This window comes from Mustela lutreola, chromosome 1, assembly GCF_030435805.1.
Source record: "Mustela lutreola isolate mMusLut2 chromosome 1, mMusLut2.pri, whole genome shotgun sequence".
NCBI lineage: Eukaryota > Metazoa > Chordata > Mammalia > Carnivora > Mustelidae > Mustela > Mustela lutreola.
In genome coordinates this window covers 209,129,853-209,274,031 of record NC_081290.1, presented here as the reverse complement: position 1 = coordinate 209,274,031, position 144,179 = coordinate 209,129,853, and the positions used below count along the sequence as shown (strand labels likewise).

The following is a 144,179-nucleotide window of genomic DNA, read 5'->3' as shown; positions in this document are numbered from 1 at the left end:
CGCAGTCCATAGTCTCTCATGGTTCACCTCCCCTTCCAATTTCCCCCAACTCCCTTCTCCTCTCTAACACCCCTTGTCCTCCATGCTATTTGTTACGCTCCACCAATAAGTGAAACCATATGATAATTGACTCTCTCTACTTGACTTATTTCACTCAGCATAATCTCTTCCAGTCCCATCCATGTTGCTACAAAAGTTGGGTATTCATCCTTTCTGATGGAGGCATAATACTCCATAGTGTATATGGACCACATCTTCCTTATCCATTCGTCCGTTGAAGGGCATCTTGGTTCTTTCCAGAGTTTGGCGACTGTGGCCATTGCTGCTATAAACATTGGGGTACAGATGGCCCTTCTTTTCACTACATCTGTATCTTTGGGATAAATACCCAGTAGTGCAATGGCAGGGTCATAGGGAAGTTCTATTTTTAATTTCTCCTTTACAGGAGGAACAGAAAAACCCCTTGGTCCCATGATTTTGCACCAAAAAAGCTAGAGGTGTGCTCCCACTGGGGAGAAGCTAGAAACTCTATTCTGTCTAAGAGCTGTCACAGATTCAAAGCAGAAGTTCGTCATCATGGAGATTGAGAGAGGGAGAAGTATAAAACCCCACTTTAGAGGCCCGGGTACAGACACTGCCTAAAACTGAGGCAGAGCAGGGGGACTGAGAATCTCACATGCCCCTCCCCACAAAGAGCCTAATGCTAAGTAACAAGCACTAGGATTCTACTGCTAGAGCAAGAGCTAGCAAGAGACCCCTCTTCTCCCTCACATAGTACAGGCATTCAGAGACTGTTAGAAGCTAAGAGTGGAGCAGAGATGGTGAGAAAATCTCTAAGCCTCACACTAAGCACAAGGCAACAGTAATCTATCACTGGAAGAATCTGAAGTCTATAGTACACTGAGGTTAAAAATAGCAACAACAAAATGCAAGCCCAACTCTGTGACTGACTGAATTGACTTAACCTCTCTTGCTAATGTCCTAACAGAAAAAGTCATGCCCATTTCCATGAGTAAATACCATTTACCTCAGTCCCCATTGTTGTTCTATCACAATGCCCTGTTTCAATGAAAAATTTTACCACACATCATGTAGCAAGAAGGAAACCCACTGTTAAAAGATAAAGAAGTCAGGAAGAGTTTGGAAAGATAGCCGGGTGAGAGAACCCTGAGCTCACCCTGTCCCACATTTACAGTAAGTATCATCCACATCCAAGTAAATAAACCAGATAACTACCCAAAGGCTGGCAGAACAAACTCCACAACAAAATATAGAACAAAAGCAACATCTGAAAGGTTAGGAAGGTCAGAAAGGTAGAGGGAATCTGCCTGTGGGAGCACAATAAAATTTGAGTGTGGAGATCAGGAAGAGCATTGTTAGAAAAAGGGATTATGATTTATCAATGTAGAAAATAAAAGATGGAGACCAACAGTCTGCTATATACATAAGGTGCTTGCTATAGTCAGTTCTTACCAACTTTTTGTGTTAGGTGTTATTACTCTTATTTTATGTTGAGGAAACTGAGGCTAGAGGCTCGCCTAGAAAGCAAATACAGATCTGCCTATCCACAAAGCCTTTAATAATCCACTTTACTATGGTAATTCCTTTGGATAAAATAATAAGTTTAGGGGTTCCTGTATGGCTTAGCTGGTTAAGCGTCTGCCTTTGTTTTAGGTAATGATCTGAGGGTCCTGATCTCTCTGCTCAGTGGGGAGTCTGCTTCTCCCTCTTCCTCTGTTCTCTCTCCCTCTGTGTTCTCTCTCTCTTGCTCTATCTCAAATTAAAAACCTTAACAACAACAACAACAACAAAAATAGTTTATAATTAGGCTGCAACTATACCATTAATGGTTAGAGAGAATTTAGTTGTATGAAGATAAAAATTGATGTGGCTTTTTTGTTGTTGTTGTTGCTTGTTTTGTTTGTTCTAGTACTAGTTCATTTGCCATGTCCAAAGGAGAAGCCAGAACTAAGAGTCACTCTTGAATGCACTTTTTGTGGGGAGGAGACTCTTAGGAGTAGGGTATGGGAAAAGACTCATGAAGGGGAAAGAGAGAGACAGAATATCAAAAGCAAGGGCTAGGGAGACAGACTGCAGCCAGATACGTAGACATGCAAGCTGGAGAAGCAAGGCAGACAGCAGTTCTTAAACATCAATATCAGGAAAAAAATGTTTTAAGCTGCTTAATTTTCACTGCTGTGAAGTAGTCAACAAATATCATTGAATGATATGTTCCTAATGGTGAACAGCACATAACATTCCCCTCAAACATATTTTCTTGCAAGGAGGAAAAAATAAATGAGTATTTAAATAATACTGTGGTAAGTCGCTTGTAGGAAATGTACAGTATTATGGTATATAATACGGGTTCTTTTCCAGTGTGAGGGATTGATGGAGCAACTCCAGGGTAAGTAAGTGCAATGGACAATTGGGGTGAAGCCAAGAAACAAGAGATATAGCAACAGCTCTGGTATTTGCTAGTTTTGTGACATAGGTAATCTGTTTAATTTTTTTCACTCTTCTGTTTTCATATCTGAAAAGTTTTATGAATTATAGTGTAAGTAAAATTTTAAGACCAAACCAAGAAAAAAATGACTTACAAAATAAGAATGTTAAGCAAGAAAAGTTCATTTTTTCCTTGCATGGAGGTAGAAATGCATTCAAATCAACAAACTGAAGTTAAGATTTTACTGAAAACAATGCTCCTGTCAAAATCCGACATTTGCATCATAGACACTTCCTAAGCTGACACTGGTTTACCAGTCACCCAAAGCAATCATGTCTAATAAGTCTTCCTTAATACTAAAGTAGTGTTTGGAATGCTGAACTTATTAGGGAATAGCAGAAACAGCAAGACAGAAACACAAAAACATAGAAGCAATATTAGTTGTCATCTGTGTTGTCAGAACTGCGAACCATAAAATGCTTTAAGATATGGAGCCAGGAACTATGGATTTTGCTTTTAGTGATTTTTTAACAGCATGAAATGCTTTGTTCTCAATCAAAAGAAATATAAAATAATAATGGTACAAATTCTTAAAAAGAAGAATGAAACCCTGCACATCATAAAAGTTTTGCCTGTGAAAAGCCCCTGGAGGATCATGCAAGTCAAATGCTGCCAAATTCTATTTCTAGGACAAATTTTCTTCAGCCTCAGGGAATAGCTGTCAAATATTTACTTGACTAACATTTGGACAAAGCCACAGAGTCGACTGATAACTTTTAATGAATAAAATTAGATTAATAAATGCTTGCTGACTTGAGAAAAAAAAAACTTGTTTCATTGCATTTTAATTTCATATTGTGAAAGGAAAAATAAAGAAAGAAAAGTACATAAGTTAATAACAATCCATATTTTTAGGACTCCTCTATATGGCAATCATTCATATCAGGATAACAATAGACTTGGATGGGTAATCTCTCCATGTATCTTTGTGAAGAAATGAGGTACAGTAATAAATTATTTAAAGGGATGTAATTCTAATTATTTTATTTATAAACAAATAAGTTTTTTGTCTTTAAACAATTTCTTATGAGAAATTATTTATTCATGTTTTGTTGAGAGTGTGTATATAGCCATAAACACTAGAATCAGTGTTCCTACAATTGTGGTAGAAAACTCAGCAATATGAACTCATGGGCCTAACTTTAAGCTACAACTTTTATCTCACTATTCAAAATCCATAACATTCCCCAAACTGACTTCAGTATGACTGAACACGAGATGCATATTAACTGTGTTTAACTCTTGATTTTGGAATTCTTAATTTTTACTAACATCATATTTAATTTATTCAACAAAGAAAAAAAGACAACACATATTTTAGAATGAACTTGAGAATATTTCATTGCAGTTCCATTTTAGTTAAAAATAAAAATATGTTTTCAAATATTTATTCTCTCATTTAAAAAGGTATACTTTATATGTATGAAGTTATGTTGCATTCTATAATGAAGATTAAAAAAGACATATGTGTTCTATCAAATAATTACAGACAGTTATAATACAGTATGATGAGTGGGATAATTAGATGTATATATGGAGACGCTCTGCCTCTCTGAGTCATGGACATTTTCCGAGGGCTCAGTATTAAAATGTGAATTAATGTAATAATCAGGGAGTTATCACAGGGAACAGCATGTGCAAAGACTCAGTGGCTCGGGATAACATAGCATATTTGGGGAATACTAAATCATTCTGTATACCATGCAGAAGATAAACTTGTAAACAATGATGGGCAGAAAATATTAATTGCACATCACTGGAAATTAATTACTCCTGAAATAGATTAGCCTGCTGTGAGATTCTAGCTCACTCTAAGCATAACCAAAAATGCAGTCTTTTTTTCTCTAGATATTTAAATGGGATATGAAAAAATGGTTAAAACAAAAAAGTAGTATTCTATTCATAGATGGGTCATAAAAATGATTTTAAAAAAAGAAGAAAAAATGAGATAAAGCTGAACAATTGTGAATATGGTATGATATCTCACTGGAAATGGAGTAAAAGCAATTTAACATTTATATATTGAATATCCAAGAACAAATGACAATAACAATGGCAATCATCATGTTATTCCATGTCCTTTACATTGGCACAACCACAAAGAACTTCCCACAGACTCACAGCAAGAAATCTCCAGCCTCTGAAATCTACTGGTAGTAATTTTCAAATACTTATTTACATCAGATTCAAAAGGAACCTTAGAAAATGCAGACTTTTAAAATCCACTCCAGACTATATGGATCTGTGATGAAGGAACAGGAACTCTGAAATGTATAAAATAAAAGAGAAATCTTTAGATAGCTCTAATGTGATGCCAGATTTGAATACTTCAGGATTGTAACTATTGTGTTACTCAGGTATATTATTTGTGTAGTTCAAATATATTATTATTGTTATGCATATGAATCTGTTGAATCCATTTCATTTTGTTCTAATGGTTTCTGTATCCATAACATTGCATAATATTATGCCTAACACCTATGAATATATGTTGAATAAATACATTTATTTACTCAATCTATTCAAGAATATATATGTGTGTTTATAAATATATATGTCAGTTTATAAATATATATGTCAGTTATAAACATATATGTCATATATATAAATATATATGTCAGTGTAAATATATATGTCAATGACAGATTTTTTCCCTTCGGAATTATTATACTTCTCTCAACAATATACATGGGAACAATATTTTATTGACTGTCCTGATATGTTCTTCTGATTATTTGGTGAACAGTTTTCCATAGCCCAGGCTTCAAAATGTCCACTGAGGTTACTCAAGTATAATAAATCATCCTCCTAGCAACTAATCACTGCCTACTAGCATATATGATCTACAGTAAGGTTTTAAGACAGGTTAATTCCATGCTGTTGTTTATATCCAGATCTACACGAAGCAAGCATAACCATATTGCACCAAAATGTTAGGTGGAACCATTTTTTAATCTTTAATAATGTTTATTTATTGAGATAAAAATGATAAAATTAGACAGACTAGGTCTTTGTATTACAGAAACTAAGATTTTTTTTATCATTACTATAATCAGAAATAACCTATCAAGAAGCAATAGATTTTTCTGAATAATACTTTTAATTAAATAAAATGTATTCAAAATTTTATTAAATGCAATGAATTGAATTTAGAAGCTCTTAAGTACAAAATATTATCTTACATTTAGATTTATATATTCATTAAATTCAACACAACGATGACATGAAATTGACCTTAAGATTTCCATTTTATAAGTTATAAAATGGAGTATCTGGCCCATAGTCATGCAGTTATAGCACAGTCAGGATTGGACCTAAATTTGTCCCTTCCACTACATCAACTTCATTCCTTATGTAATATATAAATAGGTGAAATCTTTAAGAGAATCTTAAAATATTTTAAGATTAGATTGTATATAATTGTTATATGATTACAGTAATTTATCTGTAAGCTTACCTGCAAATATGAAACAGGCTTTAAAAAATAAAGTACAAATAATCATACCCAACCCTAGATTTCCAAATCACTTTCTCGTGCAATTTAGTCCAGAAAGCTGAATTTGTACATTTTCCCATAACTGTCTTTTACTTACCAAGCTCAAGGAATTAGAGACTATGAGAAATTCTGGGAAACTCTGGGTTTCTCAAATACAATGATTAATTTCTCACTAAAATTTTGTGGAGTTTTGTAAAATAATTATCTGCTTAATAATAAATAATAATAATAAATAAATATAAAGTATAATATATTCTTAATAATTTGTTTTCTATCATCAATGCTGAAAAGGTTTTGACTCATTCATATATATATATATATATATATATATATATATATATGATTTATTTTCATTCGTCAGCATAGGTCGACACAGATTAAACGTTTATGTCATAGGCAAACCCTGTATACATAGGTGTGTGTATTATAGATACATATGTGTATCTATATGTGTTATTTGGTATTATATTATAAAGCTGATGCCAGATAGATGTCAATATGTTTGTTTGCCAAAATATATTCTTTGGCTTGGTTTCCTTGATATAATTTTTTATTCAAAAGAAAATTCTACCTGTTCTGTGAATTTCTAAACATGATACAAAATGAATTAAAGATTTTCTTAATTTTAGTAGTTAATATTATAATTATAATTTCCACATAATATTCATATAGTACCTTTATTAATTTCAAACTGATTTCATAGGCTATGTTTAAAAAATACTTGCTAGAATTTTCTTTTTTAATTAAAAAGTTGACTACCATTTTCTATAGGCATGCTAACATGATGATTATATACCATCCTTATTAATTAAATTCACATGACTCAGAACTTCGATTTATATGAAATGTTTCAATAAGTCTGATTTCTGAGTATACATAGAATAATGCATTAAAATGAGCTAATAGAGTTTAGTTTTCCTGTTTGTTTATATATTCAAGAATTTTTATCCATCAAAATCAAATTAATTAAAATATTAAAAGCCAAATTAGTTATCAACATAAATAAAATTTATAATTTCTTTTTTTTAATTAAAAAAAAAGATTTATTTATTTATTTGTTTGTTTATTTGACAGACAGAGATCTAAGGAGGGAGAGAGGCAGGCAGAGAGAGAGGAGGAAGCAGGCTCCCCACTGAGCAGAGAACCTGATGCGTGTCTCGATCCCAGGACCCTGAGATCATGACCTGAGCTGAAGGCAGAGGCATTAACCCACTGAGCCACCCAGGCACCCCCTTTTTTTTTTAAAGATTTATTTTAAAGAATTCCCTCTATATGCAATTTTCACATTCATGAAAGAATATAATTTCCTCTATATGCAATTTTTGCATTCATAAAGACATCTAATAATTTAGATGCTTTAATTTTTCCTTTAATGCAGTTTACTATGCCCTTCAAAAAATTGTAATATCAAAACTCATCAAAGTTTAGCAGTTTAGAGTCTCTACCAAAGAGATTCAGAAACATTTGGGCAGTTTTATGTCAACATTTGTAGTATGGTATACTTGTCTTCATAGACCAGAGCAATGAATTGGAATGGACCTCTATATGTTACGCTTTACTTTATTAATGGGGATCACATGAAGGAAACTGTCAGCCATTATGACATTCATTTTCATGTCTTAGAAACTCAAATCCCAAACTAGACACATTGGTAGTTTTCTTATTAAACTGACTCTAGTCTCACTGTGCACTCATATCTCTAGATTATATTTAGTTCATTACAAAGAATTTCAGTTTAAAAATTTTATATGAGATACCTATTAAAGCCTTGAATTTCTGAGAAATAAGAATTGTTAAATAACATTCTGCATTTTAACTTCCAGATATAAAATAAATAAGTCATAAGGATGAAAAGTACAGTGAAAGGGATATAGTCAATAATATTGTAATAATGTATGGTTACAGATGGTAATTGTATTTATTATAGTAGGTATAACATAAGGTATACAATTGTCAAATCACTATGCTATATACTTGAAACTAATATAGTGTATGTCAACGATATGTCAATATAAAATGTAGTTTGTAACAGTAGATTATCCATCTAAGTTTTAACTACATAAATAAATTCATATTGTTGAACAAGTAATTGTTAAGTAATCAAATAACCTATGATAACCTGGAAAATAATCTCTCTGACTATGCAAACCTAATCAAGCCTATATAATTAACTTCAAACAAAACACCTTTCTGAATCCACAGATAACATTTCAGCTTATACAAATTTCTCCTTAAACTCTTAGGAATTCAGATATTATCTAAATTCTTAATCAAGAAATTACAATACACTAATGTGCAGTAATGACTTCATAGTTTATTATTAATCTTATGTCTAGATAGAGCTTGACTTGATATTTGTTGTATACATAATCGGGTGAATAAATGGATGACTGCATGAATCAATGAATATATGAAAGAATGAAAGAATCAAAGTATTTAGGGGCACCTGGGTAGCTTAGTCGGTTAAGCATCCCACTCTTGATTTTGCTCAGAACATGATCTCAAGGTTGTGATATAGAGTCCTGCATAAGGCTCTCTGCTCTGTGGAGAGTCTGTTCCTCTTCCTTTCTCCCCCTCTCCCTCTGTTCTTCCCCCCACTCATGCTTTCTTTCTCTGTGAAATAAATAAATAAAGTCAAAATTCTTAATTATTTTGTTTTCTTTCTTAAAAGAAATAAGGTATAACTCTGCTTATTACTCTAATGAAGGTATTTTTCACTACTCTCTATGATTACAGGTCTTACAGTTCAAGAAATAGGGTCAGATTTGGAGCAACACATTCTCAGAATATTATGAATACTTAGGAAATGTACCATATATGATTTGACTTTGTTTTAGCTGGAAAAAGAAAAAGAGTAAAAAGCACTCACCTTTAGTGATAATGACTTACTTTAAAAGAGGAATAAGAAAAGGCAAACCTATAAAACTCTTAGAAAATAAAATAGGAGCACCTAGGGTTTGATGATGCCTTCTTATATATAACATCAAAGCATAATCCATGAAAGAAAGAAATGGCTTTATTAAATTAAATAAGGACTTCATTAAATTAAAATTGCTGCTCTATGAAAGACATGGTCAAGAGAATAAAAAGAAAAGCACAAACAGGAAAAATGTTTGCAAAGACAAATATGATAAAGAACTGTTTTGCAAAATATGCAAAGAATTCTCAAAACTCAATAAAAAATATCTGATTTTAAAATGGATCCAAAACTTTAATAGACTTCTCACTAAAGAAGATGTGTTCATTGCAAATGAGCATTTCAAAAGATGTTCCACATCACATGTCATCAGGAAAATGGAAATTAAAACAGCAGAATACCATTACACACCTTTTCAAATAGCCAAAATCGAGAACACTGACATCATATGCTGAAAAGAATTTGAAGGAATACTACCTCATTTATTGCCAGTGGGAATGCAAAATGATACAGGCACTTTGGAAGACATCTTGGCAGTTTCTTAACATGGAAGAAAAATCATGTTCTTTGGTATTTACCCAAAGAAGTCAAAAGTTCATGTCCATGCAAAATCCTATATATAGATATTTATATCAGCTTTGTTCATAATTGCAAAGTGTGGAAACTTCCAAGATATTCTTCAGTAGGTGAATGGATGAATAAACTGTGGTATGAATAAACTGTGTTCCATTGATGTGTCTATTTTTTGTACCATACTATTTTGATTATGACAGCTTTATAGTATGTCCTAAAATCTGGAACTGTGATACCTACTCCTTTGTTCCTTGTGAAAACCTGATTTACTAGTTTCAAGGGAAAGTATGTAGACAGAAAGTAGAAATGAGTATAGTCAGGCTTTTAAGCAGAGAAATGAAATAATAGAGTGTCAGGTTAAAAAGAGAAAAAATTAGGTTTTATTCGGTTGTTTTAGGGGAAGTAATATCATATTTCTTAGTAAGGAGACAGAAAGCTGATGACTAAAAAGCAAGAAGAGAGATAATCTGTGGAAAAATATTTTGCATAGGCATTAGAAATTGAACCTAGAAAAAATAAGATCATGTTTAGGTCATTTACAGTGACAGAAAAGATAACAAAAATACATATGTAATATAGACAAAAAATTCCGGTAGCTAGATTGATGGAGTAGAGGAAGATTGTGGAATTTCTGACTGTTCTTTTTTTTTTTTTCAGTGAAATGGGACATCTTCTGAGATGAGGAAAGATAAAAGGCGCTGGCATTTTGTGTAGAAGAGATGAGGTGTGAGATGATCATCTAGGAAAATATTTGAGTGGTTGTACTAGGGATACTAAAGGATGTCTTGCCAATATTTTTGAAGTAATGTTCATAATGTTTTAGTTAGACTAGTCATCATGGAAGACAAGTAGCCAAGACATTTGGAATGCTGATTGTTGGAAGACTTATCTTTAAAGGTATCAAAATGACCAAAAATATATACAGAATGAACATTGGTGAAAGTGTCAAAGGATAATAAATAAGCAAACTATATCCGGTTTGCACTCCCACATCAGTGCTTTACTCTTTTCCATTCAGCAATGTGTTCTAAAAGGATTACTATTCAGCATAGCCTCTTCAAAGGACTTCTTTTTCTTCTGTAGTTTCTATTAATTCAGTTAATGGGAGAATGAGGGCAGGAGAAAAGTGAGACAAGGAATTTTATTTCTCTTCCTCATTTCCTGATGAACTCCTACAATTTGGTTTCCCTCTTTACCCAAAGCCCAAAGCTCTAGTTTCTCACAGACTCTCGGGTTCTATAAATGTTTTATTAGCTTTTGCCTTCAGGCTTGAATTTGTCCTGAGCCCAGGGATGAGGCTAGCAGGCTTAGAGCAATAAGTCCTCAGGAGAACTTGTGGGCATGGCACACTACTAGCAGGTTAGGTAGCAAGAGTCTGTGCAGCCTCCACTTCCCACAGATGGGCCTGTGTTTATGCTGGGGGAAAGGGAGGGAAATGATACTTGCCAGCTCCCCCATTTTCAGAGAAGTTCCCTAACTTGCTCCAAAAATCAGTATGAACAGATCTGTTTTCCATTTGCCCCCCAAAATTATGCAAACTTTTGTTTTTATGTTGCCTCTCTGCATAGGCTGCTCTCTCCTTACAGGTGGCAACCAGGTTATCACTTGTCCTTGGGGCTCAGAGGAAATTCTGTTAAAGCCCCATATGCTCTGCCCAGCCATCCAGTGCACTGCTGTCATTATAAACCCTGTCCAACTTCTAAGCAGCAATGAGCCATGGCCTGGAACCTGCCACAACTGTGCATCTGCCTCCAGCCATTGGTGCATTGCTGCCACCACTTGCCACACCCAATTGGGCACCCCCACTCAACATGGTGTGCCAAGCCCAGCCATGCCTATTTATCACCTGCATCTCTCCAAGCCTCATACCCCAGCCACCCTGGCACGCAGTCCTAGCCACTGCTGCTCTTTGAAGATAGGACTAGTGGAACAGTGCAAATTTTGCTAAAACTGCCATCCTGCTCCCAAGTTCCCTGGCAGGCATGACCCCTCACAACTGTCCTGCCATGGCCCCCGTAATACCAAAAAGAACAAGCATAGTTTACAATAGAGCCAGTACAGATGACTACTGAAAGGAAAAGTGACTCATATATTAAAAGGGCATAAGCAACAACCATAGGGTATTCTCTTGAGGTGCCAGGTTCTGAGGAACAGGGGAAACATGGCACTCCAGGATGTCTTTTTCATAAAGTCACTACTTTCAAGAGCAGAAGACATGACTGCTCTAAACACACATTAACAGAGAAGCAGACAAAATGAACATAGAGAAATTATCTCAAATGAAGGATACGATAAAACTATGACCAGAGATCTAAATGAAACAGATATAAATAACATTCCTGATAGAAAATTCAAAACAGTGATTATAAGAATACTCACTGGACTTGAAAAGAAAAAAGAAGTAGAAAGCATGAGTGAGATCCTTAAAACAGAGATAAGGGATAACGTAGAGATAAATGGCTCAATAAACAAAATGAGAAACACACTTGCTGGAAGAAACCAAGGAAGAAATCAATGACTTAGAAGACTGAGAAATGGAAAGCAATCAAGCTGAAGGTAAGACAGGGAAAAAAAAATTATACAAAACAGGAATAGACTTAGGGAAGTCGGTGACTCCATCAAACATAATAATATCTGTATTATAGGAGTCCCACAAGAAGAGAGAGAAAGGAGGTTAGAAAATTTATTTGAAGAAATAATAGCTGAAACCTTCCTAATCTGGGGAAGGAAAGAGATATCCAGATGCAGGAGGTACAGAGAACTCCTATCAAAATCAACAAAAACAGACCCACATCAAGACATAGCATAATTAAATTGGCAAAATATAGTGATAAAGAAAAAAAAAAGCATTAAGACATAAGAAGACACCAACATAAGACTAAATTTCCTCCCATAAGACTGGGAGGAAATTTTCCAACAGAACTTTCCAAACCAAAAGGGAGTGGCATGATATAGTAAATGTGCTGAATGGGAAAAATTTTCAGCTAAGAATATTCTATCCAACAAGACTGTCATTTACAACAGAAGGAAAGATAAAGAGATTCCCAAAGAAAAACTAAATGAGTTCATGACCACTAACTCAGCCTAGCAAAAAATATTAAAGGGTGCTTTCTGAGTGGAAAGGAGAGACTAAAAGTGACACTGTAAAGGTAAGAAACACAAAAGCAGTAAAAATGAATATTTCTGTAAAAAACCGGTCAAGAAACTTACAAAATCAAAAGCATAAACTATTACATATACCTAAAATGTAGAGAGGAGAGGAGAAAAGAATGGATTCAAACTTAAAGGACAATGAACTTAATACATACTGATGTATGCAGAACAAGTTATATGCAAACCTAAGAGTAACCATGTATCAAAAACCACTAATAAAAATACAAAGAAGAAAAATAAACAAAGTATATGGCAAAAAACAAAAACAAAAACAAAAACAAAACCCAGCAATTCATGAAAGAGAAAGAGAAAAAGGATCAGAGAAAATCTTCAAAAACAACCCCAAAACAAATAATAAAATGAAAATAAACACCTATCTATCAATAAGTACTTTGAATGTCAATGGATAAAATGCTCCAATCAAAAGACAAAAGACTTAGTGTGACAGAATGGATAAAAGCAAGACCCATCTATATGTTGCCTACAAGAGACTTATTTAGCTATACTAAAGACACCTGCAGTTTAAAAGTGAGGAAGTGGAAGAACATCTACCATGTAAATGAATGCCTAAAGAAAAGACAGAGTAGCAATACATATACCAGACAAATAGACTTTAAAACAAAAATTGTAACAAGAGACAAAAAGATACTGTATAATAATCATGGGGACAATTCAATAGGAAGACATAACAATTGTAAATATTTATGAGCCCAACATAGGCAAACCCATAAGACGGTTAATAACAAACATAAAGGAACTAACTGACAGTAATAAAATAACAGTAGAGGGCTTTAACACTCCATTTACATTGGTGGGCATATTATCCAAACCGAGTTTCAACAAGGAAACAATAGCTTTCAATGGTAAACTGGGTGAGATAGATTTAACAGATATATTCAGAACGCTGAATCCTAAAATAGCAGAATATACATTTTTTTCAAAAGCACATTGAACATTCTGTAGAATAGATTTACCTATTAGCCCACAAAACAAACCTCCACAAATTCAATAAGATGTAAGTTGCACCATGCATCTTTTCTGAACACAACACTATGAACCTAGAATTCAACCACAATAAAAAATCTGGAAAGACAATAAATACATGGAGGTGAAACAACATGTTACTAAACAATAAATGGGTCAATAAAAAATTTTAAAAAATGCATGGAAACAAATTAAAATGAAAACAAAATGGTCTAAAACCTTTGGGTGCAGCAAAAGTGATTCCAAGAGGGAATTTTATAACAGCACAAGCTTACTTCAGGAAGCAAGAAAAATATCAAATAAACAACCTAACCTTACACCTAAAGGAATTAGAAAAGAAACAACATACAAAATCTAAAGCCAGAAGAAGGAAAAAAAAATATATAAGCTTAGAGAAGAAATAAATGATATGACATAGAAGAAAGAAGAGAGGAAGAAGAAGATGGAGGAGGAGGAGGAGGAGGAGGAGAACAGGGAGGAGGGTGAAGAGAGGGGAAGAAGGAAAAACAGATCAATGAAAGCAGAAACTGGGTCTTTGGGGAAAAAAAAAGAAAGAAAAAAGAAAAGAAAAGAAAAATATCAATAAAATTGGTATCTCAAGCCACACTTATGAAGAAGGAAAAAAAAAAAAAAAGAAAAGAAAAAAGTAACCAAATAAATAAAATCACAAATGAGAGAGGAGAAATGACAAACAATACCATGGGCATATAATTATAAAAGAATATTAGGAAAATTACATTCCAACATATTGGAAAATCTAGAAGAAATTCATAAATTCCTAGAAACATATAACCTATGTTACAGGAACAGGAAGAAATAGAAAATTTGAATGGATTGATAACCAGCAATGAAATAGAATCTGTAATCAGGCTTTACAGGTCAGTTCTACCAAACATTTAAAGAACAGTTAATACCTATTCTTCTCAAACTATCCCAGAAAATCAAAAAGGAAGGAAAATTTGTGAATTTATTCTGTAAGGCCAGTGTTATACTGACACCAAAACTGGATAAAGCCACCACTAAAAAAACAAAACAAAACAAAACAAAAAAACAGAAAAACAAAAACAAAAACAGAACTACAGGTCAAATGAACATAATGCATATCCTTGATGAGCACAGATACAAAAATCCTCAGCCAAATACTAGCAGGCTGAATTCAACAATATATTTAAAAAATCATTCACCACAATCAAATACGATTTATTCACAGGTTCAAAGGGTCATTCAATATTTGGAAGCCAACTGGTGTGATGGATCATATTAATAAGATAAAGGATAAGAACCATATTGATGAGGGATAGACACAGAAAAATGTTCACCTTCAGCCCAGAAGGCTAACATATAACCTGCTTTACTTCAGTAAGGATATAATAAATGCTGGTTGCTACATTCTTCTTTTTTTAAAAGATTTTTATTTATTTATTTGACAGACAGAGATCACAAGTAGGCAGAGATGCAGGCAGAGAGACAGAGGAAGGGAAGCAGGCTTCCCGCTGAGCAGAGAGCCCAATGTGGGGCTCAATTCCAGGACCCTGGGATCATGACCTGAGCTGAAGGCAGAGGCTTTAACCCACTGAGCCATCGAGGTGTCCCTGGTTGCTACATTCTTAATGGTACTCATGACTTCTTGAAAATCTCCCAAATAGTTAATATTGAGCTGAATGATAAGCACCAGAGAAATCTTGCAAAAATAACTTTATGAGTAAAAATTCAAAGAGGACATTTGTAATTTAATATTCTCTTCACATCCCTTCCCCTTGAGCACTGAGTATATAATCAGCAGTTTCATAGAGCAAAAGTGTAGCTCTTTCTGACCACAGGTCCTAACCCTGTGTTATATAATTAAAGCTTTTTTTTTTTTTTGCACCATAAACATCTAAGAATTCTTTCTTGGCCATCCACTCACAGACCCACATCATTTAGGTGCCAATGTAGAGCCTGTCCTCTCATCTGGACTTCAAGCACTTGATGCAAATTTGGTGCAAACTTCTTTTGATTTCATTCCAGGGGCTTTTCAAGGAGTAGGGTGTTTGGGGAACACTTTCATGTGGATTGCTTAGGATGCATTTCTCTAGCCTGTGGTTACTCTATAGGGAGGAAACTAGTACCCTGGAAAGAATGGTAGTGAGACTCAGAAACCTGATACCCTCTATCAATCCCTATTTTTATAGAAAGTTGTCTTTCTTGAGCAGGGGACAACCACCTAAGCCAATAGGATAGCTGCCAATCTTAAGACTGCCATGTTAAGATTTCCTCCCCATTGATCTAATGTGAACCCCTCTAGATCTCTGGTTTAGCCACTTCTGGTTATGAGATATCTGCCTAGAGCTGACTGAAACCAACATCCATTTGAATTAAAACTCCACTGGGCACTGTTTCCTAAGGAAGCTGGCTATGAAGACTATATATGTTGGATTGTCGCTTAGACCATAATGGATTTCTATCTTTACTATTTTCATCAGTGTCCCCTACTGACTACTTAATTTATAACATTGGATAATTTTCCCTTATAAAATATTTTTAGTGTTTTCCATGGGTTAAAAATGGCAAGTTCTTTATTGCACAGCATGTTTTTTTGGTGTATTCACTGGCACCCATTTGTAGTCTAGAATGCAATGGGAAAGGGGAGGGACTCTGGCATTCCTACTCTAAGGCTGTGTTCTTAGCAATTTTTATTTGAGGGATACCTCCAGTCAGTTTGACCCTAGGAAACTATGACATATTCTTTGTGGGATGCCACCTTGATAATGGGAACCTCTCTACTTTTCTAGAAACATAGGTTCTCCTCAAGAACTTTCTCTTGAGAAAACTTTTAACCCACTGGAATCAATTTGAATTGCAAGATTTAAGAAAAAAAAAAAAAAGGACTGATCTTCTGTAACACAGCATGATCTCAGTATTCCTTAGGAGACAAGGAAAAATGCCCCATTAATGGGACATTAAGCTTCAATATGATCTATCAGTTAGATCTGTTCTGTAAGAAACAGGGCAAATGGAATGAGGTACCCTATATCCAGACCTTCATGGTTTTAAATCTGGAACCCAACCTAAGGGTCTCTTGAAGAATATTTGGCCACCAGCCAAACTAATAAATGCCCTCCTGTCATATTGGATGATGATTATCAACACAGGCCTCCTCCTAGTAAACCCAGGTTGCCAGAGGAAACACAGCCCATCCCTAACAAAGAAGATACTGACTCTCTCACTGTTCCTCCTCCTAATAGATCCAAGTTACTCTTGTATGTGAGGTTTCCTCTTTCATTCATTTCTTGGGTTAAAGGCTATGATAATTAAAACCAATCATCTGTGTTGTCTATCTTGGAATAAGGACTTTAAGGAATATTACCAGCAGCTGCTGGACTCCTTTTGTTTTGGAGAAGTTTCCTGTCTTCTCTGACCCAACCTGGACTGCCTATTTTCACTTTTTGTTAGTGGGGAAAACAAACAAACAAACAAACAAACAAATAAAAGCATGCCTCTGCTCATCTCTCTGAGATGATCAGCTTTAGGACCGGGTGTCCTCTTTCTCTGCCCTCTGGGCTTTTACTGCCTTCAGCCCTGCTGGCAGTAAATCACCTCTTCTGCTTCCCCCTCCCTCTTCCATTTTCTTCACCACCATGGGCAAGGCTTGCATAACCAGCTCCTATATTGTCCTCTGTGCCTCCAGTGCCATCAGCTCCTGGTACTTCTTCCCTAGGTAACAAGAGCAAGGAGCATCCTCCCTGGACTAAGACAACCCACTTCATATTTCACCACTGGTTGCCCATGTAAAAATTGACAATGGGGAACAAATTGATTAACTTTTGAATGGACATAGGTGCAACTATTCCATATTAAAGCTACTTTAAGCTAGTTTAATTAAGGGAGACATATCTTTGGCATTTTTATCATTAAATTTAATACTTCCATTCTACTCATGTTTACTAGAAGTCAGATAAGTTTATGTTATGTCTGTTGCAATGTTTTAGCAAAAAAAGATGACTTAAAATGATGGTTAGTTTTGCCTGTTTAATAAAGTTCTCATGGGTAATTGTAGAGATAGCTTGTGATACCTTTGGTAACCTGAAATGTTTAAGTTTTTCTAAGTTAGATGACAAATTGGATTAAATCCCTTAATATCTAACCCTTTTCTAAGTAAGATAAAATACTGAAGTTTGGGGCACCAGGATGGCTCAGTGGGTTAAAGCCTCTGCCTTCGGCTCAGTTCATGGTCCCAGGGTCCTGGGATTGAGCCCCGCATCAGGCTCCCTGCTCGGTGGGGATCCTGCTTCCTCCTCTCTCTCTGCCTGCCTCTGTGCCTACTTGAGATCTCTGTCTGTCAAATAAATAAATAAAATATTTTTTAAAAATACTAAAGTTTTGGTTTTGAATATAGGTTTATGCTTTTGGCTTTTTATTACAGAGAAGATGAGATACTTGGTTCCTTTTTTTTTTTTTTTAAAGATTTTATTTATTTATTTGACAGACAGAGATCACAAGTAGGCAGAGAGTCAGGCAGAGAGAGAGAGAGGAGTTAGCAGCCTCCCCGCAGATCAGAGAGCCCCATGCGGGGCTCAATCCCAGGACCCTGGGATCATGACCCTAGCCGAAGGCAGAGACTTTAACCCACTGAGCCACCCAGGCGCCCTGGATACTTGGTTCTGATGGTAAATATGCTTTATGTATTATTGGAATATTATAATGGAAAAATATGGTTTTTTAGAAATTATGAAATATATTCTTAAATTTGCTGATCTGAAGAATTCTGATATAACAGACAGTTCACAAATTGGTTGCTACTTAATTCTCACCAGAGACTGAGGTTTCTAAGAGTTAAAATTCCACCAAATGTAATTAAGACTGATGGAAATAAGAGAAACAATTCTATATACAAGAAAAGATGTGCTTTTAATAATAAATATATAAGGAATGGGAATACATTTTATTGAGGGAAATGGAAGCAATTTTATCCTAAAGTGAGACTCATTGTTTGAGAGAAAATGTTTAGGAAAAAAATCTGTATGTAATAGAAAGTTGTGGAAGGCAGGAGTAAGGTTTGAATGAATAGATTTTAAAAGTACAATGGCATAAAATGGAATTTTTTTTCTCTCTTTCTTAAGAAGACAAAGTTTTCTTAGATTGTTGGTCTGCTCTTGATAAGAAAATATAAACACATTTTTCCTTTTTTTAAATCTGCCCAATACCAAAGTTTTTGTGTTTTGTCTTTAGCAAAACTTCGATTACATAAGAGAACTGCAACTTTTCATATTAAAGGAACTAAGTTTCCTAAAAAATTGTATAACCTTCTGTAGACTATCTTATTGCCAGCTTGTGTAAATAGATAATTAACTATTAAAGTTATAATGATATGTAATCCTGTTAGGTTATGTTCTTTAAATGGTAAATGAAGTTTTTTTTTTTTAACTAATTAGGTTTATTAATTTGGTATGTTAAGATACTTGGAAAATACTGTTAAACCAATAATTATAAGCCATAAGTTGTATTATATGGGTAAATACTATAAGAATTTAAGAATATATATGAAATTCCTGAAGTTTTAATGTGTCCTATTATAAGGTTATTATTTGAATTATTGAAATGCTATGTGTCAAAGAAATAAGTGGATTTCTCATCAATTTCATTATAATAAACTTTCATATCAGATCTTTAACCATGTCCATTTTTTAGTTTGTTTTGTTTGGTTTTGGTTTTGGTTTTGGTCACATATAGTTACTGTTCTGATGCTCTCTCAAAATGTGTTTCATCTTCAAGGAGATTTGTAAAAAGGAATTTTCACAAATAAACGTTTTTGATATGTTTAAAATCATAAAACCGAACTGGATTAGAATTTCTAGAACTAATAGGAAAGCTGCATTCAAATAGAGCAAAAATTAATATCACAGGACTGAACGATTTGAGGAAGATGATAAAATATTCCTTTGCAAACAAATTGAAACAATTAACTTTTCTCCCTACCTGAACTCCAAAATTCAGCAATTCTCAATGAGTATGGCAGTTACAGCTATTTGCATATATTCAATAAGAATTTGTTCTCCTTGGAAACATTGGTTATATTACCAGGGTTTTAACTGGAATGTCATATTTGAGAGAAAATTAGAGATAGATTTAGATAAAACCAAACAGCTTTAAGGAATTAAGGTTGACTTTATGGAGACAAGTGATGCCCCTTAGAAATATTGGCCTGCTAACCCTGTTTAGAGAGTTCCCAACAATCTTACCAGATGAGTAAAGAATATCACTTCCTGGAAAGTATAGCAATTTCAGGATACTTTGGGGGCCTCAGGAAAAGGAATTCACCCAAATCAACAGGTAGTGAAGGCAAATCTGATAACAAGTACTTGGCTTGGCTCTGGCCTCAAAAGGCTATTAAAATGTCAACCTAAATATTCCTCATAAGAATTCCAGCAAAGCAGTTTTTAAATGATCTATATGATTAATCATTATTCTCACTGAGATTATGTAAATAATTAAGCTAAGTTTGTTAAGACTAATAAGTTAGTCTTGATTTGGCTATCTATGTAATTAAGGGTGAATTTAAAGAGAAATATATTTCAAGAATGCATCCTTATGAACGTTAGATTCCAGTTTTGATTGCCTTTAAATGTTTGCTTAAGCTAGGCAATGTGAGGTAAACTTTGGAGAGTTTGCCATAACAGCTCATGTATAGACCATCTTCCTTCTTGTTACTCTGTGGGTAAATAAAAGGGACTCTATGGGTATATGATTATTTAAATAGCTGGACAATGGGATGCACTCCCCAGCAATTATATACCTCAGCTGTCACCTCGATCAATTCTATGTGGCTGATATAACAAAATTGCTCAAAAAAACCAAGGCATAACTCCCTCCATGTGGTTAACTATGGACTTATGGAAATAATAGAGGGTCCCATCTTCCTTATCACTGGATTGGATAATGCACTTGGGGATGCCCTTATCTCCCAGAACAAGTCATCTACTTTCCAGTGATTCTTCATAATTAAGATATTAAGACTAGACATCAGGCAAAGGTTTCAAAGGTTTTATCTCTTAGCCATGTTTGTCTTGGGAGTCATGTCTATTGTTGTAAAAAGTTAAAGCTTTAGCCAAACATATAGAAGCCACCGTTAGCCAAACCCAATATGAAGTCACCCATAAATTTGAAAAGTGATCCTTTAAAACCTAATGGCCCTTGATATCTTGACTGCAAGTCAAAGAAAAACTTACTATGCTAACATTGAAAGCAATTATCATGTCTATATCCCTGATGACTCTCCTAATGTATCCAAAGTTTTATCAGACATACCCAACATGCCTTAGTGGTAGCACTTTTCTTTTCTTTCTTTTTTTTTTTTTTTAATGGGCACAACATTATGCTGAGCTATAAAACCTATCTTTGTGCTTGATTTGTGGCTTACTACCCATATTGAGCTCATTAGCCCTTGGTTTTCTAAATTAAAAGGTACAGATTGACATTATTTAAATCAATAAATAGCTGATATCATACATCACCACAATTCTAGAACATATAGGGGTATTTCTATTACTTAAAAAAAAAAAAAAGTTTCTTGCTGGCCCATGGTAAATGTTTCATGAGACAGCCCATGCCTTAAAAGGCCTTTCTTTTATCTCTAAACTATCAAAATTTTAGTTGAATATGTCAACCCACATATAGGCTCATGACAAATTTCCTATGTAGTCCTTCTTATTAATACACCAAAGAAGGATAATGTCAAATATGGGATGCTTCCCCCAGAAGCCTGTGAACATTCCACTATTTTACAGGCAACCACTGACTGGGGATCAGGTTTAAAATGGGTAGCACTTAATGAAACACAATTGTTATATGGGTCAAATTTATGGCTACGGCTTACACGAGGCTGGATTGGAAGATGCACTATAGGTTATTCTTAGATACAACACTAAGACAATCACTAAGACAATCACTGTAACACTAAGACAATGACAAGTCCAACTAATCTTCCACATCTAAAACAATGATGGTCAATATCTGTGTTCCTTTGGTATAACTTTCTGACATCTATTTGTCTATTTGTCTTCCATCATGTGGCACATGGAAACCCTGGATAAATAGAAAATGAGGGCTTTAAATGATTCTCAAAATACCATTACATTATTAAAAACTAAAGTCACTCAAATGTATAAAGAAATTCTCTAAAATAGAATGATATTACGTGTCTTAGTATCACCACAAGGAGGAATATATGCCATTATTAAAGTGGACTGTTTTGTCTACATTCTAAATTGTAACAAAAATATGACAGGATTTTTTTATTGATATAAATAACTAAATTGGTGCTCCTGAAGACTCAACATTGTCACTTAATGATTGGTTATATTCCTGGTCAAGAGATGGTTTATGGCCCATGTGGAAAGGGCTTCTCATTGCTCTTATTTTTATTATAATAATAACATTAATGTTTTTGTAAATGTTTTGTCTCTTGCTTTGTTCTCTCTTTTTTAAAAGAAGATTTTATTTATTTATTTATTTATTTGATAGAGATCACAAGTAGGCAGAGAGAGAAAGAGAGAAAGGTAATCAGGCTCCCTGCTGAGCAGAGAGCCTGATATGGGGTTCAAGCCAAGAACCTTGGCTTCATGACCTGACCCGAAGGCAGAGGCTTTAACACACTGAGTTACCTAGGTGCCATTTTGTTTGTTCTCTTTTATTGCCAAGATACATGTAAGCAGTATGTTCCTAACTACTAGAAATGAATTCACCCCTGGGTCCACTCTTCACTCTATAGTAATGGACTTCCATAATAATCACTCATTTGTTTTTAAATATTTATTTATTTATTTATTTATTTGAGAAAGAGAGAGAGAAAGCATGAGTCAGGGAGAAGCAGAGGGAGAAAATCTTCAAGCAGACTCCCCACTAAATGCGGAGCCCAATATGGGACTCATTCTCATAACCCATGAAATCATGACCTGAGCCAAAACCAAGAGTTAGACACTATTAGTGGTTATGTCAAAGAGGTTACTGCCTGTTTATTCTCCTAGGATTTTTGTTCAGACCTCACATTTAGCTCTTTGTTATTGGTTAGAAAATAACCAAGATTTAGACCCAGGTATCCCCCATAATGGTTACTTGTAGGAACAGATAGTGACCAATTTCAGTCCATAGGTAGGGACATCTCTATGGCCCCTCTCATCTTTTCACTCTTCAATAACCTTAGAGATCTATGGACAAAAAATTTAGTCAGAGAGGAAATGATGAGGGTTAGAAGCAGAAAAAAAAGTTCACCTTTAGCCTAAAACCCAGAGCCCGTTTCATTTCAGCAAGGGTCTAATAAATGCTGGATGTATATATTTAAAACCTCTCGTGACTGCCTGAAAATGTCCCAAATAGTTAATATTGAGCTAAATGATAAGGACCAGAGAAATCTTGCAAAAGGAGTTTTATGAATAAAAATTCAAACAAGACATTTATGATCTAAGTCTCTCCATGTTCCCTCCTCTTTGAGCACTAAACATATAACCACTGGCTTCATACAGCAAAAGTACAGTTCTTTCTGTCCAAGGTTCCCAACTCCAAGCTATAATAAAAGCACTGAAAATGCTTTTTTTTTTTTTTACACTGAAAATGTCTCGATGTTTTTTTTTCTTGACCATCCGCTAAAAACGCCACATTACATATGATCATTTCAATAGATGTGGAAATGAAGTACATCAATTCATAATTTAAAAAAATACCCACAACGAAATAAGTTTAGTGTGAACATACCTCAACATCATAAAAGCCATATGGGGAAAGCAAAACAAAATAAAACAAAAATGTAGCTTTCATCATCCTTCGAGGGTAAAAAACAACTTTCTTCTAAGGTCAGAAACAAGACAAGGATGTTTACCCTCTTCACTTTTATTTATTATGGTACTGAAAGTCTTAGCCACATCAATCAGGAAAAAAACAAACAAATAAATAAATAAATAAAAGGCATTCAAATCAGTAAGGAAGAAGTACAACTGTCACTATTTGCAGATGACATGATACTGTTTATAGAAAAACTGAAAGATTCCACAAAAAAACCTGCTATAAATGATAAACAAATTCAGTAAAGTTCCAAGATACAAAATCAATTTAGAGAAATCTATTACATTTCTATTCACCAATAATGAAGCAGTAGAAAGAGAAAATAGGAAACCAATCTCATTTACAATTATAACCAATACAAACTTAACAGAAAAAGTGAAAGATCTGTACTCTTAAAACTATAAAACATTGATGAAAGAAATTGAAGATGACAAAAGAAATACAAAAACTGTCCATGGTCATGGATTGAAAGAACAAATATTGTTAAAATAGCTATACTACCTAAAACAATTTACACATTTAATACAATTCCTATTGAAATACCATGAGGATTTTTCACAGAGCTAGAACAAAAATCTTAAAATTTGTGTGGAGCCAGTAAATTCCCAGATAACTAAGTCAACCTTGAAAAAGAAAATCAAAACTGGAAGCATCACTTTTCCAGACTTCATGCTCTATTGCAAAGCTGTAGTAATCAAAGCAGTATGGTACTGGCACAAGAACAGACACACAAGTCAGCAGAACAGGAGAGAAAACCCAGAAATAACCACCCAAATACATGGAAAACTAATCTTTGACAAAACAGGAAAGACTACCTAGTCGGAAAGGAGAGTCTCTTCAACAGTGTTGAGAAAACTGAACAAGGATATGCAAAAAGAATTAAATTAGACCACTTTTTTCAGCATACATAACAATAAACTAAAAATGAGCAAAGATCCAAATGTGAGGCCTAAACAAAAATCCTAGAAAAATAAACAGGCAGTAACCTCTTTGACATAAGCCATAGCAACTTCTTTCTAGATAAGTTTCCTGAGGCATGGGAAATAAAAGCAAAAAGATAAACTTTTAAACTACATAAAAACAAAAAAACAAAACAAACAAACAAAAAACCTCTGCACAGTGAAGGACACAATTAAGTAAACTAAAAGTCAATGCATTAAATGGGAGAAGATATTTGCAAATGATATTTCTGATAAAGAGTTAGTATCCAAAATATAGAAGAAACTGATACAACTCAACACATCAAAAATAAATAATTCAATTTTAAAAATGGTCAGAAGATATAAAGACATTTCTCCAAAGAAGACATCCAAATGGCCAACAGACTCATGGAGAGATATTCATCACTACTTACCACCAGGGAAATGCTAATCAAATCTGCAGTGAGATATAACCTCACCACTGTCAGAATGGCTAAAATCAACAACACAAGAAACAACAGGTGTTAGTGAGAAGAATAAAAAATGCTTGTGATCTTTTAGTCAGTTTGCAAACTGGGGCAGACATTCTAAAAAACAGTTTGGAGGGTACTCAAATAACTGAAAATAGAACTACTCAATGATCCAGGGATTGTACTACTAGCATTTACTCAAAGAATACAATAACATTAATACAGAATGTTACATGCACACCTATGTTTATAGAAGGATTAATTACAATAGTTAAAATACAGAAGCATCCCAGTATCCATCAATTGATGAATGGATAAAAAAATACATGATTCTCACATGAGTGTGTGTGTGTGCATATGTGTGCATGCATACACACACATAGATAATGAAACATTATGAAGCCATAAAAATGTAATTTTGCCATTTGCAAGGATATGGATAGAGTTAAAGAGTATAATGCTAAGTAGAATAAAGACAGAAAGTCAGATACCATATTATTTCATTCACATGTGGAATTTAAGAAGATAAACGAGCAAAGAGTAGTAAAAGAGATAAAGACAAACCAAGAAACAGACTCTTAATTATAGAGGAAAAAACTGATGGTTACCAGAGGGAAGAGGGATGAAGGAATGGATAAAATATGTGATGGGAATTAAAGAGTGAACTTGTAAAGAGCAATTAATGCTGTTATGTAGGTGCTGAATCACTATATATACACCTGAAACTAATTTAATACTGTGTGTCAACTAACTGGAATTAAAATAAAACCAAAATATAGATGCAGTCTATAACTATCAAAATTTTGAACATATAAATAAAAAAAAACTTTGAGAATGAAAATTAGGGGTAAAAACACCCAAAAATATGTCAGTACCTTAAACAAAATATTAGTAAGAAGATTAGAAAAAAAAATAAGTGAACAGTTATTTCCAAGTGGAATCCATCCCAATAACACAACAAATGTTAAACATTAAAGCAAAACTAGTCAAAAATGGTAATGTTTATTCTAGGAATGCAAGAATGGGTTAGAATTTTTGAAAGATGAATCAATATAATACATTTTAACATAGTTAAGATAAAAAGTTATAGCATAATATTTGGTGCAGAAAATAAATCTGACAGATTTCATGAGCACTATAGTATGAAAACTTCCAGCAACATAGGGCTAGAGGGAACTCAATCTCACAAATATTATCTACAAATATTACCTACAATAATATTCAATAATGTAGTAGTTCAGTACTTTCACCTGAGGTCTGAGGTCTGGAATAAGGCAAAGGTGTTTACTACCATTTTGCTTATTTGGACTTTGATGAAATTCATAGATAGTGTATTAAAGAAAAAGGAGGAGGAGGAGGGAAAGAGAAAGAAGAAGAAGGAGAAGAAGAAGAAGGAGGAGAAGAAGAAGGAGGAGAAGGAGAGGATGGAGAAGAGGAATTTTATATATTAGAAAGGAAGAAGTACAGCTGTCTGTGTTTGGGAGTGATATAATTGTGTATAACAAATATATGAAATAATTTACAAGTGTAGGAGAGGTAAGAGGGTGGAGGAATAGGAGACCCTATTTCAACCAGTCCCCTGAATTGAGCTAGATATCTACCAGAGCACTCTGAACACCCATGAAATCCGACTGATATGTAAGAATATACACTTCTGGATCTCTATGGGGGCAGAGGCTTGTAAGTGGAAAGGTACAGAGGAGTTGAGAGTGCACAGACAGATATCAGTGGATAAACAGAAGGGGGAGGGAGCCATTCGAAGGTAATATCCCAGTGCAAAAGTGCCCTGCAGCTAGGGACAAGCAATAGCTTGGAGATGGTAGCTGAGAGATTGGAAGGAACTGATAACAGCTCTCTAACACAACAAAATGACTTAAGGGACAATTGCTGGGACCAAATAGCCACAGGGCCACAGTCCCACAGTCACAGGAAGGCTACAGCATCTGCCTGCCCACGTGGGCTTGGGTCAGCAGTTCCTTTCAGCTGGCAGCTGCTGTGGCCACCACAGTTGCCTCTGCTGCCTCCAGAGCTGCTTCAGTTGATGGCACCCATCTTAGGCTTGAGTCAGCAGTTCCAGGTAAGAATGGCAGCTGCTGGGAGCAGGCTTGCCTGGATGAGTATCACTCATGGTTTTGGTGGCACAGGGTACAGAGACAAGCAAGGAACCTCAGGTGACCACTGAAACTGTGGTTGGGGGTGCACGCCACCTGTAAGAGGCTGTGATGCTCAATGGAGTTTGCAGAGGGGGAATCTGTGTTTTGGACCATTCAGAGAGGAGCAGATTGTGGCTCCTCTCTGAAGTGGAGGTCTGTGTGCAGTCAGTTTACTTTGCTCTGACCCTCCAAAAAGTTGTGAAAGCCATCAGAGAACAACAACCTCCAGAAAACAAAAGCCAATAAAACTGACCCCCTCAGAGTCCAGCCCCTTGATAATGGACAGGGCAATTCTGCCCAAGCAGGATTGACTGAAAAAAAAAAAATGCAGCAAGTGCCTCCCCCAGAAGACCAGCTGAAAGAACAAGAAAGCAACAACCACAGGGTTCCCATAAAAGTGTAAAACCCCAGCACTAAGGGAAAACAATATACTAAGCTCCCAGTATTGCCTCACAGCCTGTGTATTTCTTAGATACAACTTCTCTCTCTATCTCTTTTTTTTTTATTCATTCTCACAATTCTTGTTCTTTTATTTACTTTTTTTTTTACCTACTTAACATTTCAACTGGATGTTTAATACAACATATTCCATTGTAACTTATTTAACTTGAACTATTTTCCACACATATACTTTTTTTTTCTTTTTCTATTTCTTTTATATATACATAGATAAAAGCTTCAATGTAGTCATTTTTTCCCTATTCAATACTACCTCCACTTATAATTTCCCTGTATCTCTGGAAAGTTAAGTTCTCTTAAAAAGAGAACAAGATACACTCAGAAAGAACTGAAATACCCTTCTTTGTCCACATTGAGGGATTATAACCGCCTTTCATCACCTCTTCCTTTATACTTTTTTTTTTAAGATTTTATTTATTTATCTGACAGACAGAGATCACAAGTAGGCAGAGAGGCAGGCAGAGAGGGAGGAGGTAGCATGCTCCCTGCTGAGCAGAGGGGCTTGATCCCAGGACCCTGGGATCCTGACCTGAGCCAAAGGCAGAGGCTTTAACCCACTGAGCCACCCAGGCACCCCTCCTTTATACTTTTTGTGTTTTTTTGTTGTTGTTTTGTTTTGTTTTGTTGGTCTCTTTGTTTTGTTTTTGTACTTTATAAATCTTATCCTTGAGGTTTATTTTGGCTGGGTTTTTCTTTCTTACTTTCTTTCTTTCCTTTTTTTCTTTTCTTCTTTTTTTCTTTTGTAGGTCTTTCTGTGTGATTTTGTTTTTACACTTTATAATCTTACTCATGGGGCTCATTTTGGTTATTTTTCTTTTTTCCTTTCCTTTTTTCTTTCTTTTTCATGGTGACTTCCAATTGTTCTGAAATTTTCCAGGGTGCACCTTGTCTGGATCATGGTTGATATTTTCAGCTATACATCACCTCACCTCCTTTCACCAGAATGACTAGTAGGAGGGGAACCCAATAGAGGAAAAATTCAGAGACTGTCACAGACCTATTCAGACCTCTGTCACAGAACTATTGGATATAGACATAAGCAGTATATCAGAAATAGAATTCACAGTAACAGTTATGTAGACAATGGCTAGGACGGAGAAAACCATTAGTGGTAACATAGAATCTCTAAGGCAGAAATGAGAGCTGATCTGGCAGAACTTAAAAGTGTTATCAAGGAGATCCAATCTAAACTAAATACTCTAACAGCTAGGGTTAATGAGACCAAAGATTGAATTAGGATCTAGAAGACAAACTGATAGAAAAGAAGGATCAGGAGAGGCCTAGAACAAACAGCTTAGAAGCCATGAAAATAGAATTATATAAATAAATGATGCCATGAAACATTCCAGTGTCAGAATTGTTGGGATCCCTGAGGGGTTGGAGGGAGAAAGAGAGAGTACTAGAAGATATAGTTGAGAAAATCCTAGCTGAAAATTTCCCTAACCTGGGGAATGGAACAAGTGTTCCTGTCCTAAAGGCAGAGAGGGCACCCCCCACCAAGATTCAGGAGGGCAGAAACACCTACCAGAATGTGATTGTGAAATTCGTGAATCATAAAACCAGATAAAATATATTAAGGATAGCTAGGGGAAGAGATTTCTTGGGTATGAAGAGGAACATCAGAATAACGTAAGACCTGTCCACAGAAACTTGTCAAGCCAGAAAGAGCTAGCAAGACACATTAAGGGCATAATAAGAACATGCAACCAAGAATACTTTTTCTGGCAAGGCTGACATTCAGAATGGATGGAGAGATAAAGAACTTCCAAGGCCAGCAAAGATTAAGACAATATGTGACCACCAAGCTGGCCCTACAAGAAATATTAAGTGGGGTTCTATAAAAGAAGAAAGAACTCAAGAGTGATATAGAACAGAAATTTATGAGACAATCTATAGAAACAAGGTCCTCACAGGTAATATGATGACAATAAATAATTATTACTATTAAATAATTAAATAATAATAATAATTAGGTAATTAAATTATTATTATTATTAAAAATAATAATTTTAAAATAATCACTCTCAATGGAAATGACCTAAATGCACCCATAAAATGGCACGGGGTTGCAGATTGGATAAAAGACAGGACCCATCCATATGCTGTCTACAAAAGACATATTTGGAACATAAACATACATCCAGGGATGCCTGGGCGGCTCAGTCATTAGGCATCTGCCTTTGGCTGAGGTCATGGTCCCAGGGTCTTGGGATCAAGCCTCGTTTTGGGTTACTTGCTCATCAGGAGGCCTGATTCTCCCTTTCTCACTCTCCCTGCTTGTTTTCCCTCTCTCGCTATGTCTCTCTCTGTCAAATGAATAAACAAAATCTTAAGAAAAATAAAGATACATCCAAACTGAAAGTGAAGGGATGAAGAACCATCTTTCATGCCAACAGACTTCAAAAGAAAGCTGGGGTAGCAATTCTCATATTAGAGAAGCTTTATTTTAAGCTAAAGACTGTAATCAGAGATACAGAAAGATACTACATCATTCCTTTTTTTAAATTAACTTATTAATTAATTAATTTGATAGAGAGAGATCACAAGTAGGCAGAGAGGCAGGCAGAGTGAGAGGGGGAAAGCAGGCTCACAACTGAGCAGAGAGCCCAATGCAGGGCTTGATCCCAGGACCCTGGGCTGAAGACAGAGGCTTTAACTCACTGAGCCACCCAGGTGCCCCAATACTACATCATTCTTAAAGGGTCTATCCACCAAGAAGGTCTAACAATTATAAATATTTGTGCCCTCAATAGGGGAACAGCCAACTACATAAGCTAACTATTAAAATGAAGAGATGTATTTATGAGAATACATTAAGTGTAGGGGATCTTAGCATGCCACATTCAGTAATAGACAGATAATCTAAGCAGAAAAATCAATAAAGAAACAGGAACTTTGAATGATACATTGGACAAGATGGACCTCATAGATACACACAGAACATTCTATTCTAAAACAACAGAACACTCATTCTACTTGAGTGCAAATGGAACTTTCTCCAGAATAGACCACATACTGGGTCCCAAATCAGTTTTCAACTAAAACCAAAAGACTGAGATTATTCCTTTCATAATCTCAGACCACAGTGCTTTGAAGCTGGAACTCAACCACAAGAAAAAGTTTGGAAGGAATTAAAACACTTGGAAGTTAAAGACCATCCTGCTTAAGAGGGATCAAAGAAGAAATCAAAGAAGAACTTAATTCATGGAAACCAATGAGAATGAAGACACATCGGTCCAAATCCTATGGGAAATGGAAGAGATGGTCCTAAGGGGGAAATACATAGCCATCCAAGCCTCACTTAAAAAAAAAAAAAAATCCCCAATACACAAACTCTTTACACCTTAAAGAACTGGAGAATCAACAACAAATTAAGCCTACCTCATATACAAGAAGGGAAATAATTAAGATTAGAGCAGAGATCAATGAGTTAGAAACCAGAGATACAATAAAACATGTCAAAAAAACTAGAAGCTTGTTCTTTGAAAGAATTAATAAGATCAGTAAACCACTGATCAGATTAATCCAAAAGACAAGATAAAGGACCCAAATTAATAAAATTATCAATGAAAGGGGAGAGATCATGAATAACATAAAGAAAATAGAGCAATCATCATAAATTATTATCAACAGCTATATGTAAACAAGTTAAGCAACCTAGAAGAAATAGATACATTCCTGGAAACATAAAAACTTCCAAGAGTGAAACGGGAAGAAATTGACAACCTGAATAGATCAATACTAATAATGAGATTAAAGTAGTGGTCAAAAAATTCCCCCAAAATGAGAGTACAGGGCTAGACAGATTCTCTGGGGGATTCTACCAAGCATTCAAATGAAAAATAATACTTATTCTCCTGAAGCTATTTCAAAAAATAGAAACAGAAGGAAAAATTCCAGACTCTTGCTATGAGGCCAGCATTACCTTGATCCCCAAACCAGACAAAGACCTCATCAGAAAAGAGAATTTCAGACCAATATCCCTGATGAATATGGATACCAAGATTCTCAACAAGATCCTAGCTAATAGGATCCAACAGTACATTAAGAAGATTATCCACCATGACCAGATGGGATTTCTCCCTGGGATGCAAGGGTGGTTCAACATTCACAAATCAATCAATGTGATAGAACAAACCCATATAGAAGAGAAAAGAACCACATGGTCCTCTCAGTTAATGCCAAAAAAGCATTTGACAAAATACAGCATCCGTTTCTGATTGAAGGAACATTCCTGAACTTCGTGAAATCCATCTATGAAAAACCCACAGAGAATAACTTCCTCAAAGGGGAAAAGCTGAGAGTCTTCCCACTGAGCTCAGGAAAATGACAAAGATGCCCAATCTCACCACTATTGATCAACATAGTACTAGAAGACCTAGGAACAGCAACCAGAAAACAAAAAGAAATAAAAGTTGTTGAAATTGGCAAAGTAGAAGTCAAACTCTTTCTCTTCACAGTTGACATGATATGTTATGTGGAAAACCCAAAAGACTCGAACCCTAAATTACTAGAACTCATAAAGCAATGTAGTAATGTGACAAGATACAAAAGGAATGCACAGAAATCATTTTCTCTCTTATACGCTAAAAGTAAACAGTAGAAAGGGAAATTAAAGAATCAATTCCATTTACAATACTACCAAAAATCACAAGATACCTTGGAATAAACCTAACCAAAGAGGTAAAGAATCTATACTCGAGGAACTATAGACCATTCATGGAAAAAAAAAAAAAAAAAAAAAAGAATAAATTGACGAAGACACAAAAAGATGGAAAAACTTTCCATGTTCATGGATCAGGAGAATAAACATTGTTAAAATCTCTATGCTGCCAGAATGATCTATACGTCCAATGCCATCCTGATCAAAATACCATTGGCATTTTTCAAAGTGCTGAAACAAACAATCCTAAAATTTGTATGGAACCAGAAAAGACCCAGAATCTCCAAGGAACTTCTGAAAAAGAAAACAAAGCTGGGGCATCATGTTGCATGATTTCAATCTATATTGCAAAGCTTTGATCACCAAGACAGCATGGCACTGGCATTAAAAAAAAGACACAGAGAGCAATGGAACAGAGTAGAGACCTCAGATATGGACCCTGAACTCTATGGTCAGATAATTTTCAACAAAGCAGGAAAATATATCCAGTAGAAAAAAGACAGTCCTTTCATTAAATGGTGCTGGGAAAATTAGACAGCTATGTATAGAAGAATGAAACTCGACCATTCTCTTACACCATACACAAAGATAAACTCAAAATAAATGAAAGATCTCATAGACAGTAACCTTTTGACATCAGCCACAGCAACTTCTTTCAAGATATCTATCCAAAGGCAAAGGAAACAAAAGCAAAAATGAACTTTTGGGACTTCATCAAGGTCAAAATCTTCTGCATTGCAAAGGAAACGGTCAACAAAACAAGGAGGCAACCCCCAGAATGGGAGAAGATATTCACAAATGACAGTACAAAAAAAAAAAGGGGGGGGGCTGATACCCAAGATCTCTAAAGAACTCCTCAAACTTAACACACATAAAACAAACAATCATGTCAAAAAAATGGGCAGAAGACATGAACAGACACTTCTCCAAAGAAGACATACAGATGCCTACAAGCACATGAAAAACATGTTTATCATCTTAAGCCATCAGGAAGATTCAAATCAAAACCACATTGAGATATCACCTTACACTAGTTAGAATGGCTAAAATTAGCAAGAAACAACAAATTTTGGAGAGTATGTGAAAAAAAGGGAACCTTCCTACACTGTTGGTGGGAATGCAGTTTGGTGCAGTCACCTTGGAAAACAGTGTGGACAATCCTCAAGAAATTAAAAAAAACAGAGCTACCTTGTGACACTGCAATTATACCACTGGATATTTACCACAGAGACACAGATATAGTGAAAAGAAGGGCCATCTGTACCCCAATGTTCATAGCATCAATGTCCACAATTGTAAACCTATGGAAAAAGCTGAGATGACCTTCAACATCTGAATGTAGAAAGAAGATGTTGTCCATATATAGAATGGAACATTACTCAGCCATCAGAAACAATGAATACCCAACTTTTTCACCAACATGGATGGGACTGGAAGAGATTATGCTGAATGAAATAAGTCAAGCAGAGAAAGTCAATTGTCATATGGTTTCACTTACTTGTGGAACATAAGGAATAACATGGAGAACATTAGGAGAAGGAAAGGAAAAGTGAAAGGGGGAAAATCAGAGGGAGAGTTGAACCATGAGAGACTGTGGACTTCGAGAAACAAATTGAGGGTTTTAGAGGGGAGGGGAGTGGGGGATGGGTGAATCAAGTAGTGGATATTAAGGAGGGCACATATTGTATGAAGGACTCGTGTTATACATAGAGAATGAATCTTGGAACACTAAATCAAAAACTAATGATGTATGGTGACTAACATAACACAATAAAAATAAATAAATAAATAAATGAATAAATAAACTCATCCCACTGTACACATTAAAAATGGAGAGTGTTGAATATCAATCATATTTAAATAAATTTGTTTTTAAGAAAAAATCTACAAGTAATGAATAGAATTAATTGGATTTAAAAATTTGATGAATCAAGTATCAGCATACAAAGTTTAATTTTTTTTGTGTTTTTTTTTTAATTTTTTACTTTTTATAAACATATATTTTTAGTCCCCAGGGGTACAGGTCTGTGAATCACCAGGTTTACACACTTCACAGCACTCACCATAGCACATACCCTCCCCAATGTCCATAATCCCACCCTCTTCTCCCAAACCCCCTCCCCCCAGCAACCCTCAGTTTGTTTTGTGAGATTAAGAGTCACTTATGGAATCTCAGGATAAACACTGTTGTTGTTGTTGTTCTTGTTATTCCTTTCATTGATGTGTTTTATCACATTGACTGATTTGTGAATGTTGAACTAACCTTGCAGTCCTGGAATAAATCCCAACTGGTCGTGGTGAATAATCCTTTTAATGTACTTTTGAATCCTATTGGCTAGTATTTTGTTGAGTATTTTCACATCTGTGTTCATCAAGGATATTGGTCTATAGCTCTCTTTTTTGATGGGATCCTTGTCTGGTTTTGGGATCAAGGTGATGCTGACCTCATAAAATGAGTTTGGAAGTTTTCCTTCCATTTCTATTTTCTGGAACGGTTACAGGAGAATAGGAATTAGTTCTTCTTTAAATGTTCGGTAGAATTCCCCCGGGAAGCCATCTGGCCCTGGGCTTTTGTTTGTTTGGAGATTTTTAATGACTGTTTCAATCTCCTTACTGGTTATGGGTCTGTTCAGGCTTTCTATTTCTTCCTGGTTCAGTTGTGGTAGTTTATATGTCTCTAGGAATGCATCCATTTCTTCCAGATTGTCAAATTTATTGGCATAGAGTTGCTCATAGTATGTTCTTATAATAGTTTGTATTTCTTTGGTGTTAGTTGTGATCTCTCCTCTTTCATTCATGATTTTATTTATTTGGGTCCTTTCTCTTTTCTTTTTGATAAGTCTGGCCAGGGGTTTATCAATTTTATTAATTCTTTCAAAGAACCAGCTCCTACTTTCGTTGATTTGTTCTATTGTTTTTTTGGTTTCTATTTCATTGATTTCTGCTCTGATCTTTATGATTTTTCTTATTCTGCTGGGCTTAGGGTTTCTTTCTTGTTCTTTCTCCAGCTCCTTTAGGTGTAGGTTTAGGTTGTGTATCTGAGACCTTTCTTGTTTCTTGAGAAAGGCTTATACCGCTATATATTTTCCTCTGAGGACTACCTTTGTTGTGTCCCACAGATTTTGAACCGTTGTATTTTCATTATCATTTGTTTCCATGATTTTTTTCAATTCTTCTTTAATTTCCCGGGTTACCCATTCATTCTTTAGAAGGATGCTGTTTAGTCTCCATGTATTTGGGTTCTTTTCCAACTTCCTTTTGTGGTTGAGTTCTAGCTTTAGAGCATTGTGCTCTGAAAATATGCAGGGAATGATCCCAATCTTTTGATACCGGTTGAGTCCTGATTTAGGAACGAGGATGTGATCTATTCTGGAGAATGTTCCATGTGCACTAGAGAAGAATGTGTATTCTGTTGCTTTGGGATGAAATGTTCTGAATATATCTGTGATGTCCGTCTGGTCCAGTGTGTCGTTTAAGGCCTTTATTTCCTTGCTGATCTTTTGCTTGGATGATCTGTCCTTTTCAGTGAAGGGAGTGTTAAAGTCCCCTACTATTATTGTATTATTGTTGATGTGTTTCTTTGATTTTGTTATTAATTGGTTTATATAGTTGGCTGCTTCCACGTTGGGGGCATAGATATTTAAAATTGTTAAATCTTCTTGTTGGACAGACCCTTTGAGTATGATATAGTGTCCTTCCTATCTCTTATTATAGTCTTTCGCTTAAAATCTAATTGATCTGATATAAGGATTGCCACTCCTGCTTTCTTCTGATGTCCATTAGCAAGGTAAATTCTTTTCCACCCCCTCACTTTAAATCTTGAGGTGTCTTCGGGCTTAAAATGAGTTTCTTGCAGGTAACATATAGATGGGTTTTGTTTTTTTATCCATTTTGATACCCTGTGTTTTTTGATTGGGGCATTTAGCCCATTAACATTCAGGGTAACTATTGAGAGATATGAATTTAGTGCCATTGTATTGCCTGTAAGGTGACTGTTACTGTATATGGTCTCTGTTCCTTTCTGATCTACCACTTGTAGGCTCTCTCTTTGCTTAGAGGACCCCTTTCAATATTTACTGTAGAGCTGGTTTGGTGTTTGCAAATTCTTTCAGTTTTTGTTTGTCATGGAAGCTTTTAATCTCTCTTTCTATTTTAAATGATAGCCTAGCTGGATATAGTATTCCTGGCTCCATGTTTTTCTCATTTAGTGCTCTGAAAATATCATGCCAGCTCTTTCTGGCCTGCCAGGTCTCTGTGGATAAGTCAGCTGCCAATCTAATATTTTTACCATTGTATGTTACAGACTTCTTTTCCCGGGCTGCTTCCAGGATTTCTCTTTGTCACTGAGACTTGTAAATTTTACTATTAGGTGACGGGGTGTGGGCCTATTCTTATTGATTTTGAGGGGCGTTCTCTAAACCTCCTGAATATTGATGATCGTTCCCTTTGCCATATTGGGGAAATTCTCCCCAATAATTCTATCCAGTATACCTTCTGCTCCCCTCTCTCTTTCTTCTTCTTCTGGAATCCCAATTATTCTAATGTTGTTTCGTCTTATGGTGTCACTTATCTCTCGAATTCTCCCCTCGTGGTCCAGTAGCTTTTTGTCCCTCTTTTGCTCAGCTTCTTTATTCTCTGTCATTTGGTCTTCTATATCACTAATTCTTTCTTCTGCCTCATTTATCCTAGCAGTGAGAGCCTCCATTTTTTATTGCACCTCATTAATAGCTTTTTTAAATTTCAATTTGGTTAGATTTTAGTTCTTTTATATCTCCGGAAAGGGCTTTTATATCTCTCAAGAGGGTTTCTCTAATATCTTCCATGCCTTTTTCGAGCCCGGCTAGAACCTTGAGAATTGTCATTCTGAACTCTAGATCTGACATATTACCAATGTCTGTATTGATTAGGTCCCTAGCCTTCGGTACTGCCTCTTGTTCTTTTTTTTGTGTAGAATTTTTCCGTCTTGTTATTTTGTCCAGATAAGAGTATATGAAGGAGCAAGGAAAATACTAAAAGGGTGGCAACAACCCCAGGAAAATATTCTTTAACCAAATTAGAAGAGATCCCAAATCGTGAGGGGGGAGAAAGGGGATAAAAAGAGGTTCAAAAAGGAAGAACGAAAAAAAAAAAAAGAAAAAAGAAAAAAAAATGAAAAGAAAAAAAAAAAGAAAACAAATAAAGAAAAATATAAAAAAGAAAAAAATATATATACTAAACTAGTTAAAAAACGTTAAAAAGGAAAAAGTTAAAAGTTATAAAAAATTTTACCAGAAGGCGAGAAAAAAAACAAAAAATGAAAAAGAAAGAAATTTAATTAACTGCAATACTAAAAAAAATCACAGGAAAAAAGCCATGAGTTCCGTGCTTTGCTTTCTTCTCCTCTAGAATTCTGTTGCTCTCCTTGGTATTGATACCGCACTCCTTGGTAGGTGAACTTGGTCTCGGCTGGATTTCTTGTTGATCTTCTGGGGGAGGGGCCTGTTGTAGTGCTTCTCAAGTGTCTTTGCCCCAGGCGGAATTGCACCGCCCTTACCAGGGGCCGGGCTGAGTAATCCACTAGGGTTTGCTTTCAGGAGCTTTTATTCCCTGAGAGCTTTCCGTAGAGTTCCGGAGGATGGGAATATAAATGGCGGCCTCCTGGTCTCCGGCCCGGAGTTGCTGAGAGCCCAGGGCCCCACTCCTCAGTGCGCCCTCAGAGAACAGCGCCCAGTTACTCCCGTCTGCCTTACTTCCTGCCGTGCTCCGAGCTCACCGAGCCTGCTGCTGGTTCAAGGTAACACCTAGCTGTGAGCTTACTGTCGGCTCTGTCTCTGTAGCTGGCTTTCCTGTTCCAATACCCGCAAGCTGTGCGACACTTAGACACCCCTGATCCTTCTGTGACCCTGCAGGACCTGAGGCCACGCTGACCCCGCATGGGCTTCGCCCCGGTTTAGCCTCTGGAGCGATGTCCCTCAGCGGAACAGACTTTTAAAAGTCCTGATTTTGTTCGCCGTTGCTCCGCCGCTTGCCGGGAGCCGGCCCCTCCCCCCGGGGGTCTATCTTCCCGTCGCTTTGCATTCACTTCTCTGCCGGTCCTACCTTTCAGAAAATGGTTGTTTTTCTGTTTCCAGAATTGCTGTTCTTCTTCTCTTCGATCTGCCGATGGATTTTCAGGTGTTTGCAATCTTTAGATAAGCTATCTAGCTGATCTCTGGCTAGCTGAAGTAGTCTCAGCCTGATACTTCTCTGCCATCTTGGCTCCTCCCCTCCTACAAAGTTTAATTTTATGCTTATATACTAGCAAAAAACTATTGGAAAATGAATTTTATAATCAAAATATAGGGATGCCTGTATGGTTCAGTCTTAAATGTCTAACTCTTGATTTTGGTTCAGGTCATGATCTCAAGGTTGTGAGATTAAGTCCCTCATCGTATTCCCAGCTGGGCATGGAGCCTATTTAAGATTCTTTCTCTCTCCTTCTGCCCCTACTTGCCCTCCATCCATACTATCACTCTCTCCCTCTCTAAAACAAACAAATAAATTAAGTATTTGTGTATATAGTATGTGCATATATATATATATATACATGTATGTATACATACATATCATCAAATTTAATACATAACTACATATATATGTATATATACATATATGTATGTGTATATATATAGTATCATCCAATTTAATAAATATACACTCTCTGCACATATAAATATACATATTATATATATGACAAGAGACAAATTCCCTTAGTATTTAAAGAACACATATCCATCAATATAAAATACCCATAACCCAACTTACAAAATGAGCAATAGGCAAGAAGTGACACTTTACATAAGGAGATATGTGAATAACCACTAAAAACAACATAAGATATCATGAGACTTCATTTTCATTTTGATGCATGTATTCATGCATACTTTTTAAAACTTGATAAACCAATAGTAAGCAAAAATATGGAACAATTTGAATTTTCCTACATTACTGTTAGGATTATAAAATGAAACAACCACTTTGGAATTCATCAAAATTTTCTAATATTAATGTTTGATTAATAAATACACATGTTGACTGTAATACAATATTACTAAGATATATTTTGTTATATATACTGAGATTCATGACAATAATAGCATCAAAGGTAGAAGCATAATTGAGCTAAAGTGTTTGAGGTCCATGATATTATCTATAAGAGCTAAAATTAATTTTTAGTATATTCTAATAAGAATGCATGTTGTATTCTCTATGATATATCCAACAAGATAAATGAGAGTTGATTAAATAATTTTTAAAAATCATTAATAGAACAAAGGAGGAAAATAACACTAAAAAACAAATAGTAAAGTGTTAGATTACAACATAGGTAAATCAGTAATCCCATTAAAGGAAGAGGAAAAATAATCCAAGCAAATCACGAAGACTACCTGACTGGATAATAAAACAAAAGCTGATTTTCAAGAAAATTTAAATATGTAAAACAAAGATTTTTTGAAAGTGAAATGATAGAGACTCTGCAAGCATTAATGAAAAGAAGACTAGCTGTCAGATAAAGCAGGTTTTCAACCAAGAAGTAGTACTACATAAAAGCAGGGATATTTAATAGCAATATTTGGATCAATCAATAAATATATATCAAAATCTTCAATGTCCATCCAAAATAACATCAAATTATATAATGAAAACATTTACGGATATGAAGAAGAAATAAAATCAGTAAGAAAATTTAATATACTCATTAGCTAATAAGATAAATAGACAAAATAAGTAAAAGTTCTAAACAACCCAAGTAACAAACATGGCTGAATTTACCTACATAGAACTCTATACTTAGCAACTGCTGAGGATATTATAATTCCAAGTATACATAGGATATTTAAAAAATTGGCATTTTCTGTTCATAAAACAATTTACAGCAGTTTGGAAAACAAGTCCAAGTCTAAAAGTTAAAAGATTCATAGAATATTGTAAAAGAAACTATTTTTATGATCTTATAAATGAGGTATTTTGAAGCAGAACACACCCACAGAAATTATCAGGGGAAAAATAACAATCTACTACTAAAATTAAGAATTACATCTCACTGCTGATCTATAAGTCAAAGGATCTTGTAAAATAATATACACCAGGTGATTGAATATGTAGTCTTAATGATAGGTGGGGTTTAGTTATTAAATCACCAAGTTATGCCTGAACTATATAAATCCTTTTCCTTTACTTGTAAAAAATAAATAAATAAACAAAATGAATCAAATAATTGTTTGCAACAAATCACGTGCTATCATTGTCTCATATAGACACAGTAAAGTACAATTACTTTGTGGTTTTTTTTTTTATGATCTATTGGATATATTATGAAGATAGCAACATGTTGACCAATACAGTTAACTACAAAATTTAACTGTCTTATTTGTCCACAAAGTGAGACTGCCATGCTGATCAATAAAAAACAATGATGAGTAAGTCTTTTATTTCTTCCTCTGTGTCAGTATATGAGCTTGCATGGTACAAGCAGTCAGACCACTATTAAGAGCAGTTTTATTAATAATTGCTGCTTACATAAGGGTGCTTCATTTATCAACTTCATTAACTGCAACAAAGTGCTTATGGCACTGGTAAAGGCTGGTTCAACCAAGGGGCTAAGAAATAGCAACTACAGAAAAGTCACTTAAAGAATTGGTCCTGCTTGAATCAACCAACTTAGGGATGTCCCTAATTGTTTAGGTAAAGAAAAGGAATATGTAATCTAAAGTCCTAAGGTACTTTTTCTCATACACTGGTATTCTTAAAAATGGCTGTAATTATAATTATATAAGTAGAGAAAAGAGGATCAAGTGTTGTCTTGGTTTTCTGATTCATATTATAATTCAGCAGAATTGTTTTAATATTCTCAGCATTTTGATACTGTTTATTTATATAACCAAGGGAGAGTGAAAAATTTGTTCCTGTATAGTTTAAGAAGTTCCCTGATCTGATGTCAACTCATAGATTATTTGATCATCAAGACATCTCCATTGGGAAATGGAGAGGGTAAATGAGATGGTGAAAATGGGAGGTGGAGACAAACCACAAGAGACTGTGGATTCTGAGAAACAAACTGAGGGTTTGGGAGGGGAGAAGGGTGGGGAATTGGATGAGCCTGGTGGTGGGTATTATGGAGGTCACATATTGCATGGAGCACTGGCTGTGGTGCATAAACAATGAATGCTGGAACACTGAAAAGAAATAAAATAAAATAAAATGGAAATAAAAAAAGGTATGGATTTGATTTAGTCTATTATGTTGAGAACTGTGGTGCCCTGATATAATGCATTCTTAGGCATCATAAAATAAATAAAGGTTGGAATCTCCTTATTTCAGAGTAATCAATGGAAGGTAATTTTTAAAAAGATTTTATTTATTTATTTGAGGGGGGAAGAGAGTGAGAACATAGGTGGTGGAGAGGGGTGGACAGAGGCAGAGTAAGAAGCAGACTCCCCACTGAGCAGGGAACTCAATGCAGGGCTAGGTCCCAAGATCCCTCCCAGGATCCCGAGATTATGCTGAGGCAAAGGCAGACTCTTAAGTGACTGAGCCATCCAGGCGCCCAATAGAAAGGCAATTTAATTTAATAAAAACTTCTGTGTTACAAGATATATTTTAAAAAATAAGCCCATATTTTATTAATTTGGGAATATGGATAAACATAACAATATAGCTATATTAAATAGGAAACTATTCTACCTTAGTGGTTTTAAGAAATTGGAAATTATTTTTGTTGTTCTTTAGATTAGTCATAGCTAAAGTTCAGCTCAGTTCATATTTTTTAGTAATTTTTCCATTAATATAATAATATTTGCATTAATATGCTTTCAGGGTATTTTAATATCTAGTGTTATTTTATTTTTTTGCTAATATCTGTAATGACTTTTTTTGCATTTTTTTTTACATTTTTTATTTCTTTTCAGCATCACAATATTCATTATTTTTTTCACCACACCCAGTGCTCCATGCAATCCGTGTCCTCTCTAATACCCACCACCTGGTTCCCCCAACCTCCCACCCCCGCCACTTCAAAATCCTCAGATTGTTTTTCAGAGTCCATAGTCTCTCATGGTTCACCTCCCCTTGCAATTTTCCTCAACTCCCTTTATTGCATTGTTTTCAAACACATATATAAACACAGTATTGAATCAGGTCCTTTTCATTTTTTAAAATACTTTATTTATTTATTTGGGAGAGAGAGCACATGTGGTGAGGTGGGGAGAACAACAGAGGGAGAGGAGATAATAGACTCCCCACTGAGCAGGGCACTGGACTACTACTATCCCATAGGGCTCCATCCCAGGACACTGGTATCATGACCTGAGCCAAAGGCAGACACTTAAGCAACTGAGACACCCAGGTGCCTCTTATGTCTTCTTTATGGTGTGTGTTTATTATTTGATATATTTGGAACCCTCAAATATGGACAAATATAGGAAGTACTATTTGTGTTTTTTATTTCTATTTTACTTTTATAATTATTTTCTAACACATATAAACAAATTATGTTTAAAAATAACACTCACATCTCCATACTTCAATAAGTCCTAAGTGATGTCTGATTCCTTTTATACCACTAAAAATGGATGACAATATTTTGAGTCATCCCCTCACCAAATCCAGGCTGTGTTCAGGAGACTTTTCCCCCTGCTAGAAATGTCACTGAAATCAAGACTTCATCTCTGGGGACAGTGCCAAATCCATGATGCTTTTGGATACTTTCTCCATTGCCATCGCTGTCATCCTCATCATAACCACACTGACATCCATCCCTGTCACTACACTATGGTGATGACATTGCCACTCTGACTTTACTGCCCTCCCTTCTTTGCCTTGAAGGCACTGACAGTATCAGGACTGATGCTCTCTCTGAACAGAGAGAAACAGATCTAGCTAAAAGGAAAACAACACTGAGTTAAATTTTTCTTAGGACACAAAAGACTTTTAGAGTTTTCTGCTCTATACACAAGCAGGCTCAAAATACCATGGTCTCCTGCCTTATGTTTCATTGCCCTGTTCTCCCCTCACTGGAACAGGGCTGTAACAAGCACCTTACATTTCTGAGAGGGTGAAACTTCAGTTTGGGGGTGATTAGTTTGGAGAATACATTAGATCTTGAGTAGAATTAGAGCAACTCTGCAGCAGGAACTTTTTTTTTTTTCCTATTTTCAACTAGCTTCACATTTATTTCAATTGCTTCTTTGAACATCATTTCCTTTTACTTAAGCAAGTAGGTTTTTTCAGCCCTCAATGATATTAGAATCAGTTGAGCTAAGGAAGTAATAAAAAAAATAATTAGTTAAAATATTAAAATTAAAAAAATAAAAAGAGGATCTAATTGGTATCTGGATTTGTAGTTATAGAAGCATATCTAAGTATTGTTAATTAATTTTCATCTCTGCACGATGTGTGCAGTTGTAAGACAGATCTCTGTACAATCATTCCTGCTAATAGCTCCAGAGAATAAACATGGAGTTTGAAAATATTTAGGTTCTTTACATACTGAGAAGATCCCTAGTGCCAGATTTTAAAGTCCCTTAATCAAGCTCAGTTTAAATAAAATATGTTTTAAGTTTAAATAAAGTATTACTAAATAGCAAATGCTTCATTGCACTACACTTATTGTATTCACACTTTTATTTAATTTTTTGGTTTAAAGAGAATAATGTATCCTTCACTGTAAATTCCTTAAAGGCAGGAATGCATCTAGTTTTCTTTGGTGTTCCACTGATGTGCAGAAAGCAAATTACTAATATGAATAACCAATAAATAACTGACATTTATATCCCAGACTTAATCTTATTTGAGCTTTAGATTCACATACTGATCTGCTTAGTTATTATTAAATGGTAAACTAGATTTCCCCCATAGAATATCTAACTCAACACTGTCTCACCTTGCCTTCATTCCTAGAAAATCTCTTCTCAATAACCACGTCCTTATTATTCAGTTGCTGAGCTAAAAATGTGTCAGTCAGCCTTGATCTCTCCCTCCTCTCTCTTTTATTATCAATAACAAATTCTTTAGTAAGTTTTGCCAGCTATTTCTCCAAAATAAATCTGGAATTAATTCACTTTTTTCTATTTCCACTGTTACTATAGTTATTTTTAAAAGATTTTATGTACTTATTTGACAGAGGGAAAAATCAAAGCAGGCAGAGTGGTAGGGATAGAGAAAGAGAGAGAAGCAGGCTCCCTGCTGAGTGGAGAGCACAATGTAGGTCTCAATTCCAGGACCTTGGGATCATGACCTGACCGTAAAGCAGATGTTTAGCCAACTAGATGCTTAACCAACTGAACCACCCTGGTGCCCCAGTGGTCAGTGTTTTCTTTGTATCTCACTGGACTGCTGAAATTATATCATATGTACCCTCTCAGTTTCCATGATTTCCCCCCACTAATCAATTCACCAAATAGGAAAGCCACCAAAAAAAAAAGTTTTACTGAAATATGATTTTCATATCATTCACCTATTTAAAGTGTTCAATTTAGTGCTTTTTAGTATACTCACAGACAGTTGAAACCACATCAGAGTCAATTTTAGAAAATTTCCCTTATCTCAGAAAGAAGCTGCATGCTCTTCAATGATAACTCTATATTCCCCCATCCCTGACTCCAGCCCTAAACAACCTCTAATCTACTTTCTGTCTGTAGATTTCCCTGATCTGGATGTTGATGGGAACTGAATAATGTAGTATGTTGTCCTTTGAAATGGGTTTCCTTTACTTAGTATACTGACCTTAGGTTCATTCAGGCTATGTATTAGTACTTCATTCTTTTTATGGATGAATAATATTCTGTTGTATAGATAAATAGTGTGTGTTTATACATTTGCCATCAAGAGAAATTTGGGTTGCCTTTACCTTTTGACTATTATGAATAATGCTGTTATGAATATTTATGTATACATTTCTGTGTGGACATATGTTTTCATTTATCTTGTGTATATGCCAAAGACTGAAAATATTTATCAGATCATATGGTAATCATTTGAGTGTTTATCATTTGAGAAACTATCACACCATCTTCCAAAACACCTGCACCATTTATGTTTTCAAGCAGTGTATGAAATTTCTGACTTCTCAATATTCTCACCAAAACGTTTTATCTTTTTGATTTGAGTCATTCTAGTGAATGTGAAATGATATCTTATTGTTGTTTTTATTTGAATTCTCCTAATGACTCAAGGCTTGAGCATCTTTTTATGTACTTATAGAAAAGTTATCTTTTTAATGCCTTAATCAAAAGATGCTACTCTAGGGACACATGGGTGTCTCAGTTGGTTCAGCATCTGACTTGATTTCACCTCAGGTCATAAGTTCAGAATTGTAAGATTTAGCTCTGCCTTGGGCTCCATGCTGGGCATTGAGTCTGTTTAAGATTTTCTCTCTCTTTCCCTCTCCCTCCCCTCATGCCATGTTCTCTCTCTCCCTCTACAGAAAATAATAATAATAATAATAATAATAATAAAAGGATGTTATTCCTTCTCCCTGTCCTCACTCTATCTTCAGTGCTTAAAATATTGCCTGGAACATCATAACAGATAAATAACTAATATTTAATTATTTAAGCAATATATGATAAGTGAATAAATGACAAATATCTACATAGTATTGTAGAGTGCTTCGTCAGAATCAGAACGCTTAAAAGTACAGCTAATGAGACCATTTTTTTTCTTTTTAAGGTTTTTTTCAAGAAACAAGGATAAAAGTTAGAAAACTTGAGTAGAAAATATCTAGATATTAAAAGATTGTTCCAAAAGACAAAAGATAATTTAATAATTTGCTACTCAAATTTGGTCCACCGACCACACTATTAGCATCAACTTGAAATAGTTAGAAAGGACCTTAGGGTTTGAATAATACCTGGAAAAAGGGGACACGGCTGTAGTATTTAGTTCCTGATGTTTCCATCATCACCTTTAGTCCTTCTGTTAGATAGTACTGCTACCAAATGTTGGTTCTCTATACTCAATATAGCACTATTGTTATTGGAAGGATCAAAAGTGTTCTTTCTGCTTTTCTCACCATTAAGCATGTTTAACATAAAGACTTGCTGATAATTGTCTGGAAAACATATCAGGAGTTACTCATCTGATGCATAGCACAGTAATATTTGAGAATCTATCTACTTCACTCATAGAAATACTCAAAACACCTTCATCATCTAACCTTGGTTAAAGCTACATCGTTCTAGCCTCCTTTAATATTATATTTCAATAACAAGTGCATATTTATCCCATTAAGTGAGGTGAAACTTCCAAGTAGAGGACTGGGTAAGGGATGTTTTCTGCCAATTTTCAGGCACTGAGTTATAAAAGTCACTAATACTTCCTTGGGTTCAGTGAGCCCACAAGTCAGAATACAAAGATTTGCCATGCCAATTTGAATATCTGGAAAGTAGAGGTTTATAATTTTTTTATGTCATATATTTAGCAAGTAGAAAAGTCATGATTTTGAACAGTTTATCTGATTAATATCACATTCCACTATGATGCAGTGAAACATACTTTGTTTCTTTTTCCAGAACAGTGTCTCTTCAGAATGAATTCTATACATTGTCCTTTTCATATATTTTTTGCTATGACCTATCCACATGAAATACCTTCCTTCTATTTCTACTGGAACAGTTAATTTTACATGTCAGCTTGAATAAGCCACAGTACCCAGGTATTTGGTCAAACACTTGTCTAGTGTTGCTGTGAAGAAATCTTTATATGAGATTGACATTTAAATCAATAGATTTTGAGTAAAGCAAATTATGCTCTTAAATATTGTGAATAGACCTCATCCAACCAGCTGAAGGCCTTAAGAGAAAAAAGGTAGACCTCACCAAGAAAGAGGATTGAATGACCTACCCTAGAAGATGATTGATCCCCCCAAGAATTCTACCAGTAAAGTGCTTTTCTCCTTGAGTGTATCTCTAAGCTCTTGCCCATCCTATAGATTTTGGGTTTACTAACCCATCATGTCATCCAATTCCTTAAAATCAGTCTCTCTTCTCACTTTCCCTCCACCTTTCCTTTGTCTCTAATAATAATTTCACCTTGAAATGCCAGAAAATTCACTAAACATCTTAGAGACTGTAAAAATTTTTGAATAAAATTATTCATTTCAGAAATTAATGATTATATCAAAAACATCAGTTTTATTTTTGTTTCTAGAATGTGGAAATGGATATATGATAATGTTAAGAGAGATGGATTTTTTCCACTATTGAGAATATTTTGATAGGTTGTAGGATATAATTATTTCTCAACATAAAAAGGACCTTCACATTTGTCAAATAAGAAATTTAAATTGAATATAATGGATATAATTATAAACTTCTGTTGTCCTCATGTGTGCTTATTCAGTTCATTATTTCCTTCAATTTCTGCACATGTCAGTATGTTATTTTACACATCTAACAGCCCATATTTTGTAAAATAATGATTGTTTATCTTTTTTAGTGTATGTCATTTATTTTAATTTTATTTTTATTGCTCAGAATATTTTGTTTCTTAAATTACACATATGAGTGAAATCATATATTATCTTTTTCTTACTGACTTATCACACTTAGCATACTTTCTAGTTCCATCCATATCTTTGCAAATGCTAAGATTTCATTCTTTTTGTGGCTGTGTAATATTCCATAGATTATTTACACCATATCTTTATTCATTCTTCAGTCAATGGACGTTTGGGCCATTTCCATAATTTGGCTATAGTAGGTAATGCAACTATAAGCATAGGCATGCATGTATCCCTTTGAATGAGCATTTCTTATACTTTGGCTAAATACCTGGCAGTGCAATTGCTGGTCATAGTTTTTTATTTGTTTGCTTGTGTAACCTTTTGAGGAACCTCTATTCTGTTTTCCAGATTGACTGCACCACTTTGCATTCCCCAAAATGGTGCAAGATTGATCTGCTTTCTCCACATCCTTGCCAACACCTGTTGTTTCTTGTGTTGTTGCTTTTAGCCATTCTGTCAATTGTGAGGTGATATCTCATTGTAGTTTTGATTTGTATTTCTCTGATGGTCAGTGATTTGAGCACCTTTTCATATGTCCTCTTTGGAAACATGTCTATATTTTTTGAATTATTAATTGGAATATTCATTCTTTGGATGTTGAGTTTTATAAATTCTTTGTATATTTTCAATACTAATCCTTTATCAGACACATCATTTGCAAATACTTTCTCCCATTCTGTAAATTGCCTTTAGTGTTGTTGTTTATTTTGCTGTTCAGAAGCTTTTTATTTTGATGAAGTCCCAATATTTAAATTTTTGCTTTTATTTTCCTTGCCTCAAGAGCCATATCTAGAAAAATCTTGCTATGGCTGATGTCAAAGAGGTTACTGACTGTGGATTTTTTTGGCTTCAGTTCTCATAATTAGGTCTTTCATCTATTTTTAATTAATTTTTGAGCTTGTTATAAAAAAGTAGTCCACTTTCATTCTTTTGCATATTGCTATCTAGTTTTCCCAACACTTTTGAAGAGATTCTTTTTCCCAATGGATATTCCTTCCTATTTAGTAAAAGATTAATTGGCCATTTAATTGTGTATTCATTTCTGGGTTTTCTATTTTGTTCCATTGATCTATGTGTCTACTTCTGTGCCAGTACCATACTGATTTGATCACTACAGCTTTATAATATAACTTGAAGTCCAGAATTGTGATTCCTCATTTTGCTCTTCTTTTTCAAGAATGCTTTGGCTATTTGGGGTATTTTCTGGTTCCACACGAGTTTTAGGATTGTTTCTTCTATATCTCTGAAAAATGCTGGTGGATTTTGATAGGAATTGCTTTAAAAGCCTAGATTGTTTGGGGCAGAATAAATATTCTAACAATATTTGTTCTTTCAATCCGTGAGCACAGAATGTGTTTAATTTCTTTGTGTCATCTTTAATTTCTTTCACCTATGTTTTATAGTTTTCAGAGTACAGGTCTTTCATTTATTCTGTTAGGTTAATTTTGGTTACAATTGTAAATGTGATAGTTTTCTTAATTTCTTTCTGATGTTTCATTTATTGGTGTATAGAAGTGCAACAGATTTCTGTTGCATTTATTTACTACTTAAATGAATTTGTTTATCACTTCTAGCATTTTTTTTGCTGGAGTGTTTCATGTTTTCCATAAAGAATATCATGTCATCTGTAAACAGTGAAAGGTTTGCTTTTTCCTTCCTGATTTGGGTACTTTTATTTCTTTTGGTTGTTTGATTGGTGAAGCTAGGATCTCTGATTCTATGTTAAATAACAACAGTGAGAGTAGATATTCTTGTCTTGTTCCTTACTGTAGATAAAAAGATCTCATCTTTTCCCAATTGAGAATGATATTAGCCATGAATTTCATATATTGCCTTTATGATGTTGAGGTATGTTCCCTCTAAACCTACTTTGTTGAAGATTTTTATCATGATTTGGTTCTGTGTTTTATCAATTTTTTTAATGCATCTACTGAAATGGCCATATGGTTCTCATCTTTTCTTTTCTTTTTTTTTTAATTTTTAATTTTTTTTTATCCTTCCTTTTATTGGTTTGGTGTATCATGTTGATTGATTTGTGAATATTGAACCAGTCTTGCAACTCAGGAATAAATCCCACATGATCATTGTGAAAGACATATTTTTAAAGATTTATTTATTTATCTGTTGGAGAAAGAGCACAAGCAAGAGGAGTGTCAGGCAGAGGGTAAAGTTGGCTCACTGCTGAGGAAGGACCTTAATATGGGACTTGATCTCAAAACCCCAGGATCATGACCTGAGCCAAAGGCAGATGCTTCACTGACTGAGCCATCCAGGCATCCTGGTGAACAATTTTTGAATTCAATAAACTAGCATTTTATTGAGAATTTTTTAAACTTTTTTTTTTTTTTTTTTTTTTTTTTTTTTTTTAGAATGAGAGAGAAAACACACAAACAGGGAAGGGATAGAGGGAAAGGTAGAAGCAGACTCCCCACTGAGCAGGGAGCATAATGGGGGGTTTGATCCTAGGATTCTGGGATCATCACCTGAGCTGAAGGTAAGTGTTTAATAGATTGAGCCACTTAGATGTCCCTTATTGAGCATTTTTAAAATGTTTATTTATTTACCTGAGAGAGTGAGTGGGAGAAAGAATAGAAGTGGGGGGAGAGGTGGAGGGAGAGGAAGAGAGGGAAGCTCGAGCAGACTCCCTGCCAAGCACAAACCCTGATGCGGGACTCAATCCCACAAACCTGAGATCGTGACATGAGCCAAAATCAAGAGTGAACCAACTGAACCACACAAGTGCCCCTATTAAGAATTTTTGCATCTATGTTCTTCAGGGCTTTTAGGGGAATATTTATCTGGTTTTGGTATCAGAGTAATGATAGCCTCATAAATGAATTTGAAAGTTTCTCTTCCTTTTCTACTTTATTATTTCTTTTGGGATGGGGATATTTGGGAAAACATACCTATTAACTATTATTTAAATGTTTGGTAGAATTCATCTATGAAGTCATCTGGCCCTGCACTTTTGTTTATTAGGAGTTTTTGATAAGCAATTAAATCTGTTGATTTTTGGTCTGCTCTAGTTTTCTATTTCTTCCTGTTTTAGTTTTCATAGGTTATATATGTCTAAGAATTTATACATTTTTCTAGCTTATCCAATTTGTTGGCATATAATTTTTCATAATATTCTCTTAAGATCATTTGTATTTTTGTGGTGTTGGTTGTTATTTCTCTTCTCTCATTTGTGATTTTATTTATTTGGGTTCTTTCTCTTTACCTTTTGGTAACTGTGGCTAGGGCTTCATCAATTTGATAAATTTTTCAACAAACCAGCTCCTCATTTTATTGATTTGTTCTAGTGGTTTTCTTTAGTGCATTTTAAAGGAATTTAATTGTATTGGCTTCCATTCCCATTTTGTTGATGAACTTAGAAAAATATTGTTCCCTTTTCTTCCTCCTCCTCCTCCTCCTCCTCCTCCTCCTTTCTTTCCATCCCATGCCTGATCTTTTCCTGTTGCTTCTGGATCTAATTAGTTGTGAATTAGTTCTTTCACTTCACAGCATGCAATAGGTGCCAGATTGGTCATTTACACAACAGACTAACTTTCTGGGGGTGGAGGGAGGAGAAGAATTGATTCAACACAAATGGAAAGAAAAAGAAACAATCCACTATTGTCTATCTGTATATTAAGAGAATATATTTCTGCAGTAAGGATTCAGAAGCTGTTAAAGTCAAGCTAACATCTTAAGCACTAGCTATATGTCAATATTAATACCTAATAATACTTCATATTCCTTTAACACTTACTACTTGTCAGACACTGTGCCCAGTGCCTTAAATAGTTTCGTGTTCCTTTAATCTCCAAAACAACTTTCTGAAGTAAGATTTTATTATTATTATTATTATTAATCACCATTTTGCATACCATAATACTGAATTTTACAGAGTTTAAATAATTTGTCCAAGGTCAGCAATATGGCTGAATAGACAGCTTTCCCCCTCTCCTCACACAGATCATTTCCCTTTATGACAAATTCGGAAACTAGTTAGGAGGCCACTGCACCCCTAGGAAGTGTGAAATCAGCCACATTGAAACAAGTAGAACAAGTGAAAACAATTTCTTACCAAAATCTCCACATCTGGTACAGTGTCATGTGATCAGGAGAGAACTCCTCAGTTCCCAAATGCTCCCTGAGCAGTTAAGGAGTTGGGTTCACATCTAAGTCTTCAAATTTTCTAGGTGTTATCAAAGGGATTGGTTTCTACCCCATCTGTTTCAGAGAGCTGATCAACACTTGCAACCAAGTACCCTGGACATTACAAAGAACAAAGCATGCAAGCACTCACCACAGCTTCCACACTTCCCCTGCCACGCTCCTACCCACCCACACATTCCCTGCAGAAGAAGCTGGATTTTTGCTATTACATGAGAATAACCAGCACGACTGATAACAAAATCTAACAGATAAAATTGTCCTGTGACAGGTTTAGCAAATAAAATGGGTAGAAATAGTTTTACATTTGATTATTTATTTGGCTTCTCTGAAGAAATGTAACAAGCCTTCTTCTATTTTAATTAGTTAAAAAAAGACTGTGAGGTCTTTAAACATTAATTTATGACTCCACAGACATATTCCTGACAATTCTCAGCTGATTTTATTTGTTCATTAGAAACACTGAGGCATAATTCTGAGAAAACCCATGCATCTAAGTTGCTAACTGCCTGTTTGTGTCATTAGAAGTGAGTTTTTTTTTTTAAATACTTTTAACTTTGTAATTAAATCTCATTGATTACCTCCTTTGGGAAACAAATAGTGGTGACAATTAATGAGTAGATTTTTATGGATATTTTCATATGTTATTTGGATTAGACCAAGAAAGACATGTCTAGGTAAATTAGAATATTAGAATATATATATATATATTCTAATATATATATATATATATTAGATCATGATCTGAGGCAGAGACAGGCACTTAACTGAGCCACTATATATATATATATATATATATAGTGGCTCAGTTAAGTGCCTGTCTCTGCCTCAGATCATGATCCCAGGGTCCTGGGATCAAGCCCAGCATCAGGCTTCCTGTTCAGCTGGGAACCTGCGTCTCTCACTGCCTCTCTCCCTTGCTCAAGCTCTCTCTCTTTCCTGAAATAAATAAAATGTTTTTTTAAAAAAGAACATAATAATATACAGCATGAATATATGATATGCACATTATACATTATACATGCAACCAGACATAATTTGGGAGTTACATTACCTCTAGAAATCAAAGTATAATTCTGCAATCAGGAAGAGGGACAAGATGGCAGAGAATTAGGAGACCCTGTTTTAAGCGGTCCCCTAAAGTAAGCTAATTATTTACCAGAACACTCTGAACACCCAAGAAATCAGTCTGAGATGTAGGATTATACACTTCTGGATCTCTATGGGGGCAGAAAACATCAGTGGAGAGGTAAAGTGGAGTGGGAACACTTGGACTGATATTAGAGGATTAAACAGAAGGGGGAGGGAGCCACCAGAAGTGACCCAATGGAAAGTAATACCCCAATGCAAATGTGCCCTGTGATTGGGGACCAACATTAACTTGGAGTCTGGTTAAAAACATTCAAAAATAACAAAAGATCTTAAGGGGCAACTGGTGCAATGAGGCAGTGAGGGACACGAGCCTAAGACCACGGACTCAGTGGATAGCCACTGCCAACAACCACCCAGGCCAGAAAGAGTGTGGCAGAGTCTCCAGTTCCTGGTTCCTGAGGCCCTGGGGTTGCAGAGCTTGCACTACCGCTCAGCTGGGTGCACTTCTGCCCACTCCCTCTACCCCCCACCCCCATTGAGGGAGTATGATTTGGGTGACAGCCTGCACTCTCTAAAACTACAGTGCTCTTCAAGCACTGCACAACTGGGGTCTGACCCATTCCATGACTGTGCCTGAGAAAGTTCCATGTGGGTGCTAGCCTGTGACCTCTAAGACCTGCTGAGGGTCTGGATACTCCCAGCCTGCGCCTGAAGGAACTCAGTACCATCTCTGGTCATAATCCCTCAGCGGTGACCTGTGCAATGCTGAGGTATGGACTCCAGATAGGAGTACTGGCAAAGGCAGCCATGGGAAGGAGGCTCCCTGGAGCATGAAATACATGCCCTCCTTAATACACATCACCGGCTTCACCCAACTCCCTACCCCACTCTCCTCCAAAACCCTCAGTTTGTTTCTCAGAGTCCACAGTCTTTCATAGTTTGTCTCCCCTCCAATTTCCTTCAACTCACTTCTGCTCTCCATTTCCCAATGTCCTCCATGTTATTCCTTATGCTCCACAAATAAGTGAAACCATATTATAATTGACTTTCTCTGCTTGACTTATTTCACTAAGCACAATCTCTTCCAGTCTCATCCACATTGATACAAAATTTGGGTATTCATCCTTTCTGAGGGGGACATAATACTCTATTGCATATATGGACACATCGTCTTTATCCATTCATCTGTTAAAGAGCATCATGGCTCTTTCCATAGTTTGGCAATTGTGGCCATTGCTAGTATGAATATTGGGGTACAGATGGCCCTTCTTTCCACTACATCAGTATGGTTAATACCCAGTAGTGCATAGACCTATGCAGGGTCATAAGGTGTCTCTATTTTTAATTTCTTAAGGAATCTCCACAGTTTTCCAATGTGACTACACTTGCATTCCCACCAACAGTGCAAGAGGGTTCCCCTTTCTCTATATTCTCTCCAAAACTTGTTGTTTACAGTCTTTTTAATTTCTTAACTGGTGTAAAATTGCATGCCCACGTGGTTTTAATTTGAATCTCCCTGATGGCTAGTGATGATAAATATTTTTCTCATGTGTCTGTTTGACATTTGTATGTCTTCTTTGGAGAAGTGTTTGATCATGTCTTCTGCCCATTTTTGGATGTGATTATCTTAATTGTGTGTGTTTAGTTTGAGAACTTCTTTAGAGATCTTAGATATCAGCCCTTTACTGTGGTGTCATTTGCAAATATCTTTTCCCATGCTATGGTTTGCCTCTTTGTTTTGTTGAATGTTTCATTTGCAGTGCAGAAACTTTTGATCTTGATGAAGTTCCAAAAGTTCATTTTTGCTTTTGTTTATTTTGCCTTTGGAGACAAGTCTTTAAAGTAGTTGCTGTGGTCAATGATGAAGAGGTTTCTGCTTATTCTCTCCTCTAGGATTTTGATAGATTCCTGCCTCATGTTGAGGTCTTTTATCCATTTCGAGTTTATCTTTGTGTATGATCTAAGAGAATGATCAAGTTTCATTTTTCTATACACAGCTGTCCAATTTTCCCAGCACCATTTAATGAGGATACTGTCTTTTTTTCCACTGTATATATTTTTCCTGCTTTGTCAGAGATTACTTGACTATAGTGTTGGGTCCATATCTAGACTCTCTACTCTGTTCCATTGGTCTATGTATCTGTTTTTGTGCCAGTACCATGCTGTCTTGGTGATCACAGTTTGTAGTAAAGCCTAAAATCAGGCATGTGTTGCTCCTAGTTTTGTGGGTTTTTTTTTTTTTTTTCAACATTTCCTTAGCAATTTGTGGTCTCTTCTGATTCCATACTAATTTTAGGATTGTTTCTTCCAGCTCTTTGAAAAATGCCGGTGGAATGTTATTGGGATGGCATTGAAAGTATCAATGGCTCTTGGCAGTTCAGACATTTTAACAATGTTTATTTGTCCAATCCATGAGCAAGGAATGCTTTTCCATCTTTTTGTGTCTTCTTCAATTTCTTTCATGAGTGTTCCATAGTTCCTTGAATACAGATCTTTTACCACTTTGGTTAGGTTTATTCCCAGGTAACTAGTGGCTCTTGGTGCTATAGTAAATGGAATCAATTATCTAATTTCCCTTTTTATATTTTCATTGTTTGTCTATAAGAAAGCAACAGATTTCTGTACAATGATTTTGTATCCTGCCACATTACTGAAATGCTGTATGAGTTCTAATAGTTTGGGGCTAGAGTTTTTGGGTTTTCCCTGATTTGTCACCCAGTATGTGGTCTGTTCTGGAGAAAGTTCCATGTGTACTCAAGTTGAATGAGTATTCTGTTGTTTTAGGGTGGAATGTTCTGTGTATTTCTATGAGGTCCATCTGGTCCTATGTGTCATTCAATGCTCTTGTTTCTTTAGTGATTTTCTGCTTTAATGATCTATTACTGACAGTGACATGTTAAGATTCCCTATTATTGATATATTCATATCAATGTGGGTCTTTATATTGATTAACAATTGTCTTATGTAGTTGCCTGCTCCCATATGAGGGCATAAATATTGAAAATTGTTATATCTTCTTGGTGCATAGACCCTTTAAGAAGGATGTAGTGTCCTTTGTCTCTGAATAGTCTTTAGTTTAAATTTAATTTATCTGATATGAGATCACTACCCCAGCTTTCTTTTGAGGCCCATTGGCATTGAGATGCCTCTCCATCCCTTCGCTTTCAGTCTGGATGTATCCTTAGTTTCAAAATGGGTCTTTTGTAGACAATATATGGGCCGGTCCTGTCATTTTATCCAATCTACAACCCTGTGTCATTTATGGGCACCTTTAGACCATTAGCATTGAGAGTGATTATTGAAAGATACATTTTTATTGACATCATGTTGCCTGTAAAGTCCTTGTTTCTATAGATTGTCTCTGTAAATTTCTGTCTATGTCACTCTTGGGTTCTTTCTTCTTTTATAGAATTCTCCTTAATATTTCTTGTAGTGCAAGCTTGGTGGTCTGGTCTTGGAAGCTCTTTATCTCTCCATCCATTTTGAATGTAAACCTTGCCTGATAAATTATTGTTAGTTGCACGTTTTTCTCATTTAGTGCCCTGAATATGTCTTGCCAGCCCTTTCTGTCTTGCCAGGTTTCTGTGGACAGGTCTGACATTATTCTGATGGCCCTTCCTTTGTATGTAAGGATTCTTTTCCCCCAGCTGCCTTTAGAAGTGCTTGTCTAAAATTATGATTTTTCAGTCTCAAAATTAAGTGTCTTGAGGTATTTCTAGATTCATTGATCTTGGGGGTTATTCTTTCTACCTCTAGGACAGGAACGCTGGTTCCATTCCCCAGACTGGGAAAATTTTCATCCAGAATTTGTTCAACAATATCTTCTAGTCTTCTCTCTTTCTCCACCTCCTCAGGCATCCCAGTAATTCTGACATTGGGACATTTCATGATACCATGTATTTCCCTAGTTCTGTGTTCATGACTTCTAAGTTGTTTTTTTTATGCCTCTTCCTGATCCCTTTTCTCTATGTGTTTGTCCTCTAGATCACTAATTCTATCTTATGCCTTGGTTGTCCTAGCTGCTAGAGTATTTAGTTTAGATCAGATCTCATTGATAGCATTTTTAACTTATTCCTGGGCAACTTTCACTTCTGCCCTTGGAGATTCTATGTTGTCACTAATGGTTTTCTCCACCCTAGCCACTTCCTGGATAATTGCTACCCTCAATTCCCTTTCTGACATACTGTTTATGTCCATATCCAATAGTTCGCATGGAGAGGGTACAGACTCTGAATTTTTCCTCTGTTGGGTGTTCCTCCTCCTACTCATTTTGGTGAGAAGTGGTTGAGGGATGTATGGGTGAATATATCAACCATGATCCAGGCAAGGTGTACCCTGTAATGCTCCTGAGCAATCAGAAGTCACCACCAAAAAGAAAAAGAAAAAAAAAAAAGAAAAGAAAGAGAGAGAGAGAGAAGACCCACCCAGAATGGGACCCAAAGATAAGATTTACAAGGTATACAAACAAAAACAGACAAACAAAAAGAATGACAAAAGTAAATGACAAGAAAAGAAGAAAAGAACCTAGCAAAAATGAACCTCAAGGATTTGATTTATGTATAATACCAGAACAACAACAACAAGTACACAGAAACACTGACAGAAGAAAAAGATGGGAGGATGGTCATAAATCCTGGATGTGAGTGAGGAAGGCTAATTAGATTCTTCCTTGGTGTATCTTGATATCTTTGTTAAAGAACTCAACTTTTCAGATATAAAGGGAGATTAAAACTTGTTTATATATAGGGATAGTATTAATTAGGGAAAGAGGATTACCTGAAGCTTATATCTATATGTATATTCAAAAAAATAGAAAAGAAAAGAAAACACAAGTATATGTATGAAAAAAGTTTAATTTAAAAGGTTATTATGGAATATGTTGTGTTAAATATCTAGTTGTAATGGTAAGTAGATTAAAAATTTTAAAAAGAACAAGAATAGTGAGAATGAATGAAAAATAGAAGTTGTGTCTATGAAATATACAGGTTTTAGGGCAATACCAGAAGCTTAATATATTGTTTTCCCCTGATATTGGGGTTTGAGAATGGAATTATTCTTGATGAGAAAAGTCATTTTGTCTAGCCAGCACACACTAAAGCATGAATGTTAAATATTGCTACTTTCTTGCAGATAGTTTAAGAACTAGGTAAGTCAGTCACATAAGGAGACTCTGTAGTTTGTTATGTACACCTCTCCAGGAAAGATGCAATCCAATCCAGCTATTAAAGATCTATATAACTCAATTATTTTGGGAAACTAGAGAAAGGCATTTGAAATTCTCAGGCCAAGTCTACAAGGTGTGAACAGAATGCCCTGATGGTTTTTGCTGCCTGTTGATCTATTTTGCTGTTGTTCTTTCTGATCTCTTAATAAAATCTTTTGAATGTTTAAAAACTGATGTAACAATATGATTGTCAATGAAAAGAAGCATCCTTCTGACAGGGCTCATTGTTGAATTTTGTAGATGTCTGAGGACTGGTGAAAAAAACAGTTTTGAAGAACTTGGATTTTGTTTTTCATGTGTAACAGAAGAAAATAAGATTAAAAAGAAATGATATGCTTTGACAGTGGAGAAGATGAAATGATACTGAAAATGAATTTTTTTAAATGGAAGGAAATGGTGAAAAAATTCTGCATATAGTTTATAAAACTAAAAAGATAAGCATTGCAGAAGAATATTGTCAAATGAAGGTCTGCAAAAATCACCATTAGGGTGAATAGAATATATATTTGCTGGCATTAGAGTTTTGGAATATTGTATGTGTGTGCTTCTAATAAATGGAAGGAAAAAGAGTCAGAATCTGATAAAATTGTTTAAAATAAAAAGGGCACATTCAAGAGGGGCAACTAGCATAAGGGGAAGAGACTTCGATATCATTCTTATAATTCAGTTTATTTGTATATATGATGGGGTCATTTTGCAGTCTGTATAGGGAATGTTATATTTCAATATCTGTATTTTGTTAGGACTCAGAAAAAGTTGTGAAACAGATTTTAAATTCTGCCTTCTTATGACAAAAATAGACAGAATGTACTCTGATAATTCTTTTTGAAAAAGAGAAATTGACCATAGGCTAAAAACGTATGTTCTTTCGTTAATGAAAATCAGTATATCAAAGACTAGTTGCATACAATCTGGAGGCATCTGCTTGAATTCAAACCCAATTTCAATTACTAGCAGTGTGATTTGGGGTAATATGTATAATTGCTCATATATTTCTCACTTATAAAGTTTGAGCTGGTCATACTACTTATTTTCATAGGCATACTGTGGGTTTAAAATAAATAAAAATGTTTGAAGCATTTAAAACAGTGACAGGCTCAGAAGAGTTATTGTATAAGTGTTTTATTTCAGCATTTTCATCATCAGTTAAGAAAAAAATATTAGTCACTTGTTAAGGTAATTAGGATATTGAAGTAAAAGACAGAGAGGAATATAAATTTGGTAGTTTGAAAGGAAAAGCAGAAAAGAGTGGGTTAAAAAAAAATCCAATCATGTGTAAAGTGTTTCAGGATGAGAAAATTAAATAGTACATTTGGAGACTGAAAGATTTTTTAGAAGAAACCAGACTCTCACAGAGCAAACACATGGAGTAAAATAGTAGAATAATCAGAAATATGAGAGAAAAATATGGTAGGAAAAAGCTATTGAAAAGAGAGCAGGGATAAGAGGGTAAGAAGAGTTCATTGATAGTGATTAATATGAAATAGAAAAGTACTTTGGAATCATTTGGCCAAGATTACATTTAAAAAAAACTGAAAAATGCATCTTAAAGCAGAAGTAAAACTACAAAAAGTTTATGATATGACAAGAAAGCCAATGTTTTGGAGAGTAGAAATTCAGTTTATCATTGCAAGAAAGAGTTAGAATGGCATAATACTACCATGGAACTTACTATCCCTTATCTTCAAATCAAACCAAATTAAATATGTACCCTGGTTGTCAACTGAATAACATTATTTCAACTATAATAAACTTAAATTTCTTCATTTATAAAATGAGGATATAATATCTTCTTCAGGATAGTATCATAAATATCAAACATGATAATAGATATAAACAGCTAGAAAAACAGTAACAAGAGAAATTACTGTAAGTAATATTAAATCTTTTATAAGTAATGAAAGCATAGAAATTTCGGATGAAAGAATAAAATATAAGAAAAATAATAATCATGTGACTAAGTTGTTCATAAAATACTAATAATATTTATATTTAGAAATTTTATCTACTGATCAAAAATAGAATCTAAGTATGTTAATATTCTTTATAATTAAAAACCTATTGCATCAAATAATATATGATATCTGAAAATACTTAAAAGTTTAAAGTGCTGATTAAATATATTGGATAACTAGGTACTAAGTTATTAAATTAAAGAAATAGGGCAATTAACAGATGAAAGAATAGCTGTAGTAGTTGAAAATAATATTACTTTGAAGATAAGGCTTAAAATATAAGTTACCACATAATGAACAGTAGCCCAAAAGTAAGGGAGAAAGAGGCATTATTTTTTAAGGAATTTTAAGGACTTTTTTGGATGTATTTCAATAATTTGGTGGAAAATTTTAAGAAAGTTTGTGTTCCTAGTCTTTAAGAAGTCTTGACAAATGGATATGCCCATAATAACAGTCAAAATAGTGACTATACTAATTACTCCAAGTTTCTTTGTACCCATTTGTATTCCACCATTTCTCCTTTCCCCACCACTCCTACATTTCTCAAGAAATAACCAATTCGTATCTGCCAATATAGATTAGTTTGAATTTTCTAGAATTTAGAGAAATGAAATTATACAGTATATGCTTTTTTGTAAATGATTTCTTTTACCCAATAAACTTATTTTGAGACTAACTCATGATAAGCATGCATTATTAATTCATTCTTTTTTGCTGTTTTTGAGTATTATTCCATCATATAAATATACCATCAAATGTTTATCCATCGTTTTTTCATTGATGATTATTTAGATGTTGCTCATTAGGGCAATTGCAAATAAAGCTTCTACAAATATTCATGTGAAGTTTTTGTATGAATATATGCTTTTCTGCTTTGGATAAATACCTGGGACTTAAATGACTGGATCATATGAGAGTGGTATATTCAACTTTAAAAAAAAGGCAATATGTTTTGTACAGGTGTTGTATTATTTATATTTCTTTTTTGAAGATATTATTTATTTCATTGACAGAGAGAGAGAGAGAGAGAGAGACATGAGAGAGGGAACACAAGCAGGGGAAGTGGGAGAGGGAGAAGCATGGTTCCACAAAGCAGAGAGCCTGATGTGGGTCTCAATCCCAGGGCCCCGGGATCATGACATGAGCAGAAGGCAGACATTTACCAGTGGAGCCACCAAGGAGTGCTTGTAGTATTTATATTTCATCAGAAGCATAAGAACCCCAGTTCCTCCATATCCTGACCATTGTTTAGTATACCACACTTTTTTTTTCCTTTTTTTTAAAATTTCTTTTCAGCATAACAGAATTCATTGTTTATGCACCATACTCAGTCCTCCATGCAATATGTGCCCTCCATAATACCCACCACTTGGTTCCCCCAAACTCCCACCCCCTGCCTCTTCAAAACCCTCAGATTGTTTTTCAGAGTCCATAGTCTCTCATGGTTTACCTCCCCTTCCAATTTCCCTCCACTGCCTTCTCCTCTCTAACTCTTCTTGTCCTCCATGCTATTTGTTATGCTCCACAAATAAGTGAAACTGTATGATAATTGACTCTCTCTTCTTGACTTATTTCACTCAGCATAATCTCTTCTAGTCCCGTCCATGTTGCTACGAAAGTTGGGTATTCATCCTTTCTGATGGAGGCGTAATACTCCATAGTGTATATGGACCATATCTTCCTTATCCATTCATTCATTGAAGGGCATCTTGGTTCTTTCCACAGTTTGGTGACCGTGGCCATTGCAGCTATAAACATTGGGGTACAGATGGCCTTTCTTTTTACTACATGTATCTTTGGGGTAAATACCCAGTAGTTCAGGGTCATAGGGAAGCTCTATTTTTAATTTCTTGAGGAACCTCCACACTGTTCTCTGAAGTGCCTGCACCAACTTGCATTCCCATCAACAGTGCAAGAGGGTTCCCCTTTCTCCACATCCTCTCCAAGACATGTTTCCTGTCTTGCTAATTTTGGTCATTCTAACTGGTGCAAGGTGATATCTCAATGTGGTTTTAATTTGAATCTCCCTGATGGCTAATGATGATGAACATTTTTTCATGTGTCTGATAGCCATTTGTATGTCTTCATTGGAGAAGTGTCTGTTCATGTCTTCTGCCCATTTTTTGACAGGATTATCTGTTTTGTGTATGTTGAGTTTAAGAAGTTCATTATAGATCCTATATATCACTCTTTTCTCTGTACTGTCATTTCCAAATATCTTTTCCCATTCCGTGGGTTGCATCTTTGTTTTGTTGACTGTTTCCTTTGCTGTGCAGAAGCTTTTGATCTTGATGAAGTCCCAAAAGTTCATTTACACTTTTGTTTCCTTTGCCTTTGGAGACATATCATGAAAGGAGTTGCTGTGGCTGATATTGAAGAGGTTGCTGCCTATGTTCTCCTCTAGGATTCTGATGGATTCCTATCTCACTTTGAGGTCTTTTATCCATTTTGAGTTTATCTTTGTGTGCAGTGTAAGAGAATGGTCGAGAATCATTCTTCTACATATAGCTGCCCAGTTTTCCCAGCACCATTTATTGAAGAGACTCTCTTTTTTCCACTGTATATTTTTTCCTGCTTTGTCAAAGATTATTTGACCATAGAGTTGAGGGTCTATATCTGGGCTCTCTACTCTGTTCCACTGGTCTATGTGTCTGTTTTTATACCAGTAGCATGCTGTCTTGGTGATCACAGCTTTGTAGTAAAGCTTGAAATCAGGTAACATGATGCCCTCACTTTTCTTTTTCAACATTTCCTTAGCAATTAGGAGTCTCTTCTGGATCCATACAAATTTTTAGAATTGTTTGTTCCAGATCTTTGAAAAATACTGGTGAAATTTTGATTAGGATGGCATTGAAAGTATAAATTGCTCTAGGCAGTTTAGACATTTTAACAATGCTTATTCTTCCTATCCAAGAGCATGGAATTGTCTTCCATCTTTTTGTGTCTTCTTCAATTTCTTTCATTAGTGTTCTGTGCTTCCTCTAGTACAGATCCTTTACCACTTTGGTTAGGTTTATTCCCAGGTATCTTATGGTTCTTGGTGCTATAGTAAATGGAATCGATTCTTTAATTTCCCTTTCTATATTTTCATTGTTAGTGTATAAGAAAGTCACTGATTTCTGTACATTGACTTTGCATCCTGCCACATTACTGATATGCTGTATGAGTTCTAGTAGCTTATGGGTGGAGTCTTTTGGGTTTTCCATAGAAAGAATCATGTCATCTGTGAAGAGAGAGAGTTTCACTTCATCATTGCCAATTTGGATACTTTTCTTTCTTTCTGTTGTCTGATTGCTGTTGCTAGGACTTCTAATGTTTGATCTATGTTGAACAAGAGTGGTGAGAGTGGGAATCCCTGTTGTGTTCCTGGTCTCAACAGGAAGGCTGTGAGCTTTTTCCCCTTGAGGATAATATTTGATGTGTGTTTCTCATAGATAGATTTTATAAAGTTCAGGAATATGCCCTCTATCCCTATAATCTGAAACATTTTAATCAGGAATGGATGCTGGATTTTGTCAAATGCTTTTTCTGCATCAATTGAGAGGACAATGTGGTTCTTCTCTCTTCTCTTATTGATTTCTTCTATCACATTGATTGATTTGCAAATGTTGAACCATCCTTGTAGCCCAGGGATGAATCCCACTTGGTCATGGTGGATAATCTTTTTAATGTGCTTTTGGATCCTATTCACTAGGATTTTGTTGAGAATCTTAGCATCCATATTCATCAGTGATATTGGTCTGAAATTATCCTTTTTTGTGGTGTCTTTGCCTGATTTGGGGATGATGGTAATGCTGGCTTCATAGAAAGAGTCTGGAAGTTTTCCTTCTGCTTCAATTTTTTGAAACAGCTTCAGGAGAATAGGTGTTATTTCTTCTTTGAAAGTTTGGTAGAATTCCCCAAGGAATCCATCAGATCCTGGGCTCTCATTTTTTGGGAGGTTTTTGATCACTGCTTCAATCTCGTTACTAGATATTGGTCTATTCAGGTTATCTATTTCTTCCTGGTTCAATTTTGGGAGTTTACAGTTTTCTAGGAATGCATCCATTTCATCTAGGTGTCTTAACTTTTTGCACATAACTGTTGATAATGACTTCTGATAATTGTTTCTATTTCCTTAGTGTTTGCTGTAATCTCTCTCTTTTCATTCATAATTTTATTAATTTGAGTTTTCTTTCTTTCTTTCTTTCTTTCTTTTTTTTTTTGGATTAGTGTGGCCAATTGTTTATTGATCCTATTGATTCTTTCAAAAAACCAGCTTCTAGTTTCATTGATACATTCTACTGTATCTCTGGTTTCTGCCTCTTTGATCTCTGTTCTAATCTTGATTATTTCCCTTCTTATGTGTGGAGTTGGTTTGATATGTTGTTGATTCTCCAGTTCTTTAGGGTGTAGAGACAGCTGATGTATTCTGGAGTTTTCAATTTTTTTGAGGGATACTTGGGTGGCTATGTATTTCCCCTTTAGCACCTTTGCTGTATCCCATAGGTTTGGACCAAAGTGTCTTCATTCTCATTGGTTTCCATGAATTGTTTCAGTTCTTCTTTGATCTCCTGGTTGATACAAGCATTCTTAAGCAAGGTGGTCTTTAGCTTCCACGTGTTTGAGGTCCTTCTGAACTTTTCCTTGTGATTGAGCTCCAGTTTCAAAGCATTGTGATCTGAGAATATGAACAAACAATCTCAGTTTTTTGGTATAAGTTGAGCCCTGATTTGTGACCCAGTATGTGGTCTGTTCTGGAGAAGGTTCCATAAGAAGAATGAGAATTGTGTTGTTTTAGGGTGGAATGTTCTGTATACATCTATGGGGTCCATCTGGTCCAATGTGTCATTCAGTGCTCTTTATTGATTTTCTGCTTCGATGATCTGTCTATTACTGAAAGACGCATGTTAATATCTCCTACTATTAATGTATTCATATCAATATTACTCTTTATCTTGATTAATAGTTTTCTTATGTAATTAGCTGCTCCCATATTGGGGGCATAAATATTTACAATTGTTAGATCATCTTGTTGGATAGTCCCTTTAAGAATTATGTAGTGTCCTTCTGTATCTCTGACTACAGTCTTTAGTTTAAAATCTGATTTATCTAATATGAGAATTGCTAGTCCAGCCTTCTTTTGAGGCCCATTGGCATGAAAGATGCTTCTCTATCCCTTCACTTTCAGTTTGGGTGTATCCTTAGGTTCAAAATGGGTCTCTTTCAGACAACATATGGATGGATCCTATCGTTTAATCCAATCTGCAACCCTGTGTCATTTTGAGGGCACATTTAGGCTATTCACATTGAGAGTGATTATTGATAGATACTTTTTATTGATATCGGGTTACTTTTGAAGTTTATTTTCTGTAGATTGTCTCCATATATTTCTGTTCAATGATACACTTAGGACTTTTCCTCTTTTATAGAACCCACCTTAGTATTTCCTGAGTGTCAGCTTGGCGGTTGCATACTCTTTTAAGCCTTGCTCTTTTGGAAACTCTTTATCTCTCCATCCATTTTGAATGTCAGTCTTGCTGGATAAAGTGTTCTTGGCTGCATGTTCTTCTCATTTAGTGCCCTGAATACATCTTTCCAGCCCTTTCTGGCTTGCCAGGTCTCTATGGACAGATCTGACGTTATTCTGATGGGCTTTCCTTTGTATGTAAGGAGTTTCTTTGTCCTGGTTGCTTTCAAGAGATTATGATTCCTCATTATTACTATCAGGTGTCTTGAGGACTTTCTAGATTCTATAATCTTGGGAGGAGACTGTTCTGCCTCTAGTATATGAACACTGGTTCCAATTTCCATTGGGAAAATTTTCACGGAAAATTTGTTCCACTATATATTCTAGTCTTCTTTCTTTCTCCTCCCTGTCAGGGATTCCAATAATTCTGACATTGGAATGTTTCATGGTGTCATTTATTTCCCTAGTTCTGTTTTTGTGGCTTCTAAGCTTTTTGTTCCAGGTTTCCTCCTGATCCTTTCTCTCTATCTCTTTGTCCTCCAGATCACTAATTCTATCTTCTGTCTCAGTTACCCTAGATTTGAGAGAATTTAGATTAGATTGGAACTCATTAAGAACATTGTGAACATCATCCCTGGTGGCTTTCAGTTCTGCCCTAATCAATTCCATTTGGTCATTGGTGGCTTTCTCCAACTTAGCTATTGCCTGGATAATTGTTAGCCTGAATTATCTTTCCAACATCTTGTCTATGGCTATAGCCATTAACTCTGTTGCAGAATTCCTAGCCTCTGAATTTTTCTTTTGTTGGGCATTGCTCCTCCTAGTCATTTTGGTGGGAGATAGCTGAATGTATATAGCTGGATGTATTGACTGTGGTGCAGTCAAGGTGCACCCTGGAATGCTTGAGTCCCCACCAAAATGAGAGGGAAAAAAAAGAGAGAAAAAAGAAAAAAAAAAAAAAGAAAGAAAGAAAGAGAGAGAGAGAGAGGCAGGAAAGAAAAGAAAGATACAATAAAGAGACGGCCCAGTCCAAATAGGTCCCAAGGAAAGATTTATGAAGTATACAAACAAAAACAGGCAAACAAAAAGACTGATAAAAGTAGATGACAAGAGAAAAAATATATATATGCAAAAAAAAAAAAAAGAACCTCGTTAAAAAGAACCCCAAGTATGAGATTTATATACTACCAGGACAAACACAAATACACAGAAACACCGGCAGAAGAAAAAGATGGGCGAGTGGTTATAAATTCTTAGTGTGGGTGAGGAAGGTTATTTTGATTCTTCCTGGATGTATCTTGGTACCTTTGTTAAAGGACTCAATTTTCCTAAGATAAAGGGGGATTAAAAATTGGTTTACCTATAGGGGTAGCATTCATTGGGGAAAGGTGATTACCTTGAAGTTTAACTCTATATAAATATTAAAAAATAAAAATAATAAAGAATAAACTAAACTAAACTAAAATAAAACAAAAAAAAATTAAAAATAGAAAAGCAAAAGAAAAACACAGGTATATGTATCAAAATTTCAGGTTAAAAGATTATTATGGAATTTGATGTACTGGACATCTCACTGATGGTCAATAGATTAAAAATTATATATTAAAAAAATGAACAATAATAGTGGGAATGAATTAAAAATTAAAGTTGTATCTATGAAGTAGTGGTGGTTGTTTGCTTACTTACCCCCCCCCCCAGCCACAGTTGGCTTTCTGGGGGATGGGCCTGCCACCTGTGTTTTTAGGCAGTGTTCCTGAGTTAATCCTCCCACCCCCATCAAGGGGGTGGGCTTTGAGGAAACCTGTTTTTCAGGCTTTTGTTCTCTGGAGGTTTTTTTGTTTGTTTGTTCATTTGTTTTCTCTTGCCTTGACAACTTTTGATGGTTTTTGGAGGTTTAGAGGAAACCAAACTGCACCCAGACCTCCCTCTCAGAGAGAAGCCTCAGTCTGTTCCCCTCTGGGTGCTCCAGAGCACATAAATTCCCCCTTGGCCACTGGCAGAGCACATTCCCAGTCGCAGTCCTTGGGGACGCAGTAACTACTGCTTCTACCCAAAACTGCAATAGCGGCAGTTGTCTGGGCAGTTACAAACTGCCAAAGATGCTCCAAGCAGTGATAGCACACTGAGATTTTCCCATTGGCCCGGGCTGGGAGTGCTAAGACTTTCTGGGTCTGAGAGTGCTGGACTAGAGCCTGCATGCACCTCTTTCAGGGGGAGGTGTGGGTGTGACTCAGACTCTGTTAGCATGGCACAATGTGCATGTGGAGAGTGCACAAGGCTGTGTTACTGCCAGCTGGCGAGGCTCCCAGCCCCTCACAGGAGCCAGACCCCACACGCTCTCAGGCGTGCTGGCAACTCAGGGACCAAGTCTTGGTTTCTCTGCCACACTCTCTCTGGCTCAGTGCCAGGGGTGGCTGTCCTAGGTCGGGAGACTTAAGCCCCAGTCCCTAACTGCCCCAATTCCCACAATTTCCCCCAAGATCCTTTGCTTTTTTTGAGTACTTTCAACCAGACTCCAAGTTAATGCAGGTCCCCAGTTGCAGAGCACTGTTGTATTGGGCTATTACTTTCCAGTGGGTCACTTCTGGTCATTCCCTCCCTCTCTTATTTATCTTCTGATATTAGTCCAATGTTCTCACTCCACATTACCTGCCCACTGACATCTTCTGCCCTTGTAGAGATCCAGAAGTGTGTAATTCTGATCTCAGGCTTATTTATGGGTAATCAGAGTTCTTAGATAATCAGCTCGCTTTAGGGTACAGGTTAAAACGGTGCCTCCTCCTAGTTTCCTGCCATCTTGTCTCTCCCATAAGTATACCACTCTTTTAAAACATATTCATTCTAATAGTTGGTAATGGTATTGCAATATGTATGTGTATGTGTGCATTACTGTTGAGAACTTTATAGAGATATAATTATAGACCACACAATACACTAATTTTAAGTATACAAATCAATGAATCTTAGTAGATTTAGTAAATTGTGCAACCATCACCCAATCCCTTATGCCCTTTACAATCATTCTCTTTTACCTCCTTCTGTCCTGGACAAATGATAATCAACTTTCTGACTTTATAGATTTGCTTTTCATTGACATTTAATATAGATGGAATCATATATAGTCTTTTGTGTCCTTCTACTTCCTTTTTTTTTTTTAAGATTTTATTTATTTGAGAGAGACAGTGCAAGTAAGGGGAGGGGCATATGGAGAAGCAGAATCCCTGCTGAACAGGGTGCTGGATCTGGGACTCAATCCCAGGAGCCTGAGATCATGACCTGAGGCAAAGGCAGATGGTTAACTGACTGAGCTACCCAGATATCCCACTATTTCCTTTTTTTTTTTTTTTTTTAAGATTTATTTATTTGAGAGAGAGGGGGTGAGAGAGAGTAAGGGCGTGAGGGAGAGAGAAATCCAACCACAGCACAGACTCTGTGCTGAGAGAAAAGTGCACGGCAGTGCTCCATCTTACAATCTTGAGATCATGATCTGAGGCTACACCAAGAGTCAGATGCTCAACCAGCTCTGCCACCAAGACACTCTATGTTTGTCTACTTTGCATTAATGTATTTTTGAGTTTCATTTATATTGTAGCATACTATCAATACTCTATCTTCCTTTCTTGCTTAATAGTATTTCATTGCATGTATATATGACCTTTTGTTAAAGGAATAAGGTTAAAATAACAACAACAACAACAGTGTTTATCCTGAGATTCCATAAGTGACTCTTAATCTCACAAAACAAACTGAGGATTGCTGGGGGGAGGGGGTTTGGGAGAAGAGGGTGGGATTATGGACATTGGGGAGGGTATGTGCTTTGGTGAGTGCTGTGAAGTGTGTAAACCTGGTGATTCACAGACCTGTACCCCTGGGGATAAAAATATATGTTTATAAAAAAAAAAAAAAAAGAATCAGATGCTTAAATGAAAAATAAATAAATAAATAAATATTTCATGATCTTATTCAAGTTTCTGATTAACTACTACAGCTCTAAAAATATATATGATTTTGACAGTTTGGGCCAATGTTCTCATTGTTTTATGGAGGAGTGGATATTTGGAGGTCCTTCTTCCACCACTACAAAAGTTCTATTTCTTTTTTTTTTTTTTAATATTTTATTTATTTATTTGACAGAGAGAGATCACAAGTAGGCAGAGAGGCAGGCAGAGAGAGAAGGAAGCAGGCTCCCTGCTGAGCAGAGAGCCGGATGTGGGACTTGATCCCAGGACCCTGAGATCATGACCTGAGCCGAAGGCAGCGGCTTAACCCACTGAGCCACCCAGGCGCCCCCAAAAGTTCTATTTCTTATATGATAAATTTATATTGGCAAATGATTCTTTAAAAATAAAATAGCGCAAGTATATATTTTTACTAGCAATGCAGGATTGTTCAATATAGTTTTAGTTTGTATTTATTCCCCATATGATTAATATGCTTGATCATATTCACATGTTTATTTGCCACTCCTCAAGCTTATTTTTTTAATTAATTAATTATTTTCAGAAAAACAGTATTCATTATTTTTTCACCACACGCAGTGCTCCATGCAATCCATGCCCTCTATAATACCCACCACCTGGTACCCCAACCTCCTACCCCCGCCCCCGCCACTTCAAACCCCTCAGATTGTTTTTCAGAGTCCATAGTCTCTCATGATTCACTTCCCCTTCCAATTTACCCCAACTCCCTTCTCCTCTCTAACACCCCTTGTCCTCCATGATATTTGTTATGTTCCACAAATAAGTGAAACCATATGACCTCAAGCTTTTTCTTATAAAATTTCTTCTAAAATATTTTGGCCTTTTATTTTTAAGCTGGGCCATATGTATTTTCTTATTATTTAGTTTTTAGAATACTTGTAATAATATACATTTTTAAAAATCTATATGTACTTCTTAAATGATGTTTTCCTGCTACATTAGACCTTATAATGTTATATTGCCTATTTCTCCTTCTTACTTCCTACTTTTGTGTTATTATTCTCATACATTTCATTCTTCATATGCTGTAAACATACAGACATACAGAACTACTAATTTGATTTCAAGAGCTAGTCTTCTGGGACACCTGGGTGGTTTAGTCAGCTAAGCATCTGCCTTTGACTCTGGTCATTATCCCAGATCATTATCCCTGGATTAAGCCCTGTGTTGGGCTCTCTTCTCATTAGAGAATCTGCTTCTCCCTATACCTATATCCCTCCCTCAACTTGTGCTCTATATCTTGTTTGCTCATTTTTTGTCTCTCAGATAAATAAATAAAATCTTTTTAAAAAAGAGTCTTCTTTTAAGGCAATTAAGAATAATGTAGGGGTGCCTGGGTGGCTCAATGGGTTAAAGCCTCTGCCTTCGGTTCAGGTCATGATCCTGGGGTCCTGGGATGAAGCCCCGCATTGGGCTCTCTGCTCTGCAGGGAGCCTGCTTCCTCCTCTCTCTCTCTGCCTGCCTCTCTGTCTACTTGTGATCTCTGTCTGTCAAATAAATAAATAAAATCTTTAAAAAAAAGAAGAATGTAAAAATGTTTTTATTTTAACCCCATTTTCAACACTCTTCATTTCTCTAATTAGATGCAGGTTTTTGATTGATATCATATTTCTTCTGCCTGAAGAATATTAGCTATTTCTTGTAGACCTATCTGCAAACAAAGAATAACCTCAGTTTGCTTTTCTAAGAAATAAATTATTCTCTTTCAATTTAGACTTATTGTTATAGGCACTAAGGAGAATGCAAATTGAGCCATGCATACATCTTCAAGGAATTTATTATGTAGTGAACTAATTATATAAACAAAAGGTTAAAATAAGAAATGACTGTGACTATGAAGAAATGCTAGTAAAATTATTTCATCAGAATATTATTTCATCAGAAAATTATTATTTTCATCAGAAAATTATTTCATACTATGTTTCCTAAGAAATACAGGACAACAACAATAGCAATAACAACAACAACAAAAAGAAAAGAAAAAGAATGACAAAAAGAAACAATGAACTCATTATTTTTCCATAGATTATATATTTATGCATGAATACCTCTTCAGTTTTGGAGAAATTACCTTCAAAGACAAAAAGGCAAACTCACTATGGAGGACTCCCCACAGAAAGAACAGCAAAAGTCTTACCTTTGGAAATGTATTCAAACTATAAAAAGAGTAAAAAAATCACAAGGTTTTTGCCAATTTATAATTTATTATTGCCCTTTCCTAAGAAGACCTCTTCTAATCTAGAAATCTAGAGATAATGCCTTCTTTAGTAATATTAAAATGTCTTTTGCACAATGATCACTAAATTGGATGTCAGATTTTCAGTTTACCTCATGCTTTTTTCCCTTCAGTATTCATACTTGGCAAAATTAATTTACCAATTTGATGGCTGTCCCAGAATCACAAAAATGTTTGTGTAAGAGTCTGTGTATGTGTATTTTTAAGAAACTGGCTCAGGAAATAAAAATACTTGGAATTTAGGAATTTTAAAATAGTCATCTGGGAAAACAATAAGTATACTTATGCTGTATTGTTATCAGTAGTATAGTTTATATATCAGAAATATACATGAAAAGTATGAGTATTAAGGAAACTGCTTGCCAACTATTTGAAAGAAGGAAAAAGGAGAGAACTGAAAATTTTTTACCGTTTGTTTGTTTGTTTGTTTTGGTGCAAAACACCTTTGAAAATTTCCTATTCTGTAAGATAGTTGAGTCTAATTCTATAGGCTGAGATAGAACCGAACCACAACATATACATAATTGGAATGACTGGGAAAAAAAGGAGAAATGCTGGCACATTTTTGTAGCTTCCATGTTAGATTCTGTCATAATTTCCAATGCATCCTGCCTGAACAATATCATTCATTTTCATGCTGCAGTTACAATATTATACTAACAGCTACCAATCTGTATTTCCAACTCCAATGTTTCTTCTAAGTTTTACTACTGTATTTCCAAATATTCACTAAGTAACTTTAGTGATTATCCCATAAGTATATGTAAATCAACATAGTTCAAACAAACTCATTAATCTGTTGGCTTCCAATAAATGCACCCTTAAAATAGGATTAAATATTATCATCATTCATTTAGCTTCCTGAATAAGAAAGTATGATGTCAGTCACATATTCACCATGATCAGTCTTCAAATCCAATATGACATTAAATTGTATTATAAATTAATCCTAAATATCTTATCAAATTCATTATCTCTTTACAAATCAATTATTAATATCATAATTCCTATTATGATCATCTATTTCCTGTACTGTTTAGATAGCTTTTAACTAGCTTTTCCTTTCATAAGTACCTCTTAACTTTGACCCATTCACATTCCACAAAATTTATCTTTATGAAAAATCCTTTCCTTGCTTCATGACTTTTGGTATTTCCTCTTTGCCCACAGCTAAACTTCAGGCTCCTAGGAAAAGTATTTAAGGGCACTAATGGTCTGGTTCTACATTTATTCTTATAATTCCTATTTCAACTCCTTCACTCTAGTTGTTCTATGATAATATCCTCATTATATATGACCTTTCGTCAATACTATTCAACCTAGAATCTAGTCTTTCTCACATAAAACATAATAAATGCCATCATGTTCATAAAAACCATCCTTATCTCCTTAATAATTAGTCATGCTCTTGTTTATACATTAATTAATAACACCGATCATCAAGTAGTATGATTATTAGTATTTTTGCATTTTGTTTGTTTACTTGGAACTCTGCAAATAGTAAATGGAATTTTTCATTTTATCTTCCGAAGTTGGCCAGAATTGCCAGAAAAAAAGAGGCACTTAATAGGTGCTTATTAAATGAGTTGTACAAATAGCAATCCTACTTTATTATCATCCCACCTTACCTTATTATTTCAATCATTATTAAAACTTATCATCCAATCAGACTATGTAATGTGTCAAGAAACTATGCCAAATTTTAGCATATTTTACCTCTTTGAATCTCCCACAACATCACTAATAGGTTTTATAACCATTTTACATCATTTTACATATTAAGGAGGAGGGATTGGAATATTTATTTAAGGTTGTTATTCAGACTTTTTGAAAATGAAGCCTGTGCTTTTAGTCCCAAAGCCGTATACTGCCCTCATAAATAATAAATCACACTATGCTTTCAAAGATCAATTTTAACATATCACTGACTTGGCCTGGGAAAAGAAAATAGTGATTTATAGGTGAAAGATTTCATAAGTTATGGAATAACAAAATTAAAATTTAAAAACATTGTGTTTATTGATAAGAAAAGCAACATTTGTCTTAAACTATTTAGTATTTTATAGACATTTGCCACATCACCTATAATTTCTGAGCCTTTGTTATACATTATTTCACAATATTTGAGAATCAAATGAAATAATTGTAAATTTCAACTTCAACTATCCATTGCAATTGGTGTTATTATTATCACATGGGACCTTTTTATGGGAGATTTATATTAGACAAATCTAAATTCAAATTCTGTGACATAGGATGTTAACTTCTTCATGTTTATTCTCCTAATCTATAAATAAGCATAATGATAAATAGTACTTACCTTGTCTACATGTGAGGAGAAAGTCTCTGAAGTTGCAGCACATTTTCATTCGTACCTAGTTAATATATACAAGCTTCTATGCTTAACAATATTGTTATAATGTTTTAATTTTTTTTATTATTTGTTTTTAACCACATGATCTCAAAATTACTATCAAGCTAAACCATTCTTTACATATAGCACACATTCACATTTTTTACATTAGGAGGTCATTTTTTTTTACACGACATAACCAAATTATGGCTCCATAAAATCACCTTGCCATGTTCCAGATGATTTGACATGTGAGAGAAAAGGATAGTGGGATATTACAGTGAAGTTTACTATAGGTCTAATAATAATTGACTGGTTTGTACTGTGGTAGTTATAATGAATATTGTGTTCCCCAGTACCATCTGTATGCTATCAGATACATGAACAATTTATAAGTTCATTTTCTTCCATACCCTAGCCAGATATGTTAGATAAGAAAGAAGAAATAAAAGGTAAAGGATAAGCAAAATTATCTCTATTTGTTGATAACATGATTTTATATATGGAAAATCCTCAGGTATACATTAAACAATTATTAGAACTAATAAAGGCAGGATCAGCAAGGAGGCATGATCCAAGATAAATTATACATAAATTTCATTTCCATACACTTCAAATGAACAACTGAAAAAAAATGATTAAGAAAACAATTCTACCTATAATGTGCCAAAAATTTAAATATCTAGGATACATTTAACAAAAGTACAAGATTTCTATACTAAAAACAACAAAGCATTGTTGAAAGAGATTAAAGACTAAAACATGGAAAAAAATCATATGTTCATGGATTGGAAGATTTGACATTCTTAAGATGGCTGGATCAATCAAGTTCTCAAAGAACAGAACCAATAGGAGATTATAAAATCTCTTTATATCTATCTATCTATATTTATATCTATATATAATTATAATATACATTTTATTATAAAATATTTATTTTAAGGTATTGGTTTACCCAACTATGGAGGCTGAGAGGTCTCATAATCTGCTCATCACAAGCTGGAGATCCAGGAAGGCCAAAGGTATGGTTTGAAAGATGGAGAGGTAGAAAGCCAGTGAGATAGACTCCTGTCTAACTTATAAGACCTGAGATTCAAAAATTCTGAGGACATAAGATTATGCCCAAACTCAACCAGTCAGACATAGTGAAATATATAATCTTCCCTTTTTCTGTGTTTTTTGTTCTATTCAGACCCTCAGTGGACTGGATGATGAGTGCCTACATCAGGGAGTGCAATTTCTTATACTCAGTCTACCAATTAAAATGCTAATATCTTCCAGAAATACCCTCACATACTCAGAAATAATGTTTAACCAGATATTTAGGCATCCCATGATTTAATTAGGTTGATATGTAAAATTACTATCACAATAGTAACATTATCCAAAGTGATTTACAGATTCCAAAACAATCTCTTTTAAAATTCCAGCTACCTCTTGAAGAAAGTCAATGTTTTCAACTTGTCAAAGCTGGTTATAAAGTTTATATGGAATTTCAAGGGACCCAGAATAGCCAAAACAGTCCCTATACAGAAGAACAATACTGGAAGACTTCTGATTTGAACATTTACTACAAAGCTACAATAATCAAAATATTGTGGTATTGGCATGACAGCAGATATGTAAATCAATTGAAGAGACTTGAGATCCAGAAATAAGTGGTTAATTGGTTTTGGACAAGAGTAAGAAAACAATTCAATGGGGAGAAACAATCTATTTAATAAATCATGTTAAGATAATTATATGTCTGCAAGTAAAATAATTATTTGAATTTCTATCTTTTACCACATATAAAAATTAACAAAAGTGAACAATAGGTCTAAATTTAAGAGCAAAACCTGGCAGAAGGAAGATAGGGACAAATCTATATAACATTTGATAGTATGTGGATCATATTATAAGATAGCAAAAACATGGCAAAAAAAAGTGGATTTCATCAATTTAAATATATATATATTTCATATATATATACATATATATATGTATATATATATGATATATAATATATATAACCTTTGGCCTAGAGTCTGAGATGGTGGAGCAGTAGGAGATATTAGTTTTATCTGGTCCCAGGAATTCAGCTAGAGTCATCAAATCATTCTGAACACATGCCAACTCAATGGGAGATCTAAGAAAATAATTGCTGCAATTCTACAAATAGAAAAGTCACCACTTTTTGCATGGAAGGAAGTGCAGAGACTGAAACTGAGGTGATATATCAGAAGATAAATTGCAATGGAGAGAGAGCTTTTGTAAACCAGCTACCAGAAATAATATAACAGTGGAGCACAAGATCAGAGCTTTTAGAAGACTGCTCCAGTGAGGGACATCCCTGCCTGAAAAGTGCTAAGAAAAAAAAGACAAAAAAAAAAAAAAAAAAAGGTAGAATCCTAGGTGAGACAGTGTGGTCTCAGGATCCCTTAGGTGACAGAGAGAATGTCAATGCCTGAGTGTGATAGAGTTCCCAGGTATCAGAGCAGAGAAGCTGGATGCCATTAGTGAATCCAGGAGTGGGTTTTCAGCTCAGTGTTGCCATAAACACAAATCATGGCACAGTCAGCAAGCTATCTAAGCAGAAATCTAGCAACCAGCAGAATGGCAGCAAGACCATTCACTTTTCTCAGGAGGAGTGGCACATGTGCATACCACAATCTGAGAGGTGCACACCACCCTGAGACGCAGGATTTGGAAACTTGAAGTAAGGTCACATGCCTGAGATAGAAACACTTTGTCACAGTCTGGGTGAGTACAGAATGCAGAAGGTGGCCAGGGAGACAAGAGTGGTTGTTTGTTCTTACCTGAGGGTGCACTGAGCAGGGAGTGAGGGGGTGCATGCTTTTGGGTCCAGGGCGGGCTGGAGACTGAGAAGCTGTCATTTTCATTCTCTTCCTCTAAAGCCTTGTGGAGAGCCTTAAGGAACCAATGCCACATAGAGCTATCAAGAGTCAATACTTATCCTGGCCCCTGACAAGGGCATACTATTCTGACTGGGGCAAAGATGCCTGAGAATAAGTACAACAGCCCCCCTCACCCCGCCCCAGAAGATCAGCAAGAAAATCAGGCTAAGACCAAGTTTACTGATCACACAGAACTGTAAAACTCCAGCCCTGGGGAAAATAGTACATAGAATTGATGGTTATTTTCTCATTATGTTTTCATCTCTCAACTTTAATTTTTCTTTCTCTTTCCTTTTCAACCAATTTCTTATTTTGTCAATCTATTTCCAATTATTTATTTATTTACGTATTTTTCAATTTGCAATTTTATAGTTACATTATATCCTTTCATTGTATTTAATTTTATTTTTGTGTGTGTATATGTGTATACATGCAAAAGTATATATATATATAAAAGTATATATATATACACACACATATACTTATATATACACAATTATAGTTATATAATTAATTATAATACAAATTATATATATGTATATATGTATATATATGTGCATATATGTGTATATATTTATAAACAAGACTTTCTCAAGAAAAAGAAAGTTCTCAAATACAGAACCTAACCTTCTACTTAATGAAGCCAGAAAAAAACGAGCAAGTAAGGCCTAAACCCAGCAAAGGAAGAGAATTAATAAAGATTAGAGCAGAAATAAATAGAATACAAACCAAAAGAACAGTAGAACATATCAATGAAATTAGGAGCTGATTCTTTGAAAGAATGAGATTGATAAACCCATGGCCAGATTTATCAAAAAGAAAAAGAAAGGACTGAAAAATAAATAAATAAATAGATAAATAAATAAATATCATGAATGAAGAAAGATCACAGCCAACACTGAAGAAATACAAACAATTATAATAACATATTATCAGCATCTATATGCGAACAAATTAGAGAATCTGAAAGAAATGGAGGCATTACTAGAGATGTATAAGCCAGCAAAACTGAAACAGGAAGAAATAGAAAACCTGAGCAGACCCATTACCAGCAAAGACACTGAAGCAGCAATCAAAAATCTCCCAACAGGGGCGCCTGGGTGGCTCAGTGGGTTAAGCCGCTGCCTTCGGCTCAGGTCATGATCTCGGGGTCCTGGGATCGAGTCCCACATCGGGCTCTCTGCTTGGCAGGGAGCCTGCTTCTTCCCTCTCTCTCTCTCTCTCTCTGCCTGCCTCTCCATCTACTTGTGATTTCTCTCTGTCAAATAAATAAATAAAATCTTTAAAAAAAAAAAAAAAATCTCCCAACAAACAACAGTCCCTGGCTTCCCAGGGAAATTCTACCAAACAGTTAAAGAAGAATTAATACCTATTCTTCTGAAGCTGTTTCAAAAATAGAAAGGGAAGGAAAACTTCAAAATGCTTTTTATGAGTCCGGTATTGCCTTGATCCCAAAAGCAGGCAAAGACCCCACCAAAAAGGAGAGTTACAGATCAATATCCTTAATGAACATGGATGCCAAAATTCTCACAAAAATACTAACCAATGGGATCCAATAGAACATTAGAAGTATTAGTGATATTTATTCCTGGGCTCCAAGTCTGGTTCAACATCCAAAAATCAGTAAATGTAATACACTAAATTAGTAAGGAATGACAAGAACCATATGTTCCCCTCAATCGATGCAGAAAAATCTTTGACAAAGTATAGCATTCTTTCTTGATTAAAACCCTTTACAATGTAGGGAGATTGGGTACATATCTCAATATCATAAAAACCATCTACAAAAAGTCCACAATGGACTCAATGGGGACTGAGATAAAAAACTGAGAGTTTTTTTCCCTTAAGGTCAGGAGCATGACAAGGATGTCCGATATCACTACTGTTGTTGAACATATTACTAGAAGTCCTAGCCCTCAAAAATCAGCCAAGAAAAAGAAATAAATGGCACTCAGATTGGCGAAGAAGAAGTCAAACTCACTCTTCACAGATGACATGATACTCTATGAGGAAAAAGCAAAAGACCCCAACTAAAGATTAGTAGAACTCATACAGGAATTCGTGAAAGTGGCTAAATATACAATGCACAGAAATCAGTTGCATTTCTCTACACTAACAATAAGACAGAAGAAATGGATTTACAATTTACATTTACATTTCAATTGAACCCAAAACTGTATGATACCTAGGAATAAAACTCATTAAAGAGGCAAATGATCTGTACTCAGAAAACTATAGAATTCCCATAAAAGAAATTGAAGTAGACAAAAAGAAAGGGAAAAATATTCCATGCTCATGAACTGGGAGAATCAATATTGTTAAAAGATCTGTGATACCTAGAGCGATCTATATGTTTAGTGAAATCCCTATTAAGATATCATCAACTTTTTTCACAGAGCTGGAATAAATAATCCTAAAACATGTATGGAGCCAGAAAAGACCCTGAATAGCCAAAGGAATGTGGGGAAAAAAAAAAAACAAACAGAAAACAAAAAACAAAACAAAACAAAAAACAAAACCGGGTGCAACACAATCCCTGGACTTCAAGTTCTATTATGAAGCTATAATCATTGAGATGATATGGTACTGGCACAAAAACAGATCAATAGAACACAATAGAGAACCCAGAAATGGACCCTCAACTTTATGGACAACCAGTCTTCAACAAAGCAGGAAAGAATATCCAATGGAAAAAAACAAAAACAAAAACAAAAACAGTTTCTTCAATAAGTGGTGCTGGGTAAATTGAAAAGCTACATGTAGAAGAAAGAAACTGGACCATTCTCTTACACGATACACAAAAATAGACTTAAAATGGGTGAAAGACCTCAGTATGAGACAGGAATTCATAAAATCCTAGAGGAGAACGCAGGAAGTAAGATCTGTGACCCTTGCCACAGCAACTTCTTGTTAGACATATCTCCAAAGGCAAGGGAAGCAAACACAAAAATGAATTATTGGGACTTCTTCAGGATAAAAAGCTTTTGCACAGCAAAGGAAACAGTCAACAAAACCGAAAGACAACTGGCAGAATGGGAGAAGATATTTGCAAATATCCTATCAGATAACAGGCTAGTGTCTGAAACCTATAAAGAACTTATCAAACTCAACACCTAAAAACCAAATAATCCAATTAAGAAATGGACAGAAGACATGAATAGATGTTTTTCTAAGGAAGACATACAAATGGCCAACTGACACATGAGAAAATGTTCAGCATCACTTGGGATCTGGGAAATACAAATCAAAACCACCAGTCAGAGATATCACACCAGTCAGAAAGGCTAAAATGAACAAGTCAGAAAATGATAGATATTGGCAAAAATGCAGAGGAAGTGTAACCCTCTTACCCTGTTGGTAGGAAAGCAAGCCTGTACAGCCACTCTGGAAAACAGTATGGAGGTACCTCAAAGAGTTGAAAACAGAGCTACCCTATAACCCAGCAATTGCACTACTAGGTATTTACCCCAATGGTACAAATGCAGTGATCTGAAAGGGCACCTGCACTCCAATGTTTATAGCAGCAATGTCTAAAACAGCCAAAACCTGAAAGAGCTCACATGTCCATTGATAGATGAACGGATAAAGAATGTGTGTGTGTGTGTGTGTGTGTGTGTGTGTGTGTGTGTGTGTGTATACTCAGCCATCAAAAATGAAAACTTGGGGATGCCTGGGTGGCTCAGTTGGTTAAGCAGCTGCCTTTGGCTCAGGTCATGATCCCAGCATCCTGGGATCAAATCTCGCATTGGGCTCTTTGTTCAGCAGGGAGCCTGCTTCTCTCTTTCTACCTACCACTCTGTCTGCCTGTGCTCACTCTCTCTGACAAATAAATAAATAAAATCTTTAAAAAAAAATGAAATCTTACCATTTATGTTGCCATTTGCAATGACATGGATGGAATTAGAGAGTGTTATGCTAAGTGAAATCAGTCAATCAGAGAACTACAGTTATCATATTATCTCACTTAAATGTGGAAATTAAGAAACAAAACAAATGATCAAAGTGGAAGAGAGGGAAAAATAAAACAAGACTAAATCTGAGAAGGAGACAAACCATAAGGACACTTAATCATAGGAAAAAACTGAGTGTTACTGGAGAGCAGGTAGGTGGAGAATGGGGTAACTGGGTGATAGATGTTAAGAAGGGAACATGAAGGCAACACTCTCGGGTCTCTTCCCTCCTTGGGAGCTTTGTACTATCACTTTGTTATCACTTAATAAATCTTGCTTGGTGTTTGGATGGCTCAGTCAGTTAAGCATCTGCCTTCCATGCAGGTCATGATCCCAGAGTCCCAGGACAATGTCTGGCTCTCTGCTCTGCAGGGAGCCTGCTCTCTGCTCAGCCAGAGGCCTGCTTCCCTTCCTCTCTCTCTGCCTGCCTCTCTGTCTACTTGTGATCTCTGTCTGTCAAGTAAATAAATAAATCTTAAAAAAAATACACATGATATAATGAGCACTGTGTATTATATAGGACTGGTGAATCACTGAACTCTCTCTCTGAAACTAATAATACACTATATGTTAATTAATTGAATTCACATGAAAACAAAACATACAATTTTACAATTAAATAGAAAAAAATATATATATATATCACGTTAAGGAGCACTATTAAGTGAAAAACCAACTAAAGGAAAGAAATGAAATGTGTGTAAATAATATTTGCCTATACAAGGGACTTTCATGTATAATTTATAAAGAACTCTTGCAATTCAAGAGTATTCAAAGAACCCAAATAAAAGGTGGGCAAAAGACACAAATACCATTGTCCAAAAATGATAAATGAATGGCCAGTAAAATGAAACTTTAATCATTCTCACTACTGATTAAGAAAATACAAATCAAAATCATAATGAGACAATATCACACCCACTAGGATGTCTATAATTATAACAATAACTGGTGTTTTTTGGAATGTGGAATACTTGGAACACTCATGCATTGCTGATGGGGATGTAAAATGCAGGAAATGCACTAGAAAATAGGTAGAGACTTCCTCAAAATATAAATGCTTGTAGAAATTCTACTTCTAGTAATATACTGCTGAGAAATAATATCAAATGGCCATGGTACAATGTGTACACTAATGTTAATAAGTTTTCACACTTATGATTCACATTCACAAGAACAAAAAGGTGAAAACAAACCAAATTTTCCTCAACTGATGATTGGATAATCAGAATATGGTATCTTAATATGGTATAGATATAAAAGTTATTAGTAAATATAACATGGATAAATCTTAAAAATATTATGCCAAACAAAACAAGTCAGTCACAATATGATGCATATTTTATGATTATATTTATATGAAGGGTCCAGAATAGGCATATCTGTCATGTCATAAATTAAATTCATTTTGATTTATGACAAATGAGTGAAGAATGAATGTTAGAAGTCTGCCAAAGGAAGTAGTAGTTCTATTGGAGTGAGAACAATGTTCTAAAATTATATTGTTGTGATAGTTGTACAACTTAGAAAATATTAAAAATCTACTTACCATACATGTTAAATGCATGTATATGGTATTTGAATTATATCTCAGTAAATCTGTTTTAAAAGCATTCAACAGATGTTTAATATTTTACATAAAACTTCAGTGATTTGTGGTTTCTTGAAAGCATTACTTCCACTTGCTGTAATTAAATATTTGTATCAATATCTATGTAATAAATTGCTAACATTAGTTAAATATTGTATCAGAAAAGTTTTCTTAATATTATTGAGAGAAATACCAGTTTACAGGGACACCTATACCTTTTATTTTTTTATCTTGATCTATTAAAAACTAACCAGTATGTGGTAGATCAACTCACTGAAAAAAAAAAATAAGGAAGATCAACTTATTGAAAAAAATAAAATTAGGACTGTATTTTTAATTTCTATGTAATAATGCAAGGCATCACTACCATGAAACTCTTAATAATGACACATTGTTATTTCAGTTCTGATGACAAAGACGACTAGGCTACACTATATAAAACTTAACACTGTTCACATATATTAATAGACATCAAAATTACACATGAAAAAGTGACATTTAAGATATGAAAATTATGTATCATTAAATAAAAGGAAATTAAAAATCAAGAACTATTTTTAAAGATTTTATTTATTTATTTGAAAGAGAGAGATCACAAATAGGCAGAGAAGCAGAAAGAGAGAGGGGGAAGCAGGTTCCCTGCTGAACAGAGAACCTGATGCTGGACTCGATCCCAGGACCCTGAGACCATACCCTGAGCTGAAGGCAGAGGCTTAACCCACTGAGCCACCCAGGCACCCTCAAGAATTATTTTTAACTTCTATAACTACCCTATCTTTTACCAATTTAATAATTGAAATGTTGAGAACAATGTTTAAAGATTTCATAACAATTTGACATGTCTGTAGCACCCTGAGGATAGACTAAGTTAGGATTTGTTAAAATTATGTACTGAAGAGCATATGTCAGCTGCTTTTTAGTCAATCATAGCAGACACTTTTCAATGTTTAATATTTTAATGTCATTTTATCAACTTTATCCCCAATATGCATAAAAAGTCTTTAGGGTTTAAGTTTTTGCAGAAGTATGTACTGATAGTGCAGCTACTATAATATAAATCCATAATTGTTTTTTTCATGGGAAAAGCTTTGATCCTCCCTCGTGCTCCATTTTTCTGCCTTCCTTTAAAAAATATATATATATATATATATAGAGAGAGAGAGAGAGAAGAAAAATAAAAAGGACAAGGGGAAAAAAAGCAGCAGAATAGTGTTTAGCAACAGTATTACTTGTGAATTATTCAAAGTTAATACATTTTAATTTTGCTTTTATTATTTGAAGGCTAATCATGCACACTTGTAGAGGTACATGCAGTGTACAAGTGGCTATTTAGAAGATAGTTTATGTTGAAATTTTGAACTATGAAAAGTTTATACTATTGAGTTTATTTTTATTTTTTTTTTAAGATTTTATTTATTTATTTGACAGACAAAGATCACAAGTAGGCAGAGAGGCAGGCAGAAAGAGAGAGAGGAGGAAGCAGGCTCCCTGCAGAGCAGAGAGCCCGACGTGGGGCTCGATTCCAGGACCCTGGGATCATGACCTGAGCCGAAGGCAGAGGTCTTAACCCACTGAGCCACCCAGGCGCCCCTACTATTGAGTTTATGCAGAATAACAAAGCAAACTATTCTTAATGTTTTAATAATCTGAACAAGATATGCAGATTTGCTTCATTGTTTGCCTTTTATATTTTTAATGATTTGTATACTTCCATATAAGGACATAATTTATTTTTTAATGACACACAAGATTTAAAAGGACCCCAAAGTTAGAAATACAGAATTTCTCTAGATTGTCACTATGTGCTCCATTATTTTTAACAATTATTATCAAAAAGGTAGGTGATGAGCTATGAAAGTTCTCAGTGAAAACCTTATACATTCAATAAAATATTAAAAATTACACTTTCTATTAATATGAAATCATAGAGTTTTAAAATTTAAATTGTGTATATATTAAAAGAAAATATTTGGAAAACTTACAGATACAAGATCCATTTCTTTCACTGGAAAGATAAAACATTGAATACAATTTTCAGATTAAGCAACTGGAAGTAGTTACTGACAAAGGATTGAATATTAATTTTGAAAACAAAGCAACATTTTCTTTTTTATGAATAAATTACATTAAATCTCTTTTTCCAATCTGCTCAGCATACATAAGTGAGAATGATTTTTCCTCATTGAATGCAAGTAAAACAAACCAAAGAGACAGTTTAGATATACATTATCCTCCTAAATACTACTTTTATCAATCTACCCAAGTTTAGATAGGTTAATGTAAAAAAGCAAACATCATTATGTTAAACCACTCTAAACATTGACACAGAGTCTTTGTTCAAAGTGTATATATTCGTTTAATATGATAAATCATTATTTCAGTTATAATTTGTGTTCCATTAAAATTGCAGAATAATGAAGTGTTTCAAGTATCAGAGTTAGTCCCTCCATTAATTGCCTATGTGTGCTTGCACTCTTTCAAAAAACAGTATTTACAGTTTTCTGTTACATAGTACTATCAATCTAATCTATTTTTTATTATTAATCTATTTTTTAAAGTATAATTTTCTCTTTGTAGAATTTTATAATAAGAAATTCTACTTGTACAATTCTCTTTTTCAACTCATGTTTCCAGCAAGTAATTTTTATATGTTGTAAGAAAAATGAAACAGTGCAAATTGTTCTGAAAATGGCTATTTATCACAGATGTTTCAACAGTAATCCATCAGAGGGCACCTAATCTGGCTCTCCTCTCACCAAAGACTTTCTTATAAGATAAAGCAAGAATGTACTCACCAGAAACCTACAACCACCTCTGCTAAACAAAAATCCCTGAAAACTGAGACCTTTGACTTCCCTATCAAATATTTCCCAGACCATTTCCAAATTCTCTACTCACCTCTTGGTCTTACCTCATGAGGGCAAATAACACCCCTGATTTGTAGATCTCTTACTCTAAAAATGCTTAAAGGGCAAATGTTTCAGAGACTATTAAAAGAGCATGAATTTGTGGTCCAGGGAATCTGTATATATGTGGGAAAGGCTTCAATATACAAACCAAGTTGATAAGAGAAATAGGACAAATACTGGCCTGAAGTTGGGACAGAGAATTTTCTTTCTCTAGGCTGCCATGTACCTAAAGAGGATCTGACCATTCAGATCACTTAAAAAATATATCTGTCAAGATAGATGAATAGAGCTTATTTTATGTAAGAGTTCATTAGCTGAATTATAACTTTGGAATAGTCAGACATGTGAAATGTGGTCCTTTATTTGTACTTCTGCCATAATTCAAGGAAATCACCAGGGTAGGTATGAAAATCACCATTTACAGTCAATATTCATCCATTCATAAAGCAATTATTTATTAAGTCACTATCATGTGCTGGACACTGCTTTAGGCGTTGAGAATATAGCAGTAAAACAAAACAAAAGGCATAAGCTTCACAAACTTTTGTTTTCTGAGGAAAAACTGGATTATGTTTAATAAAGTTAAACATGCTCATATCAAATGCTACAGAGTTCTAAACATGGAAACCTATTTTAAATAATATCTTATATTTATACATATGTAAAAACACTTGTATCAAAAATAAGAATAACATCAAAGTCTATCAACAAGAGATTGACTCAATAAAATATAATATTGATAACTGCAATATTATATAGTAATAAATCAAACGAACTAGGTATATATATATATATGTATATACATATGTATATATACACACACACACAAATGTTAGCAAAAATCTGGAGAAAAGAGACTCCTTGCACCTTGTCAGTAACATTGGAATAGTCACTATAAGAAAAAAAAAAAGTATGAAGTTTCCTCAAAAAATTAAAAAATATGCTCAAGCAATCCCATTTCTGGATGTATTTCCAAAAAAAAACTTAAAAAAAAATGAAATCAGTATCTCAAAGACATAAATTCCCTCCCAATTTCACTGTATAATTGCTCACAGTAACTAAGACATTGCAACAAACTGACTATTACTGGATGAATAGACAAAGAAAATATTACACACATATACATATATGTTTATACATGTAATATATTATATATTTTATAATATTACATATTATGTATTATAATTATTATGCAAGTATACAATATAATATAAGTCAGCCATAAAAAGGAAATCTCCAATTTATGATAATATGGATAATCCTGGTAGACATTATGCTAAGGAAGATAAGCCAAATATAGAAAGGTGTATACTGTATACTGTATGGTATCACTTATATGTAGAATCTAAAAAAGTCAAACTCACAGAAGAATGGTGGTTGCCAGGAACTGGGGGTTTGTAGAAATGGAAAAATATTTGTCAATGGTATAAACTTTCACTTATAAGACGAATATGTTCTGGGGATATAATATACAGCATTGTGATAACAGTTAATAATACAATATTATATACGTGAAAGTTGCAGAGACTGGATCTCAAATGTTCTTATAATACACAACAAAATTATTACTATGTGAGATGATGGATGTGATCATTAGCTTAATTGTAGTAATCATTTCACAAGGTATATGAATATCATATCATCACACTTAACATCTTAAATATATACAAATTTTTGTTAATTACACCACAATAAAGCTGGAGGGGAAAAAAAGAGGTAAAAAAGATCAACATAAATCAAATAAATGTCATATAATTTCTGAAAATATATTCATTATAATATTAAGGTAGGATTTAGCAACATGCATAACTCTTAGAATTTATATAAATTGAATTAAACTACATATAAATCCATGGAAATGATAAAACTTTATATTTAGATAATGTTTACTCTGGCAGACAGGATCAGTAATGAAATTCAATAGGGGAAAACTGCACAAGAACATCCAAACATTATGGTTATGTGTTATGTCTATTAATATGATAGGTGTTCATTGTCATTCTTTACTTCTTTGTCACTCTTAAAAAAATACAGATTAAAAAAGAATAAAGACTATGAAGCAAATTATACTGGCTTCAATAAGAAGTTTACATACTTACCCAGCAGAGTATTTGTACCAATAATTACCTATGATGATTGGATTTATGATAGCTATTAAGATTTTTTTTTCCTATAGTAGAATGACAGTGATGGTACAGTTCTGTTCTGATGATGGAAAGATTATGTTCATGGTCCTAGAAAAGTGTGAAAGAAATAAGCCTGAGTAGGTTAAAGAAAAATAATTCTAGGAGAACAGATTAATTATCTGGGGGATTTTTTTCTTTTTAAGATTTTATTTATTTATTTGACAGACAAAGATCACAAGTAGGCAGAGATACAGGCAGAGAGAGAGGAGGAAGCAGGCTCCCCTACCGACCAGAGAGCCTGATGTGGGGCTTAATCCCAGGATCCCAGGATCATGACCTGAGTTGAAGGCAGAGGCTTTAACCCACTGAGCCACCCAGGCACCCCTATCTGGGGGATTTAAAAGTCATCACAAGGGGCACCTGGGTGACTCAGTGGTTTAAAGCCTCTGCCTTCCTCTCAGGTCATGATCCTGGGGTCCTGGCATCCAGCCCAGCATTGGGCTCTCTGCTCAGGGGGAGCCTGCTTCCCTTCCTCTCTCTCTCTGCCTGCCTCTCTGCCTACTTGTGATCTCTGTCAAATAAATAAATAAATAAAATCTTAAAAAAAAAAGTCATCACAATCTATCATGGAATTTAATTCTACCTACTTTTACTAGTTATTTTGATGTTATATCTCTATGTATCTCATTCCCATCTTTCTTCCTCTTAATTTATTCTGCTTTAGAAAGGAAGGATCATAATGTGTGAAAAATGATACCATTTTTTTAAGAGATTTTATTTATTTATTTGACAGAGAGAGAGAGAAATCACAAATAGGCAGAGAGGCAGGCAGAGAGGGGGAAGCAGGCTCCCTGCTGAGCAGAGAGACCAATGCAGGACCCTGAGATCATGACCTGAGCTGAAGGCAGAGGCTTTAACCCATTGAGCCACCCAGGAGCCCAAAAATGATACCAATATTTAAGCAGCATATAGAGGAGAAGAATATGCAGAGTAGTTTTAAGGACAAAGCCAAGTTTCCATGAAAACAAACAAATAATTTAGTTAAAACAAGGGAGGTCGGTGCCAGATTATCTGTTTAGAATAACATAGAGTACTAACTAGCATTGGAAAAGTTTATATGGGCAGAGAACAATGGGAAGATCTCTTGGGGACTATACATAGAGGGACTATAGCATTCTCTTGTCTTTGAGAATTTTGGAAAAGGTTGGAAGTCACTTTTGCACAAGATACACAGTAGAAATTTAAAATGCATTGCATTTTAAAATAAAGTTTTTGTTCCCTAAGTAGGGGATGGAAGTTTGTTTTGATCTCTCATAACCTTCATAGTTAATGTTATGGCATGTTCAATAAAACTTATTACAGAAATACGTAACTGTTCAGCGTTTTAGTAAATATCCTTGAGAGACCATTCTTAGTGCTATTACAGAGTACCAACATGTACTAAAGTTAGTAATAAATTATAGTTCCAAAAAAGCTCACAGAATTATGACTATTCTTATATTTACTGATATAAACTACACTGATTCCAAATAAATTTAACTTTATAAAAATAAGGTAAAATAAATGAAAATAAAATAAAATAACCACTTGAAATCTTTCCAGAAATAAGCCAAAATACAGAACATTGATATCTTGAATTAAAAAAAAATTGTTGTGTAATGATTCATTTATTCATTTAATTGTTTTTACAGTAAATATTTATTGTCTGCTCAGTGTATACTAATAACTTAAATGGATTTCTAGGCAGATGTAAAATTGTATAATCAAAAAAGAGAGAAGGTAAGAAACCAAATTAGTGAATTCATTAGTCTCTAACTTGTGAAATTTAAGAGATAGATGAATTTCTTGTTTATATTTCTTCTATTTCCATAACACCCTTCCACAAAATAGTTAAACCCATAGTACTTCTGAAAAGTTTTAAGCATGGCCTTTTAATGCATTATGACAAATAAGAGCTTAGGGAGCTTATTTCTGACATTATAAATGTCTCTGTCTTCAATAAACAGTGTCCAATCTACTTCTGTTCATTTCCAAAGTATTAATTTAAATTTACTTTCTCATGAAAGTTGTTCACATAAAATTATTATTTTAATACTTCAGAATAATCTGGCATTTTTATTTCTTATTTATTACATGTCACACAGTTTGTATGCTGACATCCATCATGTTCTCCTTTGGCTGCAGTAAATTTATTTTAAAATTTCATTTCATATTCATTGAGGTCAGATGCTTTTGCCAGAAAGGTTTCCTTTCTCAGGTTTACAGAACTCAAAAATAGCTTGTAACATAATTTTTCTTTATGCTATTTCAACAAAAAAATGTTAAACACTGTATTACAACCTTATATTCTTCATGGAAACTTTACATTTATTTTGAACCCAACCTTAGATTTATCAAAGTTTATGATTAAATTAGCATGAATATTCATATGTAGGTATGCAGCCAAATACCTAAATGATTGCTTCAAAAGCCATATTTTCTGGATCACATGGAATATGTATGTAATTTTGGCACTGTTAGACTGTGATATTTATACCAATCTACATTTCAGAGATAAATACATACAAGAACTCTAAGTACACATCTTTTAATTTATTTTATCTACTCTGCTAGTGAAATATCATAGTACCAAATCTATGGAAAGAGTTTTAGAGGTCGTTAAGACCACACTCTTAGCTGATGCCTAAATTATCCTAGCAACATTGTGCCTGTGCCTCTATGATCAGGATTTTCCACTTGAATCTTTTTTAGATCGAGGATTGATTACTTTTCCAAAGCAGAATTTTATGTTTCTGGACTGATCTACTATTATTAAAGAAGTTCACAAATCTGCTTATCCTCTGATTCTGATATAGGAATAACCAGTCTAATATTTTCTTTTTGTGCTACATCTACTTGAATTTCTGAAGCCAGCAGTCTTATCATCATCTATGTCAGTCTAAGTCTCAAATAATCATTTTAAGCCCATTTCTTAAGCTCAGGTCAGTTAGTTTTGGTTTGTTTGTTTGTTTGTTTGTTTTTGTCACAGCTCCTTAGATTCTTCTACACCACTTGTGTTTATGTACAAGAGAGGTATCTCTCATGTTGATCACATCTCAGAATAAAAGGTAAATACAAAACATGTAATTAATGTATTAATGTTCCATGTATCCATTTCAGTTTCAAAAAAGCCCTCTGTAGCCCCACATTTTTCCTTTATACAAATTTTTTCCATTAAAATTTTTTTACATTTAATTTGTGTGTGTGTGTGTGTTCCAAAATTCATTGTTTATGCACCACACCCAGTGCTCCATGCAATATGTACCCTCCTTAATACCCACCACCAGGCTAACCCAACCCCCACCTCCTCCCCTCCAAAACCATCAGTTTGTTTCTCAGAGTCCACAGTCTCTCTTGGTTGCCTCCCCCTCTGATTTCCCCCACCTCACTTCTCCTGTTTCCCAATGTCCTCCGTGTTATTCCTTATGCTCCACAAGTAAGTGAAACCGTATGATAATTGACTCTCTCTGCTTGACTTAACTTTCATTTTTTCCTTATATGACTGAAAACATGATTTTTGTTTGTTTGTTTTGATTGGTTGGTTGTTTTCTCTTTAAAGGAGATATGTAAACACTTTTGAAGGCAAAGACCCTATCTTATTTATGTCTGTATTTCCAGAGTGTCAGGATATGCTTTGCATATTAAAGATATCTGCACAACTTCCTCTGAAGTAATATTTATAAGTCCACTTGAATCTCTATGAAAATAAAGTACCATATTACTGAGCTTTGAGTAATTGGTCATAATCTGTAATAACTACTTGATATTTTTCTAATTAATTTTTTTTTTTAAATAAAAATAACATTTTACATTCTATCTCTATGATTTATTCGTAGGAGAAAACCTCTGTTTAGTCTTATTTGAATGTACCAAAGCATGTGAACTGCCAGAAAATACTACTCAAGTCTCATGAAGAAAACAAGGATGTATATACAATGTTGATCTATAGGTAAAATGTTTCTGATTTGTCTGACTAAAAATCTGGTAGATTGTTTTTTTTTCCCTCTAATGGAAATGATAAAGTATTTTTGAATTTACATTACAAATACTTGTGGGATATTGGCCTTCATTTCTGCACATGTCACCCTTATAATTTCTTAATACTCCTTTAGAACTGAAATATCTTTTAAAAGATTTATTCTAAGCTTTGGTTTTTATGAAATTATGTTTTCTATATCAATTATATTTATTTTAATGTATGTTAACATATGTTTAATATATGTTAATATATGTTAAGGTTAATATGTTAATATATTTATTTTAATATTTTTATTATTTAATAAATTATAATTTAGTTTAATATATGTTATATAATATATCAATTATATTTATTTTAATATATGTAAATATTTTAATATATGTTATATATGTTAATATATTTTAATATATGTTAAGGTAATATATGTTTAATATATATTTAATTTTAATAAATTAAAACATTTTTGCAAATATTAAAAATGCTCATCTCTAGCACATAAAATAATCTCACATGTCACCATTGGTATTCATATGTAAGATAATGTGAAGAGAGATTATTTTTCTTGTCCTACAATTTTCTGTTGTGGCCTAAATCTGAGAACAATTAGGTTTTAAATGTTTTGTTTTACAAAGAAAAATATACAATAGGAGTGGGAAAACACTAGCTGCAGTCACTTAATACTATTAAGAGGTGATTACACACTGTCTGATAACCACAACGCTACTCAAACAAAAGCCTGAAAAAGAATATTGAGTTATTTCAGAGACAGTGTGTATGTGAGCAAGTCAAGGGAGTGGCAGAGGGGGAGAAAGAGGTTCAAGAAGACTCCACTCAGGTCACAGAGCCCAACACAGGGCTTGATGGGCTTGATCTCATGACCCTGAAATCATAATCTGAGCTGAAATCATGAGTCAGGGATCAACTGACTAAGACACCCAAGTGTTCCTGGATGAACTTTTTTAAAAATTTTTTAATTTTTTTTTTTGATAAACATATATTTTTATCCCCAGGGGTACAGGTCTGTGAATTGCCAGGTTTATAAACTTCACAGCACTCACCATAGCACATACCCTCCCCGATCTCCATAACCCCACTCCCCTTCTGACAACCCCTCCCCCCAGCAAACCTCAGTTTGTTTTGTGAGATTAAGAGTCACTTATGGTTTGTCTCCCGCCCAATCCCATCTTGTTCCATTTATTCTTCTCCTACCCCCTTAATCCCCCATGTTGTATCTCCACTTCCTCATATCAGGGAGATCATATGATAGTTGTCTTTCTCTGATTGACTTAATTTCACTAAGCATGATATCCTCTAGTTCCATCCATGTCATCGCAAATGGAAAGATTTCATTTCTTTTGATGGCTGCATAGTATTCCCTTGGGTATATATACCACATCTTCTTTATCCATTCATCTGTTGATGGACATCTAGGTTCTTTCCATAGTTTGGCTATTGTGGACATTGCTGCTCTAAACATTCGGGTGCAGGTGCCCCTTCAGATCACTACGTTTGTATCTTTAGGGTAAATACCAGTAGTGCAATTGCTGGATCATAGGGTAGTTCTATTTTCAACATTCTGAGGAACCTCCATGCTGTTTTCCAGAGTGGTTATGCCAGTTTGCATTCCCACCAACAGTGTAGGAGGGTTCCCCTTTCTCCACATCCTCACCAGCATTTGTCATTTCCTGACTTGTTAATTTTAGCCATTCTGACTGGTGTGAGGTGATATCTTATTGTGGTTTTGATTTGTATTTCCCTGATGCTGAGTGATATGGAGCACTTTTTCATGTGTCTGTTGGCCATCTGGATGTCTTCTTTGCAGAAATGTCTGTTCATGTCCTCTGCCCATTTCTTTTTTTTTTTTTTTTTTAAAGATTTTATTTATTTGACAGACAGAGATCACAAGTAGGCAGAGAGGCAGGCAGAGATAGAGAGGAGGAAGCAGGCTCCCCGCCGAGCAGAGAGCCCGATGCGGGACTCGATCCCAGGACCCTGAGATCATGACCTGAGCCGAAGGCAGCAGCCTAACCCACTGAGCCACCCAGGTTCCCCCTCTGCCCATTTCTTGATTGGATTATTTGTTCTTTGGGTGTTGAGTTTGCTAAGTTCTTTATAGATTTTAGACACTAACCCTTTATCGGATATGTCATTTGCAAATATCTTTTCCCATTCTGTCAGTTATCTTTTGGTTTTGTTGTTTCTGTTGCTGTGCAAAAGCTTTTGATCTTGATAAAATCCCAATAGTTCATTTTTGTTCTTGCTTCCATTGCCTTTGGCAATGTTTCTAGGAGGATGTTGCTGTGGCTGAGGTCGAAGAGGTTGCTGCCTGTGTTCCTTTCAAAGATTTTGATGGATTCCTTTCTCACATTGAGGTCCTTCATCCATTTTGAGTTTATTTTTGTGTGTGATGTAAGGAAATGGTCCAATTTCATTTTTCTGCATGTGGCTGTCCAATTTTCCCAACACCATTGATGGAAGAGGCTGTCTTTTTTCCATTGGACATTCTTCCCTGCTTTGTTGAAGATTAGTTGACCATAGAGTTGAGGGTCTGGATGAACTTTTAATAACTGATACAGAGGTGAGTTTTGGAATATGCTCAAGATATTATTAAATGATCTTTTTGCCCATTGGGTAAAGGTCGACATGATAGTTAAGAAAACAAATGATGAAAATAATTTCTTATGGTTATAGCCCATTGAATTTAGGTAACTGGGTAATTTGGTGGGAAAATGAAAAAAAAAAGAAGTAAGGACATAAGATTAAAATATGGTTTGGGGAATCAAATACACTTGGATTGAAGCAATTTAGCTCACAAATTGTTTTGAATATAGACACATAAATTATATGGGGAGAGATGGTGGTGAGGATGAATAAATCAGAAAATAACTTTAAAAAGTCTGAAAAAATGTCTGTAACATATTAGGCACTATATCATGTTCACTATTATTATTAGAGAATAATATTGAAATCTTACTTTTCATTTTCTTTGCATAAATAATAATGATCCCATTTAATCTAAAACATAAACTGAGTTTATGATATGTGTCTGATGCTATACTAGGTGTTAGAACTGCAAAAAAGATGTGTCCTGAAATTATAGATCTAATATTGTGGTAGGAAACAAAAATGCTGCCAAATGAATTGTATTATATGTGATCAAATCAAGAACTGACTTAGGCTTATTCAATAAGACACAAATATTAGCTACGGATATAGATGGAAGTTAAGTTTCTTCCATATTTTTCTTTCAAATTATTATAAAAGCAAATCTTACATAAAATTCTTCTACACAAATATTTATTAAGAAGTAAATACAAAATGACCATATAATTTGCTCTATAGCATCAATTTTGTCTATACATCTGTTATTTTAAGAAAACAATCACACTAAATGGAAGATTCATAACTCGGAAATCAAGAACTTTCTGGAGGCAGAATTCCCATAACAGTTGGCAGCCTGTAAGCACAGATAAGTTTAGGAATCTATTATCAGGAAACATCCCAGAAGGAATTAAAAAAGAGAGAGAGAGAGAGATTCTTATGTGTTGCTTTGTTCAAGAATGGGAAACTACTTTGGAGATAGTCCTCTGTTTAATCAAGAGAACTTTTCTGTAATTAATAATTAGCAGGTATATTCATAGAGATAAAGACAAATACTTCCAATAACTCTATCTTTGAATTTTCTTCTATGTTTTATTTTATTATTATTATTCATTTCAGTGGGAGAATTCAGTGATTTATCAGTTGCATATAACACCCAGTGCTCATTACATCAGGTGTCTCCTTAACGCCAATCACACAATTGCCCAGTCCTCCCCACCAACCCCACTCCAGTAACCCTCATTTTGTTTCCTAGAGTTGAGAGTCTATCATGGTTTGCCTTCCTTTCTGTTTTCATCTTATTTTATTTTCCCATCTCTTCCCCTATGTTCATCTGTTTTGTTTCTTAAATTCCACATATGAGTGAAATAACATGTTATTTGTCTGTCTTTGATTGACAGTTTCTCTTAGCGTCCTCTAGTTCCATCCACACCATTGCAAATGGCAAGATTTCATTCTTTTTGATGGCTTCTTTATCCATTCATCTGTCCATAGATATCTCTGCTCTTTTCTTATTTTGGCTATTATAGACATTGCTGCTATAAGCATGGGGTGCATGTGTCCCTTTGAATCATTACATTTGTATCATTTCTATAAATGCTTAATTGTGCAATTGCTATTTTTAAGTTTCTGAGTAACCTCCATACTATTTTCCAAGAGTGGCTGTATCAATTGCACTCCCACCAACAGTATAAGAGGCTTCTCCTTTCTTTGCATCTTCCCCAATATCTATTGTTTCCTGAGTTATTAATTTTAGCCTTTCTGACTGGTGTGAGGTGATGTCTCATTGTGCTTTTGACTTGTATTTCCCAGATCCCAACTGATGTTTAGCATTTTTCATGTGCCTGTTGGTCATTTGTTTGTCTTCTTTGGATAAATGTCTGTTCATGTCTTCTGCCCATTTTTTGGCTGGGTTTTTGGTTTTTGAGTGTTGAGTATGATAAGTTCATAAAAATAACATTTATCAACAGGAGATCAAGGACCTCCACAAAAAATACTAGTACATGAGCAAGACCAGGCCTGACTGAAATGACATATACTGAGTTTTTGGGTTCTCCCAGTTGGAGGCACTGCTGGATGAACAGCAAGAAATTGCAGTAGTTTAAAGTGGTGTCTGCCAAAGTGACCTGGTGTCCCAGGGTTTCACTGAGTTCACACTGAGGATTTTCACAACAGTCTCATGGACTTGGTCCAGCAAGTGTAGAAGTAGATCTCCATAGCCAACCTGCTGGCCTTATTCAATGACCAGAGTACCTCAGAATACCTGGTGGTATACATGCAGCTGCTCACCTCAGGCTACCTGCAGAGGGAAAGCAATTCTTTGAGCACTTCTTAGAGTTGGGGGATGGAGGATCAAGGAGTTCTTTCAGCAGGAGGTGGAGCCTATATATGAGGAGAGTGACCACATTCACATCACTGCACTGGCCCAAGCCCTCTGTGTCTCCATCCTGGTGGAGTACATGGACCTTTACAAGGGCTGCACCACCAAACCACACATCTTTCCTGAGAGCTCCAAGCCAAAGGTATACCTCCTCTATCAGCCTGGAAACCAGGATATCCTCTACAAATAAGACTGGCCAGGCCTGCTACTGCCCTGCCTGCCCTCCCCTTTGCCAGGGCCTAGACAAGTACAGAGGACTTTTTGTGATTGCAAATGGCCATATTTTACTCCCTGTCCCTTTGCCTAGATACAACCTTCCACATTTTATTAAAGGGGGATACTGGTGATGAAAAAAAAAAAAAAAGTATTAGCCTTAGTGGAAGAGTTGCACAGGCTGCAGTGCTGGTGGCAGCTCTTGCCCTCTACTCCACTCTCTAAGTTTTATGTACTAGCTCTTTGTCTAATAAGACATTTGCAAATATCTTCTCCATTCCATAAGTTGACCTTTAGTTTTGTTGACTATTTCCTTTGCTGTACAAAAGCTTTTTATCCTGAGGAAGCCTCAATAGTTCATTTTTGCTTTTGTTTTACTTTGTCTTTGGAGACAAGTATTAGCAAGAAGATGCTGTGGCTGAGGTCACAGAAGTTGCTACCTGGGATCTTCTTTAGGATTTTGATGGATTACTTACTCACATTTAGGGCTTTCATCTATTTTGAGTCTATTTTTGTGTATGGTGTAAGAAAATGGTCCACTTCCATTCTTCTGCATGTGGTAGTCCAATTTTCCCAACACATTTGTTGAAGAAACTGTTTTTTTTTTGTTTTTTTTTTTTTTTCCCATTAGGTATTGTTCGCTACTTGTACGCATATTAGTTGACCATAGAGTGAGAGTCCATTTCTTGGTTCTCTATTATGTTCCATTGATCAATGTGTCTGTTTTTGTGTCAGTACCATGCTGTCTTGATGATCACAGCTTTGTAAAGAACTTGAAGTCCAGATTTGTGATGCCACCAGTTTTGGTTTTCCTTTTAAAAAGTTTCTTTGGCCATTCAGGATCTTTTCTGTTCCCATACAAATTTTAGGATTATTTGTTCCAGCTCTGTGAAAAATTCTGATGGTATTTTGATAGGGATTGTATAGAATGTGTAGCTTGTATTGGGTAGCATAGACATTTTAATAATATTTGTTCTTCCAATACATTAGAATGAAATATTTTTCCACTTCTTTGTGTCTTCCTCAATTTCTTTCATGCATGTTTTAGAGTTATCAGTGTACGGATTCTTTATGTCTTTGATTAGATTTGTTCCTATGTATCTTATATGGTTTGGTGCAATTGTAAATGGCATTGTTCTTTCTTCAGTCACATTGTTAATGTACAGAACTGCAACTGATTTCTGTGCATTGGTTTTATATCCTGCCACACTGCTGGATTTCTACATATATCATATCATCTGCGAAGAGTGGGAGTTTGACTTCTTTTCTGATTCAGATGTCTTTTATTTCTTTTTGTCGTCTCATTGTTGAGACTAGGATATCCAGTACTATGTTGATAAACACTGGTGAGAGTGAACATCTCTCCCATCTTCTTGACTTTGGGGGAAAAGCTCTCAGTTTTTCCTTGTTGAGGATGGTATTTGTGATGGGGCTTTTGTATATGGCTTTTATGATGTTGAGTTATATTTTCTCTATCCATACATGCTGGAGGGTTTTTATGAAGAAAGCTTGCTGTATTTTGCCAAATGCTGTTTGGCATTATATGAGAGGATCATATAGTTCTCGTCCTTTCTTCTATTAATGTGGTGTACCACATTGATTAATCCATTTCACGTACCGTTGGATCTTATTGGCTAGTATTTTGGTGAGTATTTTAGCATCCATGTTCATGAGGAATATTGGTCTGCAATTCTCCTTTTTAGTGAGGTCTTTATTTGGTTTTGGGATCAAGGTGATGTTGGCCATGTAGAATTAATTTGGATTTTTTCTTTCCATTTCCATTTTTTGGAATATTTTTCAAACAATAGATATTAATTCTTTGAATGTTTGATAGAATTCCCTTGGGAAGCTACCTGGTCCTGGACTATTTTTTGTTGGCAGGTTTTTGATTACTGTTTCAATATCTTTGTTGGTTATGGGTCTATTCAGGTTTTCTTTATCTTCTTATTTCGATTTTGGTAGTTTAAATGTTTCTAGGAATTTATCCACTTCTTACAGATTGCTTAATTTATCTGCATATAATTGTTTGTAATATTCTCTTATAATTGTTTATATTTCTTCGGTGTTGGTTTTGATCTCTCTTCCTTCATTCATGATTTTGTTTATTTGGGTCTATTCTCTTGTCTTTTTGATAAGTCTTGCTAGGGGGTTATCAGTCTTATTAATTATTTCAAAGAACCAGCTCCTTGTTTTATTGATCTGTTCTACTGTTTTTATTTTGTTTTGTTTTAAATTAATATATCATTGATTTCCACTTTAATCTTTATTATTTCTCTTCTCCTGCTGGGTTTAGGCTCTATTTCCTCTTCTTTTTCCAGCTCCTTAAGGTGTAAGAATAGGTTGTGTATTTGAAGGTTTTCTTCTTTCTTGAGGAAGGCCTGTATTGTGTTTTCATTTTCATTTACTTAACTCTATGTATTTTTAAAAAATTCTTCTTTAATTTCCTGGTCGACCGATTCCTTCTTTTGTAAGACATTCTTTAACTTCCATATACTCATAGTCCTTCCGAATTTCCTTTCATGATTAACTTCAAGTTTCATAGATTTGTGGTCTAAAAATATGCACAATATGATTTCAATCTATTTGTATTGGTTTAGACCTGAATTATGACTCATTATGTGATCTATTCTGGAGAATGTTCCATGTGCATTCAAGAAGAATGTGTATTCTGTTGCTTTAAGATGGGATGTACTGAATATATCCATGAAGTTCATCTGGTCAGAGTGTCACTCAAAGCCCTGTTTCCTTGTTGATCATCTGCTTAGATATCCTGTCCATTGCTGTGAGTGGGATGTTAAAGTCTCTTACTATTATTATATTATTATCAATGAGTTTCTTTAATTTTGTTATTAATTGGTTTTTATATTTGGCTGCTCCCATGGTAGGGACATAACTATTGACAAATGTTAGATTTCCTGGTTGAATAGACCCCTTTATTATGATAATGTCCTTCTTCATCTCTTCTTACAGTCTTTGCTTTAAAATCTAGTTTGTCTAATATAAGGGTGGCCACTGTAGCTTTCTTTTGATGTCCATTAGCATAATACATGGTTTTCTAGCCTCTCACTTTCAATCTGGAGGTGTCTGTGTCTAAAATGCATCTCTTCTAAGTAGCATATTAATGGATTTTTTAATCCATTTTTATATCCTATGTCTTTTGATTAGAGCATTTAGTCCATTTACATTAAAAAAAAATTATTGAAAGATATGAATTTAGTGCCACTGTACTACCTGTAAAGTGTCTGTTCCTGTAGATTCTTTCTGTTCCTTTCTGGTCTATTTTACTTTTGGTCTCTTTCTCTGCTCAAAAGATCCCCTTTAATATTTCTTTAAGAGCTGCTTCAGTGTTCACATATTCCTATAGTTTTTGTTTGTCCTGGAAACTCTCTCTTTCTATTCTGACTGGCAGCCTTGCTGCATAAAATATTTTGTTTGCATATTTTTTCCCAATCTAGTGCATTGAATAAGTCATTCCAATCCTTCCTGGCCTGCCTGTCCACTGCGCACAGATTTGCTGCCAGGTTTATGTGTCTACACTTGTAGGTTAATGACTTCTTATCCTGTGGTACTTTCAGGTTTTTTTCTTTGTAATATGCAGGCTTCACTGTAATATGTCAAGGTGTTGATCTATTTTTCTTGATTTTGAGGGCGTTTCTCTGTGCCTCCTGGACTTGAATGATTCTTTCTTTTACCAGATTAGGGAAGGTCTCAGCTGTAATTGTTTAAATAACCTTTCTGCCCCTTTCATATGCTCTGCACATTCTGGAACCCCAATAATAGATATTACTTCACTTTATGAAATTGTTGACTTCCTCCATTCTATCTTCATGATTTAAGAGTTTTATTTCCCTTTTCTCTCTGGCTTCCTTATTTTCCTTCATTTTCTCTTCTATATCATTGATTCTGCTTCATTCATCCTAATTTTTATGGCCTTCACTTTGGCCTGCATCTCAATAATAACATTTTTAATTTCAGCCTGTCTAGATACTAGTTCTTTCATCTCTATAATAAGGGATTCTCTAGGGTCTTTTATGCTTTTTTAAGTCCACCTAGTATCTTTACAATCATTGTTTTAAATTCTAGTTCAGAGATCTTATTTATATTCATATTGATTAAATCCCTTGTAGTTGATTACTAGCTCCTGTTCTTTCTTTGGGGTGAATTTCTTCATCTCACATTGTGTCCAGACAAGATAGGAATAAAGGAAAAGAAAAACAACTGTAATAACAAAAACTTCAGAAAGTGTTTCTAGTGTGTGCTGTGTACACTCTTCTGTTGCATTTTGACAGCTCTTTCCCTCTGGCCCATCCTCTACAGAGTTCCTCTTTGCTTATAGTGGGGAGTATTTGGACCTTTAACTAGACGTGCTTTGATTTGTCTGTTAAAATAAACGTGGAAAAGGGGAAAAAAATTAAAAAGAGAAAAATCCTGATCCAAAGCAGGAGAAAGGGAAAAGAAGAACAAAAATGCAAACAAACAGACAAACAAACAACAACAACAACAAAAAAAAAAAACCAAAAACAAAAACAAACTATAAGCCTGATTCCAAAGTATAAGAAAGAAGGATAAAAAGTAACAAAAGAAGAAAAGAGAGAAAAAAAAGAAGCTTGATTCAAAAAATAAGAAGAAAGCAAACCAACAAATGGACAAAAAATTGTAACCCTGATACAAAAAGATAAGAAGAAGAAGAAGAGAAGAAGAAAAGAAGAAGAAAGCCCCACCGATTTTCACCTGAAGCTGACAGTTTGAAGCATTCTTTGCTCTGTAGAATTGGTACATTTAGGGGTCTGTGTTGATCTTCTGAAGGAAAGGCCTGCTTGGCTGGCTCTCACAAGTTGAATTGTCCTCTCATAGTTGTCCTTTCCAGGTGCAGGACAATAGGGTTTAGTGTAGGGCACTCGAGCCTCCACTGGGGGGACTGATTTCTATCTGAAGTCTGAAGATGTTGGAGGGGATGGGTAGTTTGTGTTGGTGGAGGAGGGATAATATGGTGTCACCCCACACTCTTACCCAAGGGAGGGGAACCTTTGACCATCACTGTTCAGGAGGTCCTCACAGAAAAGTGAAAAATTTCCTATGTCCTGGGCTTTCATCACTTCCTTACCCTGTCTGTGCCTGGACCATCAGCATGTGTGGGACCACAGATCTCCTATATTTTATCTCTGCCTGGTTGCTGGGATTCAAAACTCCAAGTTTTAAAGGGCATGGCAAGGCACAAATCCACTCCCTTTCCACAGAGGAGAGCTTTACAGCATGCCCAGCATAGTCCTGTCCCAGAAAAGCAGCCACACAGTTTATATATGGAGGCTAAAATTTATTGTAATGCTTAATGAAACTTGAAATCAGGTTATCTTACATCTATGAATGACTCAGTATCTACCCCATTCTGTCCGAAAAAAACAGTTGCACAGAGGCTTGAATCTACTGTGGCAGATAGCAGAAAGCGGTGGCCAGGTTAATTGCAGTCTGCTTGTGTGTGTGTGTGTGTGTGTGTGTGTGTGTGTGTTTTCCTCTGCTCGGTTCTGCCTCAGAAAAACAGCCACTGGGTGGGTCCAATGAGATCTAAGTCTATTGTGGTTCACAGTGAAAAGCTGTTAAGAGGTTTTCTGCTCTCTGCACAAACTTTTGACCCTACTGTTGAGTGCCGCTTAATGACTCCCAGCTGGCCTTTTTCCTTGGTGAGGGAAAATATGCTCTCTCAAATATACTTCTGAAAGGGGAGTGATCTCTCTGTGTGACCCAGGGGATCTCCTCAGTGCAATGTAATTTGGGATCCCTACCCCACTGTGCTCTCTCCCTCTCCCTGACTGCTCCAGGAAAAGGGTTCCATCCTATTTGTAGCTCTGAAGTTTTCTTCTCCAATCACTACTCCAAAACTTGTCAGCCATGTTCTCTCTTTCCAGCTATGCAGATTATTTTCACAGTCTTAAGATCATTTTCCTAGTTATTCAGAATAGTTGGATGTTGATCTATCTGTGTTTGAAAAATGAGGCAGGGCGCCTGGGTGGCTCAGTGGGTTAAGCCGCTGCCTTCGGCTCAGGTCATGATCTCAGGGTCCTGGGATCGAGTCCCGCATTGGGCTCTCTGCCCATCAGGGAGCCTGCTTCCTCCTCTCTCTCTCTGCCTACTTGTAATCTCTGTCAAATAAATAAATAAAATCTTTAAAAAAAAAAAAAAAAAAAAAAAAGAAAAATGAGGCAGTCTCAGGGTCCCTCTATTACTCCACCATATTAACCCCCCCAAAAGCCTTGAATTTTTTTTTTAAAAATCTGACTGAATACCCTTAAGCATAAAATTTTGGTGTGTATATCTCACTTTCCCTACAATATAGCTTAACTTAAATTAAAACAAATAATACAACACTTCCTAGGCTGGAGAAGTTTAAATAGATTGCCAACATCATAGTAGGCAGTTCTCTAAGTATGGAATTAATACTGGAGTGTTACAACTGACTAAGCTGATTAAGTTTTATCTTACAAAACTAAGATAATCTGTTTTATTATTCAAATATTACAGCTAAATAACAAAATTGAGATTTGGGAAATTAACCTCTGCAAATCATACATTTGTTAAACTGTATGAACTGAGTGTCTACATGTGATCTTTCAAAATCTCACTGTCTCATTAAATCACTCTATAAAGAGACATTAACATTGAACACTTTTTGCATCCTCCTATATTTCTTCATTCTACTGCATTCTAAAAGTCATGTTCATACAAATATATTTTGGATAAAGAGGTTCGTTAAGTTATTATTTTTTGAGGTTCACCAAATTATTAAGCAAGATTATACAAACAATAAAATATAATTTACAGCTAAATAGTTTTGTTAACAGTTGTATATTTAAAAGTACTTTCTAAAATTTGGAATCATCTGGTCTATTGTCTTGATTCTAGTAAGTAATTGCTTCAGCAAGAAAGACAATTCTAGGACACCTCAGTGGCTTAGTCATTAAACATCTGCCTTTGGCTCAGGTAATAGTCCTAGGGCCCTCAGCTGGAAACCAACTTCTCTCTCTCTGCCTCCTGTTTGTGCTCTCTCTCACTCTCATGCAAATAAATAAAATCTCTAAAAAAGAAAGACAATTCTAATATCAGAATTCTAGATTCCCTTAAGCCATTTCAAGAATGTCCTTCTGATAGCATTTAGTTAAAGTTCCTTAGGTTTGTCTACATAATATATTTTAATCCTTTTTCCATTAGATATTTTTGCTATTATGTTGTATAGACTTTTATAATGTAGAATTCAAAATCCTAAATCTCACATATTTAAATAAAGCTAGATTTAAATAAATAAACAGATACAATATTTTAAGAGTAGAAAAACCTGAGGAAGAAAATAACCTATTAGCACAAGATTTATACTATTCAAAATAATGAAAAAATTATAAGTGCCTTAGAAAATTATAGGAATATTGTGTATCAGTGTTATCCTAATCTTTAAACCAGATAGAGACATTTTACATTTTAATTGCTAACCTCATCACAATCATTTGCTGAACCTTGTCAATCTCTGCCTCTCGGCTTATAAAACAAACCCTTGCTTCATTCATCTATATCTCACTAAACTTATGCCATCTGTGAGAACAAAAGAAAACTAGTTTTGCTATATGCAATTTAGGTTAGTTTTTGGTGGACAGTAACTACCTCTAAATGGTTTTGTGGTGGATTGCTATTCTACAATGTGAAAAGAAGATGTAATGAAAGCAGATTTCTGGGGAAGATAGCAGAGTGGGAGGACCGTAAGTTCTGCTCAATTCATGGTTGTAACTAGATAACACCCAAATCAGTGTAAATAACTCAGAAATGGCCTTCAGACTTGCAGAACAGACACCAAGTTGAATGTACAGAAGAAGCCACACTAAAGAGGACAGAAAGGGGAGAGATGTGGTCAGGAGCTAAACTGACCTGTAGGGAACCCAGGATATAGAGAAGAGAGATAAACAGACCTTAGGCACCCAGTCACTGGAAACCCACATAAGCATCATAAATCCCCATAACATTTGGCTTTGCAAACCAGAGAGGCTGAATTTATCAAGTTCTTAAAATCAGTGGAGCTTAAAACTTAGAACTTTAAAATAATCATTGGTCTTTCTCTGGGAGAGCCAGGGGGGTATAGGAAAGAGTTCCTGCCTTCAAACTGACATCACAATAAACAGCCTCACAGAGATACAGCACAAAAGCATCAGTCTGAAAAACACATGGGGTATACAGGAAGATTTATTTACTATTCTCAGAGACTGGATAGAAGGGAAGGAACTTTTATAAGGCTTTTCTAGGAACAAAGAGATTGGTAGGTGTCATTTCTCTCCCAACCCCTAGCATATACATATAGATATCTACAGGAATGAGCACAGTACCAACACTCTCCATCTAACTAGCTTACAGCATGCCTCACCTCTACACTCTCTTGTCGACTCATTCCCTACAGTCCTGCAACAGGAGTTTTCTAAAGCTGTTCCAGGTCACCTCTCATAAAATACTTGTGCAAATATTGCTATCACCATGCACCTTACCCCATATTCCCTGGAGTTCTGCTTCACCAATATGTCCCTCCAAAGAGATTCCACAGTACTGTCTATATGCAAGAAACCCTGAGAGAGGCCAGGCAAACTCTTAAAGGGATTTCTGTTCTGGAGACAGGAAAATATAACCATGAACACCAGTTTTACTGTGGTCCCAGCAGTGGGTAGGGGGCAGACCTGTGGTCTCACTGCAGGTCTGACCCACCAATAAAAGCTTCTTAGGGGACAACACAAGGAAAACACCCTGCAGTTTTGTGCTACTGTATATCTGGCAAATTCCTGGTCTGACTCAATTCAAGTCCAAGGTGATCCCAGAATTTCCCATTGACAACACAGGGACCAGATGTTGCCCACACAAATAGAGACATTGCAGATGACTGGACCTAAAGAAAAAGTGGCTCAGTGACAATACAGTGCACACCGTACACATATGAAACACCATCAAAAGACCTGTGGTGAATAGGGAACATTGTACTGCAGAACATTGCTGCTCTCTTCTTCATAAGGCCATTATTTTCAAGAGCATGAGACAGTTGACATTCCTAACACAAAGAAACAGGCAGACATTTAGACAAAATGAGGAGACAGAGGAATATGTCCCAAATGAAAGAATAGTGGGAAAATATCACAATAAGAGAGCTAAACAAAACAGAGATAAGTAATATGCCTGATACAGTATTTAATGTAGTGATCATAAAGATATTCGTGGGACTGAAGAAAAGACTGGAAGATTTCTGTGAGATGCCCAACAAAAAGATAGAAAACATGCTAAAGAAACTATCAGAAATGAAGAATTCAATAACACATTCAAAATACACTAGACAGAGTAAATAGTAGACTACAGAAAGCAGAATAACGGGTCAGTACCTAGAGGATGGAGTAGTAGAAAAAAACCAAACTGATATGGAGAGAGAAAAAAATAATGAATGAAAATGCATGTAGGGAACTCAACACCACCATTAAGTATAATAATATTTGCATTATAGGGATTCTAGGAGAAGAGAGAGAAAACAGGCAGAAAATTTATTTGAAAAAAATTATAACTGACAACTTCCTTAATCTGGAGAAGGAAACAGAAATGCAGGTAGAGGAGACACAGAGAACCTCCAACAAAATCAACCCAAGGAGGACCATATAAAGAAAAGTAGTAATAAAAATGTCAGAAAGTAGTGATAAAGAGAGAATTTTAAAAGCAGCAAGAGAAAAGAAAACAGATCCAAAGCAAATTCCATAAAACTATCAGCTGATTTTTCAGCAGAAAATTTGCAGGCCGAAAGTTAATGGAATGATATATTCAAAGTGAAGAAAGAAAGAAACAAACAAACATAAACTAAAACAGAGTCACGAATACTCTATCCAGGGGTATCTGAGTGGCTCAGTGGGTTAAGCCTCTGCCTTCAGCTCAGGTCATGATCTCAGGGTCCTGGGATTGAGCCCCACATCGGGCTCTCTGCTCAGTTCAGAGCCTGCTTCCCCTTCTCTCTCTGCTTTCCTCTCTGCCTACTTGTGATCTCTCTCTTTCTGTCAAATAAATGAATAAAATCTTAAAAAAAAAAAGAATGTTCTATCTAGCAAGACAATCATTCATAATAGAAGAAGAGATAAAGAATTTCTTAAACAAAGCTATAAGAATTCATGACCACTAATGAGCTTTACAAAAAATGTAAAAGTGGACTTTTTGAGTGGAAAGACTATAGGTAGGCATTAGAAAAGCAGAAACACAAAAGCAGTAAAATTAAGTATACTTATAAAAATCAGTGATGGAATTCACAAAATAAAAGGTATAGTAAATGTAAATATAGTAAATGTAAATACAGTAAATATAGTAAATGTAAAGTAGTATCATATACCTAAAACATGGGGGTGAGAGGAGTAAGAATAAGTTCCAAGTTAAACGATCATCAACTTAATATAGAATGCTACATGCATGAAATATTCCATATAAACCTAATGGTAACCACAAATCAAAAACCAGTAATAGATATGAAAAAAAAAAAAAGAGAAAAGAAAAAAAAAATGTTCAAGTATATCATTAAGAAAACCAGTAAACTGTGAAAGAGGATAGTAAAAGAAGAAAGAAACAGAGAAGAACTGGAAGAACACTATAAAGCAAGTAATAATATGGCAATAAGTACATACCTACCAATAATTACTTTGAGGGTAAATGGATTAAAGACTCCTATCAAAAGAGATATGGTAATGGAATGCATTTAAAAAATACAAGACCCATCTTTATGCTGTCTACAAACAGACTCATTTAAGACCTAAAGACAGATTAAAAGTGAAGGGATAGAAAAGCATTAATCATGAAAATGAAAGTGAAAAGAAAACAAGAGTAAAAACACTTACATCAGACAAAATGGAATTTAGAACAAAGACTAACAAGAGACAAAGAAGAACACTATGTAATCATAAAGGGAACAATGCAACAAGAAGACATAACAATTGGAAATATTTATGCACCCAACACATAAGTATCCAAATACATAAAGTAGATAATAGCAAACATTAAGAAAGTAATTTAGAGTGATACAATAATACTGGGGGACTTCTTTAGCACCCCATTTACATCAAAGGACACATCATGCAAACAGAAAATCAACAAGGAAACAATGGCTCTCTATGACACATTGGACCACATAAATCTAACCGATATATTCTGAATATTTCATCCTAAAATAGCAGAATACACATTCTTTTCAAGTGAATATGTTAACTTCTCCAGAATACATATCACATATTAGGTCACAAAACAAATCTCAACAAATTCAGAAAGATTGAAGTCATACTAAGCACTGTTTCTGACCACAATACTATGAAACTAGAAATCAAACATAAGGAAATATCTGGAAAGAACACAAATACATGGAGCTCAAATAACTTGCTATTAAGCAACAAATGGACAAAAAGAAATCAAACAGGAATGAAAAATACATGGAGACTGAAAATGAAAACGCAGTTGTCCAATATCTTTGGGATGCAGCAAAAGATATTTTAAGAGGGATGTTTATAGCAATATAGGACTACCTCAAAAAGCAATAAAAATCTCAAAGAAGCAACCAAATGTTATGTCTAAAAAAGCTATAAAAAGAAAAAATCAAGACACAAAACTAGGAGAATGAAGAAAATATTAAAGATTACAGTAGAAACTATGAAACAGAAACTAAAACACACACACACACACACAATAGAACAGGTCAATGAAATCAGGAAATATTTATTCTAAAAGGTCAACAAAACTGATAAAACTTTCTCCAGACCTATTGAGAAAGAGAGAGAGAAAGAGAAAACAAAACAAAACAAAACAAACTCATAAACAAAATCAGAAATGAAAGGGGAGAAATAACACAACATAAATACAAAGGAGTATAAGAGAATATTATGAAAAATTATATGCCAATAAATTGGGCAACCTAGAGAAAATGAATAAATCCTACAGACATATAACATTTCAAAACTGAATCAGGAAGAATAAAGAATTTGAACAGACCAATTACCAGCAATGAGATTGAATCAGCAGTCAAACACTTCCCAACAAACAAGAATTTAGGACCAGATAGCTTCACAGATGAATTCTACCAAACATTTAAAGAAGAGTTAATACCTACAGTTCTGAAACTATTCCAAAAAATAAAAGAGAAAGGAAAACTTCCAAATTCATTCAATGAGGATAGCATTTCCATTCTACCACAATTGGATAAAGACAAAAAATACTTGACTAAGTACAACATAATTCATAGTAAAGAATTCTCAATGGTGATGGCTGGGTGGCTCAGTCTGCTAAGTGTCTGTCTTCAGCTCAAGGTTCGGGTCATTATCCTGGGGTCCTAGGATCAGGTCCTGCATCTGGCTCCTTGCTCAGCAAGGAGTCTGCTTCTCCCTCTGCCTCTGCCTGCTACTCCCCCTGCTTATTTTCTGTCTTTCTCTGTCAAATAAATTAATAAAATATTTATTAAAAATTATCAGTGAAGTAGGAGGGAACACCCCCCACACACACACATACTTAATAAAGGCCATATATGAAAAATCCACAGCTAACATCACCTGTAATGGGGAAAAAGAACTTTTCTCCTAAGGTCAGGAATAAAACAAGGTTCATTTTCACCACTTTTATTCAACATAGTACTGGAAGTCCTAGCCACAGCTATCAGACAAGAAAATAGAATAAATGTCATCAAAACCAGAAAAGAAAAAGTTCAAGTTTCACTATTTGCAAGTGACATGATATTATACATAGAAAACCCTAAAGACCACACCAAAAAAGACTACTAGAATAAATGAATTCAGCCTGGTCACAGGATACAAAGTCAATATACAGAAATACATTGAATTTCTATATACTAATAATGAAGTAGCAGAAAAAGAAATTAAGAAAACCATCTTACTTACAACTGCACCAAAAATAATAAAAGACCTAAGAGTAAATTTCACCAAGGAGGTGGAAGAATTATACTCTGAAGTTCACAAAACACTGATGAAGAAATTGAAGATGACATAAAGAAGTGGTAAGGTACACTGCATCAAAAACTGATAATGTATTTTATGGTGAATAACATAACACAATTTTAAAAAAGAAGAAGAAGAAATGGGAAGATATTCAATGCCCATGAATTTGAAGAAACAATATTGCTAAAATGTACTGTGCAAAACAATCAACAGATTAAATGCAATCTTTATCAAAATACTAACAGCATTTTTCACAGAATTAGGTCGAATAATCCTAAAATTTGTGTGTAATCATAAAAGACCCCAAATAGTAAAAATAATCTTAAACGATTAAAAAAAATTGGAGATATCACAATCCCAGATTTCAAGATAATACCACAAAGTTGTAATGACCCAAACAATATGGTAGTGACACAAAAATACATTAAAAATATATAAATACATAAAAAATACATAAAACATTAATTAACAGAAAAAACCAAGAAACTCAAAAATAATACCATTATTAAATTAAACAATAAAAAAGTCAATTAATCGTATCATGCTTAGCGAAATAAGTCAAGCAGAGAAAGACAACTATCATATGATCTCCCTGATATGAGGAAGTGGTGATGCAACATGGGGGCTTAAGTGGGTACGAGAAGAATCAATGAAACAAGATGGGATTGGGAGGGAGACAAACCATAAGTGACTCTTAATCTCACAAAACAAACTGAGGGTTGCTGGGGGGAGGGGGTTTGGGAGAAGGGGGTGGGATTATGGACATTGGGGAGGGTATGTGCTTGGGTGAATGCTGTGAAGTGTGTAAACCTGGTGATTCACAGACCTGTACCCCTGGGGATAAAAATATATGTTTATAAAAAATAAAAATAAATAAATAAATAAATAAAACACTTAAAAGCCAAAAAAAAAAAAAAAATTCAATTAATCGTTGTCAAGAGGCAAGAATATGCAGTGGGAAAAGGAGGGTCTCTTCAAAAAATGGTGTTGGGAAAACTGTACAGCTGTGTGAAAAACAAGGAAACTAGGCCACTTTCTTACACTTTACACAAAAATAAACTCAAAATGGATTCAGGACCTTAATGTGAGACACCAAACCATACAAATCCTAGAAGAGAGCTTGGAAGTAATTGCTCTGACATTGACAGTAACAACATTTATCTAGATATGTCCCATGAAGTAAGAATAACAAAAACAAAAATAAACTATTTGGACTATATTAAAATAAAAAGCTTCTGTACTGAAATAAGTCAAGTAGAGAGAGTCAATTATCATATGGTTTCACTTATTTGTGGAGCATAACAAAAAGCATGGAGGACATGGAGAGTCAGAGAGAAGGGGGTTGGGGTAAATTGGAAGGGGAGGTGAATCATGAGAGACTATGGACTGAAAAACAATCTGAGGGGTTTGAAGTGGCGGGGGGTTGGGAGGTCGGGGTACCAGGTGGTGGGTATTATAGAGGGCACGGATTGCATGGAGCACTGGGTGTGGTGCAAAAATAATGATACTGTTATGCTGAAAATAAATAAATTTTAAAAAATTAAAAAAAAAAAAAAAGCTTTTGTACAGCAAATAGAACAATTAACAAAGTTAAAAAGACAACCTACAGAGTAGGAGAAGATATTTGCCAATAGCATGTTTGATAAAGGTCTAATATTAAAAATATACTAAGAACTTATACAACTAAACACCAAAAAAAAAAAAAGGAATAATCTAATTAAAAATGGGCAGAAGACATTAACAGACATTTCTGTAAAGAAGACATACAGATGGCCAACAGACTAATCATCAGGGAAAGTATTTTTAGTCAATCTGTACACGTGGAATGACTTTAACTTCACAAATGAGAAATATTTCTGATATTTCTCATTCTGATAAACAAGCCACTTTAGTTTACCAAAGATTTTTTTCCCACATAAATTATGTCAATTACAAGCTTAAGTTACAGATAACAGATTTGTAGCAGCCTTTTTTGGAGTATGCATTTCCAGATTTCTAACATTAGATGACGCTCTCTGAATTGTGAGTCATTTTCAAAATAGCTTTATTAAGATATATATAAATCACATAAAAGCTTCCCATTTATATGTGCACAATTTTATGGTCTTAGTATATTTAAAGTGTTATGCAATTATTACCACAATGTATTTTAGAGCTTTTTCATAACTACCCACCTCCCCACAAAGCCCCATACCCATTAGCAGTTACTCCTTTGTTTCACTCCTCTCTCCCCTCTCCAGGCCAAGGCAATCACCAATCTCCTTTAAGAGTCCAAAAATGACTATTCGGACATTTCAAATAGAATTATATAATATGTAATCTTTTGTGATTGGGTTCTTTTATACAGCCCATTGTTTGCAAGGTTCATCTCTGTTATAGCATCAGTACTTCATATTTTTTTTTAAATAGTTTTTTTTTTTTTTAATTTATTTGACAGAGATTACAAGTGGGCAGAGAGGCAGGCAGAGAGAGGAGGAAGCAGGCTTCCTGCTGAGCAGAGAGCCCGATGCGGGGCTCGATCCCAGGACCCTGGGATCATGACCTGAGCTGAAAGCAGAGGCTTTAACCCACTGAGCCACCCAGGCGCCCCAGCACTTTATATTTTTTATTGCCAAATAATATTCCATTGAATGAATAATACAAGATTTGTGTGGGCATTTCTTTCATTTCTGTTAGATATAAGTGGGATTGTTGGGTCATATGGTAACTTTATGTTTAATTGCTGGGTGTTTGCAAACTGGATGGACCACTTTACATTCCCAAAAACAGTGTATGTGGATTCCAATTTCTCCACACTCTCATAAGATTTGTTACTGTCTTTTGGTTATAGTGAAATTACTGTTTGTGATGTTGTATTTAATTATGGTTTTGATTTGCATTTCCCAGATGAATAATAATGTTGATCACTTCCATATCTTTTTATGAACAATGTCTATTTAAATTATATTCTTTTTCTTTTTTTAATTATTGGCTTGGGAGAGTTCTTTATATATTTTGGGTTCAAGTGACTTATCAGATAATGGTTTTTGAATATTTTCTTCTATCTTATGGGTTTTCCTATTTTCTCAGTGGCATCCTTTGAAGCACAAAAGCATTTAGTTTAGTTGAGGTCCAATGTATCTTTTTGCTCTCATAATTTCTAATGCTTTGGGTTTTATTCTGAGAATCCATTGCCTAATCTAAGTTCATAAACATATGTGTATATTTTCTTCCAAGAATTATAAAGTCTTAGGTCTTACATTTATGTTTCATTATTTTGAGGTAATTTTGTATGTAGTGTTAAAAAATGTATTTAAATCATTCTTTGCATGTGGATATCTAGTTGTGCCAGTACCTTTTGTTGAACAAATTATTTCTTACACTGAATTGTCTTTAAACCTCACCAAAAATCAGCTGACTATAGATGCAAATATTTCTGGAATCTCAAATCTTTTTTTACTTATCTATATACCTACTCTTATGTTAGTGCCATACCATCTTAAATTTACTATACATTTTGTAGTAAGTTTTGAAATCAGAAAATGTGAGTCTTTCCAATTTGTTTTATATCAAAATTATTCAGGTTGTTCTGGGTTCCATGCATTTTCACATACATTTTAAAATCATTTTGTTAATTTCCTAAGAATCCAGCTGGGATTTTAATGTGGATTGTTTGACCCTGCAGATGAATTTGGGGATTATTGTTATCCTAGCAAAATTCTATTTCTATCCTAGCAAAATTCTATCCTAGCAAAATTCTACAGTTATAATGATAACTGTCTCTCCATATATTTAGGTCTATACTTTGAAAAATTATTTTTAACAATATGTATATATGTTAATGTACAAATTTTGCATTTATTTTCTCAAATGTACTCCTAAGCATTTTTGATGCTATTGCAAATAAATTATTTTCTTAATTTCATTTTCAGATTACTTGTTGCAAATATATAAAAACATGTTTTATGTTTACATGATCTTAGATCTTGAAACCTCTTGAAGTTAATTGTATTTATTTATTTTAATTATTTATCTAAATTTTTATTTTAATTATTATCTATTTATTAAGTCTAATAGTTGTTTTTGTGGGCTCCTTGGGACTTACTATATTGGAATCTGCCACTATATCTTTATAACTTTACTTTCACCTTCCCAATTGTGGGTAACTTTAATTTCTTTTCCTTTTTCAGTTGCACTGACAAGAGCATCTACTCCAGTGTTTAATACTAGTGGTTAAAATGGGAATCCTCATCTTATCCCTATTAGCAGCAAAAATTCAGCCTTCCACAGTTAAACATGGTGGCAGCCGTGGGAATTTCTGAGATACCCTTTATCAGTCTGATGAAGTTTCCCTCTATGTCATTTCAGTTTTTAAGAAGAAGTGAGGCTGAATTTTGTTAAATTCTTTTCTTCAGCTGTTCAGATGATGATGTGATTATTTGCTTACTCCATAAGGATGGTATATTATATTAATTAGGCTTTGGATGTTAAAGCAACCTCACATTTCTTTTTTTCTCAAGCCAGAAATCTGGAAATCATATTTGAAATCCTATTCATAGCTCTAAATCCTAAAATTCTGTTTATTCTACATGAATAACATCTTTTCTCCATTTCCAATGTCTTTGCCTCAATTTATTCCCTGTCAATTCATAACTAGATTACTGCAAAATCCTCTTAAATTTTGGCTTTACATTTCTTTTTGTGTGTTTTTCTTCCTAATATATTACCTATAAGGATGTTCAAGTAATCATTTTAAATCATAAATGCGATCATGTTTCTATCCTGCTTAAAATCCTCCAGTGGTGGGGCTCCTGGGTGGCTCAGTGGGTTAAATCCTCTGCCTTCGGCTCAGCTCATAATCTCATGGTCCTGGGATCAAGACCCGCATCAGGCTCCCTGCTCCGCAGGGAGCCTGCTTCCTCCCCTCTCTCTCTCTGCCTACTTGTGATCTCCCTCTCTCTGTCAAATAAGTAAAATCTTAAAAAAAAAAAATAAAAAAAAAAAAAAAGTCCTTCAGTGGCTGGCTTTCTTTCTTTCTTTATCTCTCTCTCTCTTTTTCAATAGAAAGCATGCATTTCCAAGGTCTCTAACAAATTTTGTTACAAATTTGACTTTCTAACTCCCATAATTCTGTAGAGTCTACATTTGTTTGAAATGCTGGTGAGTTAAAACAATCTATCTTCCACAACAACAGTCAAATGGGGTTATTTTCTTTCTTTCACACCTGATCATAGGACCCAGCTATAAGAACTAGACTCTAATAGTTACAGCTGTGGTTTTAATTTTAAACCAAGAGAGAGAGAGGTAAACTGTTGATTTATATGTTCTGGAGAAAAAAAAATGGCAGCATTGTCTAGCAGTGGTAATATGTTCTGCACTGCTACAACATCAAGGACAGCACACTGAACAGAACTTTTCTACTAAAAAGGAATAAGTTTTAATTTCTTCATTTAGGCCTTAAATAGCAGTTCAAGGTCCTATTTTCTAAGTCTAATTCTTTCCTTTCCCCTTGAGTCTGTGAACATTTGACACTGCTCTAACAGTAAGATAATGTCTTAATAATAGTATTGCATGGTTTCTATTATTTGCAATCCAACAGTTTAAAACCTGGATTTTCCATATGTCTTTCAGATTATCTTTACATATTCCTTTTCACCTCCTGCCTATACTCCAACTTCATTAAGATACTTTATTACTCATTTTCCTTTCTTCTCATATCTCTATGATTTCACATTCAGTGAACCTGTAGGTTTTGTCATCCCACATTTTGCCCTAGTAATTTCTATTGACTATTTACACCCATCTCATTTAATTATCTCTTTCATTCATCATATGTTTTCTGAGACTCCAGCACTTGCCAACATCTATATATATTTGCTATTGACACACACAATAAAACCCATAAAATAAAATAGCATATTTTCTGTTTCCTGGATTATAATCTAAATGTGGAAAAAAAACCATAAAATAATGCATATAGATTTCCATAGAGCTACTGATATTATGGGTAATCATAAAGGAAAAAAAGAAAAAGGAAAAAGAAAAAAACCTACAAGGTGAGATGAATAAAATCTATCCAAAGAGGATTTTGAGAAGCTATTCCCTGATCCATGTTCAACCCACAACATTTGGGTTTGGTCTCCTACTCTAAACTTCTTTATCATTATCCTGAGAATAACTCTCTTAGGATTAAAAAAAAAAAAATTAAAAAAGCATATTCATTTTTTTTCTTATCATATCTTCCAATTGTTTATGTATTAGGAATCAGAACTAAACATTATTATCTTTATTTATCTAAACAATAAAAAATGATTATATGAACTCTTATGTTACCATTATGTATAAGAAAAACATGCTAGGGGCACTTCGGTGCCAGAGTTTGGTAAGCATCTGACAATTGGTTTTGGCTCAGATCCTGATCTCAGGATAGTGCTGTGGAGCCCTGCATAGGACTTCATGCTCAGCACAGAGTCTGCTTGAGATTCTCTCTCCCTCTCCATCTGCCCCTCCTATTTGTTCTCTCTCTCTCTCTCCCTCTCTCTTTCCATTAAAAAAATAAAAAATAAATGACAATAAATAAATAAATAAATGATCTATCTTAAAAAAAGAAAAATGTGCTACATCAAAATAAAAAGCTTCTGCACAACAAAGGAAAGTATCAACAAAATGAAGACAACTTAATGAATAGGAGAAGATATGTGCAAATTGTGTATTGATAAAGGGTTAATATCTAAAATATATAAGGAAGTCTTACTCAATTTATATGATTTAAAAATGGGCAGAAGATCTGAATACACATTTTTCCAAAGAAGACATACAAATACATGAAAATATGCTCAATATCATTAATCATCAAGGACATGTAAATAAAAGTCACAAAAGATATTACCTTATACCTGTCAAAATGGGTATCAAAAAGGCAAGAAATAACAAGTGTTGGTGAGAATGTGGAGAAAAAAGAATTTTGTGCACTGTTTGTGGGAATGTAAAGTGGTGCAGCCACTATAGGAAACAATATGGAGGTTTCACAAAAAATTAAAAAATAAAACTTCCACATGATCTAACAGTCTCACTTCTGGGTATTTATCCAAAGAAAATGAAAACACTAACTTAGAAATATATGTGCATTGCCATGTTTATTGCAGCATTATTTAAAATAGCCAAGATGAGGAAATAATCTATATGTCCATCAGTGTATGAATGGATAAAAAATACGTATATGTATAATGGAATATCATTCAGCCATTTAAGGAAGCAAGTTTTGCCATTTGCAACAGGGATGAACCTTGAGGATATTGTTGTAATGTAAGTGAAATGTAAGACAGACATGGTGACTTTAGTTTATAATACTATGTTGTATTTTTGAAAGTTGCTAAGACATATAATCTTAGAATTTATAATAAAATAAATTTGTAACTAGATATGGTGATGAACCTTAACTAGGAGAAGTGGGATGATCATTTTTTAATATATACAAATATTGAATCATTATGTTGTGTTGGAGTCGATTCCACGTTAAAACATGTTAACCCCCTAGGGCCTGCCTGGGCCTACTTAGCCATAGTGACTCCATGTTGCCTAGGTAGACATTTTGTTGTCTAGAAAAGTTACTGCTCTCGGTTCCAGGTAACTGTTACTAAAACACAATACATAAAACAAGGTAACTGTTACTAAAACACACACCTAAAACAAGGCCATTTTGTTGTTTAATAAACGCCTCAACAGTTACTAGTATTGGTTCCAGGTAACCGTTACTAAAACACACAGGTAGGAGACATCCAATCAGCCAAAGCCACATATGCAGATGTCTGTGATTGTGCCCTATAAAAACTAGCCTGTAAGACCAAGGGACATCGCTCTCTTCGGAGGAGGCCCTGGCCGGTCAGTCAGACTTCTAATGCTTGGCATAGAATAAAGCTTTACATAACTTTCACTTTGTCTCAGCCTCATTTCCCTGGCCGGTCAGTCTAACTTCTAATGCTTGGCATAGAATAAGGCTTTGCGTAACTTTGTCTCAGTCTCATTCCTTTGATAACGGACCCAACAGTTGTACAATTGAAACACATTAATATGATGCTTTATGCCAATATCATTTAACTGAAATGATTCTGCCTTTTACTCTATCAGAAAACAGAATGTTCTGAAATTTATGGTTTCAGTTTGCTTATTTCTAAACTACAACTTGCTTGTAACATTTGGACATATGATTATTTATTTTTATTCTGAATCCCAACAATACTCTTGGAATGTCATCGTTTTTAGGAAACTTCATGTCTATGCCATTGTTCAACATGGAATTCCTTTCAAATGCATCTTTATGTGAATAAGCCCCTTTTATTTGTCAATCAAAACTCTAAGGTAATTTTCTTTCTTTTAATTTAATTTTATTTTTTCAGTGTTCCAAGATTCATTGTTTATGCACCACACTCAGTGCTCCATGCAATATGTGCCCTCCTTCATACCCACCACCAGGCTCACCCATCCTCCCACCCTCCTCCTTTTCAAAACCCTCAGTTTGTTTCTCAGAGTCCACAGTTTCTCATGCTTCATCCCCGCCCCCATTTCCCCCAATTCACTTTTCCTTTCCTTCTCCTAATGTCCTCCACGTTATTCTTAGGCTCTACAAGTAAGTGAAATCATACAATAATTTACTTTCTCTGCTTGATTTATTTCACTCAGAATAATCTCCCCCAGACCCACCCATGTTGATACAAACGTTGGGTATTCATCCTTTCTGATGGAAGCATAATACTCCATTTTATATATGGACCATATCTTCTTTATCCATTCTTCTGTTGAAGGGCATCTTGGTTCTTTCCACAGTTTGGTGATTGTGGCCATTGATGCGATGAACATTGGGGTACAGATGGCCCTGCTTTTCACAGCATCTGAATTTTTGGCATAAATACCTGGTAGTGCAATTGCAGGGTCAAAGGAAAGCTCTATTTTCAATTTCTTAAGGAATCTCCACACTGTTTCCAAAGTGGCTGCACCAAATCACATTCACACCAATAGTGGAAGAGGGTTCCCCTTTCTCCACATCCTCTTCAACGCTTGTTGTTTCTTGTCTTGTGCTGCATGAGGTCTCTAAATTCTCTTGCTTTGTTCACCCAAACAAATTTGTTCACCTAATAGGAGTCAGCCTTCCCTCTTTTACAAAATAAAATGTTTGTGTTTTGTTAGTGTGTATAGATATTTTCACTATTAACCTGATTATGAAGTTCTCACAGTGTCTCTACTTTATTTAATCTTTATTTCCCCAAAGCACTTGGCATGTAACTTTGTAAATAATTAAATGTTAAAAAATACTTAAATAAAAATTTATGACACAAGTGGATGAAAAAATAACCAGCATTATAGAGTAACAGTTGGAATGCAAAATAAAATATTCCTTGAATTTGATAATTTTATAGTAGAAAAGTCAGTATAGATATTAAAAAGCAGTTCAATAATTGTTTATTACTCTAAACTAAAATTGTTTAGCCAAAATACAACTATTTTCCCAAACCTATAGTTGAGCAAAGATTTTTGTATAATTTTCAAGGATAAATCTGCTTTAATAATATATATATTTTTTAAGCATATAGGTACAAAGATTGATATATATCTTTGTACCTATATTTTTCCAAATACAACAGGCATGTCCTTTTCTCTAATACTTTAAGTTATATAACTGTATTGCTGTTTTAATGGGGGAGCTTTCCTTTTTTGTTTATTCATGAAACTATTACTGAGTACTGATTATGTATCAGAATTACAAAGGAATATCTAGTTTGAATTTATGGATATCATAGTACAAAACATTGACACACATATTATTTAAAGAAGAAGAAAAAGAGAAGAGGAAGAAGAAGAAGAAAAAGAAGGAAAAGAAGGAGGAGGAGGAGGAGGTGGAGAAGGGAGAGGGGGAGGGAGAGGAGGAGAATGGATGAGAGAGCTGTGGTTTATGCAGGGATAATGTATTACCATACTATTAATATAGTGTGGTCATTCTTGAAAGGAGGAATTGGTACAGACATTATACAGGAGATTATAGCTAAATTTTGAAAGATCAAGTAATTGTATATGGAGTATGTACTCTTTGCTTTGGTTTTGCTAGGAACTTTTTCTGTTATGTTTTACTGAGTTCTCTCTAACACCATACAGATTAAGTTTCCTATTACTTATTGATTTTTAGTTAAAAAGCAAGATTTGATATAGTTTAAATAACCTGCCCAATATCATTTAACTGATTAATGGTTAACCTAATACCCAACCAAATAGAACTGCTCCTGAAGTCCACATTCTTAAGCATTTCATGCTTTTCTGCCTTTCTGCCCCCCAAGGGGCATTTCTGTTTATCTTTTGTTTTTATTTTTTTTTTTATTTCTTGATAAGAGAGAGAGTATTCAAGACAGTATAAAGGTGTACAAATATTCAAGAAGATATAAAATATATGGTTTGCAAATATATGGGAAAAGATATGGGCAAGTCAGTAAGCAAATTTCTAGTTACTTATTTTGAAGCTTGTTTCTTTCTAACTTAACATACGTGAAATAAATAGTGCAACACTTAGCAAGTAGGATCTGCTTTAGAAGAGACTGAATAACTATGCTACAATAAAGAACAGAATGACTCAAATGTCTGACAGTGGGTGAATGGTTAAAGAAAATGTGAAATTTCATTTAACAAAGAGTTCATCTTAAAAAAGAGGAAATTCTACAGTTTGCAACAGCACTGATGAACCTGGAAGACATTTTGAGCAGTGAAATAAGTCCAACACAGGAAGACAAATACTGTATGGTCTCACTTATACGTGGATTCTAATAAAATCTACCATGCAGAAACAAAATAAAAAGTAATTGTCATGACTAGGGGTGAGATAATGGGAATTTTTTGGTCAAAGAGTATAACTTTCAATTATAAGATGACTCAGATCTGGGGATCTAATATACAGCATAATGATTGTAATTAATAATACCGAGTTGGGTACTTGAAAGTTGTTGAGAGTAAATGGTAAGTGTTCTTAAAAAAAAAAAAAAAAAGTATCAATGTGAAGTGATTAAATGGATTGTGGTAATTGTTTTATAATGCATACATAAATTAAATCATTATATTGTATACCTTAAATACATGCTGTTTTGTTTATCAATTATCCTTAATACAGCTGGAAAAAATATAATGGAAGCTTTCAGTAGTATTTGAGCTTTCACAATGTACTAGGTGGTATACTAAGTACTTTAGGTGTAGAAATTTATTGAATCCCCACAAATCTGTATGAGATAGAGTGTGATAACTATTTTACAGGAAAGAAAACTTTGATATGGAGAAAGGTATATAGTTATTAAATAGTAGAGTCAGTATTTGAAACTAAGTAGTCTATTTCTATAACCCACTTTCTGAACTTCTAAAGTGTATTGTTTTTCAAATGAGCATGTGTCATCACTATTCTTCATCCATTTTTCCAAATCTTACATATTTCAAGAAATTACTGCTTTATTTTCTTCCTTATTGATCATTTTTCTAATATAGGTCCGAGTTTTTAAGAGTAAGTTTGATGAGAATGATATAGAACTTGATCAAATATGCTGAGGCTATATAGAAGACAATGCCATTTTGATATACTCTTTAGGGCAAAACATGTGTAAGGTAGTGGGCCTTTGAATGAAAAGATTAGTCTACGGCCATACCACCCTGAATGCGCCCGATCTCGTTTGAATGAAAAGATTATTTAGTGCTATGATGCCAGAGGTAAGACTGTTTAAATATAAGTGAAATTCATTAGTTTAATTATCAGCAGCCATAACAACTAAATAATGCAGTATTCTTTTTTTCCATTAAAAAGATTACAAAAATCTACACAAATAAAAATATAAGGGCTCTGTGTGGTTTAGTTAAGCATCTGCTTGTGATTCAGGTCATGCTGGCAGGGTCCTAGGATTGAACCCTGAATTAGGAGGGAGTCTATTTCCTGCCCCCCACTGCCCCCCCCACCTCATGCTCTCTCTGTCTCTCTCAAATAAATTTCAAAAAAATTTTAAAAAATAAAAAAAAAATATGTTGTTTTCATTGGGGTCTTACTAATCTAAACAAATGTTACCACTCTGATGCATCTATGCAAATGATAGAAAAATGGATATGAAAGATTTTTTTTACTGAAAAATCTATAAATGCTTACATATAATGGGCATGACATATAAATAATTACAACAGACTTGCTGATTTCTATGAATTCAGGAAGCATGGCTGTGTGTGTTTGTGCATGTATGTGCATATGATTATGTATGCATTATGCCCTATCCTTGTTACAGTTCAGTATAGTAAAGCATGTCCCTTTTTGTTCTAATATAAATACTTTCTGCCATTAGAAAAGAAATGCTGCAAGTTCATAATCAAATATCCTTTATATGTTGAAAATAGAGATTTACACAAAACATCACCTGTATCAAAGTAAAACAATTCAATGAATTAAAAACATGTTCCATGTTGGTTTAAACGTGTTCCTCACCCTTATCTGCACTAACAGGCAAAACCTATGAAGACCAACCTGTCTTGGATTGCTGTAACTATTTTATGAACTCAATTTAATTGCTGTCATGTTCAATAGTTTCTTTTTGTGGAAGAGAAGAAAAGGAGAGGTGCCATTGCCTTTCTTAGAGTACAGTGGCTATTTTATTGTTAACATTAAACTTTTCAGACATCATTATCTCTGTTTTAGAAAAAATACACTTTTACCACTTTTATTCAGAATTGTTAAATATTTACAGCAACTTCTCCTTCAAGGTTTAAATAAAAGACACAGATTCAAAAGAACAAAGAATATTTATATGCCCTATTGAAAGTCCAGTATGTTTCAAAGTCATAAAAGAAAATAATGCTATGTTAAATGTTTTTATACACAATTTATTATATTTTAATGAAATAAATATGCAAACAAATCTTTCAAGCAAGAAAACAAAATGTACTATGTACATTAAATGTACCTTACTTAATGATAGATCTATATTTAAATTTTCAAACTTCCACACATGCATTTTCTGATATGAAACTATTTTGTTCATGTCATTGCCAGTGATGAGTTCTTATTCTCCAGTACTATCCATATTTTCAAAAGGTTTATTCAATATTATTTTGAATTCCAGACAAATTTATAAATCCTCTCATTCACATTTTATTCATTAAAAAAATCCACCATAATAAAAATAAATACTTAAAAACTTATCTTGCTTTCTTAGTATTTATTTCTGAGTTATTTCCTAAAAATATGGTCACATACTTATCATAATTTGATTTATTTTTAATTCTTACAAACCAATGCAATTGAAAACAAGCTATAAATTATTCAATTATTTTTATTTCTGTACTTATTCCTTGAAATGCCAAGATATTGATGAAGTATGTTCTTTGTTAAATAGAATATGTTTTGATTTCTGTCCACACACTTAGGTATTAAAAAACAAAATAATATAATCTAATCTTATCAAAGTAGATAAATTAAATCTTATAGGGCTAACAATAAAACATTAGAATATCAGAATGGAAACAACAGCAACAACTTGTTTTTTTTTTTTTTTAATATAATTTTTTATTTTTTATAAACATATATTTTTGTCCCCAGGGGTACAGGTCTGTGAATCACCAGATTTACACACTTCACAGCACTCACCAAAACACATACCCTCCCCAATGTCCATAATACCACCCCCTTCTCACAAACCCCCTCCCCCCAACAACCCTCAGTTTGTTTTGTGAGATTAAGAGTCACTTATGGTTTGTCTCCCTCCCAATCCCATCTTCTTTCATTTATTCTTCTCGTACCCACTTAAGCCCCCATGTTGCATCACCACTTCCTCATATCAGGGAGATCATATGATAGTTGTCTTTCTCCGCTTGACTTATTTCGCTAAGCATGATACGCTCTAGGTCCGTCCATGTTGTCGCAAATGGCAAGATTTCATTTCTTTTGATGGCTGCATAGTATTCCCTTGGGTATATATACCACATCTTCTTGATCCATTCATCTGTTGATGGACATCTAGGTTCTTTCCATAGTTTGGCTATTGTGGACATTGCTGCTATAAACATTCGAGTACACGTGCCCCTTTGGATCACTACGTTTGTATCTTTAGGGTAAATGCCCAATAGTGCAATTGCTGGATCATAGGGTAGTTCTATTTTCAACATTTTGAGGAACCTCCATGCTGTTTTCCAGAGAGGTTGCACCAGCTTGCATTCCCACCAACAGTGTAGGAGGGTTCCCCTTTCTCCGCATCCTCGCCAGCATCTGTCATTTCCTGACTTGTTGATTTTAGCCATTCTGACTGGTGTGAGGTGATATCGCATTGTGGTTTTGATTTGTATTTCCCTGATGCCGAGTGATATGGAGCACTTTTTCATGTGTCTGTTCGCCATCTGGATGTCTTCTTTGCAGAAATGTCTGCTCATGTCCTCTGCCCATTTCTTGATTGGATTATTTGTTCTTTGGGTGTTGAGTTTGCTAAGTTCTTTATAGATTCTGGACACTAGTCCTTTATCTGATATGTCATTTGCAAATATCTTCTCCCATTCTGTCAGTTGTCTTTTGATTTTGTTAACTGTTTCCTTTGCTGTGCAAAAGCTTTTGATCTTGATAAAATCCCAATAGTTTATTTTTGCCCTTGCTTCCCTTGCCTTTGGCGTTGTTCCTAGGAAGATGTTGCTGCGGCTGAGGTCAAAGAGGTTGCTGCCTGTGTTCTCCTCAAGGATTTTGATGGATTCCTTTCACACATTGAGGTCCTTCATCCATTTTGAGTCTATTTTTGTGTGTAGTGTAAGGAAATGGTCCAATTTCATTTTTCTGCATGTGGCTGTCCAATTTTCCCAGCACCATTTATTGAAGAGGCTGTCTTTTTTCCATTGGACATTCTTTCCTGCTTTGTCGAAGATTAGTTGACCATAGATTTGAGGGTCTATTTCTGGGCTCTCTATTCTGTTCCATTGATCTATGGGTTTGTTTTTGTGCCAGTACCATGCTGTCTTGATGATGACAGCTTTGTAATAGAGCTTGAAGTTCGGGATTGTGATGCCACCAACGTTGGCTTTCTTTTTCAATATCCCTTTAGCTATTCGAGGTCTTTTCTGGTTCCATATAAATTTTAGAATTATTTGTTCCATTTCTTTGAAAAAGATGGATGGTACTTTGATAGGAATTGCATTAAATGTGTAGATTGCTTTAGGTAGCATAGACATTTTCACAATATTTATTCTTCCAATCCAGGAGCATGGAACATTTTTCCATTTCTTTGTGTCTTCCTCAATTTCTTTCATGAGTACTTTATAGTTTTCTGAGTATAGATTCTGTGCCTCTTTGGTTAGGTTTATTCCTAGGTATCTTATAGTTTTGGGTGCAATTGTAAATGGATTGACTCCTTAATATCCCTTTCTTCTGTCTTGCTGTTGGTGTAGAGAAATGCAACTGATTTCTGTGCATTGATTTTATATCCTGATACTTTACTGAATTCCTGTATAAGTTCTAGCAGTTTTGGAGTGGAGTCTTTTGGGTTTTCCACATATAGTATCATATCATCTGCGAAGAGTGATAATTTGACTTCTTCTTTGCCGATTTGGATGCCTTTAATTTCCTTTTGTTGTCTGATTGCTGAGGCTAGGACCTCTACTACTATGTTAAATAGCATTGGTGATAATGGACATCCGTGCCGTGTTCCTGACCTTAGTGGAAAAGCTTTCAGTTTTTCTCCATTGAGAATGATATTTGCGGTGGGTTTTTCATAGATGGCTTTGATGATATTGAGGTATGTGCCCTCTATCCCTACACTTTGAAGAGTTTTGATCAGGAAGGGATGCTGTACTTTGTCAAATGCTTTTTAAGCATCTATTGAGAGTATCATATGGTTCTTGTTCTTACTTTTATTGATGTGTTGTATCACATTGACTGATTTGTGGATGTTGAACCAACCTTGCAGCCCTGGAATAAATCCCACTTGGTCGTGGTGAATAATCTTTTTAATGTACTGTTGAATCCTATTGGCTAGTATTTTGTTGAGTATTTTCGCATCTGTGTTCATCAAGGGTATTGGTCTATAGCTCTCTTTTTTGGTGGGATCCTTGTCTGGTTTTGGGATCAAGGTGATGCTGGCCTCATAAAAGGAGTTTGGAAGTTTTCCTTCCATTTCAATTTTTTGGTACAGTTTTAGGAGAATAGGAATTAGTTCTTCTTTAATTGTTTGGTAGAATTCCCCCGGGAAGCCATCTGGCCCTGGGCTTTTGTTTGTTTGGAGATTTTTAATGACTGTTTCAATCTCCTTACTGGTTATGGGTCTGTTCAGGCTTTCTATTTCTTCCTGGTTCAGTTGTGGTAGTTTATATGTTTCTAGGAATGCATCCATTATTTCCAGTTTGTCACATTTATTGCCGTAGAGTTGCTCATAGTATGTTCTTATAATAGTTTGTATTTCTTTGGTGTTAGTTGTGATCTCTCCTCTTTCATTCATGATTTTATTTATTTGGGTCCTTTCTCTTTTCTTTTTGATAAGTCTGGCCAGGGGTTTATCAATTTTATTAATTCTTTCAAATAACCAGCTCCTACTTTCATTGATTTGTTCTATTGTTTTTTTTGGTTTCTATTTCATTGATTTCTGCTCTGATCTTTATGATTTCTCTTCTCCTGCTAGGCTTAGGGTTTCTTTCTTGTTCTTTCTCCAGCTCCTTTAGGTGTAGGGTTAGATTGTGTACCTGAGACCTTTCTTGTTTCTTGAGAAAGGCTTGTACCGCTATATATTTTCCTCTCAGGACTGCCTTTGTTGTGTCCCACAGATTTTGAACCGTTGTATTTTCATTATCATTTGTTTCCATGATTTTTTTCAATTCTTCTTTAATTTCCCGGTTGACCCATTCATTCTTTAGAAGGATACTGTTTAGTCTCCATGTATTTTGGTTCTTTTCCAACTTCCTTTTGTGGTTGAGTTCTAGCTTTAGAGCATTGTGGTCTGAAAATATGCAGGGAATGATCCCAATCTTTTGATACCGGTTGAGTCCTGATTTAGGACCGAGGATGTGATCTATTCTGGAGAATGTTCCATGTGCACTAGAGAAGAATGTGTATTCTGTTGCTTTGGGTTGAAATGTTCTGAATATATCTGTAATGTCCATCTGGTCCAGTGTGTCGTTTAAGGCCTTTATTTCCTTGCTGGCCTTTTGCTTGGATGATCTGTCCATTTCAGTGAGGGGAGTGTTAAAGTCCCCTACTATTATTGTATTATTGTTGATGTGTTTCTTTGATTTTGTTATTAATTGGTTTATATAGTTGGCTGCTCCCACGTTGGGGGCATAGATATTTAAAATTTTAGATCTTCTTGTTGGACAGACCCTTTGAGTATGATATAGTGTCCTTCCTCATCTCTTATTATAGTCTTTCGCTTAAAATCTAATTGATCTGATATAAGGATTGCCACTCCTGCTTTCTTCTGATGTCCATTAGCATGGTAAATTCTTTTCCACCCCCTCACTTTAAATCTGGAGGTGTCTTCGGGCTTAAAATGAGTTTTTTGGAGGCAACATATAGATGGGTTTTGTTTTTTTATCCATTCTGATACCCTGTGTCTTTTGACAGGGGCATTTAGCCCATTAACATTCAGGGTAACTATTGAGAGATATGAATTTAGTGCCATTGTTTTGCCTGTAAGGTGACTGTTACTGTATATGGTCTCTGTTCCTTTCTGATCTACCACTTGTAGGCTCTCTCTTTGCTTAGAGGACCCCTTCAAGATTTCCTGTAGAGCTGGTTTGGTGTTTGCAAATTCTTTCAGTTGTTGTTTGTCCTGAAAGCTTTTAATCTCTCCTTCTATTTTCAATGATAGCCTAGCTGGATATAGTATTCTGGGCTGCATGTTTTTCTCATTTAGTGCTCTTAAAATATCATGCCAGCTCTTTCTGGCCTGCCAGGTCTCTGTGGATAAGTCAGCTGACAATCTAATATTTTTACCATTGTATGTTACAGACTTCTTTTCCCGGCTGCTTTCAGGATTTTCTCTTTGTCACTGAGACTTGTAAATTTTACTATTAGGTGACGGGGTGTGGGCCTATTCTTATTGATTTTGAGGGGTGTTCTCTGAACCTCCTGAATTTTGATATTCGTTCCCTTTGCCATATTTGCGAAATTCTCCCCAATAATTCTCTCTAGTATTCCTTCTGCTCCCCTCTCTCTTTCTTCTTCTTCTGGAATCCCAATTATTCTAATGTTGTTTCGTCTTATGGTGTCACTTATCTCTCGAATTCTCCCCTCGTGGTCCAGTAGCTGTTTGTCCCTCTTTTGCTCAGCTTCTTTATTCTCTGTCATTTGGTCTTCTATATCACTAATTCTTTCTTCTGCCTCATTTATCCTAGCAGTGAGAGCCTCCATTTTTGATTGCACCTCATTAATAGCTTTTTTTTTTTCAACTTGGTTAGATTTTAGTTCTTTTATATCTCCAGAAAGGGCTTTTATATCTCTCAAGACGGTTTCTCTAATATCTTCCATGCCTTTTTCGAGCCCGGCTAGAACCTTGAGAATTGTCATTCTGAAGTCTAGATCTGACATATTACCAATGTCTGTATTGATTAGGTCCCTAGCCTTCGGTACTGCCTCTTGTTCTTTTTTTTGTGTTGAATTTTTCCGTCTTGTCATTTTGTCCAGAGAAGAGTATATGAGGGGGCAAGTAAAATACTAAAAGGGTGGCAACAACCCCAGGAAAATATGCTTTAACCAAATTAGAAGAGATCCCAAATCGTGAGGTGGGAGAAAGGGGATAAAAAGAGGTTCAAAAAGGAAGAAAGAAAAAAAAAGAAAAAAGAAAGAAAAAAAAAAGAAAAGAATTTAAAAAAAAGAAAACACCTAGGAAAAATATAAAAAAGAAAAAATATATGTATTTGATAAACTAGTAAAAAATCGTTAAAAAAGAAAAAGGTAACAGTTAAAAAAAAAAATTTACCCGAAGGCGAGAAAAAAAAAAAAAAAAACAAAAAATGAAAAAGAAAAAAATTAAATTAACCGCAAGACTAAAAAAAATCACAGGGCAAAAGCCATGAGTTCCGTGCTTTTCTTTCTCCTCCTCTAGAATTCTTCTGCTCTCCTTGGTATTGAAACCGCACTCTTTGGTAGGTGAACTTGGTCTCGGCTGTATTTCTTGTTGATCTTCTGGGGGAGGGGCCTGGTGTAGTGATTCTCAAGTGTCTTTGCCCCAGGCGGAATTGCACCGCCCTTACCCGGTGCCGGGGTGATTAATCCGCTTGGGTTTGCTTTCAGGAGATTTTGTTCCCTAAGCGCTTTCTGTAGAGTTCCGGAGGACGGGAATACAAATGGCGGCCTCCTGGTCTCCAGCCCGGAGGAGCCGAGAGCCCAGGGCCGCACTCCTCAGTGCACGCTCAGAGAACCGCGCCCAGTTACTCCCGTCTGCCTGACCTCTGGCCGCGCTCCGAGCTCACCGAGCCTGCGACCAGTTCAAGGTCACCCTGAGCTGCGAGCTTACTGTCGGCTCTGTCTCTGTAGCCGGCTTTCCCGTTCCAATACCCGCAAGCTCTGTGACACTCAGACACCCCCAATCCTTCTGTGACCCTGCGGGACCTGAGGCCACGCTGACCCCGTGTGGGCTTTGCCCCGGGTAGCCTCTGGAGCGATGTCCCTCAGCGGAACAGACTTTTAAAAGTCCTGATTTTGTGCGCGGTTGCTCCGCCACTTGCCGGGAGCCGGCCCCTCCCCCCGGGGTCTATCTTCCCATCGCTTTGGATTCACTTCTCCGCCGGTCCTACCTTTCAGCAAGTGGTTGTTTTCTGTTTCCAGAATTGCTGTTCTTCTTCTCTTCTATCTGCCGATGGATTTTCAGGTGTTTGCAATCTTTAGATAAGCTATCTAGCTGATCTCCGGCTAGCTGAAGTACTCTCGGCCTGCTACTTCTCCGCCATCTTGACTCCTCCCCCAACAACTTGTTTTTAACTAGGAAACGTCATCTAAGTGAGAGAACAACGTCAGAAATCTTGAGAATGGGGAGTCTGAACCTGGGCAAGATTCCAGGATTCAACTAATAGATATATTAGTTAGGAGCATTGGCTTTGGATTCAAGTAAACCTAGTTTAAAACCCTACCACTGAACTTGACTGGATTAAATGTGGTTGTTCAATTAATAATTGTCTCTTCATAGACAGTAAGAGTTGCTATTGCAGTGATGACTTCTGTTTTGCTTATATGATGATTAAGGACTAAGACAGTACTAAGAATACCATACCATGAGATACACTTATTGAAAAACTCTAAGAAAAAATACCAAATATTTGGTATCAAGATTGTTGAAATACCCAGGTTATATTCACATCACAGAAACTATAATATATAAAATGTAGAAACGTTTTACTAATCACCTTTTTACTAATATAACAGCCAAAATTTGAGGTGTTTGGTAGCAGAGATGAAATATATATTTCTAATTATTTTGAGGATTTTAGGTTTTTCCATTTTCCCTTAGTTCAAAACTATTGTGTTTGAGACCATTCTATTTACAATCCTCTTTTAAGACATCATATATCCAATTGACAGGAAATCTAAAACCAAAATTCCCTGGAACACTGCTGTAATTGACTTTTCAGAAAATCTTATCATGTAAAAGTTGCCATTTCTTGCATGAAGATTTATGGGAATGTATGTATCCAGACTTTTCACATCTTGCCATGTGTCCACAATTAAGGACAGTTATGCTTTTTCATTTTCTAATCTTTAAAATATGTATAATGCTTCCTTATTACATACAAGTTTATTATGAACTCTACTAAATTGTGGTGCCTGGAATCAGGAGATAGTCTTATTTCCAAACATCCTGATATTTTGTAATTGTACATTTTCCCTTTCTATCAAATTTCAGATAATTTTCAAACTATTTAGTGAGTTGAACAGTCAGTTTACCAGAAATGATGGATTTTTTTTCACCACATATTTGAGTTTGATTGAAGGAAGGACTAAATATATAAATATTTTAACACTTAATTGAAACCAAGTTTATTGCTTTGTTTGTTCTTTAGCAAATTTTATAACCTTCTGTCTCACAATAAAACATGTACATAAACTGCAGTTATCTCTCTATGTTCAGGCAGGCTGTTCAGGCTTACTCAATATTTATTTTGTCCACTGATTCATTTATGTCCCGGGTTTCCATTGAAGAAACATCAAAAATGCCCACAGTACCAAATGAGTTTGTCTGGAATGGAATTCCAGAATTTGGTTGATTTTGTTGGAAATGATTCATTTTTATTGATATTTATAAATAGAGCTATGAGGAATAAAAGTGAAAAACCACAAAAACAACTAATATTTAATGAATCTGAGGCAAGAAAAAACACAATGCTATATAAAACTCTATAAACACCCAATAGCAAACAACTAATGATTGCCATACTATTATTATTGTTACTATATATTTGTATACTGCTTGTTTCCAAAGAGAAATTGAGACAGTTTATAAAAACCAATATAACAGGGGTGTTTGGTGGCTCAGTTGGTTGAACATCTGACTCTTGATTTCAGTTCAGGTCATGATCTCAGGGTCATGAGATGGAGGCCTGGTTGGATTCAGTGCTGGGCATGGAACCTGCTTAAGATTCTCTCTCTCCCTCTATCAATAATAATAATAATAATAAAATTAAAATAAAAATAAAAAAAACTAGGGCGCCTGGGTGGCTCAGTGGGTTAAGCCACTGCCTTCTGCTCGGGTCGTGATCTCAGGGTCCTGGGATCCAGTCCCGCATGGGGTTCTCTGCTCAGCAGGGGGCCTGCTTCCCTTCTTCTCTCTCTGCCTCTCTGCGTACTTGTGATCTCTGTCTATCAAATAAATAAATAAAACCTTTAAAAAGTAAAAAAAAAAAAAAACTGATATAAGAATATGTGTACATATTTTGTTTAATTTAGTTTTTCCTCTTTTATACTTATTTGTGTTTGTGGACTTTGTATGGCTTGTAAGACACATCCAATTGATATTGGCAGCATAGTACCCAAATACATATATATAAATATATATATTTTTCATTTGTAATTTATTTTTCTACTTTTTGGTTATTAGGAAAATAAATTATTAAATTAAAATTGTAACAAATATAATTCTGAATCATCTTATTTCCTGCAGTGTTCCTGTGTCAAATTCAAAAGATTCAATAATGGGGTTCCCTTTTTTTTTTTTAATAGAGAATGGATAATTTTAAAAACTATGAATTTATTCTTAACAACACCTAGATGTTGTCAGGAATTACTTTTTTTTTGTCTGCATTTGATTTTTTTAATTTAATTTAATTTAATTTATTTTCAGTGTTCCAAAATTCATTGTTTATGCACTACACCCAGTGCTCCATGCAATACATGACCTCTATAATACCCAACACCAGGCTCACACAACAACCCCCCCCAAAACAGTTTGTTTCTCACAGTCCATAGTCTCTCATGGTTTGTCTCCCCCTCCCATTTCCCACAACTCACTTCTCCTCTCCATCTCCCAATGTCCTCTGTGTTATTCCTTATGCTCCACGAGTAAGTGAAACCACATGATAATTAACTCTCTCTGCTTGATTTATATCACTCAGCATAATCTCTTCCAGTCCCATCCAAGTTGATATAAAAATTGGGTATTCATCCTTTCTGATGGAGGCATAATACTCCATTGTATATATGGACAATATATTCCCTATCTATTCCTTCATTGAAGAGCATTTTGGTTCTTTCCACAGTTTGGCAACTGTGGCCATTGCTGCTATGAAAATTGGGGTACAGGTGGCCCTTCTTTTCACTACATCTGTATTTTTGGGGTAAATACCCAGTAGTGCAATTGCAGTATCATAGGGAAGCTCTATTTTTAATTTCTTAAGAAATCTCCACACTGTTTTCCAAAGTGGCTACACCAGCTTGCATTCCCACCAACAGTGTAAGAGGGTTGCCTTTCTTCACATCCTCTCCAACACTTGTTTACTGTCTTGTTACTTTTGGTCATTCTGACTGGTTTAAGGTGGTATCTCAATGTGGTTTTGATTTGAATCTCCCTGATGGCTAATGGTGCTGAACATTTTTCCATGTGTCTGTTAGCCATTTGTATGTCTCTTTGGAGAAGTGTCTGTTCATGTCTTCTGCCCACTTTTTGACATGATCTGTTTTGTGCATGTTGAGTTTGAGGAGTTCTTTATAGATCTTGGATATCAGCCCTTTGTCTGTAATGTCATTTGCAAATATCTTCTCCCATTCTGTGGGTTGATTTTTTTGTTTTGTTGACTATTTCCTTTGCTGTGAAGAAGGTTTTTATTTTAATGAAGTCCCAAAGTTTAATTTAGCTTTTTTTTCCTTTGCCTTTGGAGACATATCTTGAAAGAAGTTGCTGTGGCCAGTGTAGAAGAGTTTACTGCCTATGTTCTCTTCTAGGATTTTGATAGATTCCTGCCTCACATTGAGGTCTTTTATCTATTTCAAGTTTATCTTTGTGTATGATCTAAGAGAATGGTCGAGTTTCATTGTTCTATACATACCTGTCCAATTTTCCCAGCACCATTTAGTGAAGAGAATGTCTTTTATCCATTGTGTATTATTTTTCCTGATTTGTTGAAGATTAGTTGACCATAGAGTTGTGGGTCCATATCTGGGCTCTCTACTCTGTTCCACTGGTCTATGTGTCTGTTTTTGTAACACTACCATGTTGTCTTGGTGATCACAGATTATAGTAAAGCTTGAAATTAGACAATGTGATGCCCCTAGGTTTGTTTTTCTTTTTCAACATTTCCTTAACAGTTTGGGGTCTCTTCTGGTTCCGTACAAGTTTTAGGGTTGTTTGTTCCAGCTCTTTGAAAAATGCCGGTGGAATTTTGATCAGCATGGCATTGAAAGTATAAATTGCTCTTGGCAATATAGACATTTTAACAATGTTTATTCATCCAATCCATGAGCAAGGAATGCTTTTCCATCTTTTTGTGTCTTCTTCAATTTCTTTCATGAGTATTCGGTAGTTTCTTGTGTACAGATCCCTTTCTCTTTGGTTAGGTTTATTCCCAGGTATCTTACGGTTCTTGGTGCTATAGTAAATGGAATCGATTCTCTAATTTCCCTTTCTATATTTTTATTGTGAGTGTAAAATAAAGTAGTTGATTTCTGCACATTGATTTGTATCCTGCCACATTACTGAAATGCTGTATGAGTTCTAGTAGTTTGGGGATGGAGTCTTTTGGGTTTTCCATAGAAAGTATTATGTCATATGCGAAGAGAGAGAGTTTGACTTCTTCGTTGACAATTTGAATACCTTTAATTCTTTTTGTTGTCTGTTTGATGTTGCTAAAGACTATTTGTCAACCAATAGTGAAAAATGTTTTTAAACATAAATCTTGAAGAAAGCTTTTATCCATAATGATAATTTTCCCTTTATATCTGTACAGATCACAGGATAATTTCACAATTTTTTAAATTTAAACTTAACAGCACCTTATCTTGTAGAAAAGATAGTTTTGGATTCCACATTACAAAAATGAAAAAATGATAATCTAAAACAGATGATTCACCAATCACAAATAAAACAGAGTTCCATGCCCCATGGCTCAAAAAAACAATGCCCTTTCAGCTGTAATTGCCTGTGTTTGGTGTAGTGTTTTTATTTTTAATATGCCCCTGAGGATAAATGGAAAATTTAATTAAAAATCTTAAAATTTTCTAGAGCTGTCAGGTGGCAATTATAATTTTACTATCTATTTCCAAGGCTTTTTTTTTCTCAAAATGATAAGCTTCAGTAGAATTTAGAAGTTTATAAAATTCTAGCCTCCAAACTTTGACATTAATTCAATCCATCAAAAACTATATAGTGTCTAATATATGGGAACATGTTGCTAGGCTCTGTAAGAAAGATAATTTTTTTAATCAAAGAATTTATTTCTTGCCTCTAAGAAAACTATTTTCTTGAAGAGAAAATTTAATTTTAATAAGACAATAACTAAAGAACACTTACAATCTTGACATTACCAGTCATATATATATTTATGCATAAATATATATATCACAAAGAAGAATCAAAATCAGTCCTTGCTTTCAAAAAGGCTCAAAGAAAATTAAGAGAGAAAATGATTTGAAAAAGCAAAAACTTAATGAAATTTTAAGGTAATTTAATTAAAAATGTAAATCCCTAAAAGGTTTGAGAAATATTTTATAAGTAAACTCATCAAGACATGGTGACTAAATGTAATAAAACATAAAGATAGGATAAATATGTCAAGTTGAAAAATTATTTCACATCTCCTCTTCAATCAATTAGACATTCTGCTGCTCCCCCTTCAAAATAGATTACAAATTATATCATTTCTTAATTATCTCCATGGATACCAGCCATCCAAGTACCACAATCTTTCTACTGAGATATTCCAAAAGGCACAAAATACTTTCCCATTATTTATTTTGACTCTCAACATGGCTTCCAGAATGATCTTCTAAAATCTTCTAAATCTTTATCAGTGACTGTCATTTCTTTCCTTTGAAATTCTCAAGGACTTACCATTTCCTGAGAGTAATAGATAGATAAATAAATAAATAAATAAATAAATAAATAAATAATTGTGATAGCCTGAAAAGCTGTGTTCCTTCTTAGAACTCTGGTCTCGTCTCCTATAATAATCTCTTTGGCTATACTACCCTCCCTATTGTTTTTGGAACATAACAGGTATTCACATGTTGTTCCCCCTACTTGGTATATTCTTGTCCCATATACCCAAACTTTTTCTGCATAAATATTGGCTTCTCAATGAAGCTATCCTAGCAATACTAAAAGCCTCTTTCACTGTTCTGATGACCTTTTCTGTTTTCGTTTTCCCATAACATCACTTATGCTATTATTAAAGACCACAGAATCACTTAAATGTTATGCTTACTTTATTTTTTTTAAGATTTTATTTATTTATTTGACAGACAGATCACAAGTAAGCAGAGAGGCAGGCAGAGAGAGAGGAGGAAGCAGGCTCCCCTCCGAGCAGAGAGCCTGATGTGGGGCTCGATCCCGTGACACTAGGATCAGGACCTGAGCTGAAGGCAGAGGCTTTAACTCACTGAGTCACCCAGGTGCCCCTGTTATGCTTACTTTAATTGTTGACATCTACTCATTAGAAGTTAAGTCTGTTCAGGGCAGAGCTTTTCATCACTCATTTTATTCTCCCTCATGCCTAAAACAGTGTCTGGTATATATTAAACACCCAATGAATCTAATGCATGAATGAAGAGGTTGCTGAAAGCATATACAAAATGGACTATTCTCACTACAATATATATGTTTTTTCCCTGTAGATTTATTTTACATGGTACCTAACATTATGGCCAGTTTGGTCAAAAATTTGCATTTAAATTTTATCATCTAAATGTTTATGAAAACATTACCTGGATAGTTTGACACATCTTCTTATCATATAACAAGTATTTTATTAACATACTGTCATAAATTAGAGATAAATTAGAGTAGCCAGCCATAGTGAAAATGATACTACCAGGAAAAAAGATAAGAAAGATAATGCTAAAGTATGATAATTTATACAATCTAAAAATCTGGAGAGTTCTAGAATAAACACACACTCACACACACACACACACACACACACACACACACACACATATTCAATGGCACACACTCCAAAAGAAATTGATTGTGTGAATATAAAATAATAAGGCCTTAAAATCAGGTAGAAATAAAACTGATGACTTCAAAAGCTTGAGTGTCAAAAATATTTGAACCAAGTGAAATAATGGAGCCTTTGCAAAATAAATACTTTAAATGTTTGCATATTACTTATATTATCTACTGAAGAGACTTCACCAAAAAGTATTTACTACCAACATGAAATCCATAAAAGCATCCATCACACAGTCAGCTTTATCTAAATGAAGCACAGGAAAATACTGATACATTTCTAGAAATGATAATTAAGTATGTAATGCACATCACCAAGTACATGAACTCATTTTGAGTTCACAGTGGTAGTTCTAAAGTTAGTAGCTCAAGCTCTATTAAATTACATACAAATCACTAAAACCAGAAGTAGTCAAGACAAGCTTGAAGGGACAAAATATTACACTTATTAAAATGATCCATAACAAGTTGAATCAAATAGCTTTCTCTACTGAGATATTAATGTGTTGTTTGAATTGTTTATATATACAACTAAAACTTCACATTTTATAGTGTGTTCTCATTATGGTATATCATACAGGTAAATATATGTATTTGTTTAATTAAAATGGTATTCAGAGAACATTTTTAGGCATGACGAAAATTTAAAAGTTGAATAAAGGATGAGCAGTTATCATTAAGGAACTTATAATTCATCAAAATTTGGAATATATATATGGAAAAATAAAATGTTGCAAATCAGAGTTCTATAACTTTAAGACAACCTAGAGATAATGTATACTAAATATGCCATTTTTAATACTAAATACACTCTGATAAACATTTTATATACATTATCTCATATGATCCTAGTTACAAAGCCAAATACAAGTCTATTATTATCCCCATTGCATAAATGAGACTATCAGCGTTAGAGAGCATAATAAAACAAGCCAGTGATAGTGTGCGTTAGAAGGACATGAATTTCAATCTGGTAGTCTGATTACTATGTTGCCATGAACTAAAATATTTCTTCCAAAAACATGCACGTTCAGAAATATTTTTAAGGCGGAAAAGAACTGTATTTTTTTTTTTTTTGGAAGGCAAATGAGAAATGCCTCTATCTTCAAGTCTTAGAAAATGATGGATTTAGATGAAAAGACAAAGCATCTGAGCATTCAGAAAGAGTGATTAATTCACATCAGAATCTTTCTAAGAGAACACCTATAATTTAGTAATATCAAAGCTACTTCTGGAGTTTCAAGACTAGAGAAATTCACAATAATTGAATTCTATTTGGAGGTGTTATACCAGGAAATCCACCTCTTGTAACTAATATGATAAAACAAAAAACGATCAGTACTAATGGGCAGATAGTGAAATTTTAGGCAGAAACTTTCTTAACTTAACCTAAAAGGCTTAAGTTATTGAAATATTGCATACTCTTTGAATACATTTTTCAACGTTTAGACAATTTCACAATCAAGTGTTGTTTAGAAATCTTGATTTTTAATTTACATGTGAAAAATTTCATTTTTTCTCTTTATATTTTTTGACACTATCTTATGATATTTTGTGAAATTTCTTTTCCTATGGACCATTTTTTTTTTCTTTTTCTTTTTACTTAATTTCTTGTAAGAGCAGTTTAATTGGAAAAATCAAGTGTTTAGTGGCTCTACTAACTGATGGATAACTTTGAGGCATTTAGCCTGTGGCAGATAAAGCAAACTCATTTTCTATACTATGTAGCCATATGGTCAAGTGAATTGAGGATATACATCATAAAGTGAAATAATCTTTGTCTAACTTTTAGCAAATCTCTAGAGACCATTACCTTTAGTTAAAAGTAACTAAAGGCCATAATCCTCTAGGTAAAGTAAATTGTTAATATAAACTTTTAGGATGTTGGAGAAAAATGCAATTCTGTGAGCAAAGTATAGTACTGCACTATCTGCATAAAACGTTTGTGGTTTATCTCAGATAAATTATGCTGTCAAAGGAGAATTATACTAAAATAATTCCTTATATAAAGCACTAGACACTGAAAAAATGCTCATTTGTATTTAACAGTAAAAAGTAGAAGGAATGACATCATTGGATGCAGAAAAGAAGCAATAAAATATTCTCAGGTTTTCCATTTACATAAATTATATAATAGAATGTATCCTGTATGGTGATGGCTGTGCATTCAGCTGTAAGTAAGTTAACTGTTATTACTACAGCAAAATTGTGCCATTTGTAGTTATAAAATGTGAGATAAAAATGACGAGGATGTAAAATATCAAGTATTACTAGGAGAGCAATTTATTATTTATCCATGAAAGGACTTGAAATAGCAGAGCAGTAAGATAAGATGGAGGTTAAGATTGATTTTGTGAGGAATCAGGAAATCAAATGGAACTTATATAAACACAAAAATGGTTAGTAAAATAAATAAATAAGTGAATTATGGAGAAGAGCTTGGATATAAACCAGTGTTTGCAAAATCTTTGTCAGTTTAGGGTTTCTATATGTAATGAAACTTTTATGATGGTATCCACATTACAAAAGAAGACATGATCTGGCTTGATGTTTGTACCCACATAAGTTTAAACATAGATGTAGTGATGTTCTACAAATAATAAAATTCCACAAAGCACATTGAATAAGCTATATGTCTGAGATATATGTGACAGTTGCAAGTGCAACAAACTTATGTTAACAATATTTGTAAAAATAAGAATGAGAGAATTCACACTGATTATTTTTCCAGAGGTAATTTATCCATAAATATTTTTTATCCATGATACACTTATGTATATTAGATTCTAGTAGGTTTTTACCCTAGTTGAGGATATATGGATATTTAAAATGTCATTTCTGAGAACACCAAATTAGAAGAATACCATAATACAATAGATAAAGTTGAGAGAAGTTTTGCAAATTTGCATGTGCAAATATTTATTAAAGAAGAAAAACTAATTTTGTTTTTTTAGCTATACTATTAATAGTTAATTATTATGATATAATTTATGATTATGATTTATGATTATGATATAATAGTTTCCATATAAATTTATGCTCAGAAAGTTTGCGATAAAAGCACTTCCTAATCTGGAGAGCACTGGAAAATAAACCTCTACAATAAGAAAATACCCTGAATTACTTGGAAGATAAGTAGGGTAATTGGATTCACGGGTGAGAGAAAATAAAAGGATATTTCAATCCAATGTTAGCAAAAAGAAGATAGTTGTTTCAAGTTCTTTAACAAATCTAATGATACAGATACTAAATAAACTGTGTTCAAATTATACAATGTCACATTATGTAATAACAATTTTTTATTTTATTTTTTTAATTTTATTTTAAATATAGTTAAAATAGTCAAACAAAAGGATAATTAGATAAAGGTATATTTGTCAAAATGTTGTTAGAATATCACTCTAAATATTTCAGAAGATTTTAATGTATAAAATTAGATGCAAAAGTTTTAGAAAGATGTAAGTGAGAAAAGTGAAGAAAATTTTCTCAATGATGAGAAATTGCAGGGAACACTATGCTTTTTGAAGTAAAGAAAAGTAATGAGAATATTGCCCAGAACCAACATCCTTGCCATTCAGGTTTCTAGGGCATCTGTGAGTTTTGTGACTGTTAGAATAAACATTGTTAAAGTTTTGCAGAAGCCAGAAGTCTATAATCCCATTATGATCATTAGGCTTTTCAGTCTCAGATTACCAAAATATTTTACTGTTATGGGTACTGCAGAAGTCAGTCTACGGACTCTGCTACTGAGATTAATGTGTTCACTCTCTGAACCAACTCCATGGGAACTATGCTGCTGGCTGAGGCTGCTGGGAGGTCCTTCAGCTGTTCTTACTGGCATCACACTTCCTAAGGAAGAAGTTGCCATTTTTGTTACTGGACACTGCAACAGACCAGAAAGGAAGAACAATTCTTTCTTCCATCCTTTCACTTAAGATATTCATTTATTGCCTCTGATTGGCTAGCAAGGAAGTATGAGGAATGTAATTTTCAGGTTTCTACACACTGGTGATACTGAGGTGAGCATGTAAAGGCAGATATGGAGATGAGACCCAAAGACAATGAACAAAATACAGTGTCTCAATTACATATGGGAGATTTGAAAAATAAAGACAAATATGTTATGGAATCCAAGTGGACTGAAATGTTGACATCTCTAATAGACTAGGCACAGTGGCTGGTAGAGATGGAAATTACCTGGTACAGGGTGACAAAAATAATAGAGCTGTAAATAAAGATTCAGAACAGTAAAGAATCAGTAACCTGAGAGTCTCAAGTTATTAACTATGAATTCTAGAGAAAATCAATTTGAAGAATAAAAAGCAAAACAGAATAGAAATCAGACCTATAGGATGAAGAAAAAATCCCAATGAAGTTAAGTCACAAAAAGATTGTGATGAACATACTGGGAGAAACAGAGATCATGTGAGTCAAGCAAAGGTTTGTCAATTGTCTAGATTATTAGATTTGAGGGCCAGAGAAAGTCTTCAACTTGAGATCCTGAAATTACTTATACAAGTAGCTCTGTTAATGCTCTGCAAAATGGTAGTTTTCATCTTATTACTTAATTTCTGGCACTCCTTTATATTCTGAGAAAATATTTCATAGTTTATATAACCTACTTATCTCCACATATGGAGATAATATCATAAGAATTATAAAGGATAAAAAAAAGGAAAAATAAATCAAAACAAAATTAATTGCAGTCCCTAAGTAGCAGTTCAGTGATGACAATGGTAGAAGACTTAAAGATATATTAGATAATACAGATATATTGTATTATGTATATCCTACTTGCTACTCCATAGTTCTACCCCATCCTCCCACATCATGTATATTGCCTCAGAGGAATACCTCTCATGAGATATATTATAAGATTCTTTCTCTTATGACTTTTGCTGTAAATTGTCAATCAATGCAAGGCACCAGCAGGAGTCAGGAGAGGGAGAAAAGGAGATAAGATGTTTATTTTTCTTGTTTCCATTTCTGTTAATTTGTCACATTTTATTGCATCTCTGTACAAAAAAGCACAGCCTTCTTCAAACTAACATCCTCTCGAGGTTTTAGTAACTGTTATCTTCCTTATCATTTATGTCTATGGTGGTATTGATGCCTTAAATTTATAATTCCTGGATTACTCTGCCATTCCTATCTTCCTCCTAAGACCCTATCCAAAATTTTTATTAATTTATTTTAATTCCAATATAGTTAATATATATTAGTTTCAAGTGTACAGTGTGGTGATTCAACAATTCTATACATTACTCATTCTCATCATGATTGTGTACTCTTCAGTCTCCTTCACCCTTCTGTATGTTTGGTTTGTTTGTCTTTCCTTATTTTTTTTTCCCCTTTGCTTGTTTGTTTTGTTCCTTAAGTTCCACATATGAGTGAAATCAGATGGTATTTGTCTTTCTCTGACTGACTTATTTTGCTTAATATTATATTCTTTAGATCCATTCATGTTATTGTAAATGGCAAGATTTCATTCTTTTTAATGGCTGAATAATACTCTATTATATATATCTATGTGGGTATAGATAAATAAATTATATATATATCATCTGTATATATCTACATCTATATATAGATATATCTACATAGTTATATATTTTTGTGTGATTTTATAATATTCTTTGTAATATAGAACACTTGATCAATACAAATGAATTTTACTGAATTATTCATTAACTAGATTGACTTATGGAAACATGAGTGCATAGTTATTGAGAAGCTACACATTTTATTTTATCTAATTTTCTTCAAAGTTTATTTAAGTTCCAGTTAGTTAACATACAGTGCAATATTCGTTTCAAGTGTAGAATTTAGTGATTCATCATTTATATATAACACCTAGCGCTCATCACAAATTTCCCTTTAATACCCATCATGTTTGGAATGTATCTCCCTACACTCCTCCCCTCCAATGACATTCAGTTTGTTTCTTTCTATAGTAAAAAGTCCATTTCCTGGTTTGCCTCTCTTTTTTCCCTTATGTTCCTCTGTTTTGTTTCTTAAACTCCATGTATCAATGAAATCATACACTATGACTTGTTTTGCTTACCATAACGTCCTCTAGCTCTATCTATGTCATTGCATATGGCAAGATTTTATTCTTTTCTATGGTTAAATAATATTCCATTATATATAATATTCCATTATGTAAATATATGTATATGAAATACAGTTAATTTTATATCAATTAAGCTGGAGCCCACAGTGTGTGTGTGTCAGAGAGAGACAGAGGGAGGCAGAAAGAAAGGGAGAAAGGGAGTGAGAAAGGAAGAAAGAAGGAGAGTGAGAGAGAAAGACAAATTCCAGATGGCGAACAGACACATGAAAAAGTGCTCCATATCACTCGGCATCAGGGAAATACAAATCAAAACCACAATGAGATATCACCTCACACCAGTCAGAATGGCTAAAATCAACAAATCAGGAAATGACAGATGCTGGCGAGGATGCGGAGAAAGGGGAACCCTCCTACACTGTTGGTGGGAATGCAAGCTGGTGCAGCCACTCTGGAAAACAGCATGGAGGTTCCTCAAAATGTTGAAAATAGAACTGCCCTATGACCCAGCAATTGCACTATTGGGTATTTACCCTAAAGATACAAATGTAGTGATCCAAAGGGGCACATGCACCCGAATGTTTATAGCAGCAATGTCCACAATAGCCAAACTATGGAAAGAACCTAGATGTCCATCAACAGATGAATGGATCAAGAAGATGTGGTATATATACACAATGGAATACTATGCAGCCATCAAAAGAAATGAAATCTTGCCATTTGCAACAACATGGATGGAACTAGAGCGTATCATGCTTAGCGAAATAAGTCAAGCAGAGAAAGACAACTATCATATGATCTCCCTGATATGAGGAAGTGGTGATACAACATGGAGGCTTAAGTGGGTAGAAGAAGAATAAATGAAACAAGATGGGATTGGGAGGGAGACAAACCATAAGTGACTCTTAATCTCACGAAACAAACTGAGGGTTGCCGGGGGGAGGGGGTTTGGGAGAAGGGGGTGGGATTATGGACATTGGGGAGGGTATGTGATTTGGTGAGTGCTGTGAAGTGTGTAAACCTGGTGATTCACAGACCTGTACCCCTGGGGATAAAAATATATGTTTATAAAAAATAAAAAAATAAATAAAAAAAAAAAAAAGAGAAAGACAAATTGTATTCAATTTCTCACTTTATTTGCTCATTCTTATTCATCCTGTACCAATTTATTTGATGTGCTGGATATATAGCCTGTCTCTATATAGCCATGTCTTCCAGAATCACATTGAACTTAATTTATTTTCAAATTTTCATTTTACATAATGTTGTCATAAACTTTAATGTGCAAGAGCAGTGATATTTCAAGAAGAGTTTTAAACAACAAAGTTCTCTACTCAATCTCAATTTATAGTAGTACAGTATCCTATGTTTTTCACTCCCTGCAGACAGATTTGTCATTGGCTCATGGTTGGAATGAAACATGGCTATGTCAATGCCTTTGGTTTGAAAGCCACTCTGATGTGTCACAGAGACAGGAAAAAGAAAACTCACTTTTGATCAGGATCTCATTATATGATTTTTAGGTTTATATTTAAATTCCAGGTTTTACATATAGTACAGTGTTAGTTTCAAGTGTATAATTTAGCTAATTCAGTGCTTACATCTAACACCTGGTGCTCATCACAAGTACATTCCTTAAACTTACGTTTCACCTAACCTTAACCCCTATTAGTTTTATTTCTTGAATTTCACATATGAGTGAAATTATATGGTATTTGTCTTTCACTAACTGACTTATTTTACTTAGCAAAATACTCCAGGTCTAACTGTAGCATTGTAAAA

At 34.7% G+C, this 144,179-nt stretch overlaps 1 pseudogene; it reads left to right on the top strand.

Moving 5' to 3' along the window:
• The first annotated feature begins 26,648 nt into the window (after positions 1 to 26,648).
• On the top strand, positions 26,649 to 96,736 carry LOC131831429 (ubiquitin thioesterase OTUB1-like; annotated as a pseudogene).
• Positions 96,737 to 144,179: the final 47,443 nt, after the last annotated feature.